Here is a 144,179-nt window from a genome sequence, read left to right as displayed (position 1 = left end):
GGGAGGGGGGAGGTGAGAGTGATGTGGGAGAGGGAGGTGAGAGTGATGTGGGGGGAGGTGAGAGTGATGTGGGGGGAATGAGAGCGATGTGTGAGGGGGAAGGTAGAGTGATGTGGGAGGGAGAGTGTGTGAGTGATGTGGGAAGTGGATGTGAGAGTGATGTGGGAGGGAGGTGTGAGTGATGTGGGAGGGGGAGGTGAGAATGATGTGGGGGAGATGAGAGTGATGTGGGGGGGAAGTGAGAGTGATGTGGGAGGGGGAGGTGAGTGTGATGTCGGGGGGAGTTGAGAGTGATGTGGGAAGGGGAGGGGGAGATGAGAGTGATGTGGGAGGGAGGTGAGAGTGATGTGGGGAGGAGTTGAGAGTGATATGGGAGGGGGAGGTGAGAGTGATGTGGGAGGGAGAGGTGAGAGTGATGTGTGGGGGAGAGGTGAGAGTGATGTGGGGGGAAGGTGAGAGTGATTGGAGGGGTGAGAGTGATGTGGGGGGAGGTGAGAGTAATGTGGGGGGAGGTGAGAGTGATGTGGGGGGAGGTGAGAGTGATGTGGGGGGGAGAGATGAGAGTGATGTGGGAGGGGGAGGTGAGAGTGATGTGTGAGGGACGTGAGGGTGATGCGGGCTGGGGAGGTGAGAGTGATGTTGGAGGGGTAGGTGAGAGTGATGTGGGGGGAGGTTAGAGATGTGGGAGGGGGAGGTGAGAGTGATGTGGGGGGGGAGATGACAGTGATGTGGGGGGTAAGTGCGAGTGAGAGGGGGAGGTGAGAGTGATGTCGGGGGAGTTGAGAATGATGTGGGAGGGGGAGGGGGAGGGGGAGGTGAGAGTGATGTGGGAGGGAGGTGAGAGTGATGTGGGGGGGGAGAGGTGAGAGTGATGTGGGAGGGAGAGGTGAGAGTGAAGTGGGAGGGGCAGGTGAGAGTGATTGGAGGGTTGAGAGTGATGTGGGGGGGAGGTGAGAGTGATGTGGGAGGGGGAGGAGGGAGTGATGTGGGAGGGGGAGGTGAGAGTGATGTGGAGGGAAGGTGAGAGTGATGTGGGGGGAGGTGAGAGTAATGTGGGAGGGGTGAGGTGAGAGTGATGTGGGGGGGGAGATGACAGTGATGTGGGAGGGGGAGGTGAGAGTGATGTCGGGGGAGTTGAGAATGATGTGGGAGGGGAGGGGGAGGTGAGAGTGATGTGGGAGGGGGAGGTGAGACTGATGTGGGAGGGGGAGGTGAGAGCGATGTGAGGGGAGGTGAGAGTGATGTGGGAGGGGGAGGTGAGAGCGATGTGGGAGGGGGAGGTGAGAGCGATGTGAGGGGAGGTGAGAGTGATGTGGGAGGGGGAGGTGAGAGCGATGTGAGGGGAGGTGAGAGTGATGTGGGAGGGGGAGGTGAGAGCGATGTGAGGGGAGGTGAGAGTGATGTGGGGGGAAGGTGAGAGTGATGTGGGAGGGGGAGGTGAGAGCGATGTGGGAGGGGGAGGTGAGAGCGATGTGTGAGGGGGAGGTGAGAGCGATGTGGGAGGGGGAGGTGAGAGCGATGTGTGAGGGGGAGGTGAGAGCGATGTGGGAGGGGGAGGTGAGAGCGATGTGGGAGGGGGAGGTGAGAGTGATGTGGGAGGGGGAGGTGAGAGTGATGTGTGAGGTGGAGGTGAGGGCGATGTGGGAGGGGGAGATGAGAGTGATGTGTGAGGGGGAGATGAGAGTGATTTGGGAGGGAGGTGAGAGTGATGTGGGAGGGGGAGGTGAGAGTGATGTGTGAGGTGGAGGTGAGAGTGATGTGGGAGGGGGAGATGAGAGTGATGTGTGAGGGGGAGGTGAGAGTGATTTGGGAGGGAGGTGAGAGTGATGTGGGAGGGGGTGGTGAGAGTGATGTGTGAGGGGGAGGTGAGAGTGATTTGGGAGGGAGGTGAGAGTGATGTGGGAGTGGGAAGTGAGTGCGATGTGGGAGGGGGGAGGTGAGAGTGTTGTGGGAGGGAGGTGAGAGTGATGATGGAGGGGGAGGTGAGAGTGATGTGTGAGGGGGAGGTGAGAGTGATTTGGGAGGGGGAGGTGAGAGTGATGTGGGAGGGGGAGGTGAGAGTGATGTGTGAGGTGGAGGTGAGAGTGATGTGGGAGGGGGAGATGAGAGTGATGTGTGAGGGGGAGGTGAGAGTGATTTGGGAGGGAGGTGAGAGTGATGTGGGAGGGGGAGGTGAGAGTGATGTGTGAGGGGGAGGTGAGAGTGATTTGGGAGGGAGGTGAGAGTGATGTGGGAGGGGGAGGTGAGTGCGATGTGGGAGGGGGGAGGTGAGAGTGTTGTGGGAGGGAGGTGAGAGTGATGTGGGAGGGGGAAGTGAGAGTGATGTGGGAGGGGAGGTGAGAGTGATGTGGGGAGAAGGTGAGACTGATGTGTGAGGGACGTGAGGGTGTTGCGGGAGGGGTAGGTGAGAGTGATTGGAGGGTTGAGAGTGATGTGGGAGGGGGAGGGGAGAGTGTTGTGGGAGGGGGAGATGGGAGTGATGTGGGAGGGGGAGGTGAGAATTATGTGGGAGGGGGTGGTGAGAGTGATGTGGGGGGAGGTGTGAGTGATGTGGGAGTGGAAGGTGAGAGTGATGTTAGGGGGAGGTGAGAGTGATTTGGGAGGGGGAGGTGAGAGTGATGTGAGAGGGAGGTGAGAGTGATGTGGCGGGGAGGTGAGAGTGATGTGGGAGGGGAAGATGAGAGTGATGTGGGGGGGAGGTGAGAGTGATGTGGAAGGGGAAGGATAGAGCGATGTGGGGGTAGGTGAGAGTGATGTGGGGGGGAGATGAGAGTGATGTGGGAGGGAGGTGAGAGTGATGTGGGAGGGGGAGTTGAGAGTGATGTGGGAGGGAGGTGAGAGTGATGTGGGAGGGAGGTGAGAGTGATTTGGGAGGGGGAGGTGAGAGTGATGTGAGAGGGAGGTGAGAGTGATGTGGCGGGGAGGTGAGAGTGATGTGGGAGGGGAAGATGAGAGTGATGTGGGGGGGGAGGTGAGAGTGATGTGGAAGGGGAGGTGAGAGTGATGTGGGAGGGAGAGGTGTGAGTGATGTGGGAGGGGGAGGTGAGAGTGATGGGGGGGTGAGAGTGTTGTGGGGGGGAGGAGGGAGTGACGTGGGAGGGTGGGTGAGAGTGATTTGGGAGGGGGAGGTGAGAGTGATTGGAGGGGTGAGAGTGATGTGGGGGGAGGTGAGAGTGATGTGTGAGGGGGAGGGGAGAGTGTTGTGGGAGGTGGAGGTGAGAGTGATGTGGGGTTAGAGGTGAGAATGATGTGGGGAGGGAGATGAGAGTGATGTGGAAGGGGAAGGATAGAGCGATGTGGGGGTAGGTGAGAGTGATTGGAGGGGTGAGAGTGATGTGGGGGGGGAGGTGAGAGTGATGTGTGAGGGGGAGGTGAGAGTGATGTGTGAGGGGGAGGGGAGAGTGTTGTGGGAGGTGGAGGTGAGAGTGATGTGGGAGGGGAAGGTGAGAGTGATGTGGGGGGGAGGTGAGAGTGATGTGGAAGGGGAAGGATAGAGCGATGTGGGGGTAGGTGAGAGTGATGTGGGGGGGATATGAGAGTGATGTGGGGGGGTAGGTGAGAGTGATGTGGTGGGGAAGGTGAGAGTGATGTGGCAGGGGGAGGTGAGATTGATGTGGGAGGGGGAGTTGAGAGTGATGTGGGAGGGGAGGTGAGATTGATGTGGGGGGAGGTGAGAGTGATGTGGTAGGGGTTGGTGAGAGTGATATGGGGGGAGGTGAGATTGATGTGGGAGGGGGAGTTGAGAGTGATATGGGGAGAGGTGAGAGTGATGTGGGAGGGGGAGGTGAGATTGATGTGGGAGGGGGAGTTGAGAGTGATATGGGGGGAGGTGAGAGTGATGTGGGAGGGGGAGGTGAGAGTGATGTGGGAGGGGAGGTGAGATTGATGTGGGGGGAGGTGAGAGTGATGTGGTAGGGGTTGGTGAGAGTGATATGGGGGGAGGTGAGAGTGATGTGGGAGGGGGAGGTGAGAGTGATGTGGGAGGGGGAGGTGAGAGTGATCTGGGAGGTGAGAGTGATGTGGGAGGGGGAGGTGAGGGTGATGTGGAGGAGAGATGAGAGTGATGTGGGGGGGAAGTGAGAGTGATGTGGGAGGGGGAGGCGAGAGTTATCTCGGGGGGCAGGTGAGAGTGATGTGGGAGGGGGAGGTGAGAGTGATGTGGGAGGGAGGTTAGAGTGATGTGGGAGGTATGTGAGAGTGATGTGGGTGGCTGAGGTGAGTGTGATGTCAGGGGGAGGTGAGAGTGATGTGGGAGGGGGAGGTGAGAGTGATGTGGGAGGGGGAGGTGAGAGTGATGTGGGAGGGAGGTTAGAGTGATGTGGGAGGTATGTGAGAGTGATGTGGGTGGCTGAGGTGAGTGTGATGTCAGGGGGAGGTGAGAGTGATGTGGGAGGGGGAGGTGAGAGTGATGTGGGAGGGGGAGGTGAGAGTGATGTGGGGGGGAGGTGAGAGTGATGTGGGAGGGGGGAGGTGAGAGTGATGTGGGAGGGAGAGGTGAGAGTGATGTGTGGGGGAGAGGTGAGAGTGATGTGGGGGGAAGGTGAGAGTGATTGGAGGGGTGAGAGTGATGTGGGGGGAGGTGAGAGTAATGTGGGGGGAGGTGAGAGTGATGTGGGGGGAGGTGAGAGTGATGTGGGGGGGAGAGATGAGAGTGATGTGGGAGGGGGAGGTGAGAGTGATGTGTGAGGGACGTGAGGGTGATGCGGGCTGGGGAGGTGAGAGTGATGTTGGAGGGGTAGGTGAGAGTGATGTGGGGGGAGGTTAGAGATGTGGGAGGGGGAGGTGAGAGTGATGTGGGGGGGGAGATGACAGTGATGTGGGGGGTAAGTGCGAGTGAGAGGGGGAGGTGAGAGTGATGTCGGGGGAGTTGAGAATGATGTGGGAGGGGGAGGGGGAGGGGGAGGTGAGAGTGATGTGGGAGGGAGGTGAGAGTGATGTGGGGGGGGAGAGGTGAGAGTGATGTGGGAGGGAGAGGTGAGAGTGAAGTGGGAGGGGCAGGTGAGAGTGATTGGAGGGTTGAGAGTGATGTGGGGGGGAGGTGAGAGTGATGTGGGAGGGGGAGGAGGGAGTGATGTGGGAGGGGGAGGTGAGAGTGATGTGGAGGGAAGGTGAGAGTGATGTGGGGGGAGGTGAGAGTAATGTGGGAGGGGTGAGGTGAGAGTGATGTGGGGGGGGAGATGACAGTGATGTGGGAGGGGGAGGTGAGAGTGATGTCGGGGGAGTTGAGAATGATGTGGGAGGGGAGGGGGAGGTGAGAGTGATGTGGGAGGGGGAGGTGAGACTGATGTGGGAGGGGGAGGTGAGAGCGATGTGAGGGGAGGTGAGAGTGATGTGGGAGGGGGAGGTGAGAGCGATGTGGGAGGGGGAGGTGAGAGCGATGTGAGGGGAGGTGAGAGTGATGTGGGAGGGGGAGGTGAGAGCGATGTGAGGGGAGGTGAGAGTGATGTGGGAGGGGGAGGTGAGAGCGATGTGAGGGGAGGTGAGAGTGATGTGGGGGGAAGGTGAGAGTGATGTGGGAGGGGGAGGTGAGAGCGATGTGGGAGGGGGAGGTGAGAGCGATGTGTGAGGGGGAGGTGAGAGCGATGTGGGAGGGGGAGGTGAGAGCGATGTGTGAGGGGGAGGTGAGAGCGATGTGGGAGGGGGAGGTGAGAGCGATGTGGGAGGGGGAGGTGAGAGTGATGTGGGAGGGGGAGGTGAGAGTGATGTGTGAGGTGGAGGTGAGGGCGATGTGGGAGGGGGAGATGAGAGTGATGTGTGAGGGGGAGATGAGAGTGATTTGGGAGGGAGGTGAGAGTGATGTGGGAGGGGGAGGTGAGAGTGATGTGTGAGGTGGAGGTGAGAGTGATGTGGGAGGGGGAGATGAGAGTGATGTGTGAGGGGGAGGTGAGAGTGATTTGGGAGGGAGGTGAGAGTGATGTGGGAGGGGGTGGTGAGAGTGATGTGTGAGGGGGAGGTGAGAGTGATTTGGGAGGGAGGTGAGAGTGATGTGGGAGGGGGAAGTGAGTGCGATGTGGGAGGGGGGAGGTGAGAGTGTTGTGGGAGGGAGGTGAGAGTGATGATGGAGGGGGAGGTGAGAGTGATGTGTGAGGGGGAGGTGAGAGTGATTTGGGAGGGGGAGGTGAGAGTGATGTGGGAGGGGGAGGTGAGAGTGATGTGTGAGGTGGAGGTGAGAGTGATGTGGGAGGGGGAGATGAGAGTGATGTGTGAGGGGGAGGTGAGAGTGATTTGGGAGGGAGGTGAGAGTGATGTGGGAGGGGGAGGTGAGAGTGATGTGTGAGGGGGAGGTGAGAGTGATTTGGGAGGGAGGTGAGAGTGATGTGGGAGGGGGAGGTGAGTGCGATGTGGGAGGGGGGAGGTGAGAGTGTTGTGGGAGGGAGGTGAGAGTGATGTGGGAGGGGGAAGTGAGAGTGATGTGGGAGGGGAGGTGAGAGTGATGTGGGGAGAAGGTGAGACTGATGTGTGAGGGACGTGAGGGTGTTGCGGGAGGGGTAGGTGAGAGTGATTGGAGGGTTGAGAGTGATGTGGGAGGGGGAGGGGAGAGTGTTGTGGGAGGGGGAGATGGGAGTGATGTGGGAGGGGGAGGTGAGAATTATGTGGGAGGGGGTGGTGAGAGTGATGTGGGGGGAGGTGTGAGTGATGTGGGAGTGGAAGGTGAGAGTGATGTTAGGGGGAGGTGAGAGTGATTTGGGAGGGGGAGGTGAGAGTGATGTGAGAGGGAGGTGAGAGTGATGTGGCGGGGAGGTGAGAGTGATGTGGGAGGGGAAGATGAGAGTGATGTGGGGGGGAGGTGAGAGTGATGTGGAAGGGGAAGGATAGAGCGATGTGGGGGTAGGTGAGAGTGATGTGGGGGGGAGATGAGAGTGATGTGGGAGGGAGGTGAGAGTGATGTGGGAGGGGGAGTTGAGAGTGATGTGGGAGGGAGGTGAGAGTGATGTGGGAGGGAGGTGAGAGTGATTTGGGAGGGGGAGGTGAGAGTGATGTGAGAGGGAGGTGAGAGTGATGTGGCGGGGAGGTGAGAGTGATGTGGGAGGGGAAGATGAGAGTGATGTGGGGGGGGAGGTGAGAGTGATGTGGAAGGGGAAGGATAGAGCGATGTGGGGGTAGGTGAGAGTGATGTGGGGGTAGGTGAGAGTGATGTGGGGGGGAGATGAGAGTGATGTGGGAGGGAGGTGAGTGTGATGTGGGAGAGGGAGGTGAGAGTGATGTGGGAGGGAGAGGTGAGAGTGATGTGGGAGGGGAGGTGAGAGTGATGTGGAAGGGGAGGTGAGAGTGATGTGGGAGGGAGAGGTGTGAGTGATGTGGGAGGGGGAGGTGAGAGTGATGGGGGGGTGAGAGTGTTGTGGGGGGGAGGAGGGAGTGACGTGGGAGGGTGGGTGAGAGTGATTTGGGAGGGGGAGGTGAGAGTGATTGGAGGGGTGAGAGTGATGTGGGGGGAGGTGAGAGTGATGTGTGAGGGGGAGGGGAGAGTGTTGTGGGAGGTGGAGGTGAGAGTGATGTGGGGTTAGAGGTGAGAATGATGTGGGGAGGGAGATGAGAGTGATGTGGAAGGGGAAGGATAGAGCGATGTGGGGGTAGGTGAGAGTGATTGGAGGGGTGAGAGTGATGTGGGGGGGGAGGTGAGAGTGATGTGTGAGGGGGAGGTGAGAGTGATGTGTGAGGGGGAGGGGAGAGTGTTGTGGGAGGTGGAGGTGAGAGTGATGTGGGAGGGGAAGGTGAGAGTGATGTGGGGGGGAGGTGAGAGTGATGTGGAAGGGGAAGGATAGAGCGATGTGGGGGTAGGTGAGAGTGATGTGGGGGGGATATGAGAGTGATGTGGGGGGGTAGGTGAGAGTGATGTGGTGGGGAAGGTGAGAGTGATGTGGCAGGGGGAGGTGAGATTGATGTGGGAGGGGGAGTTGAGAGTGATGTGGGAGGGGAGGTGAGATTGATGTGGGGGGAGGTGAGAGTGATGTGGTAGGGGTTGGTGAGAGTGATATGGGGGGAGGTGAGATTGATGTGGGAGGGGGAGTTGAGAGTGATATGGGGAGAGGTGAGAGTGATGTGGGAGGGGGAGGTGAGATTGATGTGGGAGGGGGAGTTGAGAGTGATATGGGGGGAGGTGAGAGTGATGTGGGAGGGGGAGGTGAGAGTGATGTGGGAGGGGAGGTGAGATTGATGTGGGGGGAGGTGAGAGTGATGTGGTAGGGGTTGGTGAGAGTGATATGGGGGGAGGTGAGAGTGATGTGGGAGGGGGAGGTGAGAGTGATGTGGGAGGGGGAGGTGAGAGTGATCTGGGAGGTGAGAGTGATGTGGGAGGGGGAGGTGAGGGTGATGTGGAGGAGAGATGAGAGTGATGTGGGGGGGAAGTGAGAGTGATGTGGGAGGGGGAGGCGAGAGTTATCTCGGGGGGCAGGTGAGAGTGATGTGGGAGGGGGAGGTGAGATTGATGTGGGAGGGGGAGGTGAGAGTGATGTGGGAGGGAGGTTAGAGTGATGTGGGAGGTATGTGAGAGTGATGTGGGTGGCTGAGGTGAGTGTGATGTCAGGGGGAGGTGAGAGTGATGTGGGAGGGGGAGGTGAGAGTGATGTGGGAGGGGGAGGTGAGAGTGATGTGGGGGGGAGGTGAGAGTGATGTGGGAGGGGGGAGGTGAGAGTGATGTGGGAGGGGGAGGTGAGAGCGATGTGGGAGGGGGAGGTGAGAGCAATGTGGGAGGGGGGAGGTGTGAGTGATGTGGGAGGGGGAGGTGAGAGTGATGTGGGAGGGGGAGGTGAGAGCGATGTGGGAGGGGGTGGTGAGAGTGTTGTGGGAGGGAGGTGAGAGTGATGTGGGAGGGGGAGGTGAGAGCGATGTGGGAGAGGGAGGTGAGAGTGATGTGGGAGGGGGAGGTGAGAGTGATGTGGGAGGGGGAGGTGAGAGTGATGTGGGAGGGGGAGGTGAGAGCGATGTGGGAGGGGGAGGTGAGAGTGATGTGGGAGGGGGAGGTGAGAGCGATGTGGGAGGGGGAGGTGAGAGCGATGTGGGAGGGGGAGATGTGAGTGATGTTGGTTGAGTGTTGATCTGAGAGAGTTTGAGTCCACTGTTGGTGGTGAAGTGCTCACATCCTCACCCCCTCTCCATGCGGTTTCTCCAACACCAGCCTCACCCTGCCTGCTTGAATCATTTTCAGTTTTTTCTCCCTCCGCAGTCCCCTGGTTGTGAAATATCGAAGATAATTCAAAGTCAGTGCATGTGAGAATGATGACCTCTGGCTTCTGACCATCACCGTTCCTTGTCATTAACTCCCATGGTCTATCAATGCCTTTCTTCACCATTCTCCATCTGTCTCTCCCTCTGACTATCACCCTGTCCTTCCCTTCCCTTCCCTCTCTCTCTGTTCAGCTCCTTTTCGCTTCCACCATAACTCTCTGCCTTTCTTCTGTGCCCTTCTCCCTCCCTCCCACGTCTTTCCTGCGCTGTCTCCCTCTCTCGACCCTTGTTCTGCCCCCACATCCCCCTCCCTGATGCTGCCCGTCTCTCTTGCTCTATCCCTTTCACTCCTTCCCCCCCGTCACTGAAGGTACACTGAAGGGACGTGAGAGGTTCAAAGACAAAGGCAACGGGAGGGGATTGTACCTGGGCCAAAGAAAGCACAGAATTTCAACCTTTAAAAACAACCTGTTTCCTTCATGTTTTTAAAAGTGCTGTGAACCTGTGGCCTCTGATGATTCATCTTTACTCAGCGGGTTCGTCATGTACTGTAGCTCCATTCACTGCTCAACCACTTCCTCTGGTTGCAATTGTGTAATGTGTGTGTGTGCGTGCGTGTGTGTGTATGTGTGTGTGTGTGTATGTATGTGTGTGTGTGTGTATGTGTGTGTGTCTGTGTATGTGGCTGTGTGTGTCTGTGTCTGTGTGTGTGTGGGCATGTGTATCTGCTTGTGTGTGTATCTGTGTGTGCGTGTGTAGCTGTGTGTGTGTGCCTGTGTGTGTATGTCGGTGTATCTGTGTGTGTCTGCCTGTGTGTGCGTGCCTGTGTGTGTGTATGTATGTATGTGTGTGCCTGTGTGTGTGTATGTGGGTGTATGTGTGTGTATGTGTGTGTGTATGTGTGTGTATCTGTGTGTGTACGTATGTGTGTGCGTGTATGTGTGTGTGTGTATGTGTGTGTATCTGTGTGTGCGTGCCTGTGTGTGTGTATGTAAGTGTGTGTGTGTATGTGTGCGTGTGTATGTGTGTGTATCTGTGTGTGCGTGCCTGTGTGTGTGTATGTATGTGTGTGCGTCTTTGTGTTTGTGTGTATGTGTGTGTATGTAAGTGTGTGTGTGTATGTGTGTGTGTCTGTGTGTGTATGTCTGTGTGTGTGCGGACATGTGTATCTGTTTGTGTGTGTATCCGCGTCTATGTGTGCGTGTGTAACTGTGTGTGTATCTGTGTCTGTGTGTGTCTGTGTGTGTGTGCACGTGCGCGTCTGTCTCTGTGTGTGCATGTGCATGTGTGTGTGTGTCTGTGGTTGTGAGCGTCTGTGTGTGTGTCTGTGTCTCTGTGTGTGTGTCTGTGTGCGTGCGTCTATGTGTGTGTGTGCCTGTGTGGGTGTGTGTGTGTGGGTGTGTGTGGGTTTGTGTGTGTGGGTTTGTGTGTGTGCGTGCCTGTGTGTGGGTGTGTGTGTGGGTGTGTGTGTGTGTGCGTGTGCCTGTGTTTGTGTGTGTGTGTGTGTATGTGGGTGTATCTGTGTGTGCATGCCTGTGTGTGTATGTATGTGTGTGTGTGCCTGTGTGTGTGTATGTGGGTATATCTGTGTGTGCGTGCCTCTGTGTGTGTCTGTATGTGTGTGTGTGTGCGTACCTCTGTGTGTATGTATGTATGTGGGTGCCTTTGTGTGTGTATGTGGGTGTATCTGAGTGTGTATGTGTGTGTGTATGTGTGTGTATCTGTGTGTGCATGCCTGTGTGTGTGTATGTATGTATGTGTGTGTGTATGTGTGTGTATCTGTGTGTGCGTGCCTGTGTGTGCATATGTAAGTGTGTGTGTGTGCCTGTGTGTGTATGTGTGTGTGTATCTGTGTGTGTATGTGTGTGTGTCCGTGTGTGTATGTCTGTGTGTGCGGGCATGTGTATCTGTTTGTGTGTGTATCTGTGTCTGTGTGCACGTGTGTACCTGTGTGTGTGTCTGTGTGTGTGTGTATATGTATCTGTGTGTGTGCACGTGTGCGTCTGTGTCTGTGTGTGCGTGTGCATGTGTGTGTGTGTGTCTGTGGCTGTGAGTGTCTGTGCCTATGTCTGTGTGTGTGTGTCTGTGTGCGTGCATCTGTGTGTGTGTGTGTGTGTGTGCCTGTGTGGGTGTGGGTAATTGTGTGTGTGGGTGTGTGTGGGTGTGTGTGTGGGTGTGTGTGTGCCTGTGTGGGTGGGTGTTGCTGTGTGTGTGGGTTTGTGTGTGTGGGTGTGTGTGCGAATGTGTGTGTGTGTGTGTGTGTGCGTGCCTGTGTGGGGGTGTGTACGGGTGTGTGTGTGTGGTGTGTGTGTGCGTGTGTGTGTGTGTGCCTGTGTGGGTGTGGGTGCCTGTGTGTGTGGGTGTGTGTTGCTGTGTGTGTGGGTTTGTGTGTATGGGTGTGTGTGCGAATGTGTGTGTGTGTGTGTGTGCGTGCCTGTGTGGGGGTGTGTACGGGTGTGTGTGTGTGGTGTGTGTGTGCGTGCCTGTGTGTGTGTGTGTGTGTGGGTGTGTGTGTGGGTGTGTGGGTGTGTGTTGCTGTGTGTGTGGGTTTGTGTGTGTGGGTGTGTGTGTGTGCGTGCCTGTGTGGGTGTGTGTGCGGGTGTGTGCCTGTGTGGGTGTGTGTGTGGGTGTAGGGGTGTGTGTGTGTGTGGGTGTGTGTGGGTGTGTGTGCGTGTGTGTGTGTGCGCGTGCCTGTGTGGGTGTGAGTGTGTCTGTGTGTGTGAGTGTGTGTGTGCGCCTGTGTGGGTGTGTGTGCGGGTGTGTGCCTGTGTGGGTGTGTGTGGGTGTAGGGGTGTGTGTGTGTGTGGGTGTGTGTGGGTGTGTCTGTGAGTGTGTGTGTGTGTGAGTGTGATCTAAGGGACTGGGTTTAAGCTCCATTCCCCATTGAGTCATGGGTTTGTATCCTACTGCTGCTTGAGACACCAATGATGTGTACCCAAAGGGACTGGGCAAACTGAAACTTGTGATGTTTGTTACGGTGGCTCAGTGGTCAGCACTGCTGCCTCACAGCGCCAGGGACCCGGGTTCAATTCCAGCCTCAGGCAATGATCTGTTTGGAGTTTGCGCATTCGCCCCGTGTCTGCATAGGTTTCCTCCCACAGTTTGAAGATATGCAGGTTAGGTGGATCGTCCATGCTAAATTGCCCACAGTGTTCAGGCCATGTGGGTTATCCAGGGTAAATGTGAGGTGGGATATCCTTTGGAGTGTTGGTGCCGACTTGATGGGCCAAATGGCCACTTTCCGCGCTGCGAAGGATTCTTTGATTCTGACCCAATCTTACGGAAAATTTCGGTGAGATACGTGTGGAGGGGTAGGGGTGTCGAAACGTGTGGTGCTGGAAAAGCACAGCCGGTCAGGCAGCATCTGAGGAGCAGGAGAATCGACGTTATGATCGTAGCTTCGATTCTCCTGCTCCTCGGATACTGCCTGACCTGCTGCGCTTTTCCAGCAGCACATTTTTCGACTCTGATCTCCAGCATCTGCAGTCCTCACTTTCTCCTGCTGCAGGCAAATGGGACGAGATTAATTGTGAAAACTGCATAGCATGGACAGGTTGGGCTGAAGGGGCTGTTTCCGTGCTGTAAACCTCTATGAGGCTCACTCAACACTCACACTGCAGCCTCTTGTCATCAACATTTCTGAATCTGCGAGTCTGCTGTTGCCGAATAACAACACCGCTCCAAGCCCGTGAGCACCTGGCTCCCTTTGCAAAGAGCAGGGGAATGCAATGGCTGGGTGGGGGGGGTGGGGTGGTGTGAGCAGTGGGCTCTATCCAATCAGATCCTGACCAAGAGAAAGGTAGCAGTTCGGGAAGGAGAGGAGGAAAGGTTTTGCATTTGTGTATCGCCTCTCGGTCAAATGGCACAGTTTCCAGGCTCCGTCACTGTTCAGATGTGAGAAACCAGTCTGTGTGCAGCAAGTTCCCCTCCACCCCACTCCACCACCCCCCTCCACTTCTTCCCCTTCTTCCGCCCCTCCCCTCCATTGCAAAGAGATGATAATACTGAGATAATCTGTTTAAAATTGTTTGCCCTAGAGATAACTATTGGCAGGTTACCAAGGAGAATGTCCTGTTATTTTAAATGTACATAGCACTGCATGGTTTGATTTACATTCAAGTCAGACAGAGCCTCAATGTACAACAAAAACAGAAAGTGCTGGAGAAACTCAGCAGGTCTGGCAGCTCCAGGGGAGACTTGACAGAAGGCAGCGTGTGTAATAGTGTGGCTCTCCCTTGGTGCTGCTCTGCTTGGATTGTGTCCCCGGGCTGGGGGGCAAATTCACAACTTCCTCCCACAGAGGAACAAAATAATGCTGTTGCACCTCTGCCAGAACGGTTGCACCTCTTGCCATGTGACCTTTTGGCAGGGTCAGGTGTAATAAGGAGAAACCCTAACCTTCATCATTCCTGATGAAGGCCTTATGTTCGAAACGTCGATTCTCCTGCACCTCGGATGCTGCCTGACCGGCTGTGCTTTTCCAGCACCACGCTCTTCAACTTATGGCTGGTGATGCCTGTCCTGTAGCGGATCCAAGGCAGCTTTAGGTTCTCACCTCGAGCCTGCTGTTTGCAATGGGGCTGTCCACAGGACATCTGCTCTCTGAGCACGCATTGCTTTGCAACTTCTCCCCTCACCTCCCTCGTCTCAGGCTTGTAGCACTTTCCATTTCACAGCGTCGTTCTGCATTGCTATCTCTCTGTTCGCCCACCACAGTATTAAGGCCTTGCCTTTCTGTGTGGGTTGCACTGAGGAGGCAGTCTCGGTGGAAGTGGGTACCGGCAGATGCTGGAGATTAGAGCGGCGCTGGAAAAGCCCAGCCGGTCAGGCAGCATCCGAGGAGCAGGAGAATCGACATTTCGAGCATCAGCCCTTCATCAGTTTTTCCTGCTGATGTGAATGCATGAGCATAGTGGGCATAGCAATGACAACAACAAAGACCTGTGTTTGTATAGCACCTCTAACGTACAGAAATGTACATCACCTGCTGCTGACAACACTCACAAAGATCTTAAAGGGACAGATGAGGGAAAGATGGTTCCCTCTAGCTGTTTTTCTTCCCTTTATTCATTCATGGGATGAGGGCGTTGCTGGCCAGGCAGCAACAACTGCCCATCTCTAGCTGCCCAGGGGGCGGTTGAGAGTCAACCACGTCGCTGTGAGTCTGGAGTCACGTGTAGGTCAGACCGGGCAAGGATGGCAGTTTCCTTCTCGAAAGGACATGAGTGAGCCCGATGGGTTTCTCAACAATGGTCATCATTAGACTCTTGATTCCAGATTTTTATTGGATTCAAATTCCACCATCCCCACGGTGGAATTCGAGCCCAGGTCCCCCTGAACATTACGTGGGTCTCTGACTTAACAGTGCAGCAATAACACCACTCGGCCATCATCTCCCTTGTGGTGTTGAGAACTCCCAGAATAAAAGGCAAACCATTTAGGACCGAAAAGAGGAGGACTTCATTCACTCAGAGGATGGTGTCTCTGCAAACTGCAGTGTCCCACCCCCAGAAGGTAGGGTTTATGACAGAGATTCATAAGTGCCTGGTTACTGGGGTCTGGAGACAACGCAGGAATATGGCATTGAGATAAATGGATCGCAGGGAAACCCTGAGGAGCTGAACAGCCTGCTCTTGTGTGTCTCGGACACGAAGCCATGGAAGGCAATATTTGGTCAATTGAGCAAATATTTACTTTAGAGCAAGATAGATTATAAACAGTCTTACAGGAGGCAGGGAGAGAATTCCAGAGATTGGGCTAAGGTAGAGCCATCGATGGTGAAGAGATCCATGAACATATTAGAGCGATCGAGCTTTTATGAATTGGTTGGCAAGTGGTGTTGCCAAGGAGTATGCACCAGTGAGATGATGATTGACAGTTCATTGACATACAATAAAAAACATTGCTCTCCATCACACTGATGTTTGTTCAAAAGTTCTTATTGCAGTAATAATTGACTATACATTCAATGGAAATTTGTAACGTGTAGTGCTGCCAATTTACCAAGCCACAGTGTCATCTCACATCAGGACAGGGAGTCCCAGATCCTGCTGACGAGACTGAGATCACAGCTGCCAGCCAAAGCACAATTGTTTCGCAGTGTATTTGGAAACAATCTGGAAGATTGGAGTGGCTTTATGGAGCCGGCGCTTCCAACTATTAGATGCTCAGTAGCTGGAAACTGCAAACAGAGATGCAAGGAGATCATCTGATCGATTCGGGCATATTTTCTTGCTTGTTCTGCAACTCCCTATAGGCACACCTTTCTACAGCACAGGGCCTGCAGCAGTTATTCTACCTGGGCCAGCACCTCCTCTTCAAGGGGTCACAGCTAATAAACGCAAGTCACGCCCACCTCCCCGGGATGAATGAACAAAGCAGCTGTTCAGACATTGTCGCCACCAGATCAGAAAGTGCTTTGTGCTGACCCGGGGTTGGGGGGGGGGAGTGGGGGGGGGGGGGGGGCTGTGGGCGTTCCCTTTGAAGTGAACTGGCTGCTGCGGTGTTGGCGAGCTGTGGCACATTTTAGGAAGTTTCCACAAAGCAGCAAGGGCACGGGCAGCTGGCATAAACTGGCAGCCAGGAACAGCAGGAGCAAAGTGCAGGCCAACAGACCGGGAAAGCTAAAACAAGGGCAGATGATTACAGAGGTTCACCAGTATCTACGAAGACAAAACTGTTAACTATTGACAATCAGGATTTTTCTGCTCTTACAATGTGTAGCCCCTTTTGACTCATCACACGTCTCCTCCCCCTGTCTTACCATTAATGTTCGAGTCTTCAAATGACTAGATCCCCATTTCCAAGCTTAATAAGCTTTGACATCAATTCAGTGGCTCCACAGTCATCATCACTCATATTATGAACTCCTTGGCTACCATTGTGGGATCCCAATTTAATCCCTGGATTATTAGCTTTGGAACATTTACAACTACCTCAGCTTCCATCTGTCTGTGAATGAGCAGGAACAATAAGTTAGGAAGATACCTGACATTTCCCATTGCAGTCCAGTCTGCCCCTCCCTCCTCCTTCAAGGTGCTGGGGAAAGCCTATCTTTGTGAGCAGGCTCTGTCTTCAACTCTCCTTGTGAGTTGCTGTCAGTTTTACGAAATTGTAGGCCCTATACCAACGTGGGTTGTTGTTGGCTCTTTCCTACAAGATTCAGGACTTGACCCTGTGGAAACACTGCAATAAAAACAACATACAGCTGTTGCTCCAACTTTAGCGGATTCACATGCCTGTTAGCATTCATTATTGCAAGAAGGCCAGGCTGTGTTAGCCATCAGTCAGGTCAGAGCAGGGTTTTAACTGTGACTGAAATGGAGAAAGAAGGAGAGAACATCAATGCAGTGGAGATTTGGGTATCCTTGCTCAAATCTGCTGACTCCCTGGTGACCTGGAGCTCCACACCCCTTCATTTGATCTCCATCAAGTCAATAACCATGCTTTTGACCACATTGTCATGTCGTTTCTCAAATCCAGTCAATCTTGTGACCCTTGGCTCCTCACTCACTGAGCATCTTCTGTTTCCATAGACCCCACCTTAGATAAACGCTTCTTCACTGAATTGGACTCGGGGCACATTGCAGCCTCTCTTGATGAAGCTAAATTGATTATTGGCATCTTCCTCATCTCCCTCAATCCATTCCTCCCCCATCCCTGTCACTCCTTCAATCCGTAATGTCCGATGATCCAAACTCAATGTCACCTCATAACTATTTCCCTACTTACCAACTTTCCATTGTACCTTCACTGTGTTGTCCAGAGCCAGTGGGGTATCAGATGTTCTCAATAACTGAGTCATTTCTCCTTTTCTCTTTATCTATAGGTCTTTTGGCCTCGAAAAGCTTATGGGCCACATTTCTAGGAAATAACTGTTGCACCTTTGGGCAAATTCACTCTCCATGATACAGAAGTCAATAGTGCTGGGGAATGCCTGGGTGGGCCGATCACACTGTGGTGGCTGGGCTGGTGGTTCAGTGGTAAGCACTACTACCTCACAATGCCAGGGACTCGGGTTCAATTCCAGCCTCAGGTGACTGAATGTGTGACGCTTGCACATTCTGACTGTGCCTATGTGGGTTTTTGTTGGGCGCTGTGGTTTCCTTCATTTTTAAACAGTGCCCGCTACTTCTGAATTGGCTCACATGTAATGCCTCCACTTTGTCACACCCCCTCAGAGCCTTATATTGGGGCTGCATGGTGGCTCAGTGGTTAGCACTGCTGTCTCACAGCGCCAGGGACCTGGGTTTGATTCCAGCCTTGTGCGACTGTCTGTGTAGAGTTTGCACGTTCTCCCCGTGTCTGTGTGGGTTTCCTCTGGGCACTCTGGTTTCCTCCCACAGTCCAACGATGTGCAGATTAGGGTGAATCAGCCATTGCCTGTAGTGTTAGGGATAAATGTACGGTAGGGAAATAGGTCTGGGTGGGCTACTCTTTGGAGGGTCAGTGTGGACTTGTTGGGCTAAAAGGCCTGTTTCCACACTGTAGGGAATCTAATCCCTGCAGCATCTGTGGAGAGAGGAACTTGAGTTTGTTACAACTTTTCTCCCCTGATGTTGGGTTCATTCCTAACATCAAGTGTTGCTGCTGAACCATAGGCAGATGGAAGCTTAGGCAGTTGTTATTTTAAAAGGTTAATAATCTAGGGAGTAAATTTGATGGTCTCCTCTACATTGGGGAGACAGGCCGCCTACTTGCGGAACGTTTCAGAGAACACCTCTGGGACACCCGCACCAACCAACCCAACCACCCCGTGGCTGAACACTTTAACTCCCCCTCCCACTCCGCCAAGAACATGCTGGTCCTTGGCCTCCTCCATCGCCAGACCATAGCAACACGACGCCTGGAGGAAGAGCGCCTCATCTTCCGCCTAGAAACCCTCCAACAACAAGGGATGCATGCAGATTTCTCCAGCTTCCTCATTTCCCCTCCCCCCACCTTATCTCAGTCCCAACTCTCGGACTCAGCACCGCCTTCTTCATCTGCAATCTTCTTCCTGACCTCTCCGCCCCCACTCCCTCTCTGGCCTATCACCCTCACCTTAACCTCCTTCCATCTATCACATTCCCAACGCCCCTCCCCCAAGTCCCTCCTCCCTACCTTTAATCTCAGCCTGCTTGGCACACCCTCCTCATTCCTGAAGAAGGGCTTATGCCCGAAACATCGATTCTCCTGCTCCTTGGATGCTGCCTGACCTGCTGCGCTTTTCCAGCAACACATTTTTCAGCAGTAAATTTGACGGTACCAAATTGTGTGAGGCGATTTTTTTTACGCAGAGGGTGGTTCATGTGTGAAATGAACTGCCAGAGGAAGTGGTGGATGTGGGTGCAATTAGAACATATAAAAGACTTACAGATAAGTATATGAATAAGAAATGTTTGGAGGGCTCCTGAAGAAGGGCCTGTGCCCGAAACGTCGAATCTCCTGTTCCCTGGATGCTGCCTGACCTGCTGTGCTGTTCCAGCAATAAAGTTTCAACTTGGAGGGGTATGGGTCAAGCGCAGGCAGGTGGGACCAGTTTAGTTTGGGATGGTGGTTGGTTTGGACTGATTGGACTGAGCAGGGGTGGGGAACGTACATGCTGCCTTCTCGGCCATCGAGTGTGGTCTTTGGAATGAATCCAAGTTTTGCAGAATAAATCTTTTATTTTTTATTAAAATGATTTTTTTTTCGTCCTTTATTATTTTTATTTTAATCTTAAAATGAATGTATTTAAAATACCAGAGAGTGAAAGAAAATTCAACGAAATAATCCTCACAGACTGACCACCACAATTAAAAAAATTGGTAAGTCATAAGGGCTATTTCACCTCCTATGCTCATGATTTAGTTATTTTAGTTAGTTAGTACATAGTAGTTAGATTTTTACAAAATAATGTGAATTTTGAAAAATATATAATTGAAGTTTCTTGGATGCGGCCTTATTAGATTACAACTAACATAATGCGGCCTTTCAACATGAAAAGGTTCCTACCTCTGGACTGAAGGGTCTGTTTCTGTGCTGAATGACTCTGTGATTCAAAGTTGCCACCATGGTGTGAAATGAGAGACAAAGTGAGTTCTCCAAAGAGCAGATCTTTCAGTTGACTCGATGTTATAGTTAGAGCAGCTTTCCCCAATGTGTCCTGACAGTGTCTGTCTTGGGCGAGATTTTTTCACTGAGTCCTCACCTTTCCCTGTCCTGACTCCATTAAAAGGGAAAGCCACAGATGTAATAAAAGGAAAACAGCACTTGGATTCAAATAACGCCTTCCACGATGACGGGGCATCCAAAGACCTCAGACGGTGATCTTTCCCCACTGGGCCTTGGCAGCAGCTGCCCCAAACTTGAGTGCGTCCCTCAGCACGTAGTCCTGGCCCTCTGAATGTGCCAGTCTGCAACACTTGGTCAGGGTCAACTCCTTGCTCTGGAAGACCAGCAAGTTTCAGGTAGCCCAAAGAGTGTCAGAGTTGATGGTCCTCCAGATGCAGTCGATGTTTGTCTCAGTGTGCGTCCCGGGGACTTGGTGGTTACAAATACAAGTTGGTTTTCAGAGATTTCTGATGAGGATAGTCTGGATCCCTTTGGACATTTGCATCTCTGCCAAAAGGAATATGTTCTGTCATGGTCACCAGAACGATCTGCGATCCCTTGTGTAGATTCACTGCCAGCAATCCTGTTTATTGATTAATCTAAGTTATTGATATCAAGTGGAGAAGGAAGTCCACCTGTTGGAGACTGCAGCAGAAGGGAAGCTCCCTCTTGTTGAACAGAATCACGGCAGGTTACATTATATCGGGAATGTATGACTGTTAAATGTGGGACATGAGGTTCAACAGTAAGCACATACTGCCATTAGCTACATGGAATCAGCACAAGGATTGGTCTTGCACATTGAAACAATTAGTTAGCTACTGGTATACGCACACATGTTCACACACACTCACTCACTCACACTCACACACTCATTCACTCTCACACTTACACTCACACACACCCTCACTCACTCACACTCACACTCTCTCTCTCACACACACACTCGCTCACTCACACACACCCTCACTCACTCACACTCACACTCTCTCTCTCACACACACTCGCTCACTCTCACACACCCTCACTCACTCATGCTCTCTCTCTCTCACACACACACTCACACAAAAGCTAGTGTGCTTCCAAATAAACCTGTTGGACTATAACCTGGTGTGGTGTGATTTTTAACTTTGTCCACCCCAGTCCAACACTGGCACCTACACATCATGCTTATACATAAAAAGCAGTTTCACATACTCAAGTGCACACTCATTCATACACTTACACATATAGGCACTTATTCTCTCTCTCTCACATACACACACACATTCCCACACACTCACATGAACACTCAATCACACTCACACGGTTACACAAATACACAGAGTTTGACATGGTCACCTTTACAGTCACTCATACACTTACACGTACACACATAACTTCACACACTCATGCACTTCAGAACATAGAACAGTACAGCACAGTACAGGCCCTTCAGCCCTTGATCTTATGCCGACCTTTAATATTACCCTAAGATCAGACGAACCTACATACCCTTCATTGTACTATCTTCCATGTGCCTATTTAAGAGTCGCTTAAATGTCTCTAATGTCTTCGAATCTCCTACCACTTCTGTGCACCCACCACTCTCTGACATCTCCCCTAAACCTTCCTCCAAACACCGTAAAATTATGTCCCCTTGTGATAGACATTTCCGCCCTGGGAAAAAGTTTCTAGATATCCTCTCTATAAATACCTCTTAACATGTACACCTCTATCAAGTCACCCCTCATCCTTCTTCGCTCCAATGAGAAATGCCCTAGCTCCCTCAACCTTTCTTCATAAGACAGGCCCTCCAGTCCATGCAACATCCTCCAAGTGTGGTCTAACCAGGGCTCTATAGAGCTGCAGCAAAGCCTCACGGCTCTGAAGCTCAATCCCCACCCCCCCCCGCTAATGAAAGCCAACACGCCATATGCCTCTTAACAACTCTATCAACTTGGGTGGCAATGTTGAGGGATGTATGGACATGGACTCCAAGATCCCTCTGTTCCTCCACACTGCCAAGAATCCTGCCTTTAACCCTGAAATCTGCATTCAAATTTGACCTTCCAAAGTGAATCACTTTACACTTTTCCAGGTTGAACTCCATCTGCCACTTCTCAGCCCAGCTCTGCATCCTGTCAATGTCCCGTTGCAACCTACAACAGCCCTCCACACTATCCACAACTCCTCCAACCTTCATGCCATCAGCAAACTTATTAACCCACCCTTCCAATTCCCCATCCATGTCATTTATAAAAATCACAAAGAGCTGAGATCCCACAACCGATCCCCACTGGTCACCAAGCTCCAGGCTGAATACTTTCCATCTACTACCACCCTCTGCCTTCTATGGAACAGGCAACCCTGCATCCAGACAGCCAGATTTCCCTGTATCCCATGCCTCCTTACTTTCTGAATGAGCCTACCATGGGGAACCTTATCCAGCGCCTTCCTAGAATCTATATACACCACATCCACTACTCTACGTTCATCAATATGTTTTGTCACATCCTCAAAGAATTCAATAAGATTTGTGAGGCTTGGCCTACCCTCACAAAGCCATGCTGACTATCTCCAATCAACCTATGGTTTTCCAAGTAATCATAAACCCTGTCTATCAGAATCCTTTCCAATACTTTGCCCATAACAGACATAAGATTGACAGATCTATAATTCCCAAGATTACCCCTGTTTCCTTTCTTAAACAAGGGAATAACATTTTCCACCCTCCAACTTTCTGGCCAGTTCCCGTCTGGCCCAGGGAACTTATCTATCCTTATGTTATTCAAAAGTTTCAGCACATCCTCCTTCTTAAGGTCAATCTGTTCTAGCATATTAGTCTGTTTCATGCTGTCCTCAGAAACGTCAAGATCCCTCTTAGTAGTGAATACTGAAGCAAAGTATTCATTAAGGATTTCCCTTTACCCATGTACGCAATCACTCAGTCATGGGCAAACAATCTCACACACACACACACCAACACACACACAAACACTTATGTACACACACACACACACAGACACACACACTGGCTGGAGCTTATCTCTGATCAATAACCCTTTCAGGTACTAACTGGGTTGGCTTCCCACCTCCACACCACAATGAAACAAGGCCACTTGATCCTCCGACATCAGAATATTCCAGTTTAGTTCATCGATGAATGAAAGGATTTTACAGCAAGATCTTTCACGGAAACACACAAATCGAGTGTGCTGGGAGACAGTGAAACTGTAAAGTCACTCAATGCACTGAGTGGCAGAGAAGGAACTGTAGGTAAAGTATGTGCTGGGCATGGCCTCTATCAGAAAGGCCCCTGCTATTAGAAATCTCTGTTTTCTAATAAAATAGTAAATCATTGCCAGACCTCACTTTCTGTTGGAAATGTACGATTGTGGATTGCCAATTAACTGCATGGATCTGAGTCTGAGTGCAGTCTCAGTCACTAAATTGCCAGAATCAGGGGTGTGAAAGTACTTAATGCACATATGTTCGACAGATAAACCTCCCAATTTCCTCCAGCTATCAGCTACTGCTGCGAGCTCTCACCCCTCACTGGGCTCTGTGGGACTCTGCTCACTGATCTCATTTATCTGTCGCAGCCCTGTCAGCTCCAGCTCAGACTCTCAGCTCTGAATCAAAACACAGAGGGTCACCCAACATGAGGCATGATGGTCAGGTCCTGAGTCAATGCAGTGAAGATGTTTCCACTGGTGTGTAGACCAAGTTCTGGGTCACATATCTAAGGTAATCGCACAGAACTCCAGTAAGGAATTCAGGCAAAGTTGCTTCCTTTAGGGAGTGGTTAAAATGGAGAGGTGATGACCTAGTGGTATTGTTACTGGACTGTTAATCCTGAGACTCAAGGAATGTTTTGGGACTTGGATTTGAATTCTGTCAGGACAGATGGTGAAGTTTGGACTCATAAAAGTCTGGAATTAAGACTCGAATGAATCCATTGTTCGTTAAAAAAAATGTTTCACTAATGTCCTTTAGGGAAGGAAACTGCCATCCTGGTCTGGCCTACATGTGACTCCAGAGTTACATAGTGGGACTGACTCTTAGCTGCAAGCAGGGATGTGCAATAAATTCTAGCCTGGCCAGAGATTCCTAAATTCTGTGATTAAATTAAGAATTAAATATTGAGCACTTGTTCACAGACAGTAGTTGAGTCATTTAGTGTACATTCGTTCAAGAAAAATATAGATAAAGATCTAAATTTGCCTTTGCTAAGGGTGTGTTTATGGGATGATGCTATCTCGGAACAGTTGCTAGTTAGCAGTTAAATAATCGATCATTCTGTTAAGCTTCTCATACGAGAAAAACAGAAAGATATACAGAACATTGGTGAGGTCACTGTTGGAATATTGCGTGCAATTCTGGTCTCCCTTCTATCGGAAGGATGTTGTGAAACTTGAAAGAGTGCAGAAAGGATGTTGCCAGGGTTGGAGGGTTTGAGCTACAGGGAGAGGCTGAACAGGCTGGGGCTGTTTTTCCTGGAGCGTCAGAGGCTGAGGGGTGACCTTCTAGAGGTTTATAAAATCATGAGGGGCATGGATAGGATAAATAGACAAAGTCTTTTCCCTGGGGTGGGGGAGTCCAGAACTAGAGGGCATAGGTTTAGGGTGAGAGGGGAAAGATATAAAAGGGACCTAAGGGGCAATTTTTTCACACAGAGGGTGGTGCATGTATGGAATGAGCTGCCAGAGGAAGTTGTGGAGGCTGGTACAATTATAGTATTTAAAAGGCATCTGGATGGTTACATGACTAGGAAAGGTTTGGAGGGATATGGGCCAAGTGCTGGAAAATGGGACTAGATTAGGTTTCCATGGCGATGTATAGAAACAGATCTTTCAGTTCAACTCGCCCATGATGATCAGATATCCTAAATTAATTTAGTCCCATTTGCCAGCATTTGGCCCATATCCCTCTGAATCCTTCCATAGTACAGGCCCTCCAGCCCTAGATGTTGTGTCTGCCTTTTATCCTACTCTAAGACCACATGTGTACAGGAATGTGTGTGTGTGAGAGAGAGAGAATGTGTGTTTGCGCATATACATGTGTGTGTATAGGAGTGTATGCATGAGAGAGTGTGCACAAATGAGTGCGCATGTATGTATATAGGAGTGTGTGTATGTGACAGATTGTATATATATATGTCTATTATACGCCTGTGTGTATACAAGTATGCATGTGAGAGAGCATGTATGTGTGCGTGTGTGTGTATGTATATGTGAGTGTGTGTGTGAGATAGTGTGCATGTATATACAAATGTGCATGCTTGAGCGAGAGATAGTGTGCATTTGTGAGTATGTGTATGTGAGAGAGAGGAGTATGTGTATGTATGTGAGTGATTAGATTAGATTCCCTACAGTGTGAAAACAGGTCACTTGGTCCAACAAGTCCACACCGACCCTCCGAAGAGTTACCCACACAGACCCACTCCCCTCTGACTAATGCACCTAACACTATGGGCAATTTAGCATAGCCAATTCTCCTAACCTGCACATCTTTGGATTCTGGAAGAAAACCAGAGCACCCGGAAGAAACCCCCGCAGACACGGGGAGAATGTGCAAACTCTACACAGACAGTCGCCCGAGACTGGAATTGAACCTGGGTCCCTGATGCTGTGAGGCAGCCGGGCTAACCACCAAGCCACCATGCTGCCATACATGTGAGAGAGACTGGGTGTGTGTGCAAGAGAGAGTGGGTGTGTATCCATGTGTGTGAGAGAGTGTATGTGTTTGTGTGTGAGAGAGAGTGTGTGTGTGTGAGATAGAGAGAGACACAGAATGTGTGTGTGTGTATCTGTTTGAGTCACCAGTCCAGTGCTAAGTCTCTGCAGCTTACATTATGGAAGACTGATTCTTTGACCCTTGCCCATAATGAGGTCTTACAAAGGACTCTCATGTGTCTCAGTTACAATGTAACTAGTATCTCAGTACTGTGTAATAAGCCAATTCTCTGGTGGCACAGTGGTAGTGTCCCTATGCCAGGACCAGGTGGCTTGGGTTCAAGTCCCACTTGCTCCAGAGTTGTGTAATAGCATTTCTGAACAGGTCGATTCGAAAAATAGATTTAAAAAGTAGAAAAATGATTCTGCTTATCTTGACTGAGCCTCATGTGTTCTGAAGATTTTATGTGTATATTGGTCCCCAGTTGGAGTCATAACTTAGATTAATATCAATTGGAAAGATTAGTCAGAGAATCTATACAAGACATGTCAGATGGTACTGGTGCACATAGCACAACAGATACCATACCTGGAGAAAGTGAGGACTGCAGATGCTGGAGATCAGAGGTGAAAAATGTGTTGCTGGAAAAGCGCAGCAGGTCAGACAGCATCTTCAGGAATGAAGAAGGGCTTGTGCCCTAAACGTCGATTCTCCTGCTCCTTGGATGCTGCCTGACCTGCTGCGCTTTTCCAGCAGCACATTTTTCAGATACCATACCTGGCACAGCTTATGTCTGAAAATACACACTTGCCAATGATCCTAGCAGCATACAATTCCTGGAAAGCCTATGCATTTGAAAACCATGAAGAAAAAGTCCCATTGCAAGAGGCAGGCAGCAGTGAGAAATATTTGGTAATTTTCCATTTTTTCACAGAGTGAATTCTTTGAATGGCATCTGACAAGGAAATGTCCAAGAGGCTTTTATTTTATTTTTATTTTTAAAAGTATTTCATTCCAACAACAAAACCGAGCTACCAAAGCTGGAAACAAGCAGTGTATCTGCTGACAGAGCTTGTGTGTGAGAGCAAGAGACAGTCACTGAGCTCCAATGGAAAACCTCAGGCAGTCCTTAGAATCACAACAGTGTGGAAACTGGCCATTCAGCCCACTGGGTCTACACCGACCCTCCCAAGAGCATCCCACCCAGACCCACCTCCCCTACCCTATTCCTGTGACCCTGCATTCCCCATGGTTAACCCACCTAGCCTGCACATCCCTGAACGCTATGGACAATTTAGCATGGCCATTCCACCCTTACCTGTACATCTTTGGACTGTGGGAGGAAACCAGAGCACCCGGAGGAAACCCACACTGACATGAGGAGAATGTGTAAACTCCACACAGACAGTCGCCCGAGATCGGTATGTAACAGGGTCCCAATCCCAATATTCTTTGATTCCCAAAGAGATCAAAAGTCAGTCTATTCTGTACGTAGACACTTGTCTCCATTTCCATCCTAAAGGGTTAGGCCTTAATCCTGAGTCTGTGCAGTGCACAAGATCCCACACCCAGTATTTTAAATTCTCCACCCAGTGGACAGAGTTGCTCAATCATAGAATCCCTACAGTGTGGAAACAGGCCCTTCAGCCCAACAAGTCAACATTGACCCTCCAGTGATTAACCCACCCAGACCCATTCCCCCTAACCAATGCACCTAACCTACACACCGCTGAACACTATGAGCAATTTAGCATGGCCAATATACCCTCACCTGCACATCTTTGGATTGTGGGAGGAAGCCGGACTACCCAGAGGAAACCCATGTAGACATGGGGAGAATGCGCAAACTCCACGCAGATAGTCACCTGAGGCTAAATTGAACCCGGGTTACTGGCGCCGTGAGGCAGCAGTGCTAACCACTGGGCCACCACACTGCCAAACCTCTGCAGAATCTTGTACATCTCAAAGAAATTGTCTGTCATCATCTAAAAGACTCAATTTACTCAGTCTTCCATCACAGCTCAAACTCCTTCATCCTTGAGCTGATTCAGTGAGTCCTCAATGTACTACCTTCAATAAATCGATAGCCACCCTTGGTGCACAGACCCAAATCAATAGACAATAAACAATAGGTGCAGGAGTAGGCCATTCTGCCCTTCGAGCCTGCACCACCATTCAATATGATCATAGCTGATCATCCTTAATCAGTATCCTGTTCCTGCCTTATCTCCATAACCCTTGATTCCACTATCCTTGAGAGCTCTATCCAACTCTTTCTTAAATTAATCCAGAGACTGGGCCTCCACTGCCCTCTGGGGCAGACCATTCCACACACCCACCACCCTCTGGGTGAAGAAGTTTCTCCTCATCTCTCTCTTAAATGGCCCACCCCTTATTTTTAAGCTGTGTCCTCTGGTTCGGCACTCAGCCATCAGCGGAAACATGTTTCCTGCCTCCAAAGTGTCCAATCCTTTAATAATCTTATATGTCTCAATCAGATCTCCTCTCAGTCTTCTAAACTAAGGGTATACAAGCCCAGTCGCTCCAGTCTTTCATGGTAAGGTAATCCCACCATTCCAGGAATTGACCTCGTGAACCTACGCTGCACTCCCTCAATAGCCAGAATGTCTTTCCTCAAATTTGGAGACCTGAACTGCACACAACATTCCAGGTGCAGTCTCACCAGGGCCCTGTACAGCTGCAGAAGAACCTCTTTGCTTCTATACTCAATCCCTCTTGCTATTAGCCTTCTTCACTACCTGCTGTACCTGTATGCTTAATATGCCTGATGGGGGTCTCACCAAAACTCTGTACAACATTAGCAGCTCACCTTTATATCTGTACTCCAGTCCCTTTCACCGATACGTCCAAAACTGTGATGAAATGAAATTAGAAGGAATGGAGGAGAAACTCCCGAGATTTGATTTGATTTATTTATTGTCACATGTATTTTGTTACAAAACACGGTTATAGATGTCATATAGAATCGCCACTTTCCAGCACTGTCTTAAAACACAGAAAAATCAACAAAAGCAAAGAATCTAAAGGCAGAAGAATAAAGAGATTAATAAAAACATGTTCAACTTTACAGTCATTTGTGTTAGTTGTTCTGTCATGGCCTTGGTGGCCAGGTACGTGTCCCCATCGCCACACTGGAATGACAGTCGCCATATTGGGTGCCGTCTCTCCTCCTCCGACAACCGCGTCACTATGAGTCCTCGATAGACCTTACAAATGCAGTCGCCAATAATACCACCTGGTACTGCACTGGCCCAAAACCAACACCACTACCGCCACCTTGAGGCCACTTCAGGCCCACCTGGCCAATGCTGATCCCACATGGTTACATACAGAACCCAAACTCACCTCCATCACCGCCTCCAAGAATCTGCGCTGGATATAGATGCCAATGAGAACCCAACCTCTATGCATGTTTCCACACTAGAACCACCCCGAAGATGCAGGTGCGGCTGAGGGTTCAAACCTACCTCTGATACTGCCACTCAGGTCTGCACTGCTGGGCCCACTCCAAACTGTGCTGCTGGGCCCAGTCCACCACATGCTGCTGGACCCACTCCAGTCCATGCTGCTGGGCCCACTCCACTCTATGCTGCTGGGCCCACTCCAGACTACGCTGCTGGGCCCACGCCAATCTGTGCTGCTGGGCCCACTCCACTCCGTGCTGCTGGGCCCACTCCAGACCGTGCTGTTGGGCCAACTCCAGACCATGCTGCTGGGCCCACTCCAATCTGTGCTGCAGGGCCCACTCCAATCTGTGCTGCTGGGCCCACTCCAGACAGTGCTGCTGGGCCCACGCCAATCTGTGCTGCTGGGCCCACTCCAGATCGTGTTGCTGGGCCCACTCCAGACCGTGCTGCTGGGCCCACTCCAGACTGTGCTGCTGGGCCCACTCCAGACCGTGCTGCAGGGCCCACTCCAGACCGTGCTGCTGGGCCCACTCCAGACCGTGCTGCTGGGCCCACTCCAGACCGTACTGCTGGGCCCCACTCCAGACAGTGCTGCTGGGCCCCACTCCAATCTGTGCTGCTGGGCCCACTCCAGACCGTACTGCTGGGCCCCACTCCAGACAGTGCTGCTGGGCCCCACTCCAATCTGTGCTGCTGGGCCCACTCCAGACTGTGCTGCAGGGCCCACTCCAGACCGTACTGCTGGGCCCCACTCCAGACAGTGCTGCTGGGCCCCACTCCAATCTGTGCTGCTGGGCCCACTCCAGACTGTGCTGCTGGGCCCACTCCAATCTGTGCTGCTGGGCCCACTCCACTCCATGCTGCTGGGCCCACTCCAGACTGTGCTGCAGGGCCCACTCCAGACCGTGCTGCTGGGCCCACTCCAGTCTGTGCTGCTGGGCCCACTCCACTCCATGCTGCTGGGCCACCTCCAATCTGTGCTGCTGGGCCACCTCCAATTTGTGCTGCTGGGCCCACTCCAGTCCGTGCTGCTGGGCCACCTCCACTCAATGCTGCTGGGCCACCTCCAATCTGTGCTGTTGGACCCACTCCAGTCCATGCTGCTGGGCCCACTCCACTCCATGCTGCTGCACCCACTCCAATCTGTGCTGCTGGGCCACCTCCAATCTGTTCTGCTGAGCCCACTCCAGTCCGTGCTGTTGGGCCCACTCCAGACCATGCTGCTGGGCCCACTCCAGACCGTGTTGCTGGGCCCACTCCAGTCCGTGCTGCTGGGCCCACTCCAGACCATGCTGCTGGGCCCACTCCAGACCGTGTTGCTGGGCCCACTCCAGTCCGTGCTGCTGGGCCCACTCCAGACCATGCTGCTGGGCCCACTCCAGACCGTGCTGCTGGGCCCACTCCAGACAGTGCTGCTGGGCCCACTCCAGACCATGCTGCTGGGCCCACTCCAGACCATGCTGCTGGGCCCACTCCAGACAGTGCTGCTGGGCCCACTCCAGACCGTGTTGCTGGGCCCACTCCAGACCGTGCTGCTGGGCCCACTCCAGACCACCCTGCTGGGCCCACTCCAGACCACCCTGCTGGGCCCACTCCAGACAGTGCTGCTGGGCCCACTCCAGACCACCCTGCTGGGCCCACTCCAGACCGTGCTGCTGGGCCCACTCCAGACCACCCTGCTGGGCCCACTCCAGACCACCCTGCTGGGCCCACTCCAGACAGTGCTGCTGGGCCCACTCCAGACCACCCTGCTGGGCCCACTCCAGACCACCCTGCTGGGCCCACTCCAGACAGTGCTGCTGGGCCCACTCCAGACCACCCTGCTGGGCCCACTCCAGACCGTGCTGCTGGGCCCATTCCAGACCGTGCTGCTGGGCCCACTCCAGACCACCCTGCTGGGCCCACTCTCCTTCGCCAATAGCATTGACATGCCTTAGCTCTTCACCAAGGGACAAGTAAAGTAAAAAAGGAGAGAAAATGGAGAGAAAAGAATTGAAAAGACTCAGTGGAGGAGCCTCTGACCCGAAAGCCCTTGTCCACTGAGAGGAGCAGAACATGAATCCGATTAATACAAGAAGTAGTAAAGATGCAGAATATTAAGACAGCGTTATTACACCCAGGAGGGCTGCTGTGCCGTGGTAATGTATCAGCCCAGGTTCAAATCCCGCCTACTCCCGAAGTGTGTTGCAATATCTTCAAACAGATTAGCTCGGAAAATGCCTAAGCCCAGGGAGGTGAAATGAGGTGGACAATATGGATACTGGATTCAGGTGCCTGAAAGACCTAGTTTTGCGAGGTGATTATGTTCTGCATGCGGTCAAATTGTTCAAATGTGGCACTGTTTTCTCTCCTACCCTTAGCCACAGGCCCTTGTCGTGGTTTTCAGTGCTGCCTCATGTTTGGGGTTTGTGCGCACTCCGAACCTTCCTGCTTCGAGTTGCTTTATATACGCTCTATTTTGAGAGCCAGGAAAGGTGACGTTAGCACGGCCGGGTGTTCCGAAACCAAATCACATGCCAAAGCTCAACTTGCTGTGAAAAAAAAATGCAGATTGCAGTTGGGACATCTTTAAGGGACGAAAGCATTTCTTTTGCAATCTCACAACTGTGCAGCCAAGTCTGAAATGTGGTCATGGTTCCTGTTTCAGCAGCCAATCAGGACAAGAAAAATCTTTATACGGACATGGGGTGATACGGTGCCTCAGTGGCTAACACTGCTGCCTCATAGTGCCAGGGACCTGGGTTCAATTCCAGCCTTGGCCGACTGAGTGGAGTTTGCATGTTCTCCCTGTGTACGTGTGGGTTTCCTCCAGGTGCCCCAGTTTCCTCCTACAGTTCAAAGATGCGCAGGCCGGGTGAATTGGCCATGCTAATTTTCCCACAGTGTGCAGGCTGGGTGGGTTAGCCATAGGGAAGGCAGAGTTACAGGGTTAGGATGGGGAGTCTAGGTGGGATGCTCTTAGGAGGAGGGCTGAACGGGCTGCTTCCACACTGTCTGGATTTGAAAAACAATGAGATAATGCCAGGCCCTACCACATGCACCACCCTCTGTGTGAAAAATTGGACTCTTAGGTCTCTTTTAACTCTTTCCCCTCTCACCCTAAACCTATGCCCTCTAGTTCTGAACAGATGGACATAACTTCCATGCTTTCGAGGCTACATCCGACAAAGTTAAGCAAGCCCTTTCCGTTCCCTTCATTCTGCGTTAGTAACCTGATTACTGTAATACGTGTTTTGCTTTTCACTTTAACCGTGACATTTCCCTGCTTGCCTTTTGCAGGTTGGTTGCTTCTGTCCAGAAACTGAAAGCTAATCACCACGTCCCATCAACCGAAAGCATAAATACAGCAGACGCTGGAGATCGGAAATACGAACAGAAAGGACCAGGGGAAACCTAGCAGGTCTGGCAGCAGAGAGCAACTGAGTTAATGTTTCAAGTCCCAGTGCGACCCCTCCTTGACAGATGTTACCTCAGCTGTTGCAAACCTGCAGATGCTGGAATCCAAGGCAGACCAGCAGCATCAGGTAGAAGGGTTACACCCGAAACATCGACTTCTCCACCTCCTGATGCTGCCTGGCTTGCTGTGCTCTTCCAGCCTCCTGCCTGCCTACTCGCCACTGTTGCTGCCAGACTTGCCAAGGTCTTCCGGAACGTTCTGCTTTCAGATCAACCTCCATCCCTGCAAAACCAAAATCCTGCCTTTGACAATGGGTTCTCATGGACTTCAAACGCGGCCGTCTCTGGGATTTCAGGCTGAGATCGCGATGAAGTCTGTTTTCTTTTGAACCTTGACCCCTGACCCCTCTCCCACCACCATCCTTGGAGCTCCCGCTCTGTTACCGAGACGGTTACCGAGTGTCTATTTTCTAAGATCCCTCTTCAAAGCAGTACTCACCTCAAATCAAGCCAACACTGGGCATCATGGAAGCCCTCCTATAACTTTCCCACCTCGATCCCTGGAGGAATCTTGAGGTCAAGGTGGCGATGGAGAAGGCAGACTGAAACTTGGACTTGTCAGTTTTCTTTCCCTTTATTTTCTTTTTTACTTCTCTTTCTGATTTTTTCTTTTTCTACTTTTTCTTATTTTTGCTTTTTCTTATCCTTTTTCTTCCCTGTTTTCTCCTACTCTTTGTTTTTGCTTTTGTTTTCGTTTTGGTTTTTTGGGGCTTTTTCCCCTTCCCTCTCTCTTTTCTCTTTACTTCTTTGTTTCCTTTTCTTTCGGATCTGGTGGAGGCCCCCGGCAGTGGGCAGTAACACCGGAGCGTGCCTGACGTGGCTCCACCCCAGCCCAGGGGTGTCCCAGCAAGTGAGGTGCAGGTCCTGGGCTGACATCCCCCCAGGCCTGGATTATCAGGCCAGGCCCAGGCTGTGGGTTTGCGGCTAGGCCCCGGGCACCTGAAGGAGGAGAGGCGGTGGATCTCGGCATGGTTTGGAGGTCTCTTCCCAGTCTGGAGCTCTACTTTAACGTCCAGCTATTCTAGCAGGTGGTCAAGTCCAGAAAGAGGTGGTCTTTGCCCAGATCGGCTGTTTCCCTTGACAAAGCCCAGTATTCCAGTGGCCTGGCCTGGAAATCTCCCAGTGGGGTCTCCTCCCTGCTGTGTCTTCCAGGTATTCCATCATTTCTTAATCGGCTTTCCCTGAGTCCAGGAACCGCTAACTGAACCGTGATGAATTTTCTGAAGAAGGGCTCATGCCCAAAACGTCGATTCTCCTGCTCCTTGGATGCTGCCTGACCTGCTGCACTTTTCCAGCAACACATTTTCAGCTCTGATCTCCAGCATCTGCAGTCCTCACTTTCTCCTCTGTGATGAATTTTGTCTTACTTTTTTATTATGTCTGACTTCTGTCATTGATGGAGTTGGAGCGAGTTAGAGTCATAGAGATGTACAGCACGGAAACAGACCCTTCGGTCCAACTTGTCCATGCCGACCAGATATCCCAACCGAATCTAGTCCCATTTGCCAGCACTTGGCCCATATCCCTCCAAACCCTTCCTGTTCAGATACCCATCCAGATGCCTTTTAAATGTTGTGATTGGACCAGCCTTCACCACATCCTCTGGCAGCTCATTCCACACATGCACCATCCTCTGTGTGAAAAATTTGACTCTTAGGTCTCTTTTAACTCTTTCCGCTCTCACCCTAAACCTATGCCTTCTAGTTCTGAACTCCCCCACCCCAGGGAAAAGACCTTGTCTATTTACCCTCTCCATTTACCTCCATCCCTGCAAAAGGAAAATCCTGCCTTTGACAATAAATCCTCCTGCAGTTCACATGAGGCCTTCTCTGAGATCACAATGAAGTCTGCTTTCCTTTGAACCTTGACCCCTGACCCTTCTCCCACCACCACCCTTGGAGCTCTAGCCCTGATTTTATGAACCTTGATAAGGTCACCCTTCAACCTCCAATGCTCCAGAGAAAACAACCCCAACTTATTCACCCTCTTCCTGTCGCTCAAATCCCTCAACCCTGGCAACACCCTTGTCGTCAAGGATCAAAACATTTTTCACTGTATTTTTCATATAAAAGTGGACATGATGATAAAGGTCTGAATTCTCTTCCTTGCTCCATCTGCATTCTTTGGTGAGGAAGATTCCCACATCTCTTCAAACTAGTCTCTTGCGGAACTAGATGTATCGGCCCTGTCATCCTCACTTCCAGGGAATAACTTGGGGATAATTGTAGTCCTACCAGAATATAGGGCTGATGGCTCCTTAGAGAGAGAGAGAGAGAGAGAGAGAGAGTGAGAGCATGAATGACTGGTGGTGGTTTAACTTGAGGGTCCACAGGGCTCAGGAGAGGGGAGAGGTTGAGATGGAGAATCCTTCATAGTAGCCTCAGTCGTTGCGGGATTTGCACCCACACTGCTGCCCTTTATATTGCAAACCAGCCATCTAGAAAGCTGATCCTTACCCGCACCCTGGGATAAATGGAAATGCAATGGAATAGTCCAAACTGTCAAGGCATGAAGGGTTAAACTGGCCTTTTTAAATGAATTATTCACAGGTTGTAGGCATCGCTGACTAGGCCAGCATTTGTTGCCCATCCCTAATTGCCCGTGAGGGCAGTTAAGAGTCAATCCCATTGCTGTGGGTCTGGAGTCACATGTTGGCCAGACCAGATAAGGGTGGCAGATTCCTTCCCTAAAGGGCATTAGTGACTCAGAATGGTTTGTATGACAATCGAGTGGAGTGTGTCAAGCTCCTGGGAGTGGTCATCCGCAACCAGCTTTCTTGGACCCTTCATGTCGACGCACTGGTTACAAAGACCCAACAACGTCTCTTCTTCCTCAGGCAGCTAAGGAAATTTGGCATGACGGTGAGTACATTTGCCAACTTTTATTGGTGTGCCATCGAGAGCATTCTGCCTGGATGTATCACTACCTGCTATGGCAACTGTACCATTCAAGATCGGAGACGGTTACGGAGAGTGGTGAACCCGGCCCGGGCAATCACAAAGGCCAACCTCCCATCTATAGAATCCATCTACCAGGCCCGCTGTCAAGGAAAGGCCGCCAGCATTCTCAAAGATCCATCCCACCCTGGCAATGTTTTGCTACAACCTCTACCATCGGGGAGAAGGTACAGAAGCTTGAACACACGCACCAGCCGGTTTCAAAACAGTTTCTACCCAACTGTTGTTAGAATACTGAATGGACTCACAAACTCTTAACATTCACACATACCTGTGTTTTTGTTTTTGCCGCTGTTTAACTGTTATTTAACTCAGTGATCTGCCTGTGGTGTTCGCAAGACAAAGCTTTTCACTGTGACTCGGTACACGCGACAATAAATTCAGTTCAATTCAATTCTTGGTCTTCATTAAGCACTGGCTTTCAGATTTTTAATTAAATGCAAATTCCACCATCTGCCATCAGTGGGATTTGAACCCACATTCCCCAGACCATTACCTGCGTCTCTGGATTAACAATAATAATCCACCCATGAAATCACAAGGCCATCACTGGTCCAGGAGATGAAAGGCCGGGGCAGGAGACATCATTGCAGTTTTTCAAGTGATCCTGGGGTCGATGAGGTTCAGCAGGGAGATCTATCAACTCAGTCTTGACGCCTAAATTAGGATCATAAACATAAAATGATCACAAAAATCAATAAAGCAAGCGAGGAAAGTGAGTGGCTGGATTGAGGAAGGAAACCTGAGGTAAATAGTCTCTGCAATAAAGTAGGTGAAAGCAAGGGATTGCTGATGGGCGTAAATGGGAGAAAACTGATGAGGAGCATGAAGGGCCGGAATGGATTGGAAGGCCCGAATGGCCCGTTTGTGGTATAATTAGTCTGGAGATATCTAAAGTGAAGCCTCTCTGGTACAAGAACAAACATGGAGAATCTGTCAGTCTTGAAAAACTGGGTCAACGGGCCGAAGACTGGCAGATGGAGTTTAATTTGGATAAATGCAAGATATTGCTTTGCGATAAAACAAACACGGGTAGGGTTTATACAATTAATGATAGGGCCCTGGGTAGTGTTGTAGAACAGAGAGACAGAGGGGTTCAGGTACATAATTGCTTGAAGTGTGCATCACATGTAGACAGGGTGGTTAAGAAGGTGTTTAGCACACTTGTCTTCACTGGTCAGACCTTTCAGTACAGGAGTTGGGACGTTATGTTGAAGTTGTACAGGGCCTTGGTGAGGCCTCTTCTGGAGCACTGTGTCCAGCTCTGGTCACCCTGCTATAAAAAGGATATTATTAAATTGGGGAGTTCAAAAAATATTTACTAGGATATTGCCAGGTTTGAGTTAGAAGGCGAGGCTGGTTTGGCTGGGAAGTCAAGAAAGACAACTGTATTAATGAGGCAGAAAACTCAGAAAGGGATCATGCTGTAAGGTTGAGTGAAATAGGAGTTGATGGGAAGAGTGAGGGCAATAACAAATTAAAAATACTATACATGAATGCACAAAGCATTAGAAATAAGATGGATGAGCTTGAGGCTCTTTTGGAAATTGGCAGATACGATATTGTGGGGATAACTGAGACGTGTCTTCAAGTGGACAGGGCCTGGGAAATGAATATTCAAGGCTATACATGCTATCGTAAGGACAGACTGACGGGCAGAGGGGGTGGGGTGGCCTTGTTGGTAAGGGATGATATTCAGTCCCTTGCGCGGGGGGACCTAGAATCAGGGGATGTAGAGTCAGTGTGGATAGAGCTGAGAAATGCTAAGGGCAAAAAGACCCTCTTGGGAGTTATCTACAGGCCCCCAAACAGCAGTCTGGATGTCGGATGTAAGTTGAATCAGGAGCTGAAATTGGCCTGTCGCAAAGATGTTACTACAGTTGTTATGGGGGATTTCAACATGCAGGTAGACTGGGAGAGTCAAGATGGTATTGGACCTCAAGAAAGAGACTTTGTGGAGTGCCTCCGAGATGAATTCTTAGAACAGCTGGTGCTGGAGCCGACCAGGGAGAAGGTAATTCTGGATCTGGTATTGTGTAACGAACCAGAATTGGTCTGGGACCTCGAAGTGAAGGAGCCACTGGGAAGTAGTGACCATAATACAATAAGCTTCAATCTGCAATTTGAGAGGGAGAGGGTACAGTCGGAACTGACAGTACTTCTGTTGAATAAAGGGAACTATGGAGCTATGAGGGAGGATCTGGCCAAAGTTCAATGGTGCAATACTTTAGCAGGGATGACAGTGGAGGAACAATGGGGGATATTTCTGTGTATAATGCAGAAGTTGCAGGGTCAGTTCATTCCAAAAAGGAAGAAAGATCCCAGGAGGAGGCATGGGTGGCCGTGGCTTACGAGGGAAGTTGAGAAACATACAAAGTTAAAAGAGAAAAAGTATAACATAGCAAAGATAAGTGGGAAAACGGAGGACTGGGAAGCCTTTAAAGAACAACAGAGGATTACTAAGAAGGAAACACGCAGAGAAAAAATGAGGTACGAAGGGAAACTGGCCAAAAGGAGGATAGTAAAAGCTTTTTTAGGTATGTGAAAGGCAAAAAAATGGTTAAGACTAAAATTGGGCCCTTGAAGACAGAAACAGTGGAATATATTACGGGGAACAAAGAAAAGGCAGAAGAATTGAATTAGTACTTCAGATCTGTGTTCACTTGGGAAGACACAAGCAATCTCCCTGAGGTAACAGTGGCTGAAGGACCTGAACTTAAGGGAATTTATATTTGCCAGGAATTGGTGTTGGAGAGACTGTTAGGTCTGAAGGTTGATAAGTCCCTGGGGCCTGATGGTCTACATCCCAGGGTACTGAAGGAGGTGGCTCGAGAAATCGTGGATGCGTTGGTGATTATTTTCCAGAGTTCGATAGATTCGGGATCAGTTCCTGCGGATTGGAGGGTGGCTAGTGTTGTACCACTTTTTAAGAAAGATGGGAGAGAGAAAGCAGGAAATTATAGACCAGTTAGTCTGACTTCAGTGGTGGGAAAGATGCTGGAGTCTATTATAAAGGATGAAATTACGACACATCTGGATAGTAGTAACAGGATAGGACAGAGTCAGCATGGATTTAAGAAGGGGAAAACATGCTTGACTAATCTTCTGGAATTTTTTGAGGATGTAACTCTGAAGATGGACAAGGGAGATCCAGTAGATGTAGTGTACCTGGACTTTCAGAAAGCTTTTGATAAAGTCCCACATAGGAGGTTAGTGAGCAAAATTAGGGCGCATGGTATTGGGGGCAAAGCACTAACTTGGATTGAAAGTTGGTTGGCTCCATTTTGGAATGGCAGGCAGTGACCAGTGGGGTACCGCAGGGATCAGTACTGGGACCGCAGCTTTTTACAATATATGTTAATGATATAGAAGATGGTATTAGCAATAACATTAGCAAATTTGCTGATGATACTAAGCTGGGTGGCAGGGTGAAATGTGGTGAGGATGTTAGGAGATTACAAGGTGATCTGGACAAGTTAGGTGAGTGGTCAGATGCATGGCAGATGCAGTTTAATGTGGATAAATGCTTGGTTATCCACTTTGGTGGCAAGAACAGGAAGGCACATTACTACCTCAATGGAATCAATTTATGTAAAGGGGCAGTACAGAGAGATCTGGGTGTTCTTGTACACCAGTCAATGAAGGTAAGCATGCAGGTACAGCAGGTAGTGAAGAAGGCTAATAGCATGCTGGCCTTCATAACAAGAGGGATTGAGTATAGAAGCAAAGAGGTTCTTCTGCAGCTGTACAGGGCCCTGGTGAGACCACACCTGGAGTACTGTGTGCAGTTCTGGTCTCCAAATTTGAGGAAAGACATTCTGGCTATTGAGGGAGTGCAGCGTAGGTTCACGAGGTCAATTCCTGGAATGGCGGGACTACATTACGCTGAAAGACTGGAGCGACTGGGCTTGTATACCCTCGAGTTTAGAAGACTGAGAGGGGATCTGATTGAGACATATAAGATTATTAAAGGATTGGACACTTTGGAGGCAGGAAACATGTTTCCGCTGATGGGTGAGTCTCGAACCAGAGGACACAGCTTAAAAATACGGGGTAGACCATTTAGGACAGAGATGAGGAGAAACTTCTTCACCCAGAGAGTGGTGGCTGTGTGGAATGCTCTGCCCCAGAGGGCAGTGGGGCCCAGTCTCTGGATTCATTTAAGAAAGAGTTGGATAGAGCTCTCAAGGATAGTGGAATGAAGGGTTATGGAGATAAGGCAGGAACAGGATACTGATTGAGGATGATCAGCCATGATCATATTGAATGGTGGTGCAGGCTCGAAGGGCAGAATGGCCTACTCCTGCACCTATCATCTATTAGGAGAAAGTGAGGACTGCAGATGCTGGAGATCAGAGCTGAAAAATGTGTTGCTGGAAAAGCACAGCAGCTCAGGCAGCATCAAAGGAGCAGGAGAATCGACATTTCAGGCACAAGCCCTTCTTCAGGACAGGAATTGTCTATTGACTTTTTCACTGGAGTGCAGGAGGCTGAGGGGTGACCTTGTTGAAGTTCACAAAACCTTGAGGAGCATAGGTAAGGTGAACAGCAGGTGTCGTTTCCCTAGAATGTGGGGAATTTCAAAACCAGAATGCACATTTAAGGTGAGAGGAGAAAGTTTTAAAAATGACATGAGGGGCTTTCTTTTAAACACAGTGAGTGGTTTGTGTGTGGAATGAACCTCCTGAGGAAGTGATGGGTGCGGGTGCAGTTACAACGTTTAAAAGGCAGTCGGATTTGTACATGAATCACAAAAGTTTGGAGGGATATGGGCCAAGCACAGGCAGGGGGGGCGAGTTAAGTTTGGGATAATGGACAGGTTGGATTGAAAGGTCTGTTTCTGTGCTGTTGGACTCTGTGACCTCATCAAAACCAAGAATGTCAATCAGTCAGTGAGGTTGTGGAACAGGAACTGAGTGAGTTCACACACTGTGGTTATGAAAAAATGTCTTATAACTGTGTTCCCAGTAATACCCAATAAAGCTGCAGAATTATCTGGACAACTGACTGTTCTCTAATTATTCCGCTTCCTCCTAACGGCTGACTCGGGCTGAACAATCAGACCAGGTTTACGTGGTTTTGAGATTTCTCCAAAATACAGGACAGGTGACTGGGCTGAAGGTACTGTTTCAGCTCTGGCTCAGTAACTGTCAGTCTTGTCGTTGGTTCAAATCCCAGCCCAGGGGAGTCAAAGACAGCATCAAGTTGGACAATTCCAGTCCAGCGCTGAGGGACTGCCGCTGGAGTCTCAGACGCGCTATGTCAGCTGGCACGGAAGATCATACGGAACGTTGTCAAAGAAAGGAAATAGAGGAATCCTTCCCTGCCCGTGTTCTGCCAACACCTCCAAACGACTACATCACACAACTGCGACCACCCTTCGGAAACACCTCAACAGCTTTAAATTGGTTTTGGTGGGGGGGGGGGTGAGTCCAAAGGGTTGCTGAATACGCTATGTAAATGCACCTTTCTGTTGCATTCCAATGGCATGAACAGGGGAATGCATTAGAGGTTTGGACAAGACGGCGATCGGTCCCAGAGTAGCTGGCCCTCTCCCGTCCCACCATAAGCTGCCCAGGCCACTGTAGGTCATACGGGAGGCTCCATTCATGATGGGGAGCGTCTGTAGAGAAACACCCTCCATCATTTAATTATAGTGCTCCATGCAATTGCAGAGTACCTCTGAGCCACCACAAGCCTCTTCCCCACTAAGCTATTTACCAACGAACCCAGTTGGAAGTTCCTCTTTCCTCAAACCTCTTTTCTTTGTCCCCTGCTTCCGCTTCAATACATTCCCCAGTCAGGTTTGAAGGTGACCACCTTCCACTAATCTGAAGCTGGTCGATAAAGCCAATTTAGCAAGAGCAGGCTAGATTTGTTCCCACAAGTGGGTCTGGACCACAGTCAGTGGTGGCCGCGTGGTCACCATTGAATTAGCCTTTTTATTCTAGATTTGTTCTGAATTCAGCTTCTGCTTTGGTGGGATTTGAACCCGCATCTCCCCGATCTCATCCTGGGCCTCTGAGACTGCCAGACCAATGGCGGTGCACCATGTTCCTTCCTGAATGTCAGGGGTCCAGTCCCACTGGAGTGTGACATCACATGTTCACCGCAAACAATTGGAGGGCCTGGGCTATAGGGAGGGGCTGAACAGGCCGGGGCTGGTTTCCCTGGAGACCGAGGGGTGACCTTGTAGAGGTTTATAAAATCATGAGGGGCATGGGTAGGGTGAATAGCTGAGGTCTTTTCTCTGAGATGGGCGAGTCCAGAACTAGAGGGCATAGGTTTAGGGTGAAACGGGAAGGATATAAAACAGACCTAAGAGGCAACCTTTTTATGCAGAGGCTGGCACGTGTACGGAATGAGCTGCCAGAGGAAGTCAAAGAGTCCCTACAGTGTAGAAAGAGGCCCTTCAGCCCAAACCGACCCTCTAAAGAGTAATCTACCCAGACCAATTCCTCTCCCCTATATTTACCCCTGACTAATGCGCCTAACCTACACATCCCTGAACACTATGGGGCAATTTAGCTTGGCCAATCCATCTAACCTGCACAGCTTTGGACTGTGGGGGGAAACTGGAGCACCCGGAGGAAAGCCACACAGTCACGGGGAGAATGTACAAACTCCACACAGACAGTTGCCCGAGGCTGGAATTGAAACCGGGTCCCTGGCGCTCTGAGGCAGCAGTGCCAACCACTGAGCCACTGTGCCACCCAAATGGAGGGGGCTGGTACAATTACAACATTTAAAAGGCATCTGGATGGGTATATGACTAGAGAAGGTTTGGAGGGATGCGGGCCAAATGCTGGGGACTAGATTAATTTAGGATACCTGGCTAGCATGGACGGTTTGGACCGAAGGGTCTTTTCTGTGCTGAAATCTCAACATCCAAACTGATGAAGGAAGAAGCCTGTACTGGAAATGAAGGGAACACTGGACAAGGTGAGGGTCCAACTCTGTCCGCAGAACAACCAACAGCAACTGGAAATATCCAGTTCGGCAAAGTCTGTGAAGGTCACGGGGTGGGGGGAGTGGTGGGGGGATGGGAGGAAGGTGGGAGAGCTTACGTGATTCAATGGGTTGAGGAATAGAACATGTTGCAATGGGGCAAGTGAGAACAAAGGATGTCAGGGTGGCGTCACACAGGAACATCCTCATCTTGCGGTTGAGGGATGGTCAGAAGGAGAAGTAAAGAGGAAGCTTCAGTCCCAATACTTGGCAGTGATACAAATGCCAAGCAGTTACACTGAGAAGAATATAATGCCTCTCTTCCCTGTGTGGCATTACCAAGAATAAGGCCGGCCCAGATTTCCTTCCTGCCCCTTTTCCTCAATTACATGGCTCTGTTGGCATGACGACAGGGCCTTTACCTCACCAAGGGAAGCCACTCAAGTGAGGCAAGAGGCCCACACCCATCGTTTAAGAACTAATTTGAGAGGCAAGCGCTTGAGCACAATGTATTGCAGGCACGGTTAGGTAGCGAAGGCAGGGTGAACTGGTGTGGGTGACCCTGGCAGGCAGAAGGGATGGGTGACCCCAACCACATCCAGACCAACCCAAGGCCAATATCTGCAGCCATCCCCTCACTGACATCGCTCCACAACATCTTAACGTTGGATACATGTCTTGTGAATTATCCACACAGAAGCTGAACGTATTTCTCAAACACAAAATTCTAAACTTCTAATGTAGGATTCCCTGGGACATTCCGTTCCTGGGGCAGCACGGTGGCTCAGCAGTCAGCACTGCTGCCTTACAGCGCCAGGGGCCTGAGTTTGATTCCGCCTTTGGATGACTGTCTGTGTGGAGTTTGCACATTCTCCCCGTGTCTGCGTGGGTTTCCTCCGGGTGCTCTGGTTTCCTCCCAAAGTCCAAAGCTGAGTAGGTCAGGTGGATTGGTCATGCTAAAGTGCCTGCAGTGTTCAGGGAGGTGTAGGTTAGGCGCATTCATCAGGGGAAATGTAGAGTAATTGGGTAGGAGAATGGGTCTGGGTGGGTTACTCTTCGGAGGGTCAGTGTGAACTTGTTGGGCCAAATGGCCTGTTTCCACACTATACAGATTCTATGATTCAAAATACAACATTGCTGCATTTGGAAGGAGAGTGCAGGAAAACACGTCTTTAGATGTTAAACGGTTCCTTCCCACTTTGTGAATTATGGTCTCCAAGAGAGTAACAAAGGAATGCATTGGTCATGCTCCCATTTACTTTTGTTTTCATTCATAGGGTGTGAGTGTCGCTGGCTGGGCCCAACATTTATTGCCCGACCCTAGTTGCCCCCTTGAGAAGGTGGGAGTGAGCTGCCATCTTGAACGGCTGCAGTCCACCTGCTGTGGGTTGACCCACAATGCCCTTAGGGAGGGAGTTCCTGGATTTTAACCCAGAGACAGTGAAGTAACGGCGATGTACTTCCAAGTCAGGATGGTGAATGGCTCAGAAGGGAATTTGCAGGGGGTGGGTTTTCCCATATACCTGCTGTCCTTCAAAATGGTAGTGGTCATGTGTTTGGAAAAGTATTAAAGAACAAGCAGAAGAAAGTAGTTAAATGAAGGAAATCATGTCTGATAAACTTTGTTGAGTTTTTTGAGGAAGTAACTGAGAAGATTGATAGTGTGATAGACATTGTTTACTTGGGTTTTAGTAAAGCCTTTGACCAGGTTCTGCATGGTAGACGAATTAGTAAAGTTCAATCACAGGGAATTCAGGGTCAGCTTGTGAATTGGACACAATATTGGCTTAATGGCAGGAGACAGAGGGTAATGGTGGAGGGGTTGTTTTTCAAAGGCCTGTGACCAGCGGTGTGTCGCAGGGATTGGTACTGGGTCCACTTTTGTTTGTCATTTATGTAAATGGTTTAGATGAAAATATAGAAGGCATGGTTAGTAAGTTTGTGGAGACACCAAAATTGATGGCATTGTGGACAGTGAAAAAAGGTTATCTAAGATTACAAAGGGATCTTGATCAATTGGTTCAATGGGCCTGAGGAGTGGCAGGTGGATTTTCATTTGAATAAATGTGAGGTATTGCATTTTAGTTAAACAAACAAGGGCAGGATTTATACAATTAAAAGTCGGGCCTTGGGTAGTGTTGCAGAACAGAGGGGCTCAGGGACTTAATTCTTTGTAGTTTGCACTATATATATAGATAGGAGAAACTGAGGACTGCGGTTGCTAAAGGTCAGATTCGAGAGTGTGGTGCTGGAAAAGCCCAGCAGGTCAGGCAGCATCCGAGGAGCAGGAGAATCGACGTTTCGGGCATAAGCTCTTCATCAGGAAGCAGCATGGACTGGTTGGACCGAAGGGTCTGTTTCAGCGCTGAATGACTGTACAAAACCCAACACAGAACAAAGTCGTCTGGTGGTGAGGTAACACTCAGGAGGTAACACTCAAAATTATCACATGTAGGTAGGGTGGTTAAAGAAGGTATTTAGCACGCGTGCCTTCATTACTCAGATCTTTGAGTATAGAAATAAAAACCAAATGAACTGGGGAAGCTGTAAATCAAAATTAAAAACAGAGAACTTGCTGGAAAAGTTCTGGCAGCATCTGTGGAGAGAAATCATTGTTAATGTTTCGGGTCTGGCGGCCTTTCCTCAGACCATTCCTACACCTTTCTGACGAAGGGTCACTTGACCTGAAACGCTAACTCTATGATTTCTCTCCACAGGTGCTGCCAGACCTGCTGAGCTTTTCCAGCTGTTTCTGTTTCTGCTTTGAGGACAAGAGTTGGGACGTCATATTGAAGTGTTCAGGATCGTGGGGAGGCCTCTCCTGCAGTACCGTGCCCAGTTCTGGTCCCCCTGTTATAGGAAGGATATTATTAAGCTGGAGAGGGCTCAGAAAAGATTTACCAGGATGTCACCAGGAATGGAAAGTTTGAGTCATAAGGAGAGGCTGGATGGGCTGGGACTTCTTTCGCTGGAGCGTAGGAGGTTGAGGGGTGACCTGATAGAGGTTTAGAAAACCATGAGGGGTATAGGTAAGGTGAATGGCAGGTGTCTTTTTCCTAGGGTGGGGGGATTTCAAGATTGGGGGCATATTTGTAAGGTGAAAGGAGAGAGATTTTAAGAAGACATGAGGGACAACTTTTTACACAGAGGGTGGTTCGTGTGTGGAATGAACTTCCTGAGGAAGTGGTGGATGTGGTTTCAGCTACAATGTTTAAAAGACGTTTGGGTAAGTACATGAATAAAAATGTTTGGAGGGATATGGGCCAGGAGCAGGCAGGCAGGACTAGTTTAGTTTGGGAACATGGTCAGCATGGACTGGTTGGACCGAAGGGTCTGTTTCAGCGCTGAATGACTGTACAAAACCCAACACAGAGCAAATCATTTAATTGTCATGACTACAGTTCGGTCTCTTCTGGTGAGCTGTTCCCAATTCTGTGCAGCTTTGACTCATGGGCTGGGAATAAAGACAAACCTTTGAAAAGAAAGACTTTTGAACACACGAACAGCTCCACTTCCACTCATTGCCAGTGACCCACGCCATTTGGAACTACAGCTGTTTGAGAGGTGCTGTGAAGGAAGTAAGGGTCCAGATTAGAGCGGTGCTGGAAGAGCACGGCAGGTCAGGCAGCATCCGAGGAGCAGAAAAATCGACGTTTCGGGCAAAAGCCCTTCATCAGGAATGAAGGCAGGGAGCCTCTGAGGTGGAGAGGTAAATGGGAAGGGGGTGGGGCTGGGGTGAAGGTAGCAAAGAGTACAATAGGTGGAGGGGGGTGGGGATGGAGATGATCGATCAGAGAGGAGGGTGGAGTGGATAGGTGGGAAGGGAGATAGGCAGGTAGGACAGGTCACGAGGATGGTGCTGAGCTGGAAGGTTGGAATTGGGGTAAGGTGGGGGGGGAGGGGAAACTAGGTAACTGGTGAAATCCACCAGGGCAGAGGAGATGAGCTGGGGTTGCATGAGGGAGAGAGACTCACTGAGACTCACTGAAGGAAGTAAGCGCGAGCTCATAAACTAGGACAAGCCTGGGCCTAACTGAACTCAGGCACAATCGGGGCTTAGGGGGCACTGCAAGGGGAGAAACAGCTCAGGGTGAGGCTGGCTGTGCCCGTGTGGTACACACCAAGGAGAGTGGTTAGTATCCATCAGAGATTAGGCACTGAGCCTCACCCACTTTACATGGCATTGTTGGGCAAAATAAGACTTCAGGGAGAAAGTGAGGCCTGCAGATGCTGGAAAGTCAGAGTCGAGAGTGTGGTGCTGGAAAAGCACAGCCAGTCAGGCAGCATCCGAGGAGCAGGAGAATCGATGTTTTGGGCATAAGCCCAAAAGTCCTAATGAAGGATTTATGCCCAAAACATCGATTCTCCTGCAGAATAAGACTTCAGTCAATCCAAAAAACATTAGAAGTTCGTAAATGTGCAGGTTGGGTGGATTGGCCATGCTAAATTGCCCATAGTGTTCAGATGCATTAGTCAGGGGGAGATGTAGAGTAATAGGGTAGGGGAATGGATCTGGACAGGACACTCTCGGAGGGTCAGTGTGGACTTGTTGGGCCACATGGCCTGTTTGCATACTGTAAGGATTCTATGATTTTATGAAAATCCTCACCACGGGCAGTCCCTCACAGATAAGGGTAAGTCCACAGATGTCCGTACAGACCAATACAGTGACCATGGGCTCTGTTACCCTTGGGGCAGAAGGTGATGGTCACAGGAAGGGGTAGGTGGGATATTAATGTGGCACCGTGGCTCATAGCATCAGCCACAGACAGCTGCCTCTGTAGAGTTTGCACATTCTCCCCGTGTCTGCGTGGGTTTCCTCCGGGTGCTCCGGTTTCCTCCCACATTCCAAAGATGTGCAGGTCAGGTGAATTAGCCATAAATTGTCCATAGTGTTCAGGGATGTGTAGGTGAGGGTGCATTAGCCATGGGGAATGCAGAGTTATGGGAATAGGGCAGGGGCAGTGAGTGTGAGTAGGATGCTGTTCGGTCAGTCGGTGTGGACTTGTTGGGCCGAATGGCCTGTTTCTACATCGAAGGGATCCAATCCTGAATGCATGGAAGGTGCCTGTGCAAGAATTCTTTTAACGTGGGGGGTAACTGTTGTGCACCACTTACCAAACAGGCCGAGCAGGTCTTGGTCCAGTGGACAGCATAACAGGCCTACTGTATGGCCTTGCATTGCCTGCAGTGGAGTGTGAACAAACAGTTATTTTTTAAACCCCTCTCCACTCCCCCCATAATTTTACAAAACCCTCGCAGCCCAGTTATCCTGAGTATTCCACCCGGACCCATTCCCCTGTCCTATTACTCTACATCTCCCCTGACTACTGCACCTAACCTACACATCTCTGAACACTACGGGCACTTTAGCACTGCCAAGTCACCTGACCTGCAAATCTTTGGACTGTGGGAGGATGGTTGAGGGTGGTGGGTGGGGTGAGGGGATGGTTGAGGGTGGGGTGAGGAGATGGTTGAGGGTGGAGTGTGGGGTGAGGGGATGGTTGAGGGTGGAGGGTGGGTGAGGAGATGGTTAATGGTGGGGTGAAGGGATGGTTGAGGGTGGAGGGTGAGGTGAGGGGATGGTTGAGGGTGGAGGGTGGGGTGAGGATATGTTTGAAGGTGGGGTGAGGAGATGGTTGAGGGTGAAGGGTGGGGTGTGGGGATGGTTGAGGGTGGGGTGAGGAGATGGTTTAGACTGGAGAGGGGATGGTTGAGGGTGGGCTGAGGAGATGGTTGAGGGTGGAGTTTGGGGTGAGGGGATGGTTGAGGGTGGAGGGTGGGATGAGGGGATGGTTGAGGGTGGGGTGAGGGAATGGTTGAGGGTTGAGGTTGGGGTGAGGGAATGGTTGAGGGTGGGGTGAGGGGATGGATGAGGGTGGAGGGTGGGATGAGGGGATGGTTGAGGGTGGGGTGAGGAGATGGTTGAGACTGGAGAGGGGATGGTTGAGGGTGGGCTGAGGAGATGGTTGAGGGTGGATAGTGGGGTGAGGGGATGATTGAGGGAGGAGGGTGGGATGAGGGGATGGTTGAGGGTGGGGTGAGGGAATGGTTGAGGGTTGAGGTTGGGGTGAGGGAATGGTTGAGGGTGGGGTGAGGGGATGGTTGAGGGTGGAGGGTGGGATGAGGGGATGGTTGAGGGTGGGGTGAGGGAATGGTTGAGGGTGGAGGGTGGGGTGAGGAGATGGTTGAGGGTGGGGTGAGGAGATGGTTGAGGGTTGAGGTTGGGGTGAGGGGATGGTTGAGGGTGGGTGAGGGGATGGTTGAGGGTGGAGGGTGGGGTGAGGAGATGTTTGAGGGTGGGGTGAGGGGATGGTTGAGGGTGGAGGGTGGGGTAAGGTGATGGTTGAGTGTGGAGGGTGTGGTGAGGAGATGGTGGAGGATGTGGCGAGGAGATGGTGGAGGGTGGGGTGAGGGGATGGTTGAGGGTGGAGGGTGGGGTAAGGTGATGGTTGAGGGTGGAGGGTGTGGTGAGGAGATGGTGGAGGGTGGGGTGAGGGGATGGTTGAGGGTGCGGTGAGGGGATGGTTGAGGGTGGAGGGTGGGGTAAGGGAATGGTTGAGGGTGGAGGGTGGGGTGAGGAGATGGTTGAGAGTGGGATGAGGGGATGGTTGAGGGTGTAGGGTGGGGTGCGGAGATGGTTGAGGGTGGAGGGTGGGGTGAGGAGATGGTTGAGGGTGGAGGTTGTGGTGAGGAGATGGTTGAGAGTGGGATGAGGGGATAGTTGAGGGTGCAGGGTGGGGTGCGGAGATGGTTGAGTGTGGGGTGAGGGGATGGTTGAGGGTGGAGGTTCGGGTGAGGGGATGGTTGAGGGTGGGATGAGGAGATTGTTGAGGGTGTGGTGAGGAGATCGTTGAGGGTGGGGTTGGGGGATGGTTGAGCATGGAGGGTGGGGTGAGGAGATGGTTGAGGGTGGGGTAAGGGGATGGTTGAGAGTGGAGGGTGTGTGAGAGGATGTTTGAGGGCGAGGTGAGGAGATGGTTGAAGGTGGATGATGTGTGAGGGGATGTTTGAGGGTGAGGTGAGGAGATGGTTGAGGGTGGAGGGGGTGTGAGGGGATGTTTGAGGGTGAGGTGAGGAGATGGTTGAAGGTGGAGGATGTGTGAGGGGATGTTTGAGGGTGAGGTGAGGAGATGGTTGAGGGTGGAGGGGATGGTTGAGGGTGTTGTGAGGGGATGGTTGAGGGTGGAGGGTGTGTGGGGGGATGGTTGAGGGTGTGGTGAGAAGATCGTTGAGGGGGGTGTTGGGGGATGGTTGAGGGTGGAGGGTGGGATGAGGAGATGGTTGAGGGTGGGGTGAGGGGATGGTTGAGGGTGGAGGGTGTGTGAGGGGATGGTTGAGGGTGAGGTGAGGGGATGGTTGAGGGTGGAGGGTGTGTGAGGGGATGTTTGAGGGTGAGGTGAGGGGGTGGTTGAGGGTGGAGGGTGTGTGAGGGGATGTTTGAGGGTGAGGTGAGGAGATGGTTGAGGGTGGGGTGAGGGGATGGTTGAGGGTGTGTGAGGGGATTGTTGAGGGTGGGGTGAGGGGATGGTTGAGGGTGTGTGAGGGGATGTTTGAGGGTGAGTTGAGGGGATGGTTGAGGGTGGGGTGAGGGGATGGTTGAGGGTGGGGTGAGGGGATGGTTGAGGGTGGAGGGTGTGTGAGGGGATGGTTGAGGGTGGGGTGAGGGGATGGTTGAGGGTGGAGGGTGTGTGAGGGGATGGTTGAGGGTGAGGTGAGGGGATGGTTGAGGGTGGAGGGTGTGTGAGGGGATGTTTAAGGGTGAGGTGAGGGGATGGTTGAGGGTGGAGGGTATGTGAGGGGATGGTTGAGGGTGGGGTGAGGGGATGGTTGAGGGTGGAGGGTGTGTGAGGGGATGGTTGAGGGTGAGGTGAGGGGATGGTTGAGGGTGGAGGGTGTGTGAGGGGATGTTTAAGGGTGAGGTGAGGGGATGGTTGAGGGTGGAGGGTATGTGAGGGGATGGTTGAGGGTGGAGGGTGTGTGAGGGGATGGTTGAGGGTGTGTGAGGGGATGGTTGAGGGTGGGGTGAGGGGATGTTTGAGGGTGAGGGGAGGGGATGTTTGAGGGTGGGGTGAGGGGATGGTTGAGGGTGGAGGGTGTGTGAGGGGATGTTTGAGGGTGAGGTGAGGAGATGGTTGAGGGTGGGGTGAGGGGATGGTTGAGGGTGTGTGAGGGGATTGTTGAGGGTGGGGTGAGGGGATGGTTGAGGGTGTGTGAGGGGATGTTTGAGGGTGAGTTGAGGGGATGGTTGAGGGTGGGGTGAGGGGATGGTTGAGGGTGGGGTGAGGGGATGGTTGAGGGTGGAGGGTGTGTGAGGGGATGTTTGAGGGTGAGGTGAGGAGATGGTTGAGGGTGGGGTGAGGGGATGGTTGAGGGTGTGTGAGGGGATTGTTGAGGGTGGGGTGAGGGGATGGTTGAGGGTGTGTGAGGGGATGTTTGAGGGTGAGTTGAGGGGATGGTTGAGGGTGGGGTGAGGGGATGGTTGAGGGTGGGGTGAGGGGATGGTTGAGGGTGGAGGGTGTGTGAGGGGATGGTTGAGGGTGGGGTGAGGGGATGGTTGAGGGTGGAGGGTGTGTGAGGGGATGGTTGAGGGTGAGGTGAGGGGATGGTTGAGGGTGGAGGGTGTGTGAGGGGATGTTTATGGGTGAGGTGAGGGGATGGTTGAGGGTGGAGGGTATGTGAGGGGATGGTTGAGGGTGGAGGGTGTGTGAGGGGATGGTTGAGGGTGTGTGAGGGGATGGTTGAGGGTGGGGTGAGGGGATGGTTGAGGGTGGAGGGTGAGGTGAGGGGATGGTTGAGGGTGGAGGGTGTGTGAGGGGATGGTTGAGGGTGGAGGGTGAGGTGAGGGGATGGTTGAGGGTGGAGGGTGTGTGAGGGGATGGTTGAGGGTGGGATGAGGGGATGGTTGAGGGTGGAGGGTGAGGTGAGGGGATGGTTGAGGGTGGAGGGTGTGTGAGGGGATGGTTGAGGGTGGAGTGAGGAGATGTTTGAGGGTGAGGTGAGGGGATGGTTGAGGGTGTGTGAGGGGATGGTTGAGGGTGTGTGAGGGGATGGTTGAGGGTGGAGGGTGAGGTGAGGGGATGGTTGAGGGTGGAGGGTGTGTGAGTGGATGGTTGAGAGTGGGATGAGGGGATGGTTGAGGGTGGAGGGTGAGGTGAGGGGATGGTTGAGGGTGGAGGGTGTGTGAGGGGATGGTTGAGGGTGGAGTGAGGAGATGTTTGAGGGTGAGGTGAGGGGATGGTTGAGGGTGTGTGAGGGGATGGTTGAGGGTGTGTGAGGGGATGGTTGAGGGTGGAGGGTGAGGTGAGGGGATGGTTGAGGGTGGAGGGTGTGTGAGGGGATGGTTGAGGGTGTGTGAGGGGATGATTGAGGGTGTGTGAGGGAATGGTTGAGGGTGCGTGAGGGGATGGTTGAGGGTGGAGGGTGAGGTGAGGGGATGGTTGAGGGTGTGTGAGGGGATGGTTGAGGGTGGAGGGTGCAGACTCTGTCTGGCTGCATGTTCAGCTCTTGTTCCATGGTCCCACTCCAGACTGCTGCGTGGCGTAACCTGGCAAGCCGCTGTTGGTGAGCAGCCCCATTTCCTGAACTCGGTCGTTTCGTCAACGTGATTTAGCTGTAACACAACTAGTGAACCCGGCAATGAACGTTTTAAATGTGAACCTCCATTGGCTATTACACGATTCCATCCCTGGTTACCTGAAGTCCACTCTCCGTAACCTCCTGTGGCTCTACACTCTCTCCCATTGTGAAACCACCTCCAGTCCCCACAACTGCTCCAGATCAGACCATTGCTCTCTCTGTAACCTCCTCCACTCCCAGCAACCCTTCCTGCCCGTGTCACATCCTTCACCCCCCTCTTCTCCAGCTTCCTGAAACTTTTTCCTGCTGTTGTAAACCTCCCTATTTCTGCACCATCCTCCGGTGGGTATCCCTACCTAATCCCTATCCTCCCTCTCTTGGTCACCTCCTCCGGTTCCTACTGCACTCCTAAACTGTGAAACCTCTTGAAGTCCCTACGATCCTCCCGACTTCTGTCACCTCCTTCATCAACATGAGCCCTTACAATTACTGAAGCCTCATTATTTTTAAGCGGCAGCTTTGTGAGATGCAGGAGTTGGTTTCCAAGTGGGGAGCATGAAACCTTTATCCGTAGCCCTGAGCCGTGCAGTGGAGTTTCACGGTTTCTGTTGTTCTCTACAGACTGTCACTCAGAGGATTGTAAAACCAGGGAAGTTGGGTGCAGACTGGTACGATCTGTATTATAACTCAGCAAACTCAGAAATCCTTAAAGTGTTAAATTTATTGTATTATTTCATTCAAATATACGATTTTAACATTTACTTCGACTGCGCTACCTTTTGAGTTGGGTTAACTACTACTTGTATCAAGTTTTAGTGATATATTTTGTGGTTTGCCCCAACCCTGTTTTTCCCATGGACGCCATTATTTCTATTGCTCACTTTCCTACATCACCAGTACACACAAGAACACAACTACTGAGTTACAGTAGGACAGACTGTACTAGGCAATGTGTAAACCTTTGAGGAGAAAGTGAGGTCTGCAGATGCTGGAGATCAGAGCTGAAAATGTGTTGCTGGAAAAGCGCAGCAGGTCAGGCAGCATCCAGGGAACAGGAGAATCGACGTTTCGGGCATAAGCCCTTCTTATGCCCGAAACGTCGATTCTCCTGTTCCCTGGGTGCTGCCTGACCTGCTGCGCTTTTCCAGCAACACATTTTCAGCAATGTGTAAACCTTGTCAGGTTTTATACCAGGAGATAGAGGATGGTGGTGGAGGATTGTTTTTCGGACCAGAGGTGTTCCACAGGGAATCAGTGCTGTGTCCGCTGATGTTTGTCATTTATATGAATGGTTTCGATGTGAACACAGAAAGCAGGGTTAGTAAGTTTGCAGATGACACCATCTTGATTTAATTGGGTCTACAGGCTGAGCTTAAGTTGGAGCTTAAGTGAACTACCTCACTTTGGGAAAACAAGCATGGGCAGGACTTATACAGCTAATGGCAGGACAGCGGGTGGTATAGAACAGAGAGACCTCAGAGTTCTGGTGCATAATTCTTTGAAATTTGCGCCACAGGTAGACGCGGTGGTTCAGAAGGTGTTTATCACACTTGCTTTCAGACCCTTGAGTATGGGTGTTGAAACGTTATACAGGATGTTGGTGAGGCCTCAGTTGGAGGGCGGTGTTGGTTCTGGTCGCTCTGTTATAGGAAAAATATTATTAAGCTGGAGAGGGTTCCGAAGAGATTTGTCAGGATGTTGCCAGGCATAGAGGGTTTGAGTTATGAAAATAAACTGGACAGGCTGGAGCTTTTTTCACTGGAGCCTCGGGGGGAGGTTTGAGGAGTGACCTTGTTGAGGTTTATAAAATCATGAGGTGAATGACAAGGGTCTTTTCCGTAGGGTGGGCGAGTCCAAAACTAGAGGGCTTATTTTTCAGGTGAGAGGAGAAAGATTTGAACAGGACATGAGGGAAAACGTTTTCCCACAGTGTGTAGTTTGTGCGTGGAATTAACTGCCAGAGAAAGAGTTGGATGCGACACAGCGACAAGATTTAACAGACATTTGGATAAGTTCATGAATAGGAAAGGTTTGGAGGGATATGGGCAAAGTGCAGGCAGGTGGGACTGGTTTAGTTTGGGAACATGGGTTGGCAGGGACTGGTTGGATTGAGATATTTGTTTCCATGCTGTATAACTCTATGACTCTCCAATTTTGCAAACTTCTCTCACTTTGAGTTCTGCAGAGCTTCAGATACATGTCGTTCCCTGCGTAATTCTGGCATTAGAACTTACTGAGGGCTGTCGAGTGGTGGGTGGGTGAATTGCTTTTTTTTTTTGCTGATCTGTTAACTCAGAGAGTATCCCCAGTCACTATACATTGCGAACCATATGTCTACCACATGTAAACCTGACTAAACCAACACAGCAAAAACAAAATGGGCTTTTCCACCAGGTCTGGTAATTCTCAGTTCCAGCACTTTAACGCAATGATCGAAATTTCACATTAAAGCAAAAATAATAACAGATATGTGATGAATTCTGCAACTGATTTTGATATTGCAAAGATGTTTACATTACGGGGCTCTGCGGAATTGTAATATTGGAATGTAGGGTTTTTTATTACTCGTTCGTGTGATGTGGCTATTGCCAGCATGACCAGAATTTATTGCCTGTCCCTAGTTGCCCCCTCGTGAAGGTGGGGGTGAGCTGCCTTCTTGAACCGCTGCAGTCCATATGCTGTGGGTAGACCCACAATGCCCTTAGGGAGGGAATTCCAGGATTTTGCTCCAGCGATCGTGAAGGAACAGTGACACATTTCCAAGTCGGGAGGGTGGGTGGCTTGGAGGGGAACTTGCATAAATGTTCCTATGTAGCTGCTGCCCTTGTCCTTCCAAATAGCAAATGATGAGTTAAGGGCAGGAATATGGGGCAGCACAGCGGTTAGCACTGCTGCCTCACAGTGCATGGGACCTGGGTTTGATTCCAGTCTCAGGTGACTGTCTGTGTGGAGTTTGCACGTTGTGTGCAGGTTTCCTCCAGGTGCTCCGGTTTCCTCCCACAGTCCAAAGATGTGCAGGTTAGGTGAATTGGCCACGCTAAATTGCCCATAGTGTTTAGGGACGTGCAATAGTCAGGGGCAGGAGTAATAGGGTAGGGTCAGAATGGACTCATTGGGCCTGTTTCCCCACTGTAGGGTTTCTATGATTAACAGTCCTGTGATAATATACTAGGCAATTACCATATCCCACCTTCCTCCATAAGGCAAGTTTTTTTTTAATCTCAGCAATAACTTGAACAAAGTTTCTGTGAATTTTCCCTCGAGCAATTATTTCTCTTTTTTCTTTCAAATAAGGCCATACATCTGTTACACCGTGCTGCAGATGTGGAGGGAATTCTCCAGTCACAGCATGAATCTGTGAAACTCATTGCTATAGAGGGCTGTGGAAGCCAGGTCATTGAGTGTATTTAAGGTTTTTTTCTTCTTTTTTTGGGCAATGAAAATTCCTGTTTTATCTTTTTTTTTCCTTTTTTTGCTTTTAATGCTGTTTTTTTTTATTTTATCCCCAGAACCCATGGTGTGTGTGTGCGCAGGTGTGAGACACAGTGAAAGACACAAAGTGCACCAATCTTTATTCAAACTCCACCACCAGGAAGATAGGAAAACACCCGGGTGGCCAGTGACAAACACTGCCCTTCACATCAAGGGACAGTGCTGTGTGATCAAAACAGTGAAGGGGAGGGTAGGGACTAAATCAAAATAGAATTGGAGGGAGAAATGATGCATTCCACTCCCTGCGGCGCCCACCTCTCCCTGAACAACTCCAGGGTGTTGGTGGACACCGCGTGCTCCTTCTCCAAGGACACTCGGGCCCTAACGTTGAGTGTATTTAAGACAGAAATAGATAGGTTTTTGATTGGTCAGGGAATCAAGGGTGATGTGGGGGAGAAGGCAGGAGAATGGGGTTGAGAAACTCATCAGCCATTATTGAATGGTGGAACAGACTCGATGGGCTGAATGGCCTAATTCTGCTCCTATATCCTATGATCTTAGGTGGGGTCTCACTAACATCGCGTGTAGGTGCACTGAATCCTCCTTACTTGTGTATACCATTCCACTCATTGTGGTGCCGTGGTAGTGTTCCTGTCTCTGAACCAGGAGGTGCAGGTTCAAATCCTGAACTCAGTAGTACAGTGGCTCAGTGGTTGGCACTGCTGCCTCACAGTGCCAGGGACCTGGGTTCGATTCCAGCCTCGGGCGACAGTCAGTGCGGGGGTTTGCACATTCTCCTCGTGTCTCCGTGGGTTTCTTCCCACAGTCCAAAGATATGCAGGTTAGGGTGGATTGGCCATGGGAAATTACCCAGCAGTGTAAAGGGATGTGGAGGCTAGGTGGGTTAGCCTTGGGGAATGCAGGGTTACAGGAGTGGAGTGGGATGCTCTTCAGAGGGTTGGTGTGGACTTGATGGGCTGAATGGCCTGCTTCCATGCTGTAGGGATTCTATGAAATCCCACCAGCACTGGAGGTGTGTCTGAGCAGGTTGGTTGAAAAGTTCCTCTTACCCACACAATAAGCAAGAACGCTTTAATTTGCTTTCCTAACCTCTTGCTTGAATCAGCAGACTAAGTTTACATGATTCATGTAACAGAACACACAGATCCTTCTGTAACATCCGGCTCTGCAATGTCTCTCTCGTTCAAATAGTGTGCTGTTGTTGTGTTCTGCCTGTTAAAGTGGGCAAGTTCACATTCTCCCACATTATATTCCTGCCACTGTCTTTTCAACTCACTTAACCTGTCGAAATCCGTTTGTAACATATATCCTCCTGACAATGTATACTGCGGCATTGCAAAACTAGCCGCCAAACACTCAGTCCAAGTCACTTACGCCAGTTATAATTCATGGAGGTCCCAGCGCTGAACAACGTGGGAGTGGTGGGTGCTCAGGGGCAGAAATCAGACCCTGGACTGACAGGAGTTCTTCATCTCTCTCTCTCTCTCTCTCTCTGTGAGGGCCACAAGAGGTTAAAAGTGAAAGTTAGCCACAGCTTGTACAAACAATGGTATTAAACAATGGTCAAACCAGGACACACAAACTGTGTGATGTCGCTAGTGATTCGGGCCAGTAAACGGTCAGAAAAAACCCCACAAAGGTCAGCAGAAAACTGAGGGAAGGAAGCTTACGGATAGTAAAAATTGAATGGGATCAACTTGGAAGTGCGTTTATTAAGGAAAGGGTTATTAATATTCACATCCATTTCACAGGGAGAAAGTACGCCATCACTTCCACTCATCGCCCTCAAACACCTCCACACTCACCCCCCTCACCCTCAACATCTCCACACTCACCCCCCTCGCCCTCAACACCTCCACACTCACCCCCTCACCCTCAACACCTACACACGCAGCCCCCTCACCCTCAACATCTTCACACTCACCCCCTCACCCTCAACACCTACACACGCACCCCCCTCACCCTCAACATCTTCACACTCACCCCCTCACCCTCAACACCTACACACGCACCCCCCTCACCGTCAACACCACCACACTTACCCCCTCACCCTCAATGCCTCCACACTCACCCCCCTCACCCTCAACACCTACACACGCACCCTCCTCACCTTCAACACCTCCACACTCACCCCTTCACCCTCAACATCTCCACACTCACCCCCTCACCCTCAACACCTCCACACTCACCCCCCTCACCCTCAACACCTACACACGCACCCACCTCACCCTCAACACCTCCACACTCACCCCCTCACCCTCAACACCTCCACACTCACACCCTCACCCTCAACACCTACACACTTACCCCCATCACCCTCAACACCTCGACACTCACCCCCTCACCCTCAACACCTAAACACGCACCCCCCTCACCCTCAACATCTTCACACTCACACCCTCACCCTCAACACCTAAACATGCACCCCCATCACCCTCAACATCTCCACACTCACCCCCTCACCCTCAACACCTCCACACTCACCCCCATCACCCTCAACACCTCCACACTCACCCCCTCACCCTCAACACCTAAACACGCACCCCCCTCACCCTCAACACCTACACACTCACCCCCTCACCCTCAACACCTAAACACGCACCCCTCTCACCCTTAACATCTCCACACTCACCCCCCTCACCCTCAACACCTCCACACTCACCCCCCTCACCCTCAACACCTCCACACTCACCCCATCACCCTCAACACCTAAACACGCATCCCCCTCACCCTCAACATCTCCACACTCACCCCCCTCACCCTCAACACCTCCACACTCACCCCATCACCCTCAACACCTAAACACGCACCCCCCTCACCCTCAACACCTCCACACTCACCCCATCACCCTCAACACCTAAACACGCACCCCCCTCACCCTCAACACCTCCACACTCACCCCCTCACCCTCAACACCTAAACACGCACCCCCCTCACCCTTAACATCTCCACACTCACCCCCCTCACCCTCAACACCTCCACACTCACCCCCCTCACCCTCAACACCTAAACACGCACCCCCCTCACCCTTAACATCTCCACACTCACCCCCCTCACCCTTAACATCTCCACACTCACCCCCCTCACCCTCAACACCTCCACACTCACCCCATCACCCTCAACACCTAAACACGCATCCCCCTCACCCTCAACATCTCCACACTCACCCCCATCACCCTGAACACCTCCACACTCACCCCATCACCCTCAACACCTAAACACGCATCCCCCTCACCCTCAACATCTCCACACTCACCCCCATCACCCTGAACACCTCCACATTCACCCCCATCACCCTGAACACCTCCACATTCACCCCCTCACCCTCAACACCTACACACTCACCCCCTCACGCTCGACACCTCCACACTCACACCCTCACCCTCAACACCTAAACACGCACCCCCCTCACCCTTAACATCTCCACACTCACCCCATCACCCTCAACACCTAAACACGCACCCACCTCACCCTCAACATCTCCACACTCACCCCCATCACCCTCAACACCCCCACACTCACCCCCTCACCCTCAACACCTCCACATTCACCCCCTCACCCTCAACACCTCCACACTCACCCCCTCACTCTCAACACCTCCACACTCACCCCCTCACCCTCAACACCTCCACACTCACCCCCCTCACTCTCAACACCTAAACACGCACCCCACTCACCCTCAACATCTCCACACTCACCCCCATCACCCTCAACACCTCCACATTCACCCCCTCACCCTCAACACCTCCACACTCACCCCCTCACTCTCAACACCTCCACACTCACCCCCTCACCCTCAACACCTCCACATTCACCCCCTCACCCTCAACACCTCCACACTCACCCCCTCACCCTCAACACCTACACACTCACCCCCCTCACCCTCAACACCTCCAAACTCACCCCCCTCACCCTCAACACCTCCACACTCACCCCCTCACCCTCAACACCCCCACACTCACCACCCTCACCTTCAAACACCTCCACACTCACCCCCTCACCCTCAACACCTCCACACTCACCCCCTCACCCTCAGCACCTCCACACTCACCCCCCTCACCTACACACGCACCCCCTCACACTCAACACATACACAGTCACCCCCCTCACCCTCAACACCTTCCACACTCACCCCCTCACCCTCAACACCTACACACTCACCCCCCTCACCCTCAACACCTCCACATTCACACCCTCACCCTCAACACCTCCACACTCACCCCCCTCACCCTCAACACCTCCACACTCACCCCCCTCACCCTCAACACCTACACACTCACCCCCTCACCCTCAATGCCTCCACACTCACCCCCCTCACTCTCAACACCTACACACTCACCCTCTCACCCTCAACACCTCCACACTCACCCCCTCACCCTCAAACACCTCCACACTCACCTCCTCACCCTCAACACCTCCACAGTCACCCCCTCACCCTCAACACCTCCACACTCGCCCCCCTCACCCTCAACACCTCCACACTCACCCCCCTCACCCTCAACACCTCCACACTCACCATCTCACCCTCAACACCTCCACACTCATCCACCTCACCCTCAACACTTACACACTCACCCCCTCACCCTCAACACCTCCACACTCACCCCCTCACCCTCAAACACCTCCACACTCACTCCCCTCACCCTCAACACCTACACACACACCTCCTTCACCCTCAACACCTCCACACTCAACTCCTCACCTTCAACACCTCCACACTCACCCTCCTCACCCTCAACCCTACACACGCACCCCCTTTACCCTCAACACCTCCACACTCACCCCCTCACCCTCAACACCTCCACACACATCCACCTCACCCTCAACACCTCCACACGCACCCCCTTTACCCTCAACACCTCCACACTCACCCCCTCACCCTCAACACCTCCACACTCACCCCCTTTACCCTCAACACCTCCACACTCACCCCTTCACCCTCAAACACCTCCACACTCACCCCCTCACCCTCAACACCTCCACACTCACCCCCTCACCCTCAACACCTACACACGCACCGCCTTTACCCTCAACACCTACAGACTCACCCCCCTCACCCTCAACACCTACACACTCACCCCCTCACCCTCAACACCTCCACACTCACCCCTTCACCCTCAAACACCTCCACACTCTCCCCCTCATCCTCAGACACCTCCACACTCACCCCCTCACCCTCAAACATCTCCACACTCTCCCCTCACCCTGAAACTCCTCCACACTCTCCCCTCACAGTCACCCACCTCCACATCTCCCCGTAGTCCTGAGCTATCTCCTCACTCCAGTCATAGGCTAGCAATAATGCAGCAAGTAACTTACCCCCTGACTTCCCAAAGTCTGTCCACCATCTACAAGACAGAAGTCAGGACTGGAACAGAATATTCCCCACTTGCCTGGATGGGGGCAGCTCCAACAACCTGACACCATCCAGGACAAAGCAGCCCCCGCTTGATTGGCACCACATCCACAAGGATCCACTCCCTCCACCCCCGATGCTCAGTATCAGCAGTGTGTATTATCTACAAGATGCACTGCAGAAATTCACCAAACAGCACCTTCCAAACCCATGACCACTTCCACCTAGAAGGACAAGGGCAGCAGACACATGGGGACACCACCCTCTGCAAGTTCCCCTCCAAGCCACTCACCATCCCGGCTTGGAAATATATCGCCGTTCCTTCACGGTTGCTGGGTCAAAATCCTGGAATTCCTTCCCTAATGGGTCAACCCACAGCACATGGACTGCAGCGGTTCAAGAAGGCAAATCACCCAACACCTTCTCCAGGGGCAGTTGGCCATGGGAAATAAATGCTAGGCCCAGCCAGTGATACCCCATTGCTATCAGCGAATAAAACATAGACAACAGTCAGATGAGATTGTGCATGAGGAAAACGGCAGACTGCAACATCCCGGTTCCCAGTCAGAGAAGCACTTAGAGAAGTATTTTGGGATTTGTTCAGTTTGCTTTCCCACTGCTGTTGAATCCAAGTCTCATCTTAGTCATAACAACTGCCAAACAAATTGGGACAATGTCAACAACATGGCACCCAAAGTTAAGGTCAACCTGAGAGTGGTTCCCTCCAGAGCTCTCTGTCAGTATGATTCATTCTCTGATTCCCACGGGAAGAATGATCGACAATTTGCCCACAGATTGACGAGCTCGAGTAGAAAGGGGGACAGTGACATCCCGGTGATGTCACTGGGTTCCTAATCCAGAGGCTCCGACTGAATGTTCACTCAAATGGCACCTCACGGAATTTCACTTCAGTTCACAATTCTGAATTTGGAGTTTAAAGCCAGCCCGAACGTTTGATTGGGCTCTAAGGGTTTGTAAGGCTGAGGTAGATGGATTCTTGATGACCAAGGGGGTGAAAGATTATTGGGAATGTAGAGTTGAGGTGAGAATCAGATTGGCCACGACCTTGCTGAATGGTGGAGCAGGCTCGAAGGGCTGAATGGCCTATCCTTGTTCCTTGTTTGTGTGGTCTCTGTAAAGTTAGCCATCAATTATTGTTTACAATTTGATATGGTTCATGAATGTCCTTTAGAGGGGGAAATCTGCCATCCTTCCTTGGTCTGGCCTACACATGACTCCAGACCCACAACCCATGTGGTTGACTCTAAACTGCATTCAGAAATGACCGAGTAGGTCACCCAGTTGGAGGGACGGGCAATAAATGGTTGTCTTCCCATCAACACTCACATCCTAAAGAGGATTAAAGTCAGAGAATGGAGGCCTGCATCAGCCAATTGCACTACGATGAGAAAATTTCTGATGGACAGACAAGGTTAAGGGATTAGCTTGAGGTGAGTTGTTCTTGCAGAAGGCCAGCACAGACATGACAGGTCGAATGGCCTCCTTTTGTGCCATCATCATTCCATGATACAGTTCCATGATGCTGAGGTTCCCCCATCTGCTTTGTCTTGCTACGTGCTGGTCACTCCACGGTCTGACAGTGCCCACTGCAGCAATGCCAATGAGTTATGCTTTACCCAAGTAGTCACTTCTGCCTGGCTGTCCCTTTGTGGATCCCAGGAGGAAGTGAGGACTGCAGATGCTGGAAACCAGAGTCAAAAAGTGTGTTGCTGGAAAAGCACGGCCGGTCAGGCAGCATCCGAGGAGCAGGAGAGTCGATGTTTTGAGCATAAGCTCTTCATCAGGAAGGTCCAAGGGCTTATGCCTGAAACGTGGACTCTCCTGCTCCTCGGATGCTGCCTGACCGGCTCTGCTTTTCCAGCACCAAACATCCTTGACCCCTCATGGATTCTGCCATCTCTTGGTTCTCCTGGCTTTCAGTGTCCACACCAGCCCTTTTACAGATTGCACTTCCTCATGAGGTTATGCGTATTCTCTGAGTCCCTTGTATCTTCAGTTTGCTCTTACCCTGGAGCCAGGCCAAGAGGGCACCTGCTCTCTGTAACGGCAACCACAAAATGATTATCAATTATTCTTTCCAAAATCATCTACCTCACTGATGTCCTTGAGGGAAGGAAACTGCCATCCTTACCTGGTCTGGCCTACATGTGACTCCAGACCCACAGCAATGTGATTGACTCTCAACTGCCCACTGAAATGCCTCTCGCAAACCATTCCCATCAAAATCTATTAGAGACGGGGAGGAAAGGCTAGCCTGGACATCCCACGGGAAAATGAAGAGAAACATAAACATTGAACGGAGACTCCCTCAGTTCAGGGGTTCGACTCTCCTTGGATGTTGAGGCCCAAAGGCTGGAGGGGGAGAACAGAAGGCAGGCCACCCAGGAGGCCTCACAGCGCCGGAGACCCGGGTTCAATTCCCGCCTCAGGCGACTGACTGTGTGGAGTTTGCACGTTCTCCCCGTGTCTGCGTGGGTTTCCTCCGGGTGCTCCGGTTTCCTCCCACAGTCCAAAGATGTGCAGGTTAGGTGAATTGGCCATGGTAAATTGCCCAGAGTGTTAGGTAAGGGGTAAATGTAGGGTTATGGGTGGGTTGCGCTTCGGCGGGTCGGTGTGGACTTGTTGGGCCGAAGGGCCTGTTTCCACACTGTAATTTAATCTAATCTAATTGCCTGAGGAGCATCGAAATAAAACACTGCACCTTTAACAAAACAAGCAGCCTCACAGGCTGACCCAATGAACGACAGACTCTCCTCCCCCTTTTCGGGTGGGTCTGTGACTACAATTGAAGTGCTGCCAGATGGTCTCAGTGCTGGAGGAGAGAGTGCAGTTACGAGGCTGAGAGAACGACGAGACTAACTGGGAAACCCTCCTTAAGGAACCATGACCACCCGGTGCAGCATCCAGCTATTACTCGGTATGTACTGACTGGTCAACACGGGAAAGATTATAGTGTCTTATCAAAGCTATATACTGCTGGGTTCCCTCTGTTGTATTATTACTCTATTGTAATATTACTTCTCTCTCTCTCTCTAATGCACATGTACAATCTCTCTCTCTCAACACGAGAAAAGATTATTTCTCACTCTGTTCTGAACAGTTTATCCGACATTTTCATTCTCTCCCTCTGTCAAGATTCTTCGTACGTCCTGATGCATGTGCTTTTTTTTTTAATTTCAAAAATATGCTTTATTCTTAAAACTACTTTTGTATATTTACATAGTCACAAATGCACTTTGGTTCTGTACAGTCGCAATTCACGGAAACAGACAAAACACTGGAGTTGTGATTCTATCCAAACAAACCAAAGGCATCTGTTACTTGAACAAGATAATGATGCTTACACAAGAACACATTATTACAGTAAAGTGTAATAATTGCTTCTTGCTTTCTCTCTCTACTACTCTCCCTGAGGCATGGGGACCCTCAAATTAAACCAGCATCATTCCTCCCCTCGCTAATGAGAGAGAGCTGCCCTATCACCCTGGTAGGATTATGGAGAGTTTACCATTTCCCTTTCTGTTTTTGCTTCCCTGATTGCAGGTTGTTTCTTTAATTTATGTATCAACCCGCTGTACACCCCATGACTGTGTTTCTCTCTTTTCACCCCTGTCACCTTCTTTCCTTCCTGCCTTCAGAAGCCATTACTCAACAAATCCCATACTTTCCTCTCTGTGTCTCTCTCTCTCTCCCCCTCTGGTCCCTGCCACTCTGTCTCAGTTGTGAAAGTGTTTTCCAGTCAATCTGAAACAACCGCGATGATTAATAAGTATCTGTGGAGCTGACCCACGGGGAACAATGAATGTTTGTTTATCCCAAGTCAATGTCTGGAAAAGGGTGAAGAGTGAGTGTTGAGTTAGCGTGGAGTTTTGTGAAGGCTCGGATTGCAGGAGGTGTGGGTTTGTGACCGTCTGCACTGAGTCAGTTAAACCATCCATCAGAACGGTGATCCTCTGGACTGAGTGAAACACAGGCAGAGGTGTTGGATTACAGTTTCTGTAGAAATCGGAAAACAATAATTCAAAACTTAGCAGACTTTTCATTGGAATTGTTCCTGAGCTGCATGTGTGAAGATTTGTGAGAGTACTCCACATGGTTTTCTGGGGAATGTGTCCCTGTGATGCTGCTTGTCCCAATAAGGATCAGGCTCCATCAGGGCTTTAGTTACTCCTGACGGCAACTGAGGGGAGTGTGTCTGTCTGGCTGTGTCTGTGTATGTGTCACTGTGTGTGTGTGTGTGTATATGTGTGAGAGAGAGAGCAGTCAAGTCACTTAGTGTGTGTGTGTGTGCAGAGTCAGTATTAATTCACCCGATGTGTGTTTGTGTGATATGCGCACATTCAGTGTTAGTCACATGTTTGTCTGTGTGTGTGGTGGTGCAAGCAGTCAGGTCTGTGTGTGTATGTCTGTGGATGTGTCTCTCTGTATTTATGTGTGTGTCTATCTGTGTATGTGTGTGTAGTTGTGTAGGTGTGCATAAGTTTCTGTTTCAGTGATATGTTTGTATCTGTGGGTGTTTCTGTGTGGATATGTGAGCGTGTGCCTTTGTATATCTGTGTGTGTATTTTTACATGTATATGTGTGACTATGGGGCTGTCTAAATGGATATATACCTGTGTGTATAAATATGTGCATTTTTTTTGTCTGTGTCTGTGTGCATCTGTGCAGGTGTGTGGTCTGTGTGTTTATCGGTGTGTGTATCTCTGTATGCATATCTGTTATCTGTTTGCATGTGTGTATTTCTGCATGTCTTTGCGTGTGTGAGCGTGTGTGTGTATGTCAGTGTGTACCTGTGTGTAGCTGTTTGTGTTTGTGTGTTTCTGTGTATGTGAGTGTGTGTTACTGTGTGCCTGTGCCTGTGTGTGCGTCTTTGTCTGTGTGTGCGTCTGTGTGTACATTTTCAGAATGTGAGAGCCTCTTGCTTACTGTGGACCCCTCCAACATGGGAAGGCTGTTGCTGCTGTAACTAACACATTGGATTTGGCGGCACAAATCCGGGAACTCTCCCACCTTGAGCACTTTGCTGTCAATTTCTCTGTGAGAAATTTCAAATCGATAGTCAACTCATTGAGCGATGGCTATTAAGTCCCAAAGTGGGACTTGAACTCGGGGTGTCTGGTTCAGCAATGGACCCCCAAGCAGAACGGACACTCTTAGGAGAGGGTGGAGGGGAGTGAATCTGTGGAACTCAGAGGCCAGGGGAGGCCAAGTCATTGAGTGTATTTAAGATGGAGATAGATCCGTTCTTGCCCATCAAGGGGATTGAGGGAGGTGAAGGCAGGAGAGTGGAGCTGAGGAACACAACCACCATGATCGTACAACGGGGCAGAAGCGATGGGCCGAATGGTCTAATTCTGCTCCTTTTTCTCAATTCAGTCATGGGATGAGAGTGTCACTGGCCAGGCCAGCATTTATTGCCCATCCCTAATTGCCCAGAGAGCAACCACATCGCTGTGGGGCCTGGAGTCACATGTAGGCCAGACCAGGTAAGGATGGCAGTTTCCTTCCCTGAAAGACATCAGTGACCCAGCTGGGTTTGATCATGGATTCATGGTCAGCATTAGACTCTTAATTCCAGATTCTTTTTATTATTAAATTCAAATTCCGCCATCTACTGTGGTGTGAGTCAAACCAGGGTCCCCAGTACGTTATCTGGGTCTCTGGATTAACGTTCCAATGATAATACCAATCGGCCCCAGTGTGTGGCCATATTTGAGGGTCACATCCTGAGATCTCCCAGCCTCAGTACCCCACACACTTCCCTCTGAATAAAAGTCGAAAGCTGTGGCTAATGGACAAATAGTTGATGTAAAGGGACAATCTCTTACAATCGGGGGCAACGGGCCGCCCAGTTGCGGTTTCTGTATATTGGGGTTGGCCCGTTATTCAGGAGGGTGTGCCGTGCTGCCTAATCCAAGGGTTGACGTGTGGCACCCTCCCCCTCCCCTCAAGGTGCCCTCTCACCTCGCCCCCTCCCATCGAGGCACTGACTCCAGAACAACTCCAGATGTGAGCTCCCCTGAATCCCTTCTCTCATGGAACCAGAGCAGATGGACTTGGCCAGTCCGATCCATCATGGTACCTGATGAGGAATGATCAGGGGGGTCAACACTGATCTTAACCCCCCCCCCCCCCCCCCCTCCACTCGCCAACACATGGAAACCAGCTCAGATTCCCCCCACTGAGGTCAGCACACTCACAACAAGCAAACTCACTGGGGAATCTACAGCCCACCCACCAGGAGAGATCTGCAGGGGGTCATCCCAATGTGGAACCTTCAGACCAAAACACCAAGACGTGGCAAGTTGCACAAAAATCCAAGAACAGGACATGGTCGGTGAACTGGGCCATGTCTCATGAACACTGTCCATTGACAGGACAGGGTTCACACACTCAGGGCTGTCCCCCTCATTGAGTGGCACTGACTACATGTTATCTGTTTTATAGCACGGGGTTAGATACAGAGTAAAGCTCCCTCTATACTGTCCCCATCGAACACTCCCAGGACAGGGACAGCACGGGGTTAGATACAGAATAAAGCTCCCTCTACACTGTCTCCATCAAACACTCCTGGGAGAGAGACAGCACAGGGTTAGATACAGAATAAAGCTCCCTCTACACTGTCTCCATCAAACACTCCTGGGAGAGAGACAGCACAGGGTTAGATACAGAATAAAGCTCCTCTGTACTGTTCGTATTAAATACCCCCAGGAAAGGGACAGCACAGAGTTAGAGAATAAAGCTCCTCTACCCTGTCCACACCAAGCACACCCAGGACAGGAACAGTACAGGGTTAGCAACAGAGGAAAGCTCTCCCTACACTGTCCACATCAAACACTCCCAGGGCAGGACAGCATGGAGTTAGAGACAGAGTAAAGCTCCCTCTACACTATCCCTATTAAACACACCTGGAATAGGGACAGTACGAGGTTAGAGACAGAGTAAATGTAAGTGTGGTTGTTGTGTAGTGCTGGCTGTGGAGTAGTTCGACACTGTGAACAAGGGAAAGCATGTTGCTATGGGAGGTTATGTGACCCAGTGGGGAGTATCTCTGAGCCAGGAATCCATGGATGGGCTCCATTGTCCAGGAAAGATGTCCTCACGATGTCATCAAACATGGCGAGAGTGGGGACCTGCGAATCCTCCCAGCGTCTGACAGTCAGAGCGCGAGAGATTTTCTGTCCTCCCGTAGTGATAGGGGAAATATTGGAGCCTTCACTGTCCCTCTCCAGCAGCAAGCACACTATTTCCATAGCAACTCTGACTGAGTGAACTCTAACACACGTTCAGTAAACCGGGGCCTAGTCTCACGAGGCAGTGACAGAGGAGGGGTACTGTGTGATTCTGAACTCTGACCTCCCAGGTCAAAGGTCAGTGTCCAGCCTGACTGAGTAACTCCAGTACCCCTATTTCAATTGTGACTACATTTCAAATTGCAATCTGCATGCAGAAATCTCTTGTACCCAGTGCCTTCCTGCCATTCGCCAAAGTGTCTGCAAATGTTTCAATCCTGGCCTCGGGTGTACCCCAGCTCACCATTATCACTTCCCCAATTAAACTCTGCCTCGGTAAAGGTACACCCTTAAGAGGCAAAATCCTCTGAGCATCTCCTCTGCAAAGACCTCACAGAATCCAACACATTTCATTTAAGATGGGGAGATGATTTCGTAGGGCTAACATCACTGTGTTTCTAATCCAGAAACCAGGCTCTGACAGAATTTAAACTTGATTTGGAAATCTGGAATTACAGAGGGCGTCCCAGTAACGTTGACCATGAAACTGTCATCGATCTCCGTACAAAACCCACTGGTGCCCTCATGTCTTTTAGTGAAGGAGACTGTTGACCTTTACCTGACCTGGCCTCCATGTGACCCCAGACCCACACAACAACATGGCTGACTCTTAACTGCCCCTCGGTGCGAGCAAGTTGCTCAGTTCCAGGGCAATTAGGGAGGGGCAATGCCCCATGAAAGAAAACAGATCAGGAATGTCGGAAAAGGAAGAGGCCATTCAGCCCCTGCAGTCTGTTCCACCATTCAATGGGATCACGGCCAATCTGTGGCCTGACCCCATGGACCTGTCTTTGGCCCATATCCCTGAATAACTTTGCTGGAAACTATTTATCTGCCTCAGATTTAAAATGAATAACCGATCCAGCATCCAACTCCACTTGTGGAAGAGAGTTCCGATCCTCTCCCCCACTTTGTGCAGAAATGCTTCCTAACATCTTTCCGGAATGGTCTGGCTCCAATATTTCCAGTTTCTACACCACCTTCTATGTAGAGTAATAGGGAATGGGTTTGGGTGGTTTACTCTTCAGAGGGTCGGTGTGGACTTGTTGGGCTGAAGGGCCTGTAGGGGTCTGATTCCATGATGGTTCTTCAAAACACCAATGGATTTCGGCGCTTCCCCATCAGACAAACCCTTTCAACCCAGGAATCAAACGAACAAACCTTCATTGACCACTGCAAGTATTCCCTTCATTGTTAGAGTGTGTTGGAAATGTTTGGAAGGACTATACTTGCAATTATCCCAAACCCTCTGCCCCGAGGCCCTTTGGAGGATTAATTCACTGACTGGGTAGATTCTTGCCCAACCCATAGTTTCACATTTATGTATCAAGGGAGTTGAACGTCCTGCGCTCTCCCTGTCTGCTTGACCCAACTGAGTCTGGGGAACTTGTGCCAACTTCCTGGGGCTTGGCATCTTGGCACTGGCTCCAACACCAACTTTCTCAAACCTCCACAACGTCTCTATTACCGGGACAGCCAGCAGCTTGGCCATTAATCAATACGAAAATGCCTCCTGATTGTTCTAGTGGACATCAAGCACTGGACAGACACCAGAGTGGGCATCATTAATGTGCCAGGGGAGTGCACAAGGAATGTGATGCCATGTTTGAGTCTGGCCCATGGACACTCCGATGGTCCATGGTTTTGTTTCCCACTTGCCTGTCTCTCATCTTCCAGCTGCGTCGAGTGGCAAACCATTTTCTTGAAGTGGGGCTGAACAGCGTTTGAACAGAACCCGAGAACTGAGGGGTTAAACTGCTTCAGAGTAATTACCCCGTGATCTGTTGGACATGACAGATCATCGGAGATCTACAGCACCAACTTCCTGGGTTCTGTGAATTTCGTGATAATGATCACAAACGTACGTGACAAAATGAAATGTGAGGTCAGACTGAACAGTCCTTGTGTCTATTTAAGGCTGCGGTCGAGTGATTCTTGATCAACTGAGGAATCGAGGGTTACGGGGAAAGGGCAGGGGAATTGAGGAATCGGTCATCGAGGAAAAAGTGAGGCCTGCAGATGCCGGAGATCAGAGTCGAGAGTGTGGTGCTGGAAAAGCACAGCAGGTCAGGCAGCACCCGAGGAGCAGGAGAGTTGACATTTCGGGCATAAGCCCCTCACCAGTCATAGAGCCATCCAGCCCCCTCGGTCCAACCAGCCCATGCCGAATATAATCCCAAACTAAACTAGCCCCTAAACTTGCCGGCGTTTGGCCCATATCCCTTCAAACCTTTCCTTTTCATGGACTTATCCAACTACCTTTTAAACATTGTAATTGTCCCCACATCCATCACTTCCTCAGGAAGTTTACTCCACACACAAACCACTCTGTGTAAAAACATTGCTCTTCATGTCTTTTCTCAATCTTTCTCCTCTCTCCTTAAAAATATGCCCCTAGTCTTGAAATCCCCCCATCCTGGGGAAAACACACCTGCCTTTCACATTATCTACACCCCTCATGGTTTTATAAACTTCTCTCAGGTCGCCCCTCAAACACCTACACTCCAGTGGAAAAAATCCCAGCCTCTCATTATAACTCAAACCCCCCCATTCCCATCAACATCCTGGTCAATCTCTCTGTCCCCTCTCCAGCTTAATAATATCCTTCCTATAACAGGGGGACCAGAACTGGACACAGTCCTCCGGAAGAGGCCTCACCAAGGCCCTGTACAAACTCACCATGTCCCAGCTCCTATACTCGAAGGCCTGACCATTGAAGCAAGCGTGCTAAACACCTTCCTAACCCCCCTGTCTACATGCGACACAAACTACACAGAATTATGTCCCTGCACCCCGAGGTCTCTCTGTCCTACGTGACCTCATTGAATGGTGGGGCAGGATCACAGGGTGTATTCCTCTGCCTATGTCTTATGGTTGTTGTGCCCTTGAACCACTATCCTTATCACTGGGATATGTCCCAAATCCTGCAAACCCCTTCCTCAGGAGAGTCAAGGACCACGATAACGCAACATGATGGAGCTATTCATTGGAGTGTGTGAGGAATCTCACAGTCCCTCTCTATTCTCGGTTCCAGCCATTGCCCGGGTAACCCTGGCGACCATTTTGCAGTCAACGTTCAGCTCCCCCTTTCTCTGGGAGGAAACTGAGTTGCAACCAGCCACAGTTCCCTGTTGCTTAATTGAATACTGTGATCTTTACACATTTGATGAGATCATCTTATGCAGACAGGTTTGACCTGTCTCCTCTGGAGGTTAGACTGTCTGTGGGGAGCTTGCACGTTCTCCCTGTGTCATGGTAAATGACAATCAATGTTGACCAATTGTCATTTCTAGTGAAGGTACAACAGTTTAGTGAATGTAATACCTTTATAATTAGTATCAACGATTCATCATAAATCTAAATTAACTAAATCAGAGAATCTCCAAAGTAACACCAGAAAGGAATGATTAGAAAAGCTGGCATTTTCTGTCTGTGTAGAGTTTGCACATTCTCCCCATGTCTGCATGGGTTTCCTCCCACGGTTCAAAGATGTGCAGGTCAGCTGAATTAACTGTGCTAAATTGCCTATAGTGTTCAGGGATGTGTAGGTTAGGTGCATTAGTCAGGGGGAAATGTCGAGTAATAGGGTAGGGGAATGAATCTGGGTGGGTTACTCTTCGGATGGTCAGTATGGATTTGTTGGGTCAAATGGCCTGTTTCCACACTCTAGGGATTCTATGATTAGGCGACTTAACCCAAACGGGTGAAACCCTGGGGGGGGGGGACTTGTCCAGGTGGATGTGGAAAGGACTGGGGCGGGGGGGTGGTCATGGCTTAAAAATAAGGCAGCGCCAACATAAAACAGAAATGTGGAACCATTTTCTCTCAGAGGGTGGGGAGGTTTTAGAATTCCCTTCCTCAAAAGGCACCTGGATGCAGAGTCTTTAAATATTTTCAAGGCGGAGGGAGATGGATTCTTGATGACCGAGGGCAGGTAAGATTATCAGGGGATACGTAGGAATGTGGAATTGAGGTTAAAATCAGAGCAGCCATGATCTTATAGGATGGGATAGCAGAATTGAAAGGCCAAGTGGCCTATTCTTGTGCATTGTTTGTATATTCCTTTGTTGTTCCTATGTTTGTATGTTTGCATGTTGCTTTTTTCACATTTGTATGTTTACATGTTATTCATGCATTTATTTCTCTGCTGTCCGTGTGTCTGAATGTGTTGGCATCTCATTCATGTTTTTTAATGTTTTTATCACATATTTTATAACTTGTTATTTGCATGTTATTCGCATGTTCATGCGTTTGCATGCTGTGCATGTTATTTGTATGTTATTCATATCGTGTATGCTACTGCTCGGTACTTCATATGCTATTTCCAAGTTGTTAATGTGTTTGTATGTTGGCATGTTGTTCATATGTTAGTTGTATGTTGTATGTGTGTATAATCATAGCAGAACAGCCTTACAAGGTGAAATGGGCTTGTCAAATGTAGAAGCTGGAAATGTAAGACACAGCCCTCAGTGATGGAGTGATTAATGCTGAAAAACCCAAGAGGATATTTAAATGCAAGATGCTGGGCTTGATCTCAACAGTGTCCTGTGCGAACTCCGCAGTTGCAAGTTGCTGTTGAATGCCCCATCCCTCAGGCCTTAGACATGACTGTGCAGATTGCTGTAAGTATCAGAGCTGTGGCCCATTGCTCAGACTCTTGCTGGAAGGCGATGTGAGAGATTCAGCATGGGACGGAGAATTGCACCATCTCTCTCTCTCTCTCTCTCCAAGCTGGGAACCAATGGGATAGGCTGCCCCCTGGTGGACCGAGTGGGACAGCAGCTCCACCAGAGGGAGAGAGGCAGGAGGAGTAAAGCTGCAATGAAGATCTTTCTCATTGAGTTTCCGCCTCCTTTTCTCCTTAAAAAAACAGGGGCTTCATTTAAACATAGAACATTACAGTGCAGCACAGGCCAAATGGCGACCTGTGGAACCAATCTGAAGCCAATCTAACCTACACTATTCCATTCTCATCCATATGTCTATCCAGTGAGCATTTCAATGCCATTAACGTTGACGAGTCTATTCCTGTTACAGGCAGTGCGTTCCCCACCCCTACTACTCTGAGTAAAGAAACTACCTCTGACATCTGTCCTATATCTACCACCTCTCAATTTAAAGCTATGGCCCCTCGTGTTAGCCATCACCATCCAAGGAAAAAGGCTCTCACTGTCCACCCCATCTAACCCTCTGATTATCTTATATGTCTCAATTAAGTCACCTCTTAACGTTCTTCTCTCCATTGAAAATAGTCTCAAGTCCCTCAACCTTTCCTTATCAGACCTTCCCTCCATACCAGGCAGCATCCTAGTAAATCTCCTCTGCACCCTTTCCAAAGCTTCCACATCCTTCCTATAATGCACTGACCAGAACTGTACACAATACTCCAACTGCAGGCACACCAGAGTTTTGTACAGCTGCAGCATGACCTTGTGGCTCCGAAACTTAAACCTTCTACCAATTAAAGCTAACATACCTTATGCCTTCTTAACAATCCCTATAAACCCAGGTGGCAACTCTCAGGGATTTATGTACATGGACACTGAGATCTCTTTGCTCATCTACACTGCCAAGAATCTTACCATGAGCCCAATACTCTGCATTCCTGTTGCTACTTCCAAAGTGAATCACCTGACACTTGTCCCCATTAAACTCCATTTGCCTCCTGAGTCCAGCTCTGCAGCTTATCTATGTCCCTCTGTAACCTGCAACATTCGGCACTGTCCACAACTTCACCGAACTTAGTGTCATCCGCAAATTTACTAACCCCTTTGCAAATGACGTCAACATTAGAGGTGTAGTGGACAGTGAAGAGGGTTACCTCAGATTACAACAGGATCTTGACCAGATGGGCCAATGGGCTGGGGAGTGGCAGATGGAGTTTTATTTAGATAAATGCGAGCTGTTGCATTTTGGAAAAGCAAATCGTAGAGGGGCTTATACACTTAATGGTAAGCTCCTGGGGAGTATTGCTGAACAAAGAGACCTTGGAGTGCAGTATTATAGCTCCTTGAAAGTGGAGTCACAGGTAGATAGGATAGTGAAGAAGGTGTTTGGTATGCTTTCCTTTATTGGTCAGAGTATTGAATACTGGAGTTGGGAGGTCATGTTGCAGCTGTACAGGATGTTGGTTAGGGCACTTTTGGAATATTGCATGCAATTCTTCTTCTTGGAAGGATGAAACTTGAGAGAGTTTAGAAAATATTGACAAGGATGGTGCCAGGGTTGGAGGATTTGAAGGGTTTGAATAGGCTAGGGCTGTTTTCCCTGGAGTGGCGGAGGCTGAGGGGTGACCTTATCGAGGTTTATAAAATCATGAGGGGCATGGGTAGGATAAATAGGCAAAGTCATTTCCCTGGGGTGGGGGAGTCCAGAACTAGAGGGCATAGGTTTAGGGTGAGAGGGGAAAGAGTTAAAAGAGACCTAAGGGGCAACTTTTTCACGCAGAGGGTAGTGCGTGTTTGGAAGAGGAAGTGGTGGAGGCTGGTACAATTACTGCATTTAGGAGGCATTTGGATGGGTCTATGAATAGAAAGGGTTTAGAGGGATATGGGCCAAGTGCTGCCAAATAGGACTAGATTAATTTAGGTTATCTGGATGGCATGGACGAGTTGGAGTGAAGGGTCTGTTTCTGTGCTGCCCATCTCTGTGACTCTCTGACTCTGTGTGTTGCTTCGCCCTGGCTTCCTTTGCATCGTAGGTCACTGACTCTCCCTCCTGGGACTCCACACGGTGTAGGGAGACCTGTAACATCGACAGGAACTTTACTGCTTCCACCTCCAGTGCTGTGGGAATGTCGTTACCATTGCACTCAAGTGGACTTCTCCCATCGGCTAAATTAGTGGGGTTGGTTTTTGTCTTATAGTGATTTACTTCAACAACGTGGTGATACAACATGGAGGAGAGGCAACAAATTGTGGGAAAGGATTTTACCTTGGAGCAAACAGAACTTGTGTTGGTGAGTCATTGCCCAGAGCTTCACTCGATGGCGATATTTCTTTCTTTCTTCGATGAATGGTCAGCCCAGTTACTCCAAGTAATGCAGAGGAGTTGACTGAAGCCATTGAGCCAGACAAATTAGTTACCCCTTTAGGTCCCATTCAGGGGGGGCTCAGGGGCTAGGCATCATTGAATCTACATTTCAACACCAACTCCAGAATCTTAATTACTCTCAATGACTTGGCCTCCACAGCCCGCTGCAGCAACGAGCTCCACAGATTCACCACCCTCCAGCTGAAGGAATTCTTCCTTATCTCAGTTCAAAAGGATTGTCCCTTCACTGTGCCCTTGGGTCCTGGTCTCTCCTACTCTTGGGAACATGTTTTCTACATCCACTCTATCAGGCCTCTCCGGATGCTGTACGTTTCAATCAGATCCCCCTCCATTGTCTTTTTAAACTCCATCGAGTACAGACCCAGAATCCTCAGTTACTCCTCACATGACAAGCCCTTTGCCCCCAGGATCATTCCAGTAAACCTCCTCTGGATCTCCTCCAACACCAGCATACACCTCCTCAGACACTGGGTCCAAACCTGCTTACAATATTCTCAATGTGGTCTGCCCAGAGCCTTATCCAGCCTCAGCAGGACATCCCTGCTCTTGTAGTTGTGCCCTCTCTAAGTGAATGCCAACGTTGCATTTGCCTTCCTAACCATCACCTGAACCTGCATGCTTTTGAAAATTTGAAAAGAAAAAAGTTTTGGGATTTTTTTAAACAAAACTAATACAAAATACTGTAACCACTTCACAATATAAAGCAACATCAATATAAATAAAGAAGACAAACTATTAATCTACTCTATAGACTACCAAAACACAAAGTAAGATATAAGAAAAAAACTCTATTAAAAAAAACTACAACACGTTGCATAACTAACAAAACAAAGAGGATGAATAAATACATAAACCTTCAAAATAACATTATATCAACTCATAACACGACCCATATTTATATGGGATTCTTCCTCCCAGGGGCCCCCGAACCAACAAACATCACCCTCACCGCTAAGCAAAGGCACTAGACAATATGGCCGATACATCTGCATCGGTGTATTTCAAGAAGGGCTGCCAGTTCGATAGAACACTTCCATTTTTTGGTGCACCATATTCGTAAGGAAGTCCAGGGGAATGTGTTCCATAATTATCCTATGCTAATTCGAAAGTCCTGGGGACTTTCTGATACCCAACTTGCTAAAATGTTTTTCCTCGCACAAAAGGGGAGGATATTAAACAGTTTCTTCCCCCGTGCATCTAGAGAAGGAAAATTTGGAAAGCCCAAAAAGGGAGACACCGGGTCCAACCCAATCTCTGTTCCTAAAGTCTTTACCAAGGCATTCACTACACTGTCCCAATATCTACGAATTGTATGACATGTCCACGAACAATGAATGAGAGTACCAACTTCTATTTTACATTTAGGGCACATTGAGAATGCTCCTGCCTTAACGTTTGCAAGTTGCTCTGGTGCTATATGGGCCCTATGAAGTATCTGCAATTGAATAGCTTGAGTCCTATTACAGATAGAGATCTTCCTGGCATTTTCCCAGATGTCGTCCCACATCTCTAAGGAGATTTCCACCCCTAATTTTTGAGTCCAGGTTTTATATCGCCGTTCCATATTCTTTGATACCTTATTACCTCGCGGGTGATAGAGAGTACTGACCGAGGGTGCACCCATTGGCCGAAGCGCACTCCTTTCCATATCCAGTTTATAAGGATTAGTCATCATGTGGTCTTTTTTTGTATGAAGTCTCATACTTGAAAATATCGAAAGAGATCCTTTGCTCGGCAAACCGAACTTCTGCCGTAATTGTTCATGACCTCCCCACCAAACAAATCTCCCAAGCAGGAGATTCCTCTGGACTCACAGATTTTAAATCCAGCGTATGTCAGGCCTAGCTGAAATCCCAGCATTCCCACTTTTGTAAATTACCCTCACCCTGTCGTATTATCCCCCAATCTTTGATTGTATTTAGGACAATCAGGCTTTTACAACGATCTGTGACAATTCTCATCTTATCCATAAACAATAGATTGATGAGGGGGCATTTTGATTGGGAAGCCTCAATATTGAGCCAAGTTGATTGTGAATTGCCAAGGGACCCAGTCAGCCACATATGATTGCAGAGAGCTCAGTTGGTCCTTCCTAAAATCCGGGAAATCTAGACACCACCTTTCTTGTGGGATTTATCTAATTTAATAAGGGGCCAGCTATGATTCCAAACAAAGGAACAAGTCAACCATAAAGCTTACGCAGCACCTGTTTCGGCAACATCAAAGGAAGCATTCTCATGGGGTATGATAGACGAGAGAGAATATTCATCTTAACAAAAGCTATTCTTCCTAATGGATATCGGGAGATCTTCTCAACGTTGGAGGTCCTGCCTTATTTCCTCTAATACATATGTATAATTAACTTTATGTAGCTGACCAAGGTAATAAAAATACCTAAATAGAAAAATTCCTCCCAGTGACCACCGAAAGGGGAAGTGGGATCCATCCGCAAAGTTGGATATGCTGGTAAGACCCCCTACCGGCATGACCTCTAATTTCATGAAAATAAAATTTTGTACCCTGAAAACATACCAAATAAATTAACCACTTGAATTCAGCAGGGCAAAGATGTCAATGGATCATTTAAGAAAAGAGTCATTTTACGCTTGCCTGATCCTACCTCCAGGGCCGTTATACTGGGGTCCGTTTGGATAGGTTCAATCAGTGGTTCGATTACTAGTGTAAATAATCATGGTGAAAGAGGGCACCTTTGACAACAGCCTCTGCCATCTCTAAAACAATCCGATCTTATGCCATTCGTAATCACTCCTGCTGTCGGGTCATTATATAACACTGTGACTCATTTAGTAAAAACCTCTCCAATACCAAACCGCGCCATGGTATAAAAAAGGTACGGCTCTCTGCCGGAGGAGTTACGGGGGTTCAGCTGGAGTACCACCCATCTCCTCTACCTGGGGGTCTACCTCAGCCCGGCTGAGGAATCCTGGCCGGCCAACTGGCAGGAGCTGGAGGCCAAAGTCTCGGCTCGCCTAGGCCGCTGGACAGGACTGCTCCGAGTGCTATCTTACAGGAGTCGAGTGCTGGTCATAAACCAGCTGGTGGCCGCCATGCTGTGGTACCGGCTGGTCACTTTGGTCCCTCCTCTTGGCTTTGTCGCTGGCATCCAGAGAACGTTGGTCGATTTCTTCTGGGACAAAAAGATGCACTGGGTCGCCGCGCAGGCTCTGAGTCTCCCTATTGAGGAGGGCGGTCAGTCGCTGGTGTGCGCCCGCACCCAGGTCGCGACGTTCCGCCTTCAGACCTTGCGGCGATACCTTTACGTCGAGCCTCCTCCTAGATGGTGCGCCCTGGCGACGTATTTTTTCCGCCAGGTGCGTAACCTCAACTACGACACGCAGCTCCTGTTCGTCGACCGTGACGGTTTGCAGGTCGCCCTCAAGACGCTGCCTGTCTTTTACCAGGACCTGATCACTGTCTGGAACATGGTCGAATCGCGTCGCGCCTACCCTCCGGCTGGAGTAGCGGCTGTCGTCAGGGAGCCGTTGCTCAGGAATCCGCACCTCCGTACTCGCGGGTTCGAGTGGCTGTCGGAGGAGAGGGCCGCGGCGGCGAGGGTGACCAGGGTCGGGGACGTGCTGGGTGCCGGGGGCCTGGGCTGGACGCTGCCGCAGGACATAGCAGGCAGGGCGGCGGTAGACGTCCAGTACGTGGCCACCGCCATCCGACGCCTCAAAACGGCGGTGCTCGGACCCGACGTAGTACACCAGTTGGAGGACGCTCAGGTGTGCGGTGGGATCCCGTCCGAGCTCACCCCAGCCCGGACGGAATTTCACATTGGCCCCAAGGTCCCGTACTTCCCGCGGGAGCCTGTGCCCCACAACCTGAGCCGCCTCCGAAATTTTAACTTTGTTTTGTTTCGGGAGGTGAAAAGGAGAGCCCTGTACCGACTGCTGCTGCACACCATCCACCTCTTCTCCCTCATCCACCGTCCGGACACGCCTTGGCGTGCCCATTTGCCACCGGGCGGTGGGGATCCCCAGTGGAGGGCTCTCTACGCGGGAGTCCTCCCCCTTTCTCTCGGGGATCTGGGGTGGAGGGTGCTGCACGCAGCAGTCCCCTGCAACCGCAGATTGCGGTGGTTCACGGACTCCCAGCCCAACTGCTTGTTCTGTGGCGCTGTGGAGTCCGTGGACCATGTATATATTGGGTGTGGGCGTTTGCACTCCCTTTTTGATTTCCTTAAAAACCTTCTCCTCTGTTTTTGGCTGCACTTCAGTCCCACGCTCCTGATCTTTGGGCACCCGGTACGGAGGAAGGAGGGCAGGTCTGAAGACCTCCTCGTGGGTCTGCTCCTGGGCCTGGCCAAGCTGGCCATCAACAGGTCCAGGCGGCGGGCCGTGGAGGGGGTCGTTAGGGCCGACTGCCTGCCCCTCTTCCGCGGTTATGTTAGAGCCCGGGTGTCCTTGGAGAAGGAGCACGCGGTGTCCACCAACACCCTGGAGTTGTTCAGGGAGAGGTGGGCGCCGCAGGGAGTGGAGTGCATCATTTCTCCCTCCAACTCTATTTTGATTTAGTCCCTACCCTCCCCTTCACTGTTTTGATCACACAGCACTGTCCTTTGATGTGAAGGGCAGTGTTTGTCACTGGCCACCCGGGTGTTTTCCTGTCTTCCTGGTGGTGGAAACTGAATAAAGATTCGTGCACTTTGTGTCTTTCACTGTGTCTCACACCTGCACACACACACCATGGGTGCTGGGGATAAAAAAAAAAAAAAAAAAAAAAAAGTAAATCCCCCCCCGGCCTCTCTGGGGAAGAGGCACTGGCCCTTGGAGGAGAGGGACTCTCCAGCAGTGCGCTGGCGGTGCTGCCCCTCTCCGGGGGACGAACCAACGGTACCCCTCGAAAAAAAAAAAATAAAAATAAAAAAGGTACGGCCATTCCACCCAATCGAATGCTTTGTCTGCATCTAGGGAGACCACTAATCCCAGTATTACAGTTTGCTGGCAGACTTGTACCATATTTAACTCTCTTCTGATGTTAATAGTAGATCTGCAACCCTTAATAAACTCTGTCTAATCCTCTTTTATAATAAATGGCGAAGCCCTCTCCAGTCTTAATGCCAGCACTTTGGAGAGAATTTTAAAGTCCATATTTAATAAGGATATAGGCCTGTACAAGGTACAACTGTCTGGGGCTTTCCCATTCTTAAGGATGGGAGAGATATTTGCTTTACTCAGGGAGGGCGGGAGACAGCCCTGACTAAATGAGTAGTTGTACATGTTTATAAGTGGTCCGGCCAATTCATCTATAAACTCTTTATAACCTCAGTCTGAAATCCATCTGTCCCAGGCGTTTTGACACTCTGGAGCTGCCTCACCGCCTCCTGCACCTCCTGAGTTGTCAGGGGGGCATTCAAAAAAGACACCTGCTCCGAGGTTACGCCTGAGAGGTCCACGTTCTTAAAGGGGACTCCATCCTCCTCGCTCTGTCCTCACAGCCCTCCGACTGATACAGCCCAAAATAGAACTTTCTAAATGCTGCATTGGTCTTCTTAGGATCACAAGTCAAAGAACCAGCATCCTCTCTAATAGATGCAATGGATTGGGGAGCCTTTTTCTTTCTGGGAAGTTATGCTAGATACCTGCCCAGCTTATCACTGTACTCAAATAGTCTCTGCTTCGCAAACAGTATCTCCCTCTTTGCTGTTTGAGTAAGTGCAACATTCAAAATAGCCCTGAGGGCTGTAATCCACTGTAATTTAATTATGGATGGCCTCTCAACATACGCTGATTCAGCTGCCTTCAGCAGCCGCTGTTGTTCTCCCTTGTGTCGTTTCTGGGTCGCAGAATATGAGATCATCAAGCCCTGCGCATAGGCCGTGGCAGTCTCCCACATCACAGATGAGTTGCTGGCCGTGTCTAAATTAATACCCCAGAAAGCTTTAAATTTCTATGAAAAGTATTCTATAAACTTCCTATCCTTCAGGAGGAAAGGGTTCACACACCAGTACCAAGAGTCCATATTATTAATGTTAACCTTGACCTCCATATACACTGCTGCATGGTAGGGAACAGCTATATTCCCTATTTTACAGGATAGTATTGAATTCAGAAAGGTTGAGGGGACAAAAAAAACATGTCGATTCTGGTGTGGCACTTGTGTGGATTAGAATAAAAAGTAAAATCTCTACCCTCAGGGTGAAGACACCTCCACACATCTACCAGGCCCAGCTCCCTATTCAGACCAGCCAACTGCCTAGATCGCAGAGATATGCCCGCAGAGCTCCTAGGTATCCTGTCCACCTCAGGATCAATAATCCAATTAAAACCTCCCCCTATAGTTATGTGATGGACCCCGAGGGCCGTCAACCTGGAGAATGCAAAAGGATGTACCGGGGGGCAGTATACATTCAAAATCCTGTACTCCTCTCTGTATATTAGACCCTTAAGTATTATAAACCGCCCAGACTCATCTTTTATCTGGCTTAACGTTTGGAAGGGAAGATAGTTCCAGAAAAGAATGGCCACTCCCTTACTTTTTTGAGTTGGAAGATGAGAAGAACACCTGGCCAAATCCTCCATGCTGCAGCTTCAAATGCTCCTTATCAGTTAGGTGTGTCTCCTGTAAAAGGTCCACATCGACCTCCTTTTTTATTAAGCCTTGATAGTATCTCTTTCCTTTTAATTGGTGAGTGACTCCCTTTGATATTCCAGGTGCACCTTTAAACAAATGACTGGCCATGATCGTTCAGGAAAATCCAAGAACCCCCCCATCCCAGGAGGAAGAACCCCACTCAAAAAGCATTGAGTATAGACCACAAACAATTCACACAAATTTTAAAAATGCAACCTTTGAAACTACTAAAACAAAACTGCTAAAAACTACTCCTAAGAAATAGCAACATAAAACATAACGAAAAGGAGATTTTTTCCCTTTGTCCACAGGGTACACTTCTATCATCCCATAATCCCACCATGACTCCTTCCATGCCCTTGCCCCAGACATCGCAAAGCAAGATAAACAAATACCATATCATATAACAAGGAAATTAAAAGTGGCATCCAACCCGTCCCATCCCTAGGCATTCTTGGCAAAGCAGCAACATGAAATAAGATATACAAAATTACAATCGTGACATATATTAGAGGAAAACTCAGAAATCAAAATCCACCCCCCTGCACCCATAACCAAATGATGTCCATATAATTTAGGTCAATCAGTCTATTTAAGAGCGTCCAAAAATTATTTTGCTTTTTCCGGCGATCCAAGGTTATACACAAACCCTCGGTGGCTGAAGTGCAGTGTTGCTAGGTATCTCATGGAATACTGAATATTTAAATCCCTCAAGACACTTCTTTACCTCGTCAAACGCCTTGCTCTTGCATATCACAACTGGACAGAAGTCCTGGAACTGCATTATTCTGGATCCCTTGTATACCATAGCTTGGGGATCCTTCCCCAGAGCTCTGGAGGCCTCCAGCAACATTTGTTTGTCTCTGTAGTGCTGGAGTCACACTAGGACTGGGTGGGGGCACTGGTCCAACCTGGGCCTACGCATAGTTATACGGTGGACCCACCCAACCCACGCCTGGCCTACCTCAGACTCCAGCCTCAGCGGTTGTGGGAGCCATTGCTCCAAAAAGTCAACAAGCTGGCCTACTTTCTCCCGTTCGGGAAGGCCCGACAACCAAATATTCTTCCAACAACCTAGAAAATCGCGTTGGTCGTCAATCTGTTCTTCTAAGGCCTGGACCCGACGTTCCAGAGCCTGGACCTCACCCATGGAAGATTCAGCAGCGGCCTCAAAGGCCGCGGCTCATTGCACCTCCCCTCCTACACACTGCCCGAGTTTCTCGATTTTCCCCCGGACGTCCTGCAGAAACACGACTGAGGTCGAATCCCACCTAGACCGGGTCTCCTCAATCGAAGCGTCAATCTTCTCTCAGAGCTTGACGAACTCTGAGATCAGGCTCGCCTCTGCCGGTCAGTCCTCCGGGGGGGGGTGGCCGCAGACGCATCTGTTTCTGTGGGGTGGGGGTGGGGTTGGGGGTGGGGAGAGGGGTCCCGGCCTGTTGTGAACTCCATGCTCCTTTACCTTTGGTCATTTAAAAATATACCAAACTGCTAAGGTTTGGTGCAAAATGGCTATAGCAGCCTGGAAAAAGCTATTTTTAGTAGTTTAAGAGGTGCAGGGAGTGTAGATATGCCACTGTGCCTGGGTCCTGGGCAGAGCTCAGCAAACCTGGACTGACTGGGTCGCCGCCATCTTGAATCCCCCCCCCTCGAACCTGCATGTTAACCTGAAGAGAAATCCTGAATTAGAAGTCAGAAGTCCTTTTGTGCTTCAGATTTCTGAATCCTTTCCCCGCTTCAAAAATAGTCTATGCCTGGATTGTCCTGAGCAAAGTGTATCACCTCACATGTTCCCACATTGTATTCCATCTACCACTTGTTTGCCCAGTCTCCGAGCCTGTTCAAATCCTTCTGCAGCCTCCCTGCTTCCTCAACACTACCCGTCCCTCCACCTATCTTTGTGTCATCTGCAAACTTTGCAACAAGGCCCTCAGTTCCTTCGTCCAGATCATGAATGTGTAACGTGAATAGTTGTGGGCTCAGCACTGACCTCTGTGAAACTCCACTAGTCATCGACTACCATCTGAAAAAGACCCATTTATCCCCACTCTCTGCCTTCTGCCAGTCAGCCAATCCTCTATCCATACCAGTACCTCACCCCTAACACCATGGGTTCTAATATTATTATTATTATTATTATTATTATTATTATTATTATTATTATAATGAGTCTGGGTGGGTTACTGCTCAGAGGGTCAGTGTGGACTTGTTGGGCCAAATGGCCTGTTTCCACACTGTAGGGATTCTATGATTCCATGAAACTTGGTTGGCATAGATGGGATGGGCCGAAGGGTCTGTTTCTGTGCTGTATGACTCTGTGACTGCCTGTCTCTCTTAACCTTAACAAGGACATTAACAAAATTAACATTATTATTGACCACACATGAGCACTCTGCTCCTCTGGGCTTGACAAGTGAACACCATGGCACTGTAGGATTCATACAGACTCAGGAAATCTTGGAAATGGGCCCATTCCTTCCCAGTGGACATGACTGGACCCTTTCATTATGAACAGTTCACACACGCACCCAGACACACCCAAAACCACACACAACCACACGCAAATGCACACACCCACACACGCACCCACATACACACACACACGCAAATGCACACACCCACACACGCGCACACACACAGATACACACAAACCCACACATGCACATACCCACACACGCACACCCACACACGTGCACACACACAAACCCACACATGCGCGCACGCCCACGCATGCCCACGCACGCGCACCCATGCGCAAACGCGCGCACACGCAAACGCACACACCCGCACACCTACACACACTCACACGTACACACACCAAACACGCGCACACACACCCGCACACACCCGCACACCCACACGCACACCCCCGCACACTCACACGCACACCCCCGCACACTCACCCCCACACACTCACCCGCGCGCGCACACCCACTTACCCATACACACACACACAAAAAGTGAATCTCAACAGTAGATTTTTGTCAAGTCAGTCAAAGATAGGGTTCATCAGATTGATCACAAGGAGGAGCTATGTAAATTGAGTAAGGAATCTCTGGAGTTTAGAAGAATGAGGGGCCAATAGAAACATTAAAATAAAGAACACAGGAGCAGGAGAAGGCCATTCAGCTCATCGAGCCCGCTCCGCCATTCAATATGACAATGGCTGATCATCCAACTCAGGCCCCTGTTCCTGCTTACTCCTGTCACTCATTGATTCCTAAGAAAAATACATACCTCCTCAACTACATTCCTGATACAGTAGAATCCAGGAGGGTTCCTCCACCTGGTTGAGGAGTCCAAGGGTTGGATGTCATTGCCATTTTGGTCTAACATGAGGGAAAGTTCTTCACTTGGAAAGTGGTAAATCCTCAGTGTCCTCTGTGAAGTCTCAGCTGGTGGGTTTAGTCCTGGCTAACACCAAGGGATATATTGCAATTGGGAAGGCAAGTGGAGTGATATAGAGTCATACAGCACAGAGACAGAAGGTGACCCATGATCCTTATAGATCATAGAGAACAGGTTCAAGGAGTCCTACTCCCACCAGCTCTCATCTTTGTGGAGAGAGTCTCATGACTTACTCAGTCTTACTGCTCTCATCTTGCACTCAGCATCACTGCTGCTCCTTATTAATGTGCAGTCGGAGACAATTAATATTGACTGGCTGTCGCTACTCTTGTATTTTTTTTTTAAAATATACTTCCATTCATTTCCAGATGACAATGAGTGTGGTGAAACCGAAGCTGAATCATGGGCCCTGTGCGGTACCAACACAGAATGTCACGATACCCTCGGGAGTTTCTACTGTACCTGTAAGAAAGGATACGCCAGTGAATCAGGAGTAACTAACTTTACCACCATGACACACTGCCGAGGTGAGAACCCTCTGATGTATTGTTGCTTCACTTTGTGGCATGATGGGAGAGATCATTCATGTCAGTGCTCTTGGCACAGCTCAAGGAATAAGAGGTCATAGGCCCCATGGATTATAACTCACCTTCCAGAGACTTAATGTATTCAATAGACACATCCTCCTCATGTACAATGTTCCTCCATCTAATTACCTTTGGGATAGAAAGAGCCAATTGCTATTAATAGAACATGAAATTTATCTGTAAAATATAAAGTGTTTAGCAATCTTTAACCTCTGAGGAAGGGTCTGATTGACGTGATCTCATTGTCACCCATCTGTGACATGACATGGTTTAATGATCTGGTGACATCACGCTGTGATACTCAGAGTCATAGAATCATTCCGCTACGGAAACCGACCCTTCGGCCCAACCAGTCCATGCCAACCACAATCCCAAACTAAACTAGTCCCACCTGCCTGCCCCTGGCCCATGTTAGCTCCCACAGTATAACAATATGCTGGCAGCCATGGAACAATGAAGAATTCAATGCCCTGCTCTCAACATAATGTACACTGCACTAATGTACCTGGGCCCAAGCTGAGCAATTCACATGCACAGCTCCCTCAGCATGTCATGCTGCCAGAGGTCAGAGCTCAGTACAATGGAGACTGAGCCTGTTATCCTATTAGGTCATGTGAAGTGATATCATGAGCATGCCCTTAAAGGTATATTGCACATTGGCTGGAAGATGTCACACAATGCGGCCTAGTGATACCTTAGGCTCTGCTTTTCCCCAGTGACATCATGAGACATCCATCAATGGACATTTTGTTCAGGAGAGAGTAGCCCCTTTAAGAAAAAGTGAAACATAAATCTCTCAGAATATGGGCGCATGGAAATAATTCTGCTGGCCATTGTTGGACCCATCTCAAGTGACCAGTCCTCATAGTTGACCCAAAGCAGTGAGTGTTGCCATGTTTATTTAATCCTGGCCAATGGCTCAACCACCAAATGTTCAATGATCAATCAGGAGAAGGGTAAACCCCCTCCCTCCTCCTACCCATCAATCACCCCATCTCAAGCCCATATCATTGATGTTAACTGTTCGTTGCTGATGTTGCCCCTACACCCCCCCCCCCCCGGGTACATTCAGAGCTCTCCACCTTCCTTAGCCAGTGGCAGAGTGGGCAGCACAGTTGGCCAATCTCCTTGCTCCCCGCTGGCATCCAGCATCACCAACTGATAGATGGTTGGGCAACCATGATAGATTCATGAGGATGAGGCCATTCAGCATACCGAGACAGAAATTCACTTTGGGTGATAGCACAGGGTCCATCTCTGAAATGGCCCACCAATGCTCAGCCCTGTTTGTTCAGTAGCAACCAATAGATCCCAACCCCTCACGTCGGTGTTGGAGTGATATAAATTGTCACACTTCTCTCTCGCTCGATCAGAAAGGAGCCTCTGAACCTTCACAGCATCACTCCATTCAATCGATGATTCCTAAGTTCTCCATTTTAATAGTCTGGATCATAGTCCCACTCTGTGGCATGCCTTTCGATAGTCTATCTCCTGGAAAACTGTCCTTGCTCCCTACCCCAGAATCTCAAATCTGACTGGACGATCTTTGGTGAGGAGTTGGAGTGTGTTGGGTCGAGTGTATATCACTGAGAAATGATAAAGACATTCCACATCCACAGCGATCATCAAGGATTGAGCAACTTTTATAAGTTGAGCAAATGTTTGCTTCCTCTTTCTGCCTGGAATCTTCCCCCACCCCCATTGCTGGTGTTGGCTTCCAACGTAGAAAACCTCCCCACCAGGGGTTTCACACTAACGTACCTGGGAATATTTGAGGAAGTCTGTTTTAGTCCTACCCTTGGCACAATGGCCTGGTGTTGGTGAGCTGCTTGGTACGGGCTGGCATGTGGTGATGTAGATGGCATGTGTTGTGGAATGGCTTGTGTTGCATGAAGGGCACTGGGGCTGAGCAACCTATTGGCAACGCGTTAACATACGTGACTCGGTGCAGTCAGTTCAGTTGGCATGGCATGGTGGGCAATGTTGGAATCCGAAAACCCTAAGATGTTGTGTGCTGGAGCCTGGGGGAGTGGCAGGGTTGGTACACAGTTAATTGAGATGCATGGCCAAAAAAGGAATCATTCACTGACTGGGTGGGTGTAGTAGTCTGTATTTGCAGGTGGCATGATGTCTACTGTTGGCACACGTACTTGAGCATGATACTTACTGAATCTTGGTTACTTCCACATGAGTCCTCTCGGGTATTTTGTATTGCTGTTGTGTTGAAAGCTCCGTTTGGATCTCCCTGTGGTGGGAAAGATCTCTGATAATGAGTTTGAATGTAAAAGCCTACGTCTCACTATCTCTCACAGTTGGATAGTTCTGACCCGAATCTCGCTGCGCAAGTTCTCAAAGATCTCCATTCTCCATAATATTGGAATGTTCACCACAGCATAACAAAGACTTTTGAGGAGACGTCACACTGATAACAGTTTGTATTCGAGAGTAAACATTGACTGTCTGGAGTAATCTTCCAAATGATAAAGTAAACATTGACTCTTATCCACTTTCACAACTCCATCTCGTCGTAGTTCCAATTAAGATGTACAGAAATCACCTTCTTTTAATAACCGAGAAACGTTCACCTGAAACTCACTTGGAATATTATTCTTATTCTTCAACACTTGCCTCTAAAATGGTTAAAGCAACATCCATCCTCAGAATCCATTGGCCACTGTGTGTGCCATCACCCTGTTCCCCCTACCACCATCATATGGTGAATTATACAAAGAAATAAAGAACAAAGGGGTGGCACGGTGGCATAGTGGTTAGCACTGCTGCCTCACAGCGCCAGAGACCCCGGTTCACTTCCTGTCTGTGTGGAGTTTGCACATTCTCCCCGTGTCTGTGTGGTTTTCCTCCGGGTGCTCCGGTTTCCTCCCACAGTCCAACATTGTGCAGGTGAATTGGCCATGCTAAATTGCCCATGGTGTTAGGTGGAGGGGTAAATGTAGGGGAATGGGTCTGGGTGGGTTGCTCTTAGGAGGGTCAGTGTGGACTTGTTGGGCTGAAAGGCCTGTTTCCACACTGTAAGTAATCTAATCGAAAGAGCAATACAGCACAGGAACAGGCCCTTCGGCCCACCAATACAATGCCTTTCTAAAACTAAATCCTTTTTTGTGGTCCATATCCCTCTGTTCCTGCTTATTCATGCATCTGGTAAGATGCCTCTGAAACATTACTATTGTATCCACCTCCATCACCCCCTCTGGCAGCATATTTCAGGCCCTTACCACCCTCAGTGTTAGAACCCTGCCTGTCACATCTCCTTTACCCCTTTTTACCTGAAACCTCCGTTCTCTAGCAATTGACATTTCTACCCTGGGAAAAAGACCCTAATTATCCATTCTCTCCATGCCTTCTATCAGGTCGCCCCCTCATCCTTCAATAAAAAACAAATCAAGTGTATAATCCCTCTTCATCACTAATAACTCTAAACCAGGTGACATCCTGATAAACTGTTTCACCCTCTCTAAAGCCTCCACATCCTTCTGGGAATGTGCCAACCAGAACCAAATGTGGCTGAACTAAAGTTCAAATCAGCTGCAATTTGACTTGCCAATTTTTATACTCTGTGCCCTGACCAATGATGGCAAGTGTGCCATCCACCTTCCTGACCACCTTATCCACTTGTGTTGCCGCTCTCAGGGAACTGTAGACCTGTATGCCCAGATCCCTCTGTATGTTGATGCTACTAAAGGATCTGCCACTTGCTGTATACTTCGCTCCTGCATTAGATCTCCCATAAACGTCCACCTCACATTTGTCCGGATTAAACTCCATCTGCCATTTCTCTGCTCAAATCTCTAGCCTGTCTATGTGGTCTGGCAATCCTCCTCCCTATCTGCAGTCCAGTCTTTGTATCAGGTAGAGTTTGTACAAAGTGAAGGGAAGGTGCGTGCAACTGTGAGAGATAAAGCTGACGTGCACAATCTCAACTGAAAGTTTGTTGCAGGGAAATATTGGGTGTTTCAGTGGGAATGCAGTGTCTCCTCACAGGAACTGATGCCTACCTGTGATATCCAGATGCCTGGCGATATCAGAGACTTTGTGTTTTGCTGTCTTGCGATCTGGACATTTTGACAATGATACTTTCTGGACTTTAGTAATTGATTAACGATATCATCCATTTCTTAATTGTCCTCAACCAATTAACACATGCTGACAAATCATTTCTTACTCACTGTTTATCACAGTAATCATTCAGTGATATTTCCTAAAATGCCATTCTGATGTGATGGAGCTCACTTCTCAACTGCCTGTATAAGGACAATATAGAGACTAGATCACAGAAAGCAAGGTTGCTGGGTGCTCATTGTATGAACTGGTTTTGTTTAGCTCTGAAATGCGGTCAGACTTATCATTGTGTTGGGTTTCCACACCCAGTAATACAGGATGCTCTTCAGAAACCCCTGTGTCAACAGTCGACCACATCACAACAACTTACCTGCCTCCCCTCTCTCCCAACTGGATATCTCCCTCACTGCTGCTGACGTTGAGGTTATGCTGCTTTGTTTTAATGTATTGGTTAGTGGGATGTGGGCATCACTGGCTGGGCCCAGCATTTGTTGTCCCGTCCCTAATTGCCCCTTGAGAAGGTGGGGGTGAGCTGCCTTCTTGAACCGCTACAGTCCACATGGTGTTGGTTGATAGGGAGGGAATTCCAGGATTTTGTCCCAGCGACACTGAAGGAACAGCGATATATTTCCAAATGAGGTTGGTGAGTGGATTGGAGGGGAACCCATAACGAGAGTTCAGTAATTCCACAGATAGGATCGTTACAGATTGATGCTGGGGTCTAGGGTACTCATCGGCCCATTCTTGATTGTCCTTCTTTACTCTCATTCCCTTCCATTTGTCTCTTTATATTTGTTCCCGTCCCATTCTTTCCTCAGCTCCTGCCGTCTGGACTGTCTTTGTCAGGCTGATGTAGGCCACAAATGTCCTGATTGCTCCTGGGTCATCCCACTGCAGGTCTGGCCGTGTGGGAGTTTGGAAAGCCACTGGGCGGACTTCCCCATTTTCTCTCAATTGCCTTGTCTACATTGAGTGAGACTCAGCAGATTTCCTCCCGTCCCTCCCTTACACTCCCAAGGTGTTGAGATAGGGCGGCATGATGGCTCAGTGGTTAGCATTGCTGCCTGATAGTGTCAGGGACCCAGGTTCGATTCCTGCCTTTAGTGACTGGTGTGTGGAGTTTGCACATTCTCCCCATGTCTGCGTGGGTTTCCTCTGTGCTCCGGTTTCTTCCCACAATCCAAAGATGTACAGACTTTGGCCATGCTAAAATTTTCCATTGTTAGGTGCATTAGTCAGCAGTAAATATAGGGCAGGGGAATGGGTCTGGGGGGGTTACTGTTCAGAAGGTCGGTGTGGACTTGTTGGGCCAAATGGCCTGTTTCCACAGTGTAGTAAACATAATCTGATCGAGTTGTTTAATATATCATTACAACTCCATGACACTGTAACCCTTTTGCTATAAATTCTGTGTCGTATGGTCATGTTTCACAACCACCTGATGAAGAGGCAGTGCCTTGAAAGCTACTGCTTCCAAATAAACCTGTTGGACTCTAACCTGGTGTTGTGTGGTTTTTAACTGAGATCGATCCCGGTCTCTGTCTGGCTGTGCAGGGAGAAGTTATCTACATCGCTCTGATTCCGAACAGGAAATGTTCTCTCTGCCCTTACCTGGTCTGGCCTACATGTGACTCCAGACCCACAGCAAATGTGGTTGACCCTGAACTGCCGTCTGGGCAATTAGGGATGGGGCAATAAATGCTGGCCTTGCCAGCGGTGCCCAAGTCCTGTGAATGAATTCCAAAAATATGTCCACGTTTGGGGTGGGACTGAGGAAGGATTGGTTGAGGTCATTCATTGCTGCCATTTTTGTCCTAGGTCTATCTAGTGATTAGTGGGAGAGGATACATCACCGTAGAGTATCCACTGAATAGGCTGCTCTTAGACAGCAAGGTCTACTGCTTGATTACTAAGTACAACTGCATTTGGTCAGGCTGCCTGGATTGGAGGGCTTGTCTTCTGAAGAGAGGTTGAGTGAGAAGGACGAGAGGTGACTTGATTGAGTGTACAAGGTAATGAGAGGCATCGATAGAGTGGATAGCCAGGGACTTTTCCCCAAGGCAGAAATGGCTGCCATGAGGGGTTATAATGTTAAGGTGATTGGAGGAAGGTATGGGGGAGAGGTCAGAGGTAGATTGTTTACACAGAGCGGTGGGTGTGTGGAAGGCACTGCCAGCAGTGGTAGGAGAGTCAGAGACATTAGGGATGTTTAAGCGACGGCTGGACAAGCCATGGACGGCAGTAAATTGAGGGGTGTGTAGGTGAGGTTGATCTTAGATAAAGATAAGTGCTTGACACATCATCATGGACCGAAGGGCCTGTACTGTGCTGTACTGTTCTATGGTCTATGTTAATTAATAGGGAGTTGATACAGATACCTCTGCTCTCTCCAAAAATGGAGTAGAATTCCTTGCCACTCCTACAGACATCAGAATGGGTGGAGCCAATGCAGCATGAACATTAACCCTGAAGACCCTTCCATATTTCAATCAGGTTGGACCATGACCTTTTAAACTCCAGAATCTTCGGATCTCTCCTGGTGTGCATGTTCAACCAAGTCTTCACGAAGCTAGTTCTCAAGAGAATATTGATGAGCATCAAAGGTTCCAGCAGTTGAGAAATGTTCTGTTGTATCAGTGTTGGCCGTTAGAGAAATATCAAATGTCTGATTGATTAAATTCCTTTCCAGATTGTTGCAAATTTCAAACCCCTCTCATTCCCCAATCTGCATTCTAGCCACTGACCGGCTCTTAGACGTATGGATTGATCACAAGGCAGATTGTCCAATGGGACGAGACTCTGCAGAGAGTGAGGGAGGAAGGGGACTGTAACTCAACGTCGATAATGGGTGATATTCACATGTCCGTTTCATGTCTGTTACAGAACAAAATGAATGTTACCAAATGCCACCAGTGTGTGGCCCCAATACAATATGTTATAACACAGTGGGAAGTTTCTACTGTCTGTGCAAGAAAGGATTCATCACGGCTTCAGGACTAACTAACTTTACAGCTGGTTATGGAGGGTGTTTCGGTAAGAATGTTACTGGGCCCTTTGAAGGTGTGACACCCTCATGTGAAATCTGAGGGGCATAAAGTCAATGGGTGCGTGTCAATTCTACTCAATATGGTGGGATCCTTCAGAAAAGGGGGATGAATTGTTTTACCTGCTTTGGGCACCAGGAGCTAACCACCAGGCATAGACGCTAATTAAATGGTCTGGCCATTGGCATTTGTCAGTAAGAGGTCAATGACATGACCATCGATGAGATGGAGGGAGACAAATTGTCCAGATTGTGTCAGCCAACATCGGTCTGATGTTGAGAGTGTGGTGCTGGAAAAGCACAGCAGGCCAGGCAATATCCGTGGAGCAGGAGAATCGACATTTCGAGCATAAGCTCTTCATCAGGAATGAGGCTTGTGGGCTGGGGGCTGCTGAGAAATAAATTTATGGGGGTGGTGGGGCTGGGGGTAAGGTAGCTGGGAATGCGATAGGTGGAGCAGAAGGTGATAGGTTGGAGAGGAGGATGGAGCGGATAGATGGGAAAGACAATAGACAGGTCAAGAGGGCGGTACTGAGTTGGAGGCTTGGGACTAGGGTCAGGTGGGAAGAGGGGAAATGAGGAAACTGGTGAAACCCAGGTCTGTTGTCAAAATATACGTTATCCCTGAAAACGAAGATCGAAAATATGAGCAAAAGGGCGTGGGAATAGGACAACAGCTGCAGAGATGAAAGCAAGTGGCACTAAAGATTTTATTTTCAGAATGTCTGCATTGCTGGCAAGATCAGTGCTTATTGCCCATCTCTAGTTGCCACTTCAGAAGGTGAGGGTTGAGCTGCCTACTTGACCGGCTGCAGTCCATGTGTTGCAGGTTGACCCACGATGCCCTTGGGGTAGATTTCCAGGATTGACACATAGACAGTGAAGGAACAGCGATATATTTCCAAATCAGGATGGTGAGTAACTTGGAGGGGAACTTGCAGAGGGTGGTGTTCCCATGTGTCTGCTGCCCTTGTCCTTCTCGGTGGTAGAGGTCATGGGGTTGGAAGGTGTGGCCTCAGGAGTCTTGGTGCATCGTGTAGGTGGTACACACTCCTACCACGGAGTGTCAGTGGTGGAGAGGGTGAATTTCTACAGTGGTGAACCAAGTAGGGTCCTTTCTGCTGGTCAGCACCAAGTTCCTTGAATGTGGTGCCCCACCTGCTTAGTTGGTAAGTTGTAATGTCGCTTGCAGGACCATAAAAACATGGGGATATCGATATTTGTTACTGTCACTCTCACCACCTCTCACTGGTTCGGTAATAAATCTGTGATTAAAAATAATTGATCAATTCTGCAGCTCTGTCTTTGCCTCTCTTTCATGAGCCTTTGATATTCCTATTGATTTTTAGCAGGTTTGTGATGAATGCCCTGAAAGAGTATAGTTCATCATCTTGACACATCGTCGCAATCTGAAACTATTCCTGGTTGTCAACAGGATGTTAAGGAGAGAGGAATGGATGATTCATTCCATTTTCTTTGTGTTGGATGAAGCTGCCATTTGGCTAGTTTCCATGGTAACCAGTGTTCCATGGTTCGGCCTCGTCAACTTTTGTTGGAGGTGCAAGAACAATTGGATCACAAATCAATTTTCAGCTTGAAAACCAAGCGCCTTTTCAACTGAATAAATGCAGAATCCAGCATCTGCCGTCCTCACTAACTCCTCACTGAACAAATGCAAACTTACATTGACAGAGTGTACTCCAATTTGAGGATTTAACAGATGACAGTCGAGGGTTTGGATGTTAGTTTGCCAAAATTTGCTTCTAATCTGTGCCGAAGTTGGGGATCATTCAGCAGGAAGCTGGAATGGTGGGAGCTCCTGAATGAGCTGCTGGGTCAGGTTGACTTGTGTCGGTGCTGAATGGTAGATGGTGTTGTATCGGCTGCTTAACCTAAGATGAAGAGGCCTTCTGTTGAATTGAAGAAATAATATGTTTGCAGTTGTACGTGTTACTTCAAGTTGGAACGATTCCAAGGGTGAGGTGAGATGGATTTAGTCTGACGTGTGCTCCGAAACGTGTAATGTCATCAATCACAAATGTTGTTTATGGCCTGATAGACAGATGGTCATTGATTGCACCATAGTGTTCAAAAGTGGAAGACATTCCTTGATCAGCTGAAATGCTTGGACCTCTCATTTTGACAGAGAGTTTTCGAATGGGGACATCGCTTAAGTTAAATACCTCGACATGTTGATGTTTTAAAATGGACACCACCAACAAATCAGCAATGATCCAATTGAATTGGGGGGTGGGGGGGGGCAGCTATCTCTTATGGTCTTTGATCGCCATTAACAGACCAATTTATAAACCCCATGGCAATGTAATGATAATATAAATAAAGGAGTGTAGGAGAAACAGGGAACTAAATTAAAATGAAGTTGAAGTGGGGAAATAATACCCTCCAGCTCCAAATGTGCCCAACTCTCCCTAAAGGCATCATTGTGTTGGTCTTCAACTCTCATCTAAATTAGTCATGTCGTAGCTGAGTGCTTAATCTCAGCAAGTATGTTAGTTGGAGCAGGAGCATTTAAAAATGGGGAATGTGTTGCACTGATCTCTGGGAGACTTCCTTCTTTTAGTATTTCTGATTAACCTAAGCTTATGATCTACGTTGTCACTATTCATCAGTTTTGATCATCTTTTGCTGGTATCCAATAATTCCACAGCCCTCATTCTCATCCCATTCATCTTGGCAATATTATCCCCATCTTATTTTAAACTAATCCTGCCTTTCACCTTTTTTTGAGCAAGTTTCAAATTAATCTCGTTTCTTCTGAAGCTTTAGTTTCTCCATGCAATGTAGATTTGTGGAGAAATGTGAAATATATTTTCCATGTGCATTATTGCTGATTTGCTGTCACAGGATTTAATCGATTTTCCCATCTTCTGGCACCAGGCCATCCCTCATATGTACGGAATTGGATTTGTAATCATCGCTTTTCAATACAATATCATATTATGATCACTATTTCTTCAATGGAACATTATGTTGTGATCATTATTTCTTAAATGCAATATCATGGTGTGATCACTATTTCTTAAATACAGAACAACAATGATTTTCTGAACATCTGAACAAGATCTCAAGGTCCCGTAAAAACACCATCCGTTATCCAAGCAATCTTTTATCTGAACATAATATCCCCACCCATCTCATTTGGATAATCGAGGTTATTCTGTACAATATCGTGTTATGATCAGTGTTTCTGAGACTATCCCTGAGATGACAAGCTAACTCTGCCAAAACAGGATCTAAATGATTCTCTTCCCGAGTTGATTGAATGACATAATGCTCGGAAACAGTCTCAAATCCGTGTCCTGAGCCAGTTCCCTTGTGCTGTCCAGGAGAAAGTGGGGACTGCTGCTGTCTGTGTGGAAATTGAAATCGTTGAAGGCGGCTGCCTTGCCTTTTATGTTAGGGAGTTGTTGTGTTTTTTTGAGATTCAGGGCTGGAGCTGGGCTGAGAGGGGCTCAGTAAGCTGATGTGCTCAGTGCAGATTGTCAGCATGTTTTTTTTTAAACTTAGTTTCAGATATCAGAAGGCAATCCCACACAGGATGCACCAGCCTTCAGCTGCACCTGTGGGAAGGTATTTTGCTCAAAGAATCTAAAAGATAAATCAAAAACACGGTGTGGAACTAAAGACTGCAGGTGGAACATCTGAACATGCTCCTGGTTTATTTTAACTTGATGTCCAAGTTAGACACAAAATATATTCACGTGAGCATCACGCCAAGATTAACAATCAGGTGTCAAATAATGTCTGCTAACCCTCCTTAAGGGAGGATGGGATGTTTTTGTGACATTAGAGATGGCGACTGTGGTAATTTTTCGTATCTCCCCTTAGTACATTGCTGGCTCCCAAGAACGGTTTCTCTACAATGATACAAGGAATTTAATGTGACAGGAGTGTCCCTTTCGGCTATAAGGTGGAACAGGGCTGGGAGATAACTAGATTTAACAGTGCGCAGGATGACAAAACCAATTCTTGTTCCAGATATCGACGAGTGTGAGACAGTCCCGTGTGGTTCAAACGCAACTTGCACCAACAAGTTTGGAGATTTTGAGTGTACCTGTAATGAAGGATTTATCACAACCACTGGAGAACGTACCTTCACTGATAAAACAGTCACGCAGTGCCGAGGTAAAGGTTATTGTACTTACATGAAGCTGTCTTCCTGCAAAAATACCCAGTGACACAGGGCACTCAGAAAGGAGAACTGTAAATCAAGACTGGGCTCTCAATTGACAGAAAAACCCACAGGGATATCGGAGTGATGACATTGGACAAATGGGAATGATGGCCTGAATGACCTCCTTCAGTCCTTTAAGATGCTGCAATCGATGAACCTGGGGAGAAAAATGGCACTGGGACAAACCCAGGGAGATTCAGCCAATTGGATCCAAAGTTGGCTTGATAGTAGGAGACAGAAGGTGATGGTAGAGGACTGTTGTTCAGACTGGAGGCTATGGCCAGTGGTGTGCCGCAAGGACCACTGTTGCTCCAGCTATTGTTGTTCATCATTCATTCGAACGATTTAGATGAGAATATTGGATGCAAGATGAGTAAGTTTGCGGATGACACGAGAAATGGTGGTATAGTGGACGGTAAGGAACATTATCTAAGACAACAGGACCTTGATCAACTGGGCTAGTGGCCGAGGAGTGGCAGATGGAGTTTAATTTGGATAAATGTGAGATATTGCATTTTAGTAAGACAATCCAAGGAAGGACATATTTCGCTAACAGTAGGGCCTGGGGAGTGTTGCCTCGGGTTTCAGGTACATATTTCCCCTGAAAGTGGTGTCACAGGTAGGCAGGATGGTGAGGAAGGTGTTTGGTGCACTTCCCTTGATCACTCTGAGCATTGAGTACAGGAGTTGGGATGTCATGTTACAGATGAACAGGATGTTGGTGAGGCCACATTGGGTGCAACGTATCCCATTCTGACTTCCCTGCTGGAGGAAGGATGTTGTTCAACTGGAATGAGTGTGAAAGAGATTTCCAAGGATGTTACTGAGACTGGAAGGTTTGAGTTAGAAAAAGAGGCAGGACAGGCTTGAACATTTTTGCCTGGAGTGTCGGAGGCTGAGGGGTGACCTGATAGAGGTTTATAAAATCATGAGGCATGGATAGGGTGAAGAGCCAAAAGCTTTTCCCCAGGGTAGAGGAGTCCAAAATGAGAGATTTAAAGTGAGAGGGAAAGATTTCAAAGGGACCTGAGTGGTCACTTTTTCACACAAGAGGGTGGTGCATGTATGGAACAAGCTGCCAGAGGAAGTGGTGGAGGCTTGTACAAAAGACATTTGAACAAGAACATGGATAGGAAAGATTTAGAGAAAGATACACCAAATGCTGGCAAATGGGATGAGTTTAGTTTTACACGTACTGGTCTGACTCACCCCCAAACTCCACCCAATCTCACTATCTGCCTTTACCAGGAAGGAAGGACACTGCGATGGGAGACTGTTCCCAAAGACCTTACTCATGGGAAGATTTAATGGCATAATCAAAGAAACTCCCATTTGTCTCTGACTGACCGACTGACTGTTACCCAGAGTAATAGGTACCTTCAGTAATAGTTAACAAATAATCTGTTTAGGACCTTTAACAAGAACAGAAAAAGAACAGGATTTCTAATTCATATAACTGCAACTTTTATTCTGTTTAAAAATTCATAATCACCCCATCAAACACAGACATACACATAAATATACACACAGACACACGCGCACTCTCACACAGACACACACACACTCTGTCTCTCTCACATGCGCGCACACACACACTCACCCTCCCCCTCTCTCTCTCTCTCTCTCTCTCTCTCTCTCTCTCTCTCTCTCTCTCTCTCTCCCACACACACACACACCTCATTCTCTCCCACTGTCTCTCACACACACAGACTTACAGACTCGCACACATTCTCTCTTTCTCTCTCTCTCACACACACAAACACACAAACTCGCATATACAGAGGCACACAAATACACAGAGACACAGACCCACAGGTAAATACACACATGCTCCCATTTTTCACCACACATACCTACAGATAGATACATGCTCTCACTTGCAATCACAATCACACGCGCACATACACATGCACACTCACAATCACACGCACATGCACACACAAGCTTTCCCACATTCATACCCAAATCACATATACAGTGGCGGTGAATACTCATCAGAACAGCACAATTCTCTCTACATGCACGTGTTTCTCAATCTGTTTGATTCCTTGCAGATTCCTCAATATTACCCACACAGCGATGATCACACTGTCGCTGATTGGTTGCTTGATTGGACCCACAGGCCTTTAGGTTTTATGGTTATTTCTTCCACCGTATCTGCGTGTAGATTTTTTTGGGTGTATTGACAGAGTACCGGAGACAGCAACTTTACTGAAAAAGGGGAGAGAAGGAGGTTTTCCTGCAGCCAACTGCTGGAAATCTCCTTCCCTCGCATTTCCCTCACAGACACTACAATCTGACCAAATGGAGAGTTGTTACTATGCTGTTCCATCCTAATCCAACAGGCAATGCTACCAGAATGTCTGGAATCAGTATGCCCAATAAATAAATGCCTCAGTTAACATTGCTGGGTTTTTCAAGCAGTCACCAACACTTTGTACATCCTCCTGTTCAGACAGGGAGAGATGTGGCTCAAAAAGGAAGTTAATTCCCTTGGTATTTATTGGTGTGTCCTCTTGCTCTGTGCAATGCTCACATTCCCTGACTGTGACCTCTCCAGGAGTTGAGCCATGACCCAGTGAGGTAGCGGTGTCTGGGACCTTTTTATAGTTAGAAACATGGACTGGGGGATGACCAGTGCGTGAGGGTGGTCAGGGAGATTCATGGTTATTTTGTATTCCAGATATCGATGAATGTGAAACAGACCCATGTGGTTCAAATGCAACATGTGCCAACAGCATTGGTGATTTTGAGTGCACCTGTAATAAAGGATTTGCCTCAACCACTGGAGAACATGTCTTTACTGATAAAACAGTCACGCAGTGCCAAGGTAAAGACTACGCTGCTTGGGAACCAACATCTAAAACATTTGTCTGTTTTCTGCAAATACTCAGTGACATCAAGTACCCAGAAAGGAGAATTCCTGATCAGGATTGGGTTCTGAATTGATGGGAAGAGCTGTAGGGCTATTGGAGCGACGATGTAGGGAAATTGGATCAACCTGAATGATGGTCTGAATAGCCTCCTTCAGTACTTTGAGATTTTTTTTATTTCAAAAATATTCTTTATTCATAAAATATTTTGATGGTCTGTACAGTTGGTCATGCCATACATGCAGAAAATTCCATTTTTTTGCATACAGAGATGAAAATTTATCATTTGTATATACAGCTCTGTACATTTATCAATCATATGTCCATATAATTAGCTGAGTCGTCAGCAGAGCCCAAATGACTGCGTGGGCCCCCTGTCCTTCTTTAGGCAGGCAGATGTTACACAGTGGTCTTTCCCCACCGCGCCTTGGCGACAGCTGCCCCAAGCTTCAGCGCGTCCCTCAACATGTAGTCCTGGACCATGGAATGTGCCAGTCTGCAGCACTCAGTCGGGGTCAACTCCTTCAGCTGGAAGATCAGCAGGTTTCGGACCGCCCAGAGAGCTTCCTTCACCGAGTTGATGATCCTCCAGGCACAGTTGATGTTCGTTTCCGTGTGCGTCCCGGCGAACAGGCCGTAGAGCACGGAGTCCCGCGTCATGGCGCTGCTCGGGACGAACCTCGACAAACACCACTGCATTCCTCTCCAGACTTCCTCTGCATAGGCACATTCCAGAAGGAGGTGGGTGACGGTCTCCTCCCCCCTGCAGACGCTTCGAGGGCAGCATGCGGTTCGGCTGAGAGTCTGGGCGTGCATAAAGGATCTCACAGGCAGAGCCCTTCTCACCACCAGCCAAGCCATGTCTTGGTGCTTGTTGGAAAGTTCTGGCGATGAGGCACTCTGCCAAATGGCTTTGACAGTCTGTTCAGGGAACCGCTCGATAGGATCCACCCTCTCCTTTTCCCGAAGGATCTCAAGGACACTACGTGCTGACCACTTCCTGATGGACTTGTGGTCAAAGGTGTTTTTCTTCATAAACTTCTCCACGAAGGACAGGTGATACGGAACGGTCCAACTACTCGGAGCGTTCCGCGGCAGCAAGGCCAGGCCCATCCTTCGCAACACCGGGGGCAGGTAGAACCTCAGTACGTAGTGACACTTGGTGTTTGCGTACCGGGGATCCACGCACAGCTTGATGCAGCCACACACAAAGGTGGCCATCAGGGTGAGGGTGGCATTGGGTGTGTTTTTTCCCCTGTTGCCCAGATCTTTGTACAGTGAGTCCCTTCGGACCCGGTCCATCTTTGACCTCCATATAAACTGGAAGATGGCCCGGGTGACTGCAGCGGCACAGGTTCTGGGAATAGGCCAGACCTGTGCCACGTATAATAGCAATGACAGTGCCTCACACCTGATGACCAGGTTTTTTCCCGCGATGGAGAGCGACCGTAGCTTCCATCTGCCCAGTTTCTGCCTCACTTTGCTGATACGCTCCTCCCAAGACTTGGCGCATGCCCCAGCCCCCCTGAACCAAATACCCAGCACCTTCAGGTGGTCGGTCCTGACGGTGAAGGGGATCGAGGATTAGTTGGCCCAGTTCCCGAAGAGCATGGCCTCGCTCTTGCCTCGGTTTACCTTGGTCCCCGAGGCCCATTCAAACTGGTCACAGATGCACATGAGTCTGCGCACGGACAGCGGATCCGAGCAGAAAACGGCGACGTCAACGGGGCCTTAACCTGCAGGCCCCCGCTGCCAGGAATAGTCACCCCTCTCAGGCTCGCATCCTTCCTGATGGACTCGGCAAATGGCTCTATGCAGCACACAAACAAGGCAGGAGAGAGGGGGCAGCCCTGCCTGACTCCAGATCTGACTGGGAAGCTATCTGTTCCCACCCGTTGGGACTGCACTGACAATGTTGGTGTAGAGCAGTCTGATCCAATTGCAGATTCCCTCCCCAAAGCCCATTTTGGAGAGAACATCTCTCATATACGTGTGTGATATCCTGTCAAAGGCTTTCTCCTGGTCCAGGCTGATCAGGCAGGTGTCCAACCCTCTGTCCTGCACGTAGGCAATCGTATCCCTGAGGAGTGCGAGACTCTCAGCGATCTTCCTGCCCGGCACAGCACAGGTTTGGTCACGGTGAATCACTGACCCTAGAGCAGACCTGACCCGGTTGGCGATTACCTTTGACAGAATTTTGTCATCCGCATTCAACAGTGAGATTGGTCTCCAATTTTTGAGTTCCTCCCTCTCCCCCTTCTGCTTGTAGACGAGGGTGATGATGCCTTTCCTCATGGATTCACTCATGGTACCTGCCCGAAGCATACTGACATACACCTCCAGCAGGTCCTGGCCAATCAAGTCCCACAGAGCGGAATAGAGCTCGACCGGTAAGCCGTCGCTTCCGGGAGTTTTATTCTTTTCGAAGGACTCTAGGGCCTTGGTCAGCTCGTCCAGAGATAGTGGCTGGTCCAGCCTCTAGCGTGTTCTGTCGTCTAAGACCTCCGTGATAGAGGACAGGAACGACTGGGAGGCCGCGCTGTCGGTCGGCTTCGCGTCATACAGACTGGCGTAGAAGGATTTACTGATCCTCTTGACGTCAGCCTGAGATGACATTATCGAGCCATCTTCTTCCTTCAGGCTGCTGAGCTCGGAGCTCTCTTTGTGCACTTTCTGGAAGAAGAAACGTGAGCACGTCTCGTCCTGCTCCACCGAGCGGACCCTGGATCGGAAGATTATCTTGGAGGCCTCCGAAGCAAAGAGCAAGGCTTGCTGGCCCTTCACCTCCTTGAGGTCCTCCGTGACATCGACCCCCATCGTCTGCAGCAGGAGCAGGTTCTGCATATTTTCCTGGAGCTGGGACAGTTTTCCCCACCTCTCTCTCGCCTCCTGAACACCTTTGAGGATGAAGAACCTCTTGATGTTCCCTTTTACTGTTTCCCACCAGTCCGCTGGGGACTCAGAGGGGCTTCGCGGTTCTTCAACCTGAGTAGTCCCTCTTCAGCTCCTCAATGTTTCCCGGGGTCAACAGCTTGGTGTTCAGTTTCCACGTTCCCTTACCAGCCCGCTGCTCGTCCTGTAGGTGACAGTTGGCCAGCAGGAGGCAGTGGTCGGAGAAGAACACCGGCTTGACGTCGGTGGATCTGACCGAGAGCGTTCGGGACACAAACAGGTAATCTATCCTTGAGCGGATAGACCCGTCTGCCCGTGACCAGGTGTATCTACGCTGCGATCCGTCTGCAGGGGCGCTGAAGACGTCATGCAGCTTGGCATCATTTACCGTGTCTCTTGGTATTTATTGGTGTCTCCTCTTGCTCTGTGCAATGCTCACATTCCCTGACTGTGACCTCTCCAGGAGTTGAGCCATGACCCAGTGAGGTAGCGGTGTCTGGGACCTTTTTATAGTCAAAAACATGGACTGGGGGATGATCAGTGCATGAGGGTGGTCAGGGAGACTAATGGTTATTTTGTATTCTAGATATTGATGAGTGTGAGACAGACTCGTGTGGTTCAAATGCAACATGCACCAACACAATTGGAAACTTCATTTGCACCTGTAATGAAGGATTTGTCTCAACCCCTGGAGGACGTATCTTTGGGAATAAAACTGTCACACAGCGCTGCATTGCAGGTAAAGATCTATTTCTTGATATATTCTTTCAAAGATCACTCACAAAGACTGAATGGAAGAATGAACTTTTCCAGTAATATGTTGTGATACCAATGTTAATACTGGGCAGTTCAGATACTGCGGGTTCAGTTACTGAACACATTCATATGAGGCTGTCAATATTACTTATAAGGCAAGCACAAATTTATCACGCAAATAAAATGCTCCATCCAACATAAGGTCAGAAGTGGGGATGTTCACCGATAATTGCACAATGTTCAGCACCATTTGCGACTCCTCAGATCCTGAACCGGTCCGCGTCCAAATGTAACAAGGTCTGGATAATATCTAACCTTAGGCTGACAAATGGCAAGTAATGCTCAGACCATACAAATGCCAGGCAATGCCCATCTCCAACAACAGAATCTAACTAGCTGGAGTAGGATTGGGTTTTGTTGATTTTGTAAATTTGTGACCCAGCAGGAATCTCAAATGTTTGTACCAGACTTCTGAAACTTTAAGTGGGGCTGAGTGTAAAACCCTTGGAGCGGGTTCGCTTCAGAGAACTGTGCTCCTGAGAAGACAATCAGAGATGTGGTGAATGAGATTCCCTTGGGTTGTGGAGTTAGTGTGAACCCCAGACTAGGCGTGTTGGGTTCCATAGGGACAGCCCATTGAGCCTGCACCACCATTCAGTACCATCATGGCTGACCATGGAATCTCAGTGTCCCATTCCTGCTTTCTCTCCAGCTCCTTCAGCCTCAAGGACCACGTCCAGCTCCCTCTTGGATATATCTAAGGAACTGGCCCCAACAGCTTCCTGAGGGAGTGAATTCCACAGGTTCACAACTCTCTGAGTGAAGAAATTCTTCCCCAGCTCAGTCCTGAATGGCTTACCCCTTATTCTTAGAAACTAGTTCTGCACTTCCCCAACATCGAGAACATTCTGCCCGCATCTAGCCCGTCCAGTCCCATCAGGATTTTATACGTTTCTGAGACCTCCCCTCATTCTTCGAAATTCCAATGAGTACATGCCTAGTCGGTCCAGTCTTTCTTCATATGTCAGTCCTGCCAATCAGTCTGGTGAACTTTCGCTGGACTCCCTCAGCAGCAAGAATGTCCTTCCTCAGACTAGGAGCCCAAAACTGCCCACACAATCTAACCCCAGTCCCTAAAAGCTGAGGACATTGAAGCTCAGCTGTGTAGTTAGCTCCAGGAAGAAGCTATCGCAGATCCAGTCTGAAAGGTGACATTTCCAGTGACCTCAACCTAGCAAGGTATTTGATACAGGGACTCTCGTGTCGGGATTACACTAGTGTTTGGGAACTGTAGTGGGGTATGAAATGGATACTTTATAGAAGCTGATGTATTTGTTTTAAACTTATAAAGGAGTGTTTTAGGTGTAATGCAATTATACCTTGACTATATGTTTTGAATTTGTGTTATAAGTAGACAGAATACCGTGAAATATTCTATATTATGACTGTTTCCTTTGTAATAACTTCCTGTTCTGGTGTTGAAACAAATAGTACACTTCATGCTTATGTTTCAGCAAGAGACTACTTCTTAACATCTAAACAAATGGACATATGGCCTATCGATTAGATAGATTAAATTAGATTACTTACAGTGTGGAAACAGGCCCTTCGGCCCAACAAGTCCACACCGACCCGCCGAAGCGCAACCCACCCAGACCCATTCCCGTACATTTACCCCTTCATCTAAAACTACGGACAATTTAGCATGGCCAATTCACTTAACCTGCACATTTTTGGACTGTGGGAGGAAACCAGAGCACCCGGAGGAAACCCACGCAGACACAGGGAGAATGTGCAAACTCCACACAGACAGTTGCCTGATTCCTGACTGGAAACAGACTTGTCTGGTAGTACTATCAACTGAGATTATGACGCTGACTTTTTCTGTCACATTGGAGTGCTAACAACCTGGGGTGAAGGTGAGAAATGGTCAGTGGGTAAGTCTCGGGAGATGGCTAATGTTGAGAAGGTGTTATCATGAGAAAACCAGGGAAGCAGCAGTTCTAGATGTAAGCTAACTCAAGCACAGTTCCTGAAGCTATGACTTCCCTTGGGTCTCTGTACAAGGTGTCCCAGTTGCCCGTTCCAATGAATAGAGAAAGAAATTGCTCAACTGCTGGTTAAAATGAGCTAAATCATATGTTTCTTCTGTACAGATATGTGTAAGGATGCAGTGGGCGCATGTGGCCCCAATGCTAAGTGTTCAATGACAATGGGACAGGCCAATTGTAGCTGCAAAATAGGCTTTACGTCAACCACAGGGGAATCTACCTTTACCGATAAAGCAAAGACGCAGTGTAAAGGTAAAGACTTTATTGTTCCTTAGCACAAGACTCGGAATGGAGGCATTACGATTTTTCTCTTGATCCTCCCAAAGCCCAGACCATGTGGGGGTGTCCCAGTAGGGCATGAACCCACAACGGCCTGACTACGAGGTGACAGGGCTACCCTCGAAGCCAAGGCAGGGAGGCTGTTGGCTCTTTAGGGACGTCCCGAGAAAGTGCCTCAACACTGGTCATTCTTTAATTTCTCTCTCTGTGCTCTGTGTGTGTCTTGAACCTGTGTGTGTTTGTCTGACATCCATTGCAGCCGATCTGTGTCTGTCTCGTATCTGTGGAGCCAATACTGTGTGTCGTCATAAAGCTGGCCGCTTCTCCTGTCAGTGTCTGGAAGGATTTTCCTCACCCACTGGGCGCACTAGAGTGACTTTGAGGGCACCCTGTATTGGTAAGATTTCGGCAGGGAGCAGTAAAGAATGCGCTGGACCATGATGCTATGGATCACGCTCTTAAACAACACCATCGCTGCTGATGGCCCACAGCACTTTACGCTTTAGAACTGCTCCACCTCTTCTGTACGTGTCCCACTCAGCACAGCACTAGGGCCACCACCACACCAGGGACAATATTCTCAATGTAAAGCATTGAACACTGGCCACTGTCACTGCTGAAGAGGACAGAGCAAGTTTACCGTGGAGTAATTGTGTGTCCTCGATCAGAAGGAGACACAGGAGATTGTTTTGGAGAAATGTTTGAACCGGTACTTTTTATTTCTGAGCCCTCAGTGGGAACGTGTTCTTGGCCGAGAGTTCATGGGGCTTGATTCCTATAATGGATGACATTAGATCATTAATACTCTGTTTCATTATAAGGGAAGCAGCAGTCTGCCATTTGGCCCATTGAGCCTGCTCCATCATTCATTAGGATCATGGCTGAGCTATCCATTGTCTCAGCTCCTCCTCCCTGCATTATCCCCATGATCCTAATTCCCTGATCGTGTAAAAACCCATCCAACTCTGTCCTGAATATATTTAATGAAGCTGCCTCTATTACTTCCTTGGGCAGAGGATTCCATAGATTCACTACTCTCTGGGGAAAAAGCAGTTCATTCACATCTCTGTCCTAAGGAACAGCCTGTAGGTTGCTGGGAAAAAAAATAGAATAAGCAGTCAAAAGATTGTGTCTTGCACTCATCAGGACCAATAGCAAGAATGCCTAATTCCAGAGGGAGCAGCAACTGGCATTGTATGCTGAGAAGGTTGGCATGACAACGATGACTGGTCAAGGTTAGTCAGCCATGACTGCCAGGAGAAATGCATCAGGGAATTATTGCCCTTTCATTCAATTCCCCAGAGAAAGGGGCACAATATCCGCTCCCCTTTCCTGAAAAAGGCAGGCATCAGCACACCCTTATCATGGAATCTCATCTAATTGAGTATCGGAGTTGGGAGGTCATATTGCATCTGTAGAGAACATTGGTGAAGGTACTTTTGGAATTCTGCATACAGTTCTGGTCTCACTGCTATAGGAAGGATGTTGTGAAATTTGAAAGGGCTAAGAAACAATTCACAAGTACATTGTCAGGGTTGGAGGATTTGAGCTATAGGGACAGGCTGAATAGGCTGGGGCTGTTTTCCCTGGAGCATCGGAGGCTGAGGTGTGACTTATAGAGGTTTATAAAATCAGGAGAGGCATGGATGGGGTGCATAGACAAGGTCTTTTCCCTGGGGTGGGAGAGTTCAGAATAGAAGGCACAGGTTTAGGGTGAGAGGGGAAAGGTTTAAAAAATGGCTAAGGAGGAACTTTTTCACACAGAGCGTGGTGAGTGTATGGAATAAGATGCCAGAGGAAGTGGTGGAAGCTGGTACAATTACAGCATTTAAAAGGTATCTGGATGGGGATATGAATATGAAGGGTTTAGAGGGATATGGGCCAGGTGCTGGCAAATGGGACAAGGTCAGATTGGGCTATCTGGTCGGCATGTACTGTATGATTGTATGACTGTAACATCAGAGCTTTAGGATCAGAGTTTTGCAAGCATGCGTTAGCTGAGTCCACTCAGTACTCTGTGTCTTGTGATGGGATGTACTGTTTTTTTTATCATCAGTCACTGGAAAATGTAGAAACATGCAGTGTTTTGGCTGGGATGGGATAAATATGCTATTAATCAGGCCCCACTGCTCCACAAGTCACATCATTAGTGTAAATACTTTGATTCTATCACCAAATTTCTATCCAGATCAGGACAGTCTTTCACTGAGGTTTTCTTAATGAACTCACAAATTGACGATAAATTAACATTATTAAAAACAAGGGGCGAAAATGGTGATCATTCCCAACTGTACTCTGGAATTAGAAATCAGTTTCCTCGGGATACCAGCACAAACATGTTCACCCAACACGAAGGCATCAAAGCAGAACAAAAACTGAAATGGCTGGAAAATCTCAGCAGGTCTGGCAGCATCTGTGGAGAGAAATCAGAGTTACCCAGTTCTGAAGAAGGGTCACTGGTCCCGAAGCATCAACTCTGATTTCTCTCCACAGATGCTGCCAGACCTGCTGAGTGTTGGTACAATCATACAGTACATGCCGACCAGATATCCCAATCTGACCTTGTCCCATTGGGTGAGGTTTTCCCAGCAATTTCTGTTTCTGTTTCAGATTTCCAGCATCCATAGTCCTCTTTTTCTTGCAAAGCATTTGCCGATATGAGGATTTGAAAAAGCGAAACAAAAAGAAAAGCCCTTATCTGAAAAATATAAGTACATATTTTGTGAATGAGAGCAGCCTATCGGGTTTTTGGTTGATGAAATCGAAAAGACTGACGGAAGATCATCCAACTAAGCTTTGGTTCAGATGAAGGTCAGGCTGTTTCCAAGGCTTTGCAAAGTGATCACACTTCAGCACCACAGGATTTGTGAGCTCATCCAAACTGTGCGATATGTATCAAATATTGATGTGGAAACTTTAACCAAGACAGGGAGAGATAGACTCTATTTTTAACCACAAGGTTGGGAGGCTTCTTCCTTCTGACCCTCAGGGTTTTCTGAACAGGAACAAAGGCTAAAAAAAGTCTCACTGATGATGAGCACAAATATTCATCCGTAAAGTTAGTCGTAGCTTCTCACAGGTGTATATCAGCGACATTGCAAACCTCTCTGATCATATCACTCAATTCACAACTGCTTCACATGAAATGGTGAGTTTTGCCTTTTTGCTCAAACGTTGAGCCACCTTTCACCTCCCAGGGTAATTTGAGGTAAACTTGGGACATTTCAGAACAGCCTTGGGTCAATCAGTGAGTGAGCACAATGATGTAGTGGTCATGTCAGTGGATCAGTAATCCTACGCCTTCAGTTAATGGTCTGAGGCCATGAGCTGAAATCTCCCCATGTCAGTTGGTGGAGTTTAAGTTGAGTCAATGAATCTAGAATCTAAAGCTGGTCTGAATAATGGTGACCTGGTGACTATCAATAATTGTTGTAAAAAAGTGCATCGGGTTCACTTAGGAAGGAATCATAGAATCCCTAAAGTGTGGAAACTGGCCCTTCGGCCCAACATTCCACACCAACTCCCTGAAGACTAACCCCACCCAGATGCATTCCTCTGCCCTATTATTCTACATTTACTCCTGATTAATGCACCTAACCTACACATCCCTGGACACCAAGGGACAATTTAGCATGGCCAATCCACCTAACCTGCACATATTTGGATTGTGGGAGGAAACTGGAGGAAACCCACACAGACACGGGAAGAATGTGCAAATTCCACACAGTCACCCGAGGGTGGAATTGAACCCAGGTCCCTGGCTCTGTGAAACAGCAGCGCTAACCACTGAGCCACCATGATCTGGTGTACATGTAACTCCAGACTCATATCAATGTGTTAACTCCCTAACTGTCCTCTGAAATGGCCTTAGCAAGCCTGTTGGCTCAAAGGGCAGTCTGAGCTGGTTTTACCAACCTAGTCCACACATACTTGAGTGCAATGTCTTCCATTTTCACTATTCAGAGAACATCTTCACCTCCTTTGTCTCTTGAATGTTGTCTGTTTGCAGTTTTGGGGGGGGGGTCAGTTCCCATGAGCCTTTGTGTGATTGTTGAATTCATTCACGGGATGAGGGCATCGCTGGCTAGGCCCGGATTTATTGCCCATCCCCAATTGCCGAGGGGGCAGTTATGAGTCAACCATCGTTAGTCTAAAAGAAAGGGCCTGAAGAAGGGCCTGTGCCCGAAACGTCGAATCTCCTGTTCCCTGGATGCTGCCTGACCTGCTGTGCTGTTCCAGCAATAAAGTTTCAACTTTGATCTCCAGCATCTGCAGACCTCACTTTCTCCTCCTTAGTCTAAAAGAAACAGGTAAGGATGACAGTTTACCTCCCGAAAGGGCATTAGTGAACCAGGTGAGGATTTCAAATGATCAGATCATAGTCACCATCAGACTCTTCATTCCAGATTTATAATGGGACCATCTACCATGGCAGGATTCCAAGCCGGGACCCCAGAATATTCCCTGAGTCTCAGGATTAGCACTCCAGTGATAATAGCCTCTCTCTGTGAAACAGGCTGTTGCTGTGAGGGATCTGATAGACCTAGACCAGCCTTGGGAGATGTGGGAGCTAACCTGGTGAGTCGCTTTAGCCACTGCCCCTCGATGCTAATTCCCTCCACACCGCTTGGCAAAAGAGTCTTTCACTCCCCTTACCCAGGAGCAACCTTTTCTTTTGAAAGATCAACACTCCCGTCGCTCGCCTCCAATGTGTTAAGCCGTGTTCATGTTCCTTACAGATAAAGACGAGTGCCAGGACACAGTGGCAGCTTGTGGGCATAACGCCAGCTGTAACAACACAATGGGAGGTTTCAATTGTACCTGTGATGCAGGCTTTGCCTCATCCATTGAAGGATCTAACAGAGCGATTAACTGTCAAGGTAAAGTCTCAGTGCTCCCTCACCTTCTCTTCCCTTTTCCTTTCTCGAGTATGTTTGTCCATCACTTTCTGTGCATGTGGTACTGAGCTAGATGGCTGTAGATGCCTTGCTGTGTTTCTGAACTGCCAGATGCTGTCAGCAAGATAATAGTACATGACGTGCATTCCTGCCGCTAAATTCAAGGGAACGACAAATGCAGGAAGTCACCGTGGGTCAGGCAGCAGCCATGGAGAGAAAGCAAGCTAACGTTTCGCGTGGAGATGGCTCTGTCTCTGTGGAAGCTGCCTGACTCGCTGTGATCTCCTGTATTTGTTGTTTCCAGTAGCGATTCCAGCATCTACAGACGGGGGATTTTAGAAGTCTTCACCCTTCCCATTATTGAGAGTCATAGGGATGTACAGCACAGAAACAGAACCCTTTGGTCCAACTTGTCCATGCCGACCAGATGTTCTACCTTAATCTAGTCCTATTTGCCAGCACTTGGCCAATATCCCTCTAACCCCTTCATCCAGATGCCTTTTAAATGCTGTAATTGTACCAACCTCCACCACATCCTCTGGCAGCTCATTCCATACAAGTACCACCCTCTGCGTGAAAAATTTGCCCCTGAGGTCCCTTTTAAATCTTTCCCCTCTCACCGTAAACCAATGTCCTCTAGCTTTGTACTCTCCTATTCTGGGGAAAAGACCTTGACTCTCCACCTGATCCATGCCCCTCATTACTTTATAAACCTCTACAAGATCACCACTCAGCCTGCAACGCCCCAAGGAAAACAGCCCCAGGCTATGCAGCCTCTCCGTGTAGCTCAAACCCTCCGACCCTGGCAACAGCCTTGTAAATCCTTTCTGAACCCTTTCACCTTTCACAACATCTTTCCTGTGTCTAAAACCTTGCTGGATCTTATAACATCGATTGGCTCTTAAATTTCTAAAGGGGCTCAGTGAAATAAGAGCAAACTGCTGCAGATTGTGGAGAGCGGAAGGTCACCGAAAGAGAAGCAACATTCCCATTGAAACCTTGCATCTTGCAGTCATCAGGACAAATGCAAGGATGACAAACAGATTAGGAAATGCAGATATTAATCTGCTGAGATTAATCATGTCCAGAATAAAAATGACATGTATGCAGGATTTGTAAATTTTATAATGAAATGGGAGGGTCATAAGACCATAAGAACTAGGAGCAGGAGTAGGCCATCTGGCCCCATTGAGCCCACTCTGACATTCAATAAGCTCATGGCTGGACTCAGCTCCACTTACCCGCCCTCTCACCCTCACCCTTAATTCCGTTACAGTTCAAAATCTACCTTTGCATTAAAAACATCCAACGAGGCAGCCTCAAACTGCTTCACCGGGCAGGGACTGCCACAGATTCACAACCCTCTGGGTGAAGAAGTTCCTCCTCAGCTCCATCTTAAACCTGCTCCCCGTTATTTGGAGGCAATGCCCCTCATTCTAGTTTCACCCACCAGTGGAACCAACCTCCATGCTTCCATCTTATCTATTCTCATCATAATTTTATATTTTTCTGTCAGATTCCCCCAATTCTTCTTAATCCCAATGAGTGTAGTCCCAGTCCATTCAATCTCTCCTCATAAACCAACCCTCTCAACTCCAGAGTCAACCTATTGAACCTCCTCTGCACCCTCTCCAGATCCAGTACATCCTTTCTTAAATCAGATGGGAGGAATGTTTCTCTGATACATTCTCTGTACAAATGTCTTGACTGATTAGCCAAATGATAAGCACTTTTTTTATCTCATGCACTATCTTAACTGTTTTTCTCTTTTGGGATTTGGCATTCTTGTGTTTCTGTCCTGATCTTTGCAAGATGAATAAAGCTTCAGCATGTCTTTTTATTTCTACAATACTCAAGTTCCCAAATACCAAGTCTTTAGTCTCTCTCAACCCAATGTCTTCTGCCCTGGATTTTTCATTCCGTACCTGATTTGACTCCACTTTCCCATTCTGTCCTTCTCCTATTTCTTCCTCAAGTGTGGATTCTCACTAGTTTAGGAGGTGACCTCTCATTCCCTGAGGTCCCAGATACACCGTTACCCTCTCCTTGCTGATATCTAGAACATAGAACATTACAGCACAGTACAGGCCCTTCGGCCCTCCATGTTGCACTGACCTGTGAAACCAATCTGAAGCCCATCTAACCAACACTATCCCATTATCATCTACATGTTTATCCAATAACGATTTAAATGCCCTTGATGTTGGTGAGTGCACCACTGCTACAGGCAGGGTGGTCCACGCCCCTACTACCCTCTGAGTAAAGAACCTACCTCTGACATCTGACATTTACTGACACTTTGAGTGATAATGCAAAAAAATGTTTGAAATGAGGGGAAGTCAGCTTTCTAACAAATTTGTAAACATTGCTAACTTCTCCACTCCACTAAAACCTAACTCCATGGGGAGAAGTTTGGAAGATTCTCTCAGTTGTAAAGAATAATCACAACCTGAACTCCACACCAGCAACCAGCAGAACAAACACCAGACACAAACTACCCTGCAAGGACTGCAACAAACATTCCACTGGACAGACGGCCAGGAAAGTAGCCACCAGGATACATGAGCACCAACTAGCCACCAACAGACATGACCCACTATCACTAGTATACATACACACAGACGAAGAGGGACACCAGTACGACTGGGACAATACATCCATCCTGGGACAGGCTAAACAGAGACACACATGGAAGTTCCTAGAGGCCTGACATTCAAACTGGGACTCCATTAACAAACATATCGATTTGGATCCCATTTACCATCCTCTCAGAAACAGAACAGGAAGTGATGTCACCCACCACAACAGACCAAGACACATAAATAGCAAGTGGGACAGAACACCAGCCCTTCACCGGGGGCTCACTGATGATGTCACTGAGCTGGTGACAAAACATCTGAGAACAAAACTACCGCCTCAGTGAGCAAGCTTACAACCTGATCCACGACCTGAGCTACAAATCATCACCAAAATCTCAAGGATTAGCTCCCTTGTTGCTTTCTCTTTCTCTATGTCTTGACAATTCCTTCACCTTAAACTGTCTGTGGCATTTGGTAATGTCTTTCATAAAACCCTTTAACCTAATACTACGAATGTTAATCACTCCAAATCCCACCTCCATAGCAATAGGATGATTAGACAGAGCAAGGCATACAAGGTTACACCTGCACAGGAGGTGTGTAAAGCAAGATCAACATTATGGTCACCTCTAACTTTAAATAACGTTGATCATGCTAATGTTGATCTTGCTTTGTGCACCCTCCTGTAACCCTGCGTGCCTCACTCTGTCCCAGCACTCTATGATCAGTAGGTCCTTGATTTCTATGAGCTGCCTGTACTGCTTGCAAACCAAAGCTTTTCACTGTGCGTAGGTACAAATCGAATCAAATCAAATATGAATCTCATGGGCCTTGTATCCAGGTAAAACATCTAATGAACTTTAGACACCCTAGACAAGTCCATTTTGAAGTTAAAAAGGCAATTTAAAGCCTGACCCTTTACAAACCATGACCTTCATAACAATTGTTTGTGACTTAGAGACTAACAATATATCCACCTTCAGCAGTTCTTCCCCAGTCATTGTTTACAAATTAGAATATTTTGTATCTTCTTCCAAATAAGACAACGTGGGAGTCTTTCACAAAATAAACTTATCAAGCACAATTCATAACAGATAATATGAACTCTCCCCCATTCCTCTATTTTACTGGAAATGGAAGAGACCATCACAAAACATGACAGTCCTACAAACCTGATATTTGTATTAACAGGCATTTGGTCGATGATTCTGTGTTAAAAACATCACCTTTGGGAATGCAGCAATCCTTCAGCACTCCCCTGGGAGTATCAGCATTTTGGAATACATTCCCTGTTGAGTTGTGAGCTTGATTCCAAATTGATCACCTCATTTTCTTTTTGCAGACCTGAAGTTGCTTCGGCCGAGATCTTCATCTCTCCAGGTAAGCGGTCAAAGAACAAAGAAAATTACAGCACAGGAACAGGCCGTTTGTGCCCTCCAAGCCTGCACTGATCCAGATCCTCTAACTAAACCTGCCACCTATTTTCTAAGGATCTGTATCCCTTTGCTCCCTGTCCATTCATGTATCTGTCTAGTTACATCTTAAATGGCACTATCGTTCCAGCCTCTACCACCTCCACTGGGCATCGTGTTCCAGACCCCCACCAGCCTCTGTGTAAAGCACATCCCACACATATCTCCCCTAAATCCTTCCCCTCTCACTGAGTTTGTGACCCCTAGTAACTGAGTTCCGCACTCTGGGATAAAGCTTCTTGCTATCCTCCCTGTCTATACCTCTCATGATTTTGTTGACCTCAACCAGATCCCGCACTCTCCCCACTGCAAACTCCGTCTTTCTAATGAAAATAATCCTAATCTGTTCAACCTCTCTTCATAGCTAGCGCCCTCCATACCAGGTAACATCCTGGTGAGCCTCTTCTGCACCCTATCTAAAGCATCCACATCCTTTTGGTAATGTGGCGACCAGAACTGTACGCAGTATTCCAAATGTGGCCAAACCAAAGTCCTATATCAGTGTAACATGACCTGCCAACTCTTGTATTCAATACCCCGACTAATGTAGGAAAGCATGTCATATATCTTCTTGACCATGTCACTTATATTTATCAAGAATTTACATTCAATAGACCATTATTTCCCAGTCCATTGTTGACTCGGTTTGTCAATGCATTCATAGTGACAGGATTTGATCCAATTCTCTCTCTCTGTTTTTCCAACATCCCCCCCCGTAGTACCCTGAGCCCCTGCAAATAACATTTCTAGGAGTGGAGGTTACTCGGCAATGGGTCCCATCCATTTTTTGCTGTACTACTAACAGGATTATGGGTGCTCAAACAGGACAACACACAAAACAAAAATTGCTGAAAAAACTCAGGAGGGTCTGACAGCATCTGGGGAGATAAAACGCTGTTAACGTTTCGAGTCCAGTGACCCTTCTTCAGAACACAAAGCTGACTTTTGCCCTGACTCAATGGCCACAACACATCATTAACTGATTGGGTGGTGTCGTGATTTGAAAATTGCAGTTGACATTTTGTTCACTTGCAGCTTCCATACCCACATGTACCAGCAGAGGGAGTCTGCCTGGAGATAAGTAAGCATCTAATGTCTTTAGAAAGCCCCTTTAACCTAAAACTATAGTGGTGGCTGTGACTCTTAATCACTTCAGAGCCATTCTCCATAGCAACATGAACATCATGGTCCTTGTATCCAGGTAAAATTCTGTGGTTCTAATTCTAAATGTCCCAAACTGACTGTCCGTAATTGCCCCCGCCCCCTGAATTTCACTCATAACTATGAAAAATATAAATCTTGACTTTCTCTAATGAGAGGGCTGAAATCCACGAGCCCTGCATCTCATCCACACTTGTCTCTCCCCATCACCCATGGATACCTGAGCTAAGATCAGAACTTTCTCCCGAAATTGATAAAACCGTAGAGGTTTGTAACAGGGGAGACCTTTCTGCCCATTATGTTTGACTCCCTGCTTGCACAATCCAAAACTATTCACATTCCCCACCCCCTCCCTCACCCACCAACATCTGCCTTTTCCCCAGTTCAAATGACAAATCTTTGGCTTCAATATAAAACTCTCCTTCCTTCACAAACTCATTGAGCAAATCTCATTGTGTTGACATGACCTGAGATCAGGGCAGGTACCTCTCTACAATGTGTAGCATCTTCCTCAATTGGTGTTTTCCCTCTCCTGTTCCCATAGGATATCGATTTGTTTACCAATCAGTATCTCTCAGGCCTTTCGAAGATCGAGGACAGACATTCAAAAATGTTCCGCAAACTGGTTTCCAACTACCTCGAGCAGATGGAGAAACACACCCTCGCACTTGCCAACACTTTAGGTCATGAAGAGATGAAGAACTTCTCAACTAATGGGTTCGGTAATGTCATCGTCTGGTCTCCTTCCCATCGGAAGGATGTTATGAAACTTGAAAGGGTTCAGAAAAGATTTGCAAGGGTATTGCCAGGTGTGGAGGCTTTGAGCTACAGGGAGAGGCTTAATAGGCTGGGGTTACTTTCCCTGGCACATTGGAGGCTGAGGGGTGACCTTATTCAGGGTTATAAAATCATGAGGGGCATGGATAGGGTAAATAGACAAGGTCTTTTCCCCGGGGTAAGGAGATCAGAACTAGAGGGCATAGGTTTAGAATGAAAAGGGAAAGACATAAAAGGCACCTAAGGGGCAACTTTTTCACATAGAGGGGGGTGCGTGTATGGAATGAGCTGCCAGAGGAAGTGGTGGAGGCTGGTACAATTGCAACAATTAAAAGGCATGTGGATGGGTATATGAATATGAAGGGGTTAGAGGGATACAGGCCAAGTACTGGCAAATGGGACGAGGTTAGGTTAGGATATCTGGTCGGCATGGACAGGTTGGACCGAAAGGTCTGTTTCTGTGCTGTGTACCTCTATGACTCTGACAGTCACTTGTTCCAGGCTGTGTACCAATTCATTTTTGTTTTAGCTGTTAATTCCCATCTACCTTATCCTCAATATATCATTTAGAATGTAATGATACACATGGAGAGCATGTAGCGAACTCTAGTTTCCTGAGAATGTTCTTTTGCCAGGCTAACACCCCCCCCCCCCCCCCAGAGCCATCTATCTGCACATATTGGTGATGTTTGTGGGATTTTGTTGTGTGGAAATTGAATGCAGCATTGGCCGACAGCTCCAGGTTTTGTTATGCACTGGATGTGGGCATTGTTGGCTGGGTCAGCACATATTGTCCATCAGTCTGTAAGTTAGCTCGCTGAGACTCATCAATGAGAGTCTCCGGTGAAGCACTGGTCACACTGATGCTGTTACCTAGTCATGGTGACGAAACATCTGAAACCAAACCTTCCAGCTCAGCGAGCTAACTTACATATTTACCATCAACCTGAGCTACAAATCTTCTCAAAAATCGTGAACTTATTGTCCATCCCTAAATGGGACTGGAACTCAGTGGTTTTCCCGGATCATTTCAGAGGTCAGTTCAGAGTCACTGTCATGGCTGCGGGTCTGGAGTCACATGTAGGCCAGACCAGGTAAGGATGGCAGATTTCCTTCCCTAAAGGTCAGCCATGTTTATGATAATCGAGATTGGTTACATGGCCATAATTATGCGAGCTTTAATTCCCAATCTTTAATCCTGCCATGGTAGGATTTGAACCCTCATGTCCAGGACATTAGCTCAGGGCTCAGGGCTCAGGGTTATGAGTCTCGGGACAAGACGTTTTGGTAACCACACCCTAGCTGCTACAGAAAGGGGTCCTGTCACAAATTAAAGGTGACCCCCTCTTACCCGAATCTATCTCAGCCTTAAATACACACAAGGAGTCTACCCCCACACAGCTCTCTGTGGCAAAAGGACGTCCCAAAGACCTATAACCCCCTGTGAGAAGAAATTCCTCCTCATCTCAATCTGAAACTCATACTTTGTTTGCCTTGGGAACCACTTGATGAAAATGAGAAGCATTTGTGGGGAGGGGCAAAGGTCACTGGAATTAGCGGACTAATGCCTGAAAACCGATTCAGCGAGTGGGTGGTGGGGTTGGGGGGGTGTTGTCTGTAATGGGAGAAAGTCAGGACTGCAGATGACGGAGATCAGAGTCGAGAGTGTGGTGCTGGAAAAGCACAGCCGGTCAGGCAGCATCTGAGGAACAGGAGGGTCGATGTTTCGAGTAATGCCTTGCCTTCCCGTTGATGTTTTGATTCTGACCTTTCTGTATCTGCCGTCTCTCGCAGACGTCAACATGCAAGCTATCCGGAACAACACGATCCCAGAGGGCGGAAGGACAAAGTTATCCACTCCCAATGCCAGCATGGATATTAGCTGGAACAATGTGGCAGGGAAGGAGAAGTTTGGTGAGTCTTAGTGCGTGATCATAGAATCCCGACAGTGTGGAAACATGCCATTCGGCCCAACAAATGCACACCCACCCTCTGAAGAGTATCCCACCCCCCTCTATCCTATAACCCTGCATTTCCCATGACCAATGTCATAACCTACTCGTCCCTGGACACTGTGGGACATTGAGCATGGCTAGTTCACCTAAACTGCACATCTTTGGACTGTGGGAGGAAACCAGAGCACCCAGAGGAAACCCACACAGACACAGCAAAAACATGCAAATTCCACGCAGAAAGTTGCCTGAAAATGGAATCGAACCCAGATCCCTAGCGCTATGAGCCACCATGCTCCAGTCTGGATCTTTGCCCCAGTTCCCCACAGAATTACTTCCCAATATGCTGGCAGCAGAATTAGCTTTTGCTGTGGGTAAATCACCACAAGACAGCTTTAATTCGAACACTTATTCAGAAATCTCACAGACAATCAAGTACTGAAAAAAGGAGTATGGGATGTCGCAACCAAACTCAGACCCCTCAAGTGTGCAGGGGAAACCTCACAACCCCACTTGGCTACTCCCTGATGATGATGATGAGGTGCCGGTATTGGACTGGAATGGACAAGGTCAGGGGTCACATGACACCAGGTTACAGTCCGACAGGTTTATTTGTCAGATGATGAAGGAGCAGCGCTCGAAAGCTTGTGATTTCAAATAAACCTGTCGGACCATAACCTGGTGTGGGCTCCAACTCAAACCAATAACATCTGTCTCTGATGTCCAGGGTTCAGTCCTTGAGCGGTATTCTCCTTCAAAATTCTGCTGTTCATTGATCTGCTGCTGGATTCCAACCCAGTTCTTTCCATCCTTCGGGTATATGGAGTGACATTACTGACAACCTTTGAGATTCTTTCATCTGAAACATTGATTACTCTCCCGGAACCACCGATCTGTGATTTGCTTTCTTATTAGAAGCAGCTTCTCTGTTCCTTGCTCCATTTGGTGCTGACTGTCTGTTTGAAGATAATCAACACCTTAAATTCTTCTACAGGCCAATCATGTATCTGTCTGACAGAAAGCAGCCAGTTGTTAAGCAGATGTTAAAACAGTTTTGTTCATGTACGTGGAACTCCTTTTCCCACACATGGCTGATTGCTTCCAACTCCTCTATAAGTTTTTCTTTGCTCTTTAAAAGCTTATTCCAGACACACAGTTAATGCTGCTTCTCTCTGTGTGTAACAGTTCATCTTTCAAGCCATGAGCAGCTATTAAAGTTGCAAAGTTTACACGATCACGCCTTGAATTCTTGAAGGTTTCAGGGTGAATCCAGGAAGGCTGAGAACACTAATCCAAGCAAAGTGCTCACGGCTTGACTCCCGCTCGCACAATCATGTGTTGCTGGTGGGTGTCACCTTCATTTAACGTTTGTCGTCTCCTCCCACCCAGATGTTGCTGCCGCTGCCTTTATTTCATACAAAGAGCTGGACTCCCTGATGAAAGACAACATGATGGACAGTGGCGAGAAGCTCGAGCTGATCTCCAAAGTTGTCACTGCGGCAGTAACCAATAAGGTCAAGGAGAACCCCAATGATTCAGTCATCCTGACCTTTGAAAACACGAAGGTTTGCTCGGTTTTAGTCCCACAGTTTCCACATTGTTTACTAGAGTGCTCCGAAGTGAGGAGCTTTCAGGAAGGAACTGAGATCTCTCAGAGGGGGATACGACTGAGATGTATAACATTATGTGGGTCATCGAAAGGGGAGACAGGAAGGAACTTTTCCCCTTGGTGGGGGATCGATGACTGGAGACATAGATGAAGGAGGTTTAGAGGGGGATGTGAGCTGATTATTGAGTTTGACCACAGTGGGAATGCCAAGCGATGGAGGGAAGCATAAATCTTTCTCTGTAACTGCTCTGCCACCGTTGATGGGTGGGTTGTGGGGGCGGTGATGGTGAGGGATGTCCGTCAGGAGGTGGGACCAGGCTAACTGACAGGCGAATGTGCGGATTTTCCCGAGGCGACTGATCTGACATCACCCTGAATCTTTTGCTCTTTCCCCAGCACTCTAACAAGAAGGTGAAGTGCGTCTACTGGGACAGCTCAGTGGCTGCCTGGTCCGTCCAGGGCTGCAGATTGAGGGATTCCAACGTCACATTCACCGTCTGCAGCTGTACACATCTATCGAGCTTTGCTGTGCTCATGGCCCTGCACGATATTGGGGTATGTCCTCGCGGGAAGGGAATGGACGTCACTGGGGGGGGGGAGGGGTGACCTGCTCTGAGGCTGCGTTCCCCTTCTGAAATAGGCCAATGCTCAAAGAGCCTGTCTTCGGAACAAACGGCCAATACCCATTGCAGAGTTTTGAAGTGCAGGAGATTAATTTCTTATCTCGCGTGGGATTTGGGTGCCCGTCCCTCATTGCCCTTGCTTGCTCAGTCATTTTAGATTCCCTTCAGGGCAGAAAGAGGCCATTCAGCCCAGCGAGTCAGCACCAACCCTCTAAAGAGCATCCCACCCAATCTGAGTCCCCTATCCCATCCCTGTAAAGCCTGCATTTCCCATGGCTATCCCATCTAGCCTACACATCCCTGGACATTAAGGGCAATTTAGCATGGCCAGTCCAGCTAGCCTGCTCATCTTTGGAGTGTGGGATAAAACCAGAGCACCCAGAGAAAACCCACCCAGACACGGGGAGAACGTGCAAACTCCACACAGGCAGTCATCCGAGTGTGGGATTGAAGCCAGGTCCCTGGTGCTGTGAGGCAGCGGTGCTAATCACTGAGTCACCAAACTATTGTGAAGGCCAGACCGATGTCAACCACCTCACATATAGGCCAGACCGAGTAATGGCCACAGATTTCTCTCTGTAAATGAGAGTTTGACAATAATCATAGTTCCTGAGAGTAGCGTCAATGCTGGATTTAATGTCCCCCTCACTCCTCCCCACCAGCTGTGGAGGTATTTAATTCCATGTCCCCAGGAGATTAGACTGAGCTTTGTGTCGCTAACTTAGTGACAGTGCTGGACACCAGTATTGCAGTTCACCATTGGCTCCAATAACTCACAGCTCTGTAACAAAACCAGAATTGTGCAAATCTGAAAGAAGCAGAGAAGGCGCGAGAAACTCAGCAAGTTTGGCAACGTCTGTGCAAAGGGGAACAGAGTTAACATTTCAAGCCGGGTCTTGTTCAGAACCCCACTGGGCACAGTTCGGTTCAGAACTCCACTGGGCACAGTTCGGTTCAGAACTCCACTGGGCACAGTTCGGTTCAGAACTCCACTGGGCACAGTTCAGTTCAGAACTCCAGTTCTGAAGAAGAATCGAATCAGACTCGAACTTTTCCATTCTTCTTTCTTTCTCTCTCCACAGAGGTTGCCAGACCTGCTGAGTTTCTCCAGCGTTCTCGATGTCTGTCCTTGCATCTCCCTCAGCCTCCCTTTCTCCATCCAATACACCGATGTTTAAAGTGAAGGTGGGCATTATCTGATCATTGCTACCTCTCTGCAGGATGCCCCTCAAAAGAAGATCGAGTCACGAACTTGCACAGCACAGAAACAGACGCGTCGGTCTAGCTCCTCCACGCTGACCAGAAATCTGAAATTAATCTAGTCCCATTTGCCAACACTTGGCCCAGATTCCTCTAAATCCTTCCTATTCATATACCCATCCAGATGCCTTTTAAATGCTGTAATTGTACCAGCCTCCACCACTTCCTCTGGCAGCTCATTCCACACACGCCCATTAGATCCCCTTTACATAATTCCTTCCAAAAGACCTTGTCTATTCATCCTATCCATGCCCCTCATGGATTTTATAAGGTCACCACTCAGCCTCTGATGATGCTCCAGGGAAAATAGCCATCTTCAGGTTGACATGTCAATCCATTTCATAATCTGTCCTTTTCCGTTTTCCCTTCTTCAGGAGATTCACAGTTTCAATCTACACGTGATCACCACAGTCGGCATCATTTTATCACTCGTGTGCCTCTTCATTTCGATCCTCACATTCATCTTGTGTCGCTCCATCAAGAGTGTGAGGACCACTATTCACACCCACCTCTGTGTGAGCCTGTTCCTGGCAGAGTTACTGTTCCTCGTTGGGATACCTCGGACTGAAAACAAGGTCAGAGAACATGAATGCTCATCATCTCTCGTTGTCTGAAGGACAGTAAGAAACAGGCCATTCAGCCCAACCTCTCCAAACCAGCTTATCAATGACTTATTCATTAATGATTGAGATTAGTAACTAAATGTAGTATCTCCGAGTCTGCAGATGACCCAAAGCTGGGTGATCTGAGATGAGCCGTGCACAGGAACTTCAATGTGATGTGGACAAATTGAGGACTGGGCAAATATATGGCAGTTCGAGTATAATGTGAATAAACGTGAGATTATCCACATAAACAGGAAGGTAGATTGTTAGCTGTGGTGTGGAGGTGCTGGTGTTGGACTGGGGCAAACAAAGTCAGAAGTCACACAGTTCTAGTCCAACAGGTTTATTTAAAATAACAAGCTTTTGGAGCGCTCCTCTTTCATCAGGTGAAGTTGAGAACCTGACAAGGGAGCAGCGCGCCAACAGCTTGTAATTATGATCTGAATAGCAATAGATTGGGAAAGGGGGAGGGGCAGTGAGAGCTGGGTGTCCTTGTACACCAGTCACTGAAAGGGAGCGTTGCAGGGACAGCAGGAGGTGAAGAAGGGAAACGGGATGTTGACCTTCACAGTGAGAGGATTCCAGTACAGGAGCAGGGATGTCTTGCTGCAATTGTACAGGGTCTTGGTGAGACCACACCTGGAGCATTGTGGGCAGGTTTAGTCCCTGTATCTGAGGAAGGATGTTCTGGCTACGGAGGGAGGGTAACAAAGGTTTACCAGACTGATTCCTGGGATGGCAGGACTGATGTATGAGGAGAGATTGGTTCAGTCAGGATTATATTCTGTGGGGTTTAGAGGAATGAGGGGGAATCTCATAGAAACCTATAACATTCAAACAGGACTAGACAGGGTAAACACAGGAAAGATGTTCTTAACACCTGAGGAATCCAGAACTAGGGGTCACAGTTTAAGGAAATGGGGTTGGACATTTCGGACTGAGATGGGGAGAAATGTCTTCACCCGGAGAGTGGGGAGTCTGGGGTATTGACTGCCACAAAAAGCAATTGAGGTCAAAACATTGAATGTTTTCAAGAAGGAGTCAGATATAGTTCTTAAGGTGAAAGGGATAAAAGGGGAGAAAGTGGGAACAGGGGAATGAGTTGGATGATCAGCCATGGTCATATCGAATGGCAGCGCAGGCTTGAAGGGTCGAATGGCTCCTATGTGCTACGTTTCTAACATTGATTCTCCATGAGTCCAAAATACATTTCGGAAGAATGATAAAAGTAGATGATATTACAATTACACAGGGCTACAGAATCATAGAAACCCTAGAGTGTGGAGGCAGGCCATTCAGCCAACCTTCAGAAGAGCAACCCACCCCCCTACCCAATAACCTCACATGGCTAACCCACCTACCCTGCACAGCTTTGGACTGTGGAAGAAAACAACAGCACCCAGAGGAAACCCACGCAGATACAGGGAGAATGTGCAAACTCTACACAGACACTCAGCTGAGGTTGGAATTGAACCAGGTTCCTGGTGATGTGAGGCAGCTGTGCTAACTTACCTGGGAAGGGAATGAGTACAACAGATGTTTCCTAGACTTGTTCCTGTCACAAAGATTGAGAAGACCACAGCTGTATTGCCTGGAGTGCAGCAGAACAAGAGTTAATCTCACTGAAGCACATAAAACTCTTAATGGACCTGATGGGGTAGATGCTGAGGAAAGTATCTCCCCTGGCTGAGGAAGCTCGATTAAAGAGTCACTCTCTCAGAGTAAAGGGTCCCCCATTTTGAGTTCAGATGAGGAGAAATTTCTTCCTTCAGAGTTATAAACTCTTGGAATCCCGAACCTCAAAGAAACGCTCAACTTCTGGATATGTTCAAGAGATAGCACAATGTATTTATGGATATGAAAATAATGCAGGGATCCAGGGGCAGTGTGGGAAGGTGTGTGTGACGATAGAAGTTTTGGCCATAATGAATAATCAAGGAGAGGTCTGGCCCACTCCTAATCCCATTTCTGACCTTTGACCCTGATCTCATCACTAACGTTTCTTGCATTCTGCTACCCAATCTAATCCATTTAGCCTTAACCATGCCCTCATATATCCAGTGCAGGCTGGTGGGATCAGGAGCCCTGTTTGGATTATTCTTTATCCAGGGAATAGGAGCAGAAACGCTGACCAAGGCATTCCTGCACCCAGCGTCCGTACACATGAGGAACTTCTTGACACACACACTAGGTTCTCTTCCTATAGAGTCAGAGAGTTATCCAGCACGTAAACAGACCCTTCGATACGACCCTTCCTCGGAAAGTTCATTCCACACATGCCAACCAGCCTCTGTGTGAAACATTTCCATCTCGTGCCTTTTTTCAAATCTCTCTTCTCTCACCTTAAACATGTGGTCCCTCTGCTCGAACTCCCCCATCTTAGGGAAAAGACAATTCCCATTAACCCTAGCTATACCCCCTCATTATTTTATAAACTTCAATCAGGTCACCTCTCACCCTCCTACACTTCACTGAATAAAAAGTCCCAGCCTATCCAGCCTTTCTTTATAACTGAAACCTTCCATACCCAGCAACATCCTGGTAAATCTCTTCGGAACCCTCGCCAACCCTTCCTACAGCAGAGATAACAGAACTGGACACTTACTGCAGCAGAGGCCTCACTGTACAACCTCAACATAACGTCTCAACTCCTGTCGTCCTGATTAAGAGCTTATGCTCAAAACATCCATTCTCCTGTACCTCGGATGCTGCCTGACCGGCTGTGCTTTTCCAGCATCACACTCTTCAACTCTGACTCTCCAGCATCTGCAATCCTCACTTTCTCCCAATAGTCAAAGGACTGACCAAGGAAGGCAAATGTGCCAAATGCCTTTTTAACCAGCCTGTTGACATGTGACACAAACTTCAAAGAGTTATGTACCTGCACCACTAGGCCCCCCCTGCTCTCCAACACTACCTGAGGCCTGACCATTAATGATGTAAGTCGTATCCCTAATTGATGGACCAAATGCAGTACCTGGACTGACCTCCATCTGCCATTCTAGTTGGCTTCAATTTACTTTGTCCCTTGAACCCTCCAACACAAACCACGCCCCTTGCTCCCAATGTATTCACAAAGTGAATGAGCCCTGTGTGTCCCTTTCAGACCAGTTGTGCTGTCATCGCTGGACTCCTGCATTACCTGTTCCTGGCCTGTTTCTCTTGGATGCTCCTGGAAGGTATCCAGCTCTACCTCATGGTGGTGAAGGTGTTCAATGCAAACAGCATGCGCCTGAGGTACATGTGCCTGTTTGGCTACGGCTTTCCCCTGCTGGTGGTCACCATCTCAGCCGCTGTGTACTCTGAAGGATACGGGACAGACAAATAGTAAGTATGGACTTTACACTGACTGAACAACACTTTGAATTCTCACTGTCGGAACTCTTACAGTTGAGTTTGCTCTTGAGGTGGGATTATCCTTTACTGATTTCCACCTTTACCTCATCACTCATGAGGAACATGTGAACTGGAACAGGCCATTCGGCCCCTGGAGCCTTTCCATATGTAAAAAGTTCACAATACATGTTATCCTAACCTTCCTGATGAATGGACAGGGAGAGGGGAGATTGACTGACTCCAAACCACTCCTGCATTTCCAACCCAGAGAGGCCCGAGACAAAATATCAGGCTCCTGTTCCTGATGGGTCCCCACATCGAGGGCAGAATCGAGCTGGGCAGTCAACGACACACCCCATGGGAGAATATGAGGAGGGACGGCCATTTGAGTAGAGTAACTGGGGAATGGGCTAACATCTATAGACTGGGGGCCCTTCATGCTTGGTAGCGGAGAGTGGGAATGTAAGTAACAAAAACGTTCTCAATTTTCTCTTCCAGTTGCTGGTTGAGTCTGGAGACAGGCTTTTTGTGGGCTTTCATCGCTCCGGTCTGTGTCATTATTCTGGTAAGTCTTCCGTTAAAATAAACACACAAGAATCAAAAGTTTCTGTCTGGATTCATGGTTCTTCTCGACGCCTCTATCCCAAACCCCGCCACCTCTATCACCTCAAAGGGCAAGCCAACATCTCACATCTCCCTCCAAGATATTCACCATCTGACCGGGGGGTCTATATCAGTTGTTCCCTCACTGTTTTCCCCACCTCACTACCACGCAAGATCAAAAACCCTTCCCTGTGGCACCGTGGGGGCTCCAATGGTCAACACGATGAGCTCCAAATTATCCTGGGAGCAGGCCCGACTGTGTTGGCAAACATCCGACACCTTAAACAAATTTCAAATGGATCCCGAGGGAGAAAGATAGTTCACAGAGCCACGCTAAGATGCTCTCCTCACCCAATGAGGACAGCAGAGAGTATCCTCAGAGTAAGGTTCCTCCTCCAAGTCTGTGATCAACGCCCCGATCTGATGCTTTCACTTCCACCCAAGTTGAGACAAACTAACAAAAAATGCTGGAGGTCACAGCAGGTCAGGCAGCAGCCAATGGGAGAGAGAGAGAGAGAGAGAGCAAGCTAATGTTTTGAGTCTCGATGAATCTTCATCAGAGCTGAAGGGAAGTATGAAGGGGGCAGGATTTATGCAATAGGGGGTGGAGTGCTGGGAGAGAAAGGGAGCTGAGAGTGCAGGAGGAAGTGAGCACTGCAGATGCTGGAGAGTCAGAGTCAAAGAGTGTGGTGCTGGAAAAGCACAGCCAGTCAGGCAGCATCCGAGGAGCAGGAGAGTCGACGTTTCGAGCATAAAACCTTCAACAGGAGTGAGCCTCATCAGGAGTGAACCTGCCGAGAGTGCAGGTTCAGTGACCGGAATGTGAGAATTGTCATGTCTCTTCAAGCAATGCCCACCCTGAAGGCCCACAATACCCTGTAGGAGGGAATTCCAGAATTTTGACCCAGCAACACTAATGCAACAGCGATATGTTTCCAAATTGGGATGGGGAGTGACTTGGAGGGGAACTTGCAGGGGGTGGTGTTCCCATGTATCTGCTGCCCTTGTCCTTCTAGATGGGAGTGGTTGTGGGTTTGGAAGGTGATGTCTGAGGATCTTTGGTAAATTTCTGCAGTGCATCTTGGAGATAGTGCACTCTGCTGCTGCTGAGTGTCCGTGGTGGAGCGGGTGAGCATTTGTGATGTGTTTTCAATCAAACAGACGGCTTTGTCCTGGATGGTGATTGAGCTCCTTGAGTGTGTTACGGACCAGGCCAGACCCCCCTCAAAATATTTCAAGATAGTAAACCAGATGTCAACTTTGCGAATTGTTCTGAGCAGGTCTGATGCAGATACCCCAGGAGGGATGCAGCTGCTCAAACCACCTAGTTTTAAACTAAACAGAATTTATTTACAGGATTACCGAATGAGACACAAACAAAAGAGAAAAGATTGTAGAATAACTGAACTTATCCACAAACCCACCAGATTATCCCAATGTAATGATTCTGTTCCAAATTCCTGCAACAATCCCTCGGCAAAAACAGGTAAAATTAAACCCAGGGTCTTCCAGGGGAGAGTGAGATGGCAGCGCGATTCAGCACGGAACATCTTCTTCCATGGAGCTGTTTCTTGGTCCAGCAACCTCAAAACTGACTGCTTGCTAAAACCAAACTGAACCAGAGTTAAAGCTGAGCTGGAGTGGAGAACTGGCCACTCCACTTTCATTGTACAAGTGGGTTTTTTAAAAATTTGAAAGCCTTTTTCCTGAGGCACTATCTGTTAGCTATAATCAAATTGGCCCTAAAACCCATCCGAGCCAGACGTCGCGGTAACTCTGCAGTTATGGCCCCTGTGAAAAAAAAAACACAAGGACAACATAACCTTGTTAAAGGAGCAGCATCATCACAAGTGTTGTTGGAGCTGCACCCATCCAGGCAAGTGGGGAGCATTCCATTTCTCAATCAGTCAGGGGGATCAAGGATTAAGAGGAAAGGGCAGGAAAGCGGATGTGAGGAATGTCAGATCAGCTATGATTCTATTGAATGAGACACAAACAAAAGAGAAAAGATTGTAGAATAACTAAACATATCCACAAACCCACCAGATTATCCCAATGTAATGATTCTGTTCTAAATTCTTGATTTGATGGGCTGAATGGCTTGCTCCTGTTCCTATTTCCTATTGAGGAGAAGTTTGTTTCAGGAGGTGTGTTACTCGATGCAGGATTCCCAGCCTCTGACCTGCTCCTGCATCCACCGTGTTTATCTTGATCAAAGTGTTCTCCCTTTCCCACGCAGGTTAACGCAGGATTCTTTATCCTTACCGTAATGCGGCTCGTCAATAAGTTTTCCAGCCTTAATCCCGATATGAGCGAGTTGAAGAAAGTCAGGTGAGGAGACGGCCTTGTTTAATGAATGGGAAATGGATTCAGGCTTTTGTCTTCATATTCATTGTCTTCACCTGTAGCTCAGCAGGCTACACTTCCAGTTTAAATCTCTTGAAATGATCAGTCCACGAATCTGTCACACATACTTACCATTATGGATCTTGCTGTTATTATCAAATCATATGGTACAGAGGCCCTTCGGCCCATCAAGTCTGTGCTGCCAAAAGCTACACTACTACCTTCACCAGTCCGCCGTCCCCACACTAGGCCCATAGCCTTGAATGATACGACACTTCAAGTGCTCATCCAAGAATTTTTAATGTTCCCACCTCCCAGAGAGTGAATTCCAGATTCACACCCACCATCTGGGTGGAAAAGATTCTCCTCAAATCCCCTCTATACCTCCAGTCATAGTTATACAGCATGGAAACAGGCCCTTTGTTCAACCAGTCCATACTAACTAGGTTTCCAAAACTGAACCAACATTTGTCAACATTTAGTACATATCCCTCAAAACCCTTCCTTTCATGTACCCATCCAGATGCCTTTTAAATGTAATTTTACCAGCCTCCTGGAAGCTCATTCCATACACACACCACCCTCTGTGTGAAAAAGGTCCCTTTTAAATCTTTCCCCTCTCAACTTAAACCTATGCTGTCTTGTTTTGGACTCCCCAATCCTGGGGAAAAGATCTCGTCTATTTACCCTATCCATGACCCTCATGATTTTATGAACTTCTATAAGGTCACCCCTCGGCCTCTGAGGAAAAGAATCCCAGCCTGGCCAGGCTTATAATTCAAACCCTCCAGTCTTGGTAACATCTTTGTAAATCTTGTTCTGCACACTTTACTGATCCTTCCACTCAGGGGAACAGCTGCTAACTCTGCCCCTCCGCCCCACTGTCCATGCCCCTCCATAATCTTACACACTTCTCTATCAGGTCCCCCCCTCAACCTTCTCTGTTCCAAAGAAAACAACCCGAGCTTATCCAGCCTCTGTCCGTTGCTGAAATGCTCCATCCCAGGGAACCTCTGCACCCCACTCCAGGGCAATCATACCTTTTCTCCGAAACACTGTAATCATTTCAAAGTTTTTCCCAAATAAATCCAAACTAGAATCATTGAATTTTGCAGGACAGAAAGAGACCATTTGACTCATCATGTCGATACTAGCTAGTCCCATTCTCCAGCCCTATCTCTGTAACCCTCCAAATTAATCCCTTTCAAATACTGATCCCACACTCTTTGGAAAGCTCCTGTGGAATCCCCTTCCTCCACTCTTCCCAGGCAGCGCAGCCCAAATCCTAACAACTTTCTGAGTAAAGAGGTTTCTCCTTATCTCACTCCTAGCTCCCTTGCAGACAGTGAGCCCTAGTTACTGACACACCAACTCATGGAAACAGAATATCCTTCTTTATCCTGTCGAGGTTGTTCATAACATCGAACACCTCAATACGGCCATCTCCTCTTCTTCACTCCAAGGAGAATAAGCCCAATTTCTCTAATCTTTCCTTGTATCTCAAATCCCTCATTCCTGCTATCCTTTGGGAAATCTCACCAGGGCTTCAAAATTCAGAACTGAACACAAATCTCCAAATATGGCCTAACCCATGATTTGTAGAGGTGTAGCATTACTTCCATGCTGAGAATAACGTTGATTATAAAGGTAAGGAATGAGACTGTGGCTTGGGGCTGTGAGGCCTAACTACTAGGCCTCAGAGAATGGGTAACCCACTGTCCGTACCTGGTCAGAGAAAGGTTCACATTTCAACAAATAATAGCAGGTTAAACATTAACAATGTGACTCGGTCCATCGTTATGAATGTGTCAATGATATTAGTTGTGTTATGGCCAACATTTTGCAGTTTACAGATGATACAAAGCTGAATAGAGGGATAGGTGGTATTGAGGAGTGGGGGCGGGGGGGGGGAAGCTGCAGAAGGATTTGGACAGGTCAGCAGAGTCGGAAAAGAAGTGGCAGATGGAGGGCATTGTGGGAAAGTGTGAGGTCATGCAGGAAGAGTAGAGGCATGAGGAGTCTCAGTGTAAAATTGATGGAGTTTAGAAGGATGAAGGGGGATGTATTTGAAACATACAGAAACTCAAGGGTTTAGAGGCCCTGAAAAATGGGACAAGATTAGATTCTGAGATCTGGTTGGCATGGAGTTGGACCAAAGGGTCTGTTTCCGTGCTGTACCTCTCTACGATTCTATGACAGCTGCTGTCCTTTGATTGTCAATGGATGTACAGTGCTGTTTGAGAGGGAGCTCCAGGTTTATGACCCACAGACAGTGAAGGAACAATGACATACCTGCCTTCCCCAGAGGTGGTGATGGGTCTCCGTCTTGAAGTGCTGGAGTCTGTTTGTCAGCCGTGCTCCTACGACTGCAACAGGAGCAGTTATGGAAGGGCACTAACTATTCAGCGATAGGCAGTTGTAATGAGCAGTGACATGAGTTCAAATCCTGCCACTGCCTCAGGATTTTAAACTCAGATCAGGAAGTAAAGCCGACATGTTGTTTGAAGAAGAAAAGGAGGTTTATGAGGAACGTAACTGTCGGTTTGAAATAAAAGACAGGCTTGTTCATCGTTATCCACAGAATACCTGCTGTCTGTACATGGTCTGGCCTACAAGTGACTCCAGACTCAGCCTCGAGTGGATCATTTGTAACGACCCTCTGAACCGGCCTACCGAGTGATTGGGTTTTCTAGAGGGTGGCTCACTCTCCTCATAGGGCAGTTAAGGATGGTCAATCAATGTGGGATTTCTCAGCAACACGCGCGTCCCATCATTACATTTTCGATATGAATTGATTTATTGTTGCCACATGTACCGAGGGACAGTGAAAAGTTTTGTTTTGCGGGCAGTAACAGGCAGATCATACCAAATAAAGTGTGTTCGGGTAATAGAACAGAGAGAGGAATACAGTGTCACGGCTGCAGAGAAGGTGCCCAGACAGCGAGATCAACATTTATTTGGGTCAGAGTTCCAGGACATTGATTCCCAGCAGGAGTGTTCCCAAAGTGTTCCCTTCACGTGGGTGAGAGAGAATATCCGTGACCTACTCATTCCATGTTCCCCTGTTTCTCCTCAGGGCCTTCACGTTCACGGCCATCGCTCAGCTCTGCCTCCTGGGATGTACCTGGATATTCGGAATGCTGCATTTCCAGGAGAACACCATTGTCATGGCCTACATCTTCACTGTCATCAATAGCCTGCAAGGAGCATTCATCTTCATCCTGCACTGTCTCTTCAACAAGCAGGTATGAGGCCGAACCCACTGGAGGGAACACGTTACCCCCCCACTCGGACTGTTATCTTCTCCCAGTGCGGAATTAACCCTTCACATCCAAACGACCAAACACAAAATAGTGCCGGCCCCTTTTCTATAACTTGCCGGAGTCCCCGCCGAATTCTGTGAAGAGGATATAGAGGAGACACACACTGTCTCTTCCTGTCCCAGACATGCCCCGGACCATCCTGGGATAGTGACTGGGCTGTTGTAGGATGGCCTTGGATCGAGTGCTCACTCCCTCCATTGTACTTGCTCTCTCCACTGCACTCTCTCTCTCTCTCTCTCTCTGCTCTCTCCATCTCCAGTACAAACTCCATGTTCCTGTTGTCTTGCAGGTGAGGGATGAATACAGCAAGGCCTTCATCAGAGTTTGCCAAATGAAGAAAGCATCTAAATACTCTGAGTTTTCAACCTTTTCCACCCAGGTAGGTATATGTTTGATATCAGACCCGACCGGTCAGGGAGGAGGGACCCACGTCTGCTGATACGCTGTCCACCAGACAGCACGTCTCCGCATACTGACCGGGCCGTACTCCTGGCCATAATCTTGTCCCTGTGGATACGGCTTAAAGGGACACTCTCAGTGCAGTGTTGATTGAGTGCTGAATGTGCGAATTTTCCACTCTGTCCCCAACCAGCATGAGGTTAAAAAGTCTTGCTGGGCTATTAAAGAGTCCCCAACATAGCTATAGGTCTAACTCCACAAAATGGACTGCAGCGGTTCAAGAACGAAGCTCACTACCACCTTCTCAAGGGGCTACTGGGGATGGGTAATAAATGCAGGGCCTAGCCAGTGACATCACATCCTGTGGGTGAACGGAAGGAAGTTGACATGGTCACCATTACTGAAAGTAGTTTTCAATTCTCAATGTTTTTAATTGTTTACAAATCACAACTTGAACCTCTGACCCTGGAGCATTAGCCAGGGATTCCTCGCCCTGTGACATTATGACCCGTGTCACCATTTCCCTTCTGCTTTCAGGCAAGTGGATTCAAAAATGGCTCAGCAGTTTGAAGTAACTCACCTCCTTCTCTTCCAGGGTTTGAAAAGCACGAACGAAACAGGAATGTGATGGGGAGAACACGTGGTCGCACACTGAGCTAGCAGGAGAGCTGCTTACTTTGGTGCAATCGAGAGACAGTGAGAGAGAGAGACATTGCACTGACTGACTCTGCCTGGAACTGACAGCGTCTGACTTGTCCCACTCCTGCTGCCCCAGTTTTCCCACAGCCTCTCTGTTTCAACGCGGTACGAACTTTCAATGGAAGAGAGTCCAATGGAGTTTGGGATGGGGGGGTGGGGGGGTGCCATTCCTAAATTCCAAAATGTTCTCACCCACTTGGGTGCATTTGCTTCCATGAGCATCTTTCGCAATGGGCTTGTACAACTCTGAGGATTTGGGCATCAGTGCACAATAATGATGCTGTGGTGGATTATACACCATCTTCTCCCCTTGAGCACCTGGGATCAAATGGATCTCCCAGATAGTGAAAGGGCCTTTTGCCGCCTGGGCTGCTGTGTTAAAGGTCGCGTGTGAAATGTGCCTGGTGGGGGGTATCTTCAATCTCGTTCGCACTCCAATTGCCCCAACGATAATTGTCCCACTGATTCGTCACACCATGGATTTCAGGAGCGTCGTTGGGTGAAGGAAGTTTTGCCAAAAGCAGAGCTCTGTCTGATCCTGGGCACGATTGTGGTGCAGGCTATGAAATCAGACAGGGCCCCACACCGAGAGGAAAAAAATCTACCCTGGGTTCGACTCAAGCCAAGTCTCTTCAGTTTCCCGATTTCGCTGCAGTGCACCTTTGGAATTGAGCCTGAAATCAGCTGGGGAATCACGGAATCAGTGCCAACCCAGCTCGCTGGAAGCTTGGCAAATCCTGTACCAGCTGAGTCTGGTGCCAGGGCCAGGCAGGGTATAGCCTGAGGTTTTCAAACCCAATCAAACCCTTTCATTTGCTTCGTGAGCTTTTCGATATTGGCTGAGGAAGTGCCTTCAGGTTTATTTGTTTCCATAAAGCTCTTTTTTTTTTTGTTTGGCTTTTGGACTTGCGCCGTACAATTTGCATCCTGATCATTTGACATGTAAGTGGGGGGGGGCCGGGCACCAACCTAGAGTTCACCGTCTACAGTCATTGGCACCATTGGATGGTGTGACAAGGTGGTTAGCACAGGGCTTGGCCCCTCTGTACTGCCTGTTCAAACCCGGGCACAGGTACCTTCAGTAATGCATTGGCAGGTTGAGAACCCAAGCTGGAGGTTAGCAAAGTGACACTTGAACCGCGTGGCATGGGGTGGGGTGGGGTGGGGAGGGAATGGAGGAGAAAGTGAGGTCTGCAGATGCTGGAGATCAAAGTTGAAACTTTATTGCTGGAACAGCACAGCAGGTCAGGCAGCATCCAGGGAACAGGAGATTCGACGTTTCGGGCACAGGCCCTTCTTCAGGCCCTTCGGCCTGTGCCCGAAACGTCGAATCTCCTGTTCCCTGGATGCTGCCTGACCTGCTGTGCTGTTCCAGCAATAAAGTTTCAACTGGGGAGGGAATGGAGACAGCACCATCCCTTGGCCAGGATACCCATCCATCCTGGCTTTACTACTAGTGGCCCTGTTACAATAAAGTGAGTGTGCATGCGTGTGTGTGTGCGTCTGAGTGTGTGTGTGTGTGTGTGTGTGTGTGTGTGTGTGTGTGTGTGTGTGTGTGTGTGTGTGTGTGTGTGTGTGTGTGTGTGTGTGTGTGTGTGTGTGTGTGTGTGTGTGTGTGTGTGCGAGTGTGTAAAAATCTCACTGTTCCAATCGTGCATCTCCCCAGAATGCCCGTAGGCTCCTCTCAGTCAGAAAGAGACAGCTGGTGGGGTGTGTTCACACTGAGGGCAAACAGCTCTCAAGGAAGGTTCTGAAAGCAGACTCTTCATGATGACCTCAGCCATTACGGGAATTCAACACGAGCTATTGGCATCCCTCAGTATTCCCACACAGAAACATGGAAAATCAGGGGATGGAGGAGGCCACTCAACCCTTCCAGCCTGCTTCACCACTGCATATGATCATGGCTCATCCCCTCTTCCCACTTTCTCCTCCCATTCCCTCTGATCCCTTTAGCCCAATGAACGGTATCTAAGTCCTTCTTGGAAACATTCCGTGCTTTGGTCTCCATTGCTTGCTGTGGCCGTGAATTCCACAAGCTCCCCACTCGGTGTGAAGACATTTCTCCTCATCTCAGTCCAAAATGGCCCACTGCTATCCTTAGAGCCACCTGGTACTGGACTCCCTGCTCATGGGGAACATCCTTCCTGCATCTACCCTGTCTAGTCCTGTCAGAATGATCCAGGTTTCGATGAGAATCCCCTCATTCCTCTGAACTTCACAGGCCAGCCGCCGGAATGGACTAATGCTTTAACAGCTCAGCAATCTACAGCGAGATTGTGTTCAACAATCTCTGTGTTGTTACAGTACAAGTCATTAAAGACGATCAGAGGGTCAGCACTGAGGGAGTGCCGCACTGTCAGAGGGCGAGTGCTGAGGGAGTGCCGCACTGTCAGAGGGTCAGCACTGAGGGAGTGCCGCACTGTCAGAGGGTCAGCACTGAGGGAGTGCCGCACTGTCAGAGGGTCAGCGCTGAGGGAGTGCCGCACTGTCAGAGGGTCAGCGCTGAGGGAGTGCCGCACTGTCAGAGGGTCAGTGCTGAGGGAGTGCCGCACTGTCAGAGGGTCAGCGCTGAGGGAGTGCCGCACTGTCAGAGGGTCAGTACTGAGGGAGTGCCGCACTGTCAGAGGGTCAGTGCTGAGGGAGTGCTGCACTGTCAGAGGGCGAGTGCTGAAGAAGTGCTGCACGGTCAGAGGGTCAATACTGAGGGAGTGTCTCAATGTCAGAGGGCGAGCGCTGAGGGAGTGCCGCACTGTCAGAGAGTCAGTGCTGAGGGAGTGCCGCACTGTCAGAGGGAGAGTGCTGAGGGAGTGCCACACTGTCAGAGGGTCAGTACTGAGGGAGTGCTGCACTGTCAGAGGGTCAGTACTGAGGGAGTGCTGCACTGTCAGAGGGTCAGTGCTGAGGGAGTGCTGCACTGTCAGAGGGTCAGTGCTGAGGGAGTGCTGCACTGTCGGGGGTCAGTACTGCGGGAGTGCTGCACTGTCAGACGGTCAGTGCTGAGGGAGTGCTGCACTGTCAGGGGGTCAGTGCTGAGGGAGTGCTGCATTGTCAGAAGGTCAGTGCTGAGGGAGTGCCACACTGTCAGGGGGTCAGTACTGAGGGAGTGCCGCACTGTCAGGGGGTCAGTGCTGAGGGAGTGCCGCACTGTCAGAGGGTCAGTACTGAGGGAACACTGCACTGTCAGAGGGTCAAGTACTGAGGGAGTGCTGCACTGTCAGAGGGTCAGTGCTGTGGGTGTGCCAACATGTCAGAGGGTCAGTGCTGAGGGAGTGCTGCACTGTCAGAGGGTCAGTGCTGAGGGAGTGCCATGCTGTCAGGAGGTCAGTACTGAGGGAGTGCCATGCTGTCAGAGTGTCAGTGTTGAGGGAGTGCTGCACTGTCAGAGGGTCTGTGCTGAGGGAGTGCTGCACTGTCAGAGGTTCAGTACTGAGGGAGTGCCGCACTGTCAGAGGGTCAGCGCTGAGGGAGTGCCGCACTGTCAGAGGGTCAGTACTGAGGGAGTGCCGCACTGTCAGAGGGTCAGTGCTGAGGGAGTGCTGCACTGTCAGAGGGCGAGTGCTGAAGAAGTGCTGCACGGTCAGAGGGTCAATACTGAGGGAGTGTCTCAATGTCAGAGGGCGAGCGCTGAGGGAGTGCCGCACTGTCAGAGAGTCAGTGCTGAGGGAGTGCTGCACTGTCAGAGGGAGAGTGCTGAGGGAGTGCCACACTGTCAGAGGGTCAGTACTGAGGGAGTGCTGCACTGTCAGAGGGTCAGTACTGAGGGAGTGCTGCACTGTCAGAGGGTCAGTGCTGAGGGAGTGCTGCACTGTCGGGGGTCAGTACTGCGGGAGTGCTGCACTGTCAGACGGTCAGTGCTGAGGGAGTGCTGCACTGTCAGAGGGTCAGTACTGCGGGAGTGCTGCACTGTCAGACGGTCAGTGCTGAGGGAGTGCTGCACTGTCAGGGGGTCAGTGCTGAGGGAGTGCTGCATTGTCAGAAGGTCAGTGCTGAGGGAGTGCCACACTGTCAGGGGGTCAGTACTGAGGGAGTGCCGCACTGTCAGGGGGTCAAGTACTGAGGGAGTGCTGCACTGTCAGAGGGTCAGTGCTGTGGGTGTGCCAACATGTCAGAGGGTCAGTGCTGAGGGAGTGCTGCACTGTCAGAGGGTCAGTGCTGAGGGAGTGCCATGCTGTCAGGAGGTCTGTGCTGAGGGAGTGCTGCACTGTCAGAGGTTCAGTACTGAGGGAGTGTCGCACTGTCAGAGGGTCAGTGCTGAGGGAGTGCTGCACTGTCAGAGGGTCAGTGCTGAGGGAGTGCTGCACTGTCAGATGGTCACTACTGAGGGAGTGCCGCACTGTCGGAGGGTCACTACTGAGGGTGTACCGCACCGTTATACAGTAATACAGGAAGAGTCCCACACTGTGACTCAGTCTGGGATCGCTCTACATACTGACGAAGAGGCTAGAGACAACCCATGGTGGGTGTTGGTCGAGTGAGGCTCTGGGAATCTCGGACATGTGATTTTGCAGTAGGAGTGATATGGAGGTGTTGGGGTGTGGAGTCGATTGCAGAAACTGTTGAGGGTAGGTTGTTTCAGTGGGTGTTATGGGGAAAAGATCACTAACGTTTGAAATAAGGCGGGGCACGTGCAGAGTGGAGTTTGAGACAGAGCTGGGACTGCTGAGGGGAGTTTGTTGGTCGATGTATGACATAGACGTGGAGATCAACTGGAGATTGTTGAGGTGCAGTGGGAGCACCCTACTGCAGGCCCAAAGATCTGGGTTCAAGTCCCATGCCAGGAGTTGTTAGCTGTGGAACGTGAGTGTGTATTGTGGCCAAAGTGGTTGAACCCCAGCCTTTAAGTCTTTCCAAGGGCCTGTGGTAGGCATTGAGTGCGGGAGGGTCACCTGGTCATCAATCCTGCAGAGGGCGATAGCAGATCATTTCACCCATAATTATGGACCAATCCAATCGAAGTCCATAACCCAACCCTTGGATAAAGAATGGCCTACTCCAGTAGACATTCTCCAAGACTCTGGAGTGCGGTGACCGCAATTCCTTTCAGGAGCTGCAATGAACCGGAGTGGGCAGACGGGGCTACTGTTAGGCCTTGGACCCTTCTCTGCATTGTTCGGTGACAGAGAGAGAGCCAAGTGGCAAAAGACCACTCCTTGTCCTAGTCCATCATTATTGTGGATGTTTCAGTGCCAGTACGATGGGAACGTTACCCTGACCACAGCACATTCAGATTGGTCCAGGCACCGCGGGAGGGGCGTCCTCCTTATTTTGATAATTTGGCTCCATCGGTCAATCCGATTCTCCATCCTCAGCAGGTCACTGGCAATGCCAGGACCTATCCCAGTGCCTGGCAATGGGATCAGACGGACAGAGGAACCTCGATTTTCCGAAAGTCGATCATCTGAATTTCAGATTATCCAACCAAGATCTCAAGGTCCCGATGCTTGGGTAAACTGTATTATCCGAACGTTCGATTATCCGAACAAAATCCTCCCCACCCGTGACGTTCCGATAATCGCGGTTCCCCTGAAGAAAGGATTCTTATGAAGTCAGGATTCGAGGTTCCAAGCCAATTAGCCATGATCTTATTGAGCAGCGGGTTAGACTCGAGGGGCTGAATGGTCTATTCCTGCTGTTTGTTCAGTTTGGACGGAGCTTCAGTGATTGAAAAGTGGCTGCTGTGTGAGACTGAGTGCTGGAGTTAAAACCAAGGCAAGAGGTGAAGAGGGGGAAGAGCTGTGTGCTGATTTCATGGTGGGATTGCTCAGGGAGTTTGCGGCAGAGATGTAGGGAAAATTATGAATATTTTTAGAAACGACAATGCTATTTATGAAGACAAACCCAAACGCTGTTCTGTTACTGATTGATATTTATATTCTGGAGTTTCTAAATGTTTCGAAATGTTCACCACTTTGAGCTTTGCCACACGGAATGGGTCAGTTTAACTTCATCCCCCACAACCAGGCAGGAACAGGGAATGTTTCACAGCGTTTTACTTCCTGCAGGTTAGAAATGAGCTATCCCATGGAGAATAAAAAGAGTAACTGCTTCTGAAGTCGAGAGGAGGAACGCGGATTGGCCATTCAAGGCGTTTGACGCACTGCTGGTCATGAGGGAAAGGGGGCGACACTCATTGAACCGATTGACATCCAGTGGGGGATGGTTGTCCACTGAGCCAATCCTGGGCGTGCCACCCTGAGTGGACTGGACCAGCCCAACATGCACCCCATCCCATTCCCCAGCCCCCTCCCTCCTGCCGTCGCTGGTCCTGAGAAGCGAACATTCCTTTGGTGAGCTGTAGCCTCATTTCCTTGGTGTTGTTTCAAATGTTTACTTTTCAGGAAGACTTTGCTTCCAAAAAGGCTGGCCGTATTTTTGTCTTGTGCACATGACCCCTCCCCCCCCAACCCCCACCCCCCAGAGTCGAGTGATGAGCGGGGGATTAACTGTGTACGAAGGAGCGTTTTAGCAATCTTTTCCCGGTGACAGGTGTATTTTGTTTTAACTGCTGCATTTTGCACTCGGTCGCAACTCTTTCACGTTGTGGTTTCTTCATACTGCCAGGTTTCTTTGTAAATAAAAACAAATAAATGAAGAGGACTTTGGCCTGAAGTGTTCTTTATTATAGCATGGCCACTGGTTCTTACTTTTCCACTTGTCCTGAACAAATCAGATCAGGTAGTAATTTTAAGCTGAGGTGATGATATTGTGGAAGAGAAATCGACCCGGCTGACACAGAACTGACTCTCTGCACAGATGGCCAGAATGGCCTTCCCAGAACAGAAGGTGCAGACATGCTTTATAGGGGGGCAACACAACAGTGATCATTGTAAAGCAGTTACATTACAATGGTGACAATTGGAAAGGGATTGAAACAAGAATCAACTGAATGGAAGTTAATCAAGCGTCCGGCAATAACAATTCCTTTGTGATTAGAGTCATAGAGATGTACAGCATGGAAACTGACCCTTTGGTCCAACTCGCCCATGCCAACCAGATATCCTAACCCAATCTAGTCCCACCTGCAAACACCATATCCCTCCAAACCCTTCCTATTCATATACCCATCAAGATGCCTTTTAAATGCTGCAATTGTACCAGCCTCCACCACTTCCTCTAGCAGCTCATTCCACACACGTACCACCCTCTGCGTGAAAAAGTTGCCCCTTAAGTCTCTTTTATATCTTTCCCCTCTCACCCTAAACCTATGCCCTCTAGTTCTGGACTCCCCGACCCCAGGGAAAAGACTTTGTCTATTTATCCTATCCATGCCCCTCATGATTATATAAACCTCTAGAAGGTCACCCCTCAGCCTCCGACGCTCCAGGGAAAACAGCCCCAGCCTGTTCAGCCTCTCCATGTAGCTCAAATTCTCCAACGCTGGCAACGTCCTTCTAAATCTTTTCTGAACCCTTTCAAGCTTCACAACATCTTTCCGATAGGAAGGAGACCAGAATTGCACACAATATTCCAACAGTGGCCTAACCAATGTCCTGTATAGCCGCAACATGGCCTCCCAATGCCTTCTTCACTTTCCACCCACTACTACCTGCAACTATCTACCTGAGACTCCACATTCAAGGAGCCACGAACCTGCACTCAAAGGTCTCTTTGTTCAAGACTCCCCAGGACCTTACCATTGAGTACTGCTAAGATTTGCTTTCCCAAAATGCAGCATCTCACATTTATCTAAATTAAACTCCATCTGTCACTCCTCAGCTCATTGGCCATCTGCTCAAGAGCCCATTGTAATCTGAGGTAACCCATTTCGCTGTCCACTACACCTCCAATTTTGGCGTCATCTGCAAACTCACTAACTATACCTCTTATGCTCACATCCAAATCATCTCCATAGATGACAAAAAGCAGTGGACCCAGCACCGATCCTTGTGGCACTCCACTGGTCACAGGCCTCCAGTCTGAAAAACAACCCTCCACCACCACCCTCTGTCTTCTACCTTTGAGCCAGTTCTGTATCCAAATGATACAGGAGATTCCAAGCGTCTCCGTGAGTGTGTGAGAGGATTCTTCGCTGGATTTCCCATCCACGAGAATATGTGTAAATATTCCTTCTCCTGGCTTTCAGGTGTGTCCATTATGTTCCTCCTGGGAGCGAAGTTTTCCGGGGTCTCTCGGTCTGCCTCTTTGTTTACGCACTATCGGTTTCAGTGGGAAAGGGACCTGCCCGAAGGGTACTGGGACCACGGTGCTAAGCTGGGCTAGGAGCTCACTGTGAAGGCTGTTGGGAAGTGTATTCTCTGTTCTGGGAGTAGCTTGGCCATGTCTGGCTTCTATGTTAGCCTGTTTGGCCAAGACTGGGGCATTGTGGGTATGTTCTCTGTGTGTTGGCAGCCTTGATCTCTGTGGGTTCGCAGACCTGCTTCTGTGTGATTTTTTTATGTGGCCATGCTGTGGGGGAAAGTGTAGCAGATCTTTCTCCCACACAATCACACAGAAGGTTATTGCATAAAGTTTCGATAAAACAGATCAAATTGCTTGCATGTAACATATGATTAAACAATTCAAAACACACGATAACATACATAATCCCATTAAATAACAAAGAGAAAAGAAAACGTACAGCCCAGGAACAAGCCCTTCGGCCCTCCAAGCCTGTGCCGATCCAAATCCACTGTCTAAACCTATCGCCCAATTCCTAAGGATCTGTATCCCTCTGCTCCCCGCCTACTCATGCATCTGTCCAGACACACCTTAAATGAATCTATTGTGCCTGCCTCTCCCACCTCTGCTGGCAACGCGTTCCAGACACCGACCACCCTCTGTGTAAAGTACTTGCCGCATGTATCCCCCTTAAACTTTTCACCTCTCACCATGAACACATGACCTCTCGTTATTGAATCCCTCACCCTGGGAAGAAGCTTATCTCTATCCACCCTGTCTATACCCTTCAAGATTTTGTAGACCTCAATCAGGTCCCCCTCAATCTCCTTTTTTCTAATGAAAACTTACTCAACCTCTCTTCATAGCTAGCACCTTCCATATCAGGCAACATCCTCGTAAACCTTCTCTGCACCCTCTCCAAAGCGTCTGCGTTCTTTTTGGTAATGTGGCGACCAGAACCGTACACAGTATTCTAAATGCGGCTGAACCAATGTCTTGTACAATTTTAACATGACCTGCCAGCCCTTATACCCAATACCCCGTCCGCTGAAGGCAAGCATACTATATGCCTTCTTGACCACTCTATCCACCTGTGCAGCAACCTTCAGGGTACAATGGACCTGCACTCCCAGATCTCTCTGCCCATCAACTATTCCCAAGGATCTTCCATTTACAATATAGTTGACAATAGAATTTGACCTTCCAAAATGCATCACTTCACATTTGCCCAGATTGAATTCCATCTGCCACTTCTCCGTCCAACTCTCCAGTCTATCTATATTCTCCTGTATTCACTGAAAGTTCCCTATGCTTTCTGCTACTCCACCAATCTTTGTGCCATCTACAAACTTGCTGATCTTACCAACAATGCCCTCTTCCAGATCATTTATGTATATCACAAACAACAGTGGAACCAGCACTGATCCCTGTGGAACACCACTGGTCACCTTTCTCCATTTCAAGAAACTCCCTTCAACTACTACTCTCTGTCTCCTGTTGTTCAACCAGTTCTTTATCCACCTAGCTAGAACACCCTGCACACCATGTGACTTCACTTTCTCCATTAGTTTACCCTGGGGAACCTTATCAAACGCCTTACTAAGGTCCATGTATATGACATCAACAGCCCTTCCTTCATCTATCAACTTGGTCACTTCCTCAAAGAACTCTATTAAGCTGGTAAGGTACAATCTCTCCCACACAAAACAATGTTGCCTATCACTGATAAGCCCATTCTTTTCCAAATATAAATAGATCCTATCCTTCAGTACCTTCTCCAGCAACTTCCCCATCACCAACGTCAGGCTCACTGGTCTGTAGTTGCCCGGAATATCCCAACTACCCTTCCTGTACAGGGGGACAACATGAGCAACCCTCCAGTCCTCCGGCACCTCACCTGTGTTTAAGGATGCCACAAAGATCTCTGTCAGGGCTCCAGCTATTTCCTCTCTCGCCTCCTTCAGCAACCTGGGATAGATCTGTCCACCTTAATATCCTGCAGTCGACCCTTCACATCCTCCCTCCTTATGTCAACATGATCCAGAGTAAACAAAGTTCTATTTCTAATCTCAAGATTCATCATCTCCCTCTCCTCAGTGAACACTGAAGCAAAGTAATCATTGAGAATCTCACCCATTTTCTCAGGTTGGCCACACAACCTTCCTTCATTACCCTTGAGTGGACCTTCCCTTTCTTTAGTTACCCTCTTGCCTCTTGTATATGAATAAACGGCCTTGGGATTCTTCTTAATTCTGCTCGCTAAAGTTATTTCATGACCCGTTTTAGCCCGCTTGATTCCTCGTTGAAGATTGGTCCTTCTCTCCCGATATTCCTCCAAGACCCGTTCTGTTCTTCTCTGCCTGGACCTTATATACACTTCCCTTTTCCTCTTGGCTAGTCGCACAATTACTCCTGTCATCCACGGTTCACAAATCTTGCCTTTCCTATTTCTTGCTTTCAAAGGAACATGACTATCCTGCACTATCTTCAACCTATCTTTGAAAGCCTCCCACATCCCCTTCAGATAGCTGCCCCAATCTACATTCCTCAGCTCCTGCCGAATTTTGACATAATTGGCCTTGGCCCAGTTTAGTACTCTTCCCGAAGGAGCACTCTCATCTTTGTCAATGACTATTCTAAAACTTACAGAATTGTGGTCACTATTCCCAAAGAAATCCCCCACTGCAACTTCTACCACTTGGCCTGACTCATTCCCCAACACCAGGTCCAATATGGCCCCTTCCCTAGTTGGACTATTGACATATTACTCTAGAAAGCTTTCCTGAATGATCCTTACAGATTCTGCCCCATCCAGACCTCTGACATTGTGTATCCCAATCAATTTTGGGAAAATTAAAATCTTCCATTGCCACCACCCTGTTGTCTCCACATCTTTCCAAAAATCAGTTTACTATTTGTTCTACCTATTAACCCCAAAAAGCACCCCATTCTACCAAGGAGAATTCCTTTTATATCACTCTTACAGGGCTTAATTTAACTAATTCCCAGTCTTAAGAATCTGATAGCCCCTGCTTGGAATCTTCATACAACTGAGCTTGAACTTTCTCAGCTTCAAATATATTCTTCAGGAACACTTCTGGTCTGAAAATCTTACTGAACTCCTCACACTAATTCATCTTTACAATTCTAAACGATCTTCTCCCTTTCTCAGGAATAATTGCTTTACACTTTTAACTTCAGATAAGAACCCTGTGCCAAAGTGAAACAAGTTTATTCCAAGGTCACTCCCAAAAACATTCCAGAATCTTGTATTTGAAAGT

The 144,179-nt window shown here is 49.0% G+C and overlaps 1 protein-coding gene and 2 long non-coding RNA genes across 13 annotated transcripts; 2 read left to right on the top strand and 1 right to left on the bottom strand.

The window, feature by feature from the left end:
• Positions 1 to 35,279: 35,279 nt before the first annotated feature.
• Positions 35,280 to 56,187, bottom strand: LOC122552442 (uncharacterized). Its single transcript, XR_006312400.2, has 3 exons — positions 56,093 to 56,187; positions 46,805 to 46,871; positions 35,280 to 35,395 (listed from the first exon to the last, which is right to left on the bottom strand). It is a non-coding gene; the product is annotated as an uncharacterized LOC122552442 (long non-coding RNA).
• Positions 56,188 to 62,896: 6,709 nt separating this feature from the next.
• On the top strand, positions 62,897 to 133,917 carry LOC122552177 (adhesion G protein-coupled receptor E3-like). 11 transcript variants are annotated; one of them, XM_087983437.1, is made up of 22 exons: positions 62,897 to 63,012; positions 74,253 to 74,345; positions 84,751 to 84,909; positions 91,930 to 92,079; positions 96,089 to 96,235; positions 98,968 to 99,114; positions 102,636 to 102,788; positions 104,962 to 105,108; positions 105,395 to 105,532; positions 109,875 to 110,015; positions 113,955 to 113,992; positions 115,790 to 115,967; positions 117,817 to 117,936; positions 119,364 to 119,539; positions 119,980 to 120,138; positions 121,841 to 122,041; positions 125,178 to 125,398; positions 125,906 to 125,972; positions 128,250 to 128,341; positions 131,433 to 131,601; positions 131,969 to 132,058; positions 132,674 to 133,917. In XM_087983437.1, exons 1-22 carry the CDS (start codon positions 62,979 to 62,981, stop codon positions 132,704 to 132,706), a joined length of 2,853 nt encoding a protein of 950 aa, XP_087839563.1. In that variant the 5' UTR covers positions 62,897 to 62,978; the 3' UTR covers positions 132,707 to 133,917. The 11 variants fall into 11 exon arrangements, with proteins under 11 accessions (XP_087839563.1, XP_087839568.1, XP_087839567.1 ...); XM_087983442.1 differs by lacking the exon at positions 91,930 to 92,079; XM_087983441.1 differs by lacking the exon at positions 96,089 to 96,235.
• Positions 133,918 to 134,348: 431 nt separating this feature from the next.
• LOC148136407 (uncharacterized) lies at positions 134,349 to 139,382 on the top strand. The gene is made up of 2 exons (XR_015754384.1): positions 134,349 to 135,972; positions 136,007 to 139,382. It is a non-coding gene; the product is annotated as an uncharacterized LOC148136407 (long non-coding RNA).
• Positions 139,383 to 144,179: the final 4,797 nt, after the last annotated feature.

Source organism: Chiloscyllium plagiosum, unplaced genomic scaffold (genome assembly GCF_037043375.1).
Source record: "Chiloscyllium plagiosum isolate Xiang-an unplaced genomic scaffold, Cpla_swu_hap1 HiC_scaffold_45, whole genome shotgun sequence".
In the NCBI taxonomy this organism is placed as follows: Eukaryota; Metazoa; Chordata; class Chondrichthyes; order Orectolobiformes; family Hemiscylliidae; genus Chiloscyllium; species Chiloscyllium plagiosum.
The sequence above is the reverse complement of the archived record's forward strand: the minus strand, read 5'-3'. Positions and strand labels throughout refer to the sequence as shown.

Bases quoted from the DNA above. Each gene is read 5' to 3' on its own strand.
- LOC122552177 (XM_087983437.1), top strand. From the start codon at position 62,979: ATGACCACCCGGTGCAGCATCCAGCTATTACTCG. The intron at 119,540-119,979 runs GTTTGCTCGGTT...CTCTTTCCCCAG, and splicing joins TGACCTTTGAAAACACGAAG to CACTCTAACAAGAAGGTGAA. The intron at 125,973-128,249 runs GTAAGTCTTCCG...TTTCCCACGCAG, and splicing joins CGGTCTGTGTCATTATTCTG to GTTAACGCAGGATTCTTTAT.